The following is a 144,179-nucleotide window of genomic DNA, read 5'->3' on the forward strand; positions in this document are numbered from 1 at the left end:
GAGCAGCACTCAACACGTAGAAAGGGGCGTCCAGAAAGTCTGGGAACCGGTAGCACTTACTACTTCCATGTTACCCTTGCGCCGACACAAGAACATTAATATCAGCGAAATAAGACTGCCTGAAGAAAAATAACTGCAAAGTCTGATCGGGCCTGAAATTACTGCGAAAAGAAATTTTAATGTTCACTTATCTAAAGAGCATTCAGAAGTATACACACTATTAAGAAACCCTGAAAATTCAGCCAACGCAAAAAACACCTTATCCTCCGTACTTGTACAACTTTCAGAAAGAAAATATCTAAATCAGTATTCATCTCAGACTGCTTCTAGACCGCGAATTCTGGGTGCAATCACTAAAAAATAATTAACCATTGTTAAGCACACCAGGACATTAGGTCTCCGACGTTTCTATATCTCTTACAGGACCCAATACTATGGCCCGTTAGATTACTTGAGGGGAAAACAAAAACCGAGGCTGCTAGAGATTTTGCTCTCTAGTTGTATTTGTCCTTCATGGGGTAATTCCTGAGCACACCGGCATGACTACATAGATGTTTGTGTAATTAGGAAAAATGACAATTCCCCATTCTTATCTAACCAAAAATTCCGAAAAAAAGGGTGCACTTTGAGGCAAACCTGAATAACCATCTTATCGTATCTGCGGAATCTTCTTTGCGCTTTGTTCCTCACGCAAGTCACGGAAAAAGTAGACTGAAATTCTTGGCCACCAGTGATCAGTGAAATTCGGGTTGAGCGAAAATTAGAGACATTATTTTTGCGCAGTATTCATCAAATATCATGGTAGACGCAGTCCTTCCTAGTGCTGTATATCAAAGGGGGAAAAAGTATCCGATTTTCAAAAGTTAAAAGAGTTCTTGGAGTTCAGTGCTTGGTTCCTCACTCCGAGTCTAATACAACGCAAAGAGACCAAGATAAAAGAAAAACACTAGTAAAGGACACGACGCTAACAATTTTAGCCTATTTTATTGAACAAAAATGACTCATATAAGAAATGAGTGTGCACGCGCCGTGAAACTAGCAGGCGAAATGCAGGTATTTTCTAATTCATTTCTTACGGAAGCCCCCATCCAGGAAGATTGTTTCCCGTTGCTGAGCACGCACAGGCGTCTTTGCGACGCACGTGTCACGTGTCTTTGCTATAAAACGTTTTCAGAATCATTATAAGATTTAGTTGCTGCTTCTAAACCCGGCAGAACTCCTATTTAAATCAGGGTCACAGCCATAAAGTGTATGAAGGGGACATAAATTTGATGAATTTCAAAAAAGTCAACCACTCAGGGCGAAACCTACAGCCAACAGCACTCATCACTTGCACTCCACTGCTACAATGTGTGAGGCGAAGTGTGAAAATTTCAGCTTTCTCTCAGCACGCCCTTACGCACGGATGGATTACTATCTCTTTGGTCAATTTATTGTGTTGAAATTGAAAGCTCCAAAACACTTATGCTCTGTGCTTTACAAATGCACCTCGTGCTTCCGCAGGACCAAACTCATAATCTTTGGCGCTGAAAAGTTAGTCATTATTAAAAAGAACCTTTGAAACACTCTCGTCAGTACCAGTATCGCTGCGTATAATGCTTATGTTACTTTTAGGTTATAATGGCATGGCATTGATTGGATCATCGTATCAGGAGACGTGGCTAAAAATGGCATACACAGAAAAATACTGATTCACCGAATGCGCTCATGTTATAAAAAAGAACATATAAGCTTCAGGTATCCGAAGGCAAGTAATACGTAAAATGTTGCTCTGTGCTTACTTTCCTGGAGATATTCGAGATCTTACTGAAATGCATAAACTGATACGAGAACTCGAGATGAGCTTCAGGATTCATTAACCCCAATAATCTAGAGTGCAGTTTTTCATCGTGCACTACCGTGGGGTTGAACTCTCCCCAAATGTACTTCAACGAAGAGATTTTCTGTAGGATCTGAAATATGCGTTTCTTGCTTCCTACAATTTCTCAATTATTTTTCAAATCCTCCGCCGTACAAAAACCTGTGACTTATTGCAACTGGAGAAATTTGAAATAGATATTGCTTTTCAACTCAGGAAGTCAAAAGAGCCACGACATTCCACTCGCCATGTTTCCCTAGTAAAGAGTTCAAGGTATATGGAGAAAAATATAATCCTACCCTGTCTAACTTTAAAAATTTCAATAGAACAAAAAAAATGTTTCCATTTGTGCATAGTGGAGCCTGAGGCACATAGCGTACTAAGACGTGCTTATGTACCATTGTTCCCGCCATTCTCCAAAGTTCCTGCTGCTTCATCTCTGTAGCTAATAGCCCGAAAGGTCCACATGTTTCATTCCGAGCAAAATTTGATGACTTCGGGATCCGCATAAAACGCAATACATTTTTTTGCCCCAAACACTGCAAACAAAAAGATTGTGCCCTCTACGTGCGCGCGTATGAGAGTTATGCTGATGTCTTCTTAACTACTCTCCTATAGAACATTCCCAAAAGAAAAAAGACGCTGGCTGCGTGCTGCTTTGTTCGTATATGACTTTTTCGCAATTGTTACAATAAAACGTGCATCGACTGGTGTCATCACCTCACCCTCCCTTGATATATGGCATTTTATTGCGAAAGCAATACTTCTCGAGGTTTCCGCTCTTGGCCATCGTCCCGGAGAATCCACCATTGACCTTTACCGTGACCTGTGTGTGACGTCATACTAGCTGTTGAAAAGCGGCCCCCCAACTCGGCGCGTCGCAGTCGTCCCAGCGAATCCTCCACGATATGTCGGATTATGTGTATAAGGTGAAGCTGCAACGATGTGCTGCAGCTGCTTTCGCAATCCACTAGGCTTAACGAAGCTAAGCCTGCGCCAATTTTTTTTTATTTTTTCACGCATTCTTCTGATAAAATTAGAATCTTCTTTAGATGCCAAAAAAACGTGTCGCCATAGGTGCCAAAATGACCGCGCAAACGTGGTTCATACTTGAGTCCTGAAAGAGAAACCTAGTATATAAATAGAAAGATTGATGCTGCCAAGCCGCTGAATGTCGGCTGAAAACAAAAAAAAAAAAAACATTTATTACTCTAGCTCTCTTCGGAAAATCTTAGTCTTTACATACGTCTAAAAACGGAAACTTCCAGCACACTGAGGATGCCAGTGCTCGCGTTACGTCGGAAAGAAAGCGTGAGACTTAACATCGACTGCCTCGAATCCTGTTAAGATATGCAAACGGCTTACAGGAAGCGCTCAATACGGGAATAGTTCTTATGAAACAGAAAAAAAACATTGAGTCCGAAGCTCAAGAAACATGAAGACCAGCTCTAGTGAGCACCTCTACTTCCATTCCTGGAACTGAAAAAAAAAACAAATTTTATGAACAGCCACTTATATAAAGAGAGCTCCGAGACCTTTCGCGCACATCATGTGCGGCTCAAATTAATTATTTCAATAAGGGGACTCTACTTAAGTTTCGCTCATGCTTGCACTTTTTCTTCCATCTTTTTCCAGTGTTCAAGAAAAAGTTGTCTTCACAAAAAAGGTGTTGCAGAATTGCTGTCAGCTTGTTGACTAGCTGAAGCCTTTGCTTGCATTTCATCACACTGTTGGCGCGTCAATAACGTGAAACGAATAAACGTAATTCGCCTAAAATTTCTAACCGTGATTCTTATATTAGTTTTGTTCTTACTGCCGGAAAATAAATCCATGGAAGTGCACATATTCTACAAATTAAACTCTAAATTAAACTGCTGAGTACTGCCTTACGTTAGAATTTTCACATTAGTGTTTCTAAACCACTTAAACTCCGCTATCAATCTTCATGCTCTCAATCTGTTTCTTTTCCTTACTGTTCGGTGTGCGCTGTAATTGTTATTGAAACAATTCATTAATGTCTATGTGGCATGATTTTTAATGGAAGCTTTGAGCATTGAACTAGTGAATGTTAAGTAAAGGTTGTCGTACACAAGCTTAGATTCTGTGACAGAAAAAAACCAACGTTGTTACATCATTGGCGGCGATCGGTTGTTTGATATCGTGAACCTTAAGGTGCTTTGTTCCCAAATGCGTAGAAAGCACACTTACTTTTTCTGAGCGGTTCATGCACCTAGCAGTGTTTTTTTTTTGCTTCACGTGACTTTAACACCCTTCATGTCGCATATCGAATTTTTTTTACCATGTAATGAAAGAAAAAAAAATATGTCGAGACAGCGACTTCACAGGAGCTTACTTTTAAACTTGACGTACCTTAGTCAGTAACCCCATAAAGTGCTGACTCGGTTCGAGGGCGAATTTGGGACCATGGTGGGACGAGCACTTGATTTCTTTGGGACAGTTTATGACACCTCCTACTGCAAGGACATGACTGCTTGCTTTTTCAACCTCCGTATGCACCGGTGCACCTGCTGCCAAAGGAACCTCGTGGTAATGTCAAGTACGCGCGATAATGTACATTTATTCCACGAGGTCGTCGTGTACGTGGGTTAAGCGAACAGAAGTTTTCAGAGAATTTTGTCCATGCAGACCAGCCTGGTGCTATCATTTCGACCTCATTACCTTGTACATTCGCTTCCCATTACTCGCTGAGGGTTGGAAACACCAAGGAAGCCCAGAACATTAGAAGGCAAGAACCTCTAAGGAGTCCAGAACCAAAAAATCCGGGCCTTGGATGTTGCTCTTCAAATCAGGGCATAAGACATCGCGAATCGAGAATGAATAAAAGGGCCCCCTGCACAGGAAAATAACTTTACAAGAATTTGTCGCTTGGCTGTCTGCTTGATCACAAAGAAATTTGCAGCGCTGGAAGGCGACAAAAATGAATGAGAAGAGCACGCAACTGCGCTGAACTATTAGGTTTATTTTGGAAGGCAACAGATGAGCGTATTTTATACTTCGAGCCAAAAATTGGCGAGTTATGTGCAGGCGCATGTTGGTATGGAAAGAATTAGGGAGAAAAAATTGATGTGCAGAGGGACAGCTTTATTTTTTCAGCGCGTAAAATAACCTTTCGCCGACTTGAATGGTCCGTGCGTCCTTGTTTCGTCGTGTCCTATATAGAGAGCATTTCATCTGACTTTGCGAATTTTTTAAAAAACAGGCTGTTTGAGTTAGAAGAGTGCTTTTTTCGGCGCATTGTCAGCGGTGTAGTACGTCGGAATACCGCAAAGATGTGCTAACTAGCGTGCTGGATAAATAATTAGGTATAGTTATAATTTTGACTATCACTGTTAGGCTCTTTAATTATTGATATGTGTGAAACACCATCGTAAGTAATATCCACTTCAGTTTTGGGAATTTAGCACGTCTTAGCTGCATTCAGATATACTACATTGATGATAAAGCTGGGGCGAGAAACGCTTTGGTCGACGTCAAAAAGCCTATTTTGAAAAATTTTATAAGTATTAGGTGAAACATCCCGTATATTATCTAGCATGTGGAAAAAATATCCTCAGGTGCTACGCTCGGATTTTCTTCTTAATTCGTTTAATAGAAACTTCCGCTGAGTATCATGGCGAATCATCTGGTCCCAGTACTAAAGGTGAAGACGGCTAATCTTCAAAAGCCTTTGCCATTTAAACAAAGCTGTGTATCCTTCACGTCATGTCCGTCCTGCGCGAGCGCTGCACATTCTACGTTGAAAAATCAGCTAGCCCGGCTATACACCCAGCTCAAGGTAACTTGGTCAACTTCTTGATTATGCACTACAGTTTAAACTTATTTATTAGATCCACTGAAGTATAAAGCTGGTGTTTTTTTTTAAAAAAAAGAAGCGAGGACTGACATCCAGCCTGAGTGCTTGTTTTATTGAGCTTACGGTTTATATTTTACTGCAACTTCCCGTCAAACAAACAGAAAACGCGGGCTGAACTTTCCATTCTGATAAAACGGTTGTTTTCCCAACATAAAGCACAAGGGAACCAGATGAAATGAGTTCTGTGCAAAGAATGACAGTCGTGAAGCTTTTTGACTACCGTGCTCACTTTTGGAACAGCTGCAAAGGCGATGAAATCAAATCTTTCTGATAAGACGTGGCATTTCTTTCTGGCAAGTGTTATAATATTTTGACGTAATCATGAAACGCTCAGTTATGACCTTGGGTTTCGAGAAGGTCTGACCAAAAAAGTTATTCCAATAACCCCTGCAAACATGACGGCGAAAAGAATGTTCTTCCAATCACGCATCCATTGCAAACAATTCAGTCTGTCCTGACAGCCTCGGGCCGATCTAGGAATGTTTTCGTAAGCATTTTATTTGCTGTTTTATCAGGTTTAGAAACCTGTTTAGAACGCCTTCTTTGCGAACTCGACGTTGGGAAAAGCTATTCGGAGCTTGTAAAGTGCTCCCCCAACAATTTCAAGCCACTTTAGTTTTTCTACAATTCACCTTTTCAGCTGCAAAAGGGGACCAAACCATAAGGGTTCCAACATGTGGAATGTAGATGCATACAAGGCGAGGTATGCATACAATGGCAACCAAGCAGCGCTGCTGAAAACTAGACTAGAAAAAAAATCGTCCTGCCCATTCCAATGGCAAATCGCCCGGATTTTTGTACAGCTATATTTGAGGCAGGAATAAGGAATGCCTCAGTGCGATCGCATGCCGCTAAGCGATTCGAACTATTTCTATTTCAAGGATACTTATCAAACAGTTTCTGCTGCTTCTAGAAAAATATAGAGAAGTTACCTGTGGCACGTGATGTAAAAGCTGGCTCAGTTTGGAAACGAGCCAGCGGCGGACGACCTTCGGCGAAAAACAGTTTCAAAAATCGATTGTGCGCTTCCAAACATTGTTCAGCCAGCTTCAGTTTAAAAATGATCGCTTTCGTTTCAGACGAATCAAGCTAGGAAGCTTCTCACATGACGACCTTTCAATGTTAAAAAAAAGCGGCTTTGAAGGATAAAGAGAAAAAAAGGAGGAAAATTTTCTTATTTGCCTTCTTCCGCGTTCTTCCAAAAAGGAATCTGGATAGAGCACTTCCTCCGAGAAGGTAGGCCTAAAGTGAGCGCCTTCATATTGATTTCGGCATAAAATATTCATTTTGTGCAAAGAGCCGCGACGAAATACGAGCTTGCATTTTCGGTGGAATCGAAGTGGTTTATTTTTTGTCTCGATTCAACTCCGTGCAAAGCATGGGAAGCAAATACGCTTTTCTACTAAGAGAACAGAAATGTTAGATAGCGTCTGAATTTTATTATCTAGTACTTTCAAGGAAGCGTCGACCCACTCTGATACTCCCCCATCAGCACAGCTCATCGGCCCAGTATTGGGAATGAACTGGCAAAGGCCGGTATTACAAAAGACCAGAGTGGAGCCAACCATATCCAATGCCGGGTCAATTATTTGTGCTGCCTGGGGATCATGGTCCTCGGTGGTGCAAGGGCAGACTTATCAACGTAAAATTTGCACCACATTCAGGGAACACGCCTGCCTTTCCTGTATTATTATGTGTTGCCAAATAGGATGTACAGACTTAAATGTTAGGTTGCGTCCGTGGACTGCTTTATATTACATTTCGCGCTGGAATACCCATTATGAAGGAAATACATTTCAACTTGAAAAATTTAGACGCTAATTTTATTACAGTGTTTTTCCTGGAGTATTTTAGTTGATTACGATAATCTCCTTTGAGGCATCCGCGTTACAGATAATGCATTTTTGTTCCCCTTTTGAGAGAACTGCAATTTAGAACTGCAATGATGAGGCCGGCGCCCGGCTACTGACCTGGCAATGGTAACACAAACACTAATATCCTGCTGTCGTGAATAAGTTATGGTCTAAGATGTCAATGCTAACCCTGGTAGTTTTTACTTCCTAGTGGCATCATTGCTCCACCTAACGCATAAAAAGCTTTTCTATTGGGATTATAAATGAGTGCGCAATATGTTTTTTCTAACGTGGTCATTTTGTTCCCTGATATTATATAGCACGAAAGGTTAAAGGATCCCATGGTTGTCAATGCAATAAATATCCTATTTTTAGTACTGGACTGTGCGTAATATGAGTTTAAGGGGCCACGCAGTGAGAAGAAAAAAACCTACAGAAAAACAAAAACATAGAGAGTGCGACTCACGTATCCGCCGTTGGCTGCACGTCATGAAATCTTACCATTTCCAGTGACGCACAACTGAACATGCATCACAAGGACGAAAACGCTGCGAACGAATTAATTTTGCGCGGTACACAGCTGTTCCTGACGGCTTGACGCTAACCCCAAAGCATTTCACTCTAAAATCTAAGAAACTAACGTATCAAAATCGGAACTCCCTTGTCTATGTTCTCCCGCAGCATAGTATTGCGGTTTGCAAGCGTAACAAGCTGATGGGTAAGCAATACTTCAGAGCGCCCGGCGCCCACGCAGATTAAAACACATAACCAGCGCTCTTCCGTGCTTCTCATGCAAGCTATGCAATGCATTCGCTTTAGGGTTCAGCATCACACACGAAATAGGGACGGCTGGACGAGCGGGAAAGAAAACGATCTCAGGGAGCAGTTTCGCCGGCCTGCCTCAGTACACGCTATACCAAACCTAATGGAGGTTTAGTTTCGGAATACAAACTGGCGCTGTTTGGGTAATGGCATGCCGTCTGTTTTCCGGTGGCTGCATAAGCGTCGACTACAATACTGCTCATAAAGTGCAGTGTGCAGGCGGGCTTTCCTTCACTGTGAAACTAACACCAGAAAGAAAGAAAAGAATTCCTTGTAGAATGTAGAATCCAAATTACCGAAGCTAAGGACTCCATCAAGCTGCATGCAGTTAGCTTGCGTTGTCTGATTCCATCGCAATATTCTAAAGCAGTCAGTAAGGAATTCGTTGAGTTCTCGATGAGGGAGTCAGGCGACATTTTCTGAGATTCTTTTCTGCACGCACTCTGTCAGTCTCTGTCAATGAACACCGGCATGTATTAATGCATCCTTGACGCTTTTTCTGCATTGCGTGCTAAGCATTCCGGACTACATCATTCCACTTTTCTGAAACAGTAGGCAATCAACTTTCCCATGTTCATGGACCGACGGCACTGCCATTTGGAAATAGGTAAAACCACGCTCGCGAATCTCTGCAATGATAAGGCCATTTCGAGAGAGAGCCTGCTGTTTAAATTGAAAGTTTCAGTGCCTGTTAACCAGGCTCATTCTGGCAGCAGGCACTCTTGGCTTAATGACTGCGCGTTATTATCGCGGCCACCATCGATATCCATTCACAAATTCGCTCTCTGAACACTACGCTCATAATCTCTCGATATCACTGACGCCAGCATGTGACATCACATACCACATTTTGCGCGATGAAGGAAAGTCTGCACGCTGCAAACTCATAGTTGCGGGCGACCAAGCACTTACGGCATCTGAGAGAGCGAAAGTAAAGTCAAAGAAAGAAGGTGCCTGATAGCTTTCAACTGGAGCGAAGGTGTACTGCGGTCTCTAACTAGCCACATCATTTTTTAAAATAATTTCGTTCCTACACTGCTAACACTTGCCAGGTCACCACTCCAAATATTCGCAATGGCATGCCAGAATTAGACAGCTTTTATGATAAGTGCAATCCAAAGTATTTTCCATGGCCACTCTACGCAGGACGAACTGGCGGGCTAGTTGATTACACATCTCAAAATTTCCGAGCGCACGAGAACGAAACGAGGACTGACAGAAAGGACACACATCACAAAACGGCGCTTTGTGATGTGTGTCCTTTCGGTCAGTCCTCGGTTCATTCTCGTGCGCTCGGAAATTTCGACACTGTACGCATTCACTGAAGTGACAGTGTTACAGTTGATGGGCATGATGTTTAGGTTTTTATGGATTTTTAACGTCCCCAATCAATTTAGACTATGAAGGACGCCGTAGTGAAGGGTATCGGAAATTTCTACCATTTCTTGATTCATATTGCAGCGAAGAAGCACAAACACAAGTAGAAGGAACACACAAAAAACACGGACGAACGCTGCACTCACAACTGGTTTACTGCGAAAAGATTTCAAGCTTAAAATGGCTCACGCATCTGCGCACTACAGAAAGAAAACCATAACAAACACGTGCCAAGAAATAACATCTTATCATAATGCCGCAAAAAGGTTGAATTCCGAAGCGTACAAAAAAACGGATGCATCACTAAGGCAGCAATCTGCTTTTTCCTTTATGTGAAAGGCCTCCAGGAGTTCACGTGCCGTTTTATACTTGCTTCTGCCTAGCATTCGAACACTATCGAAACGTGGCGAACATGTCACGCATGACTGGCAGTGCCTAACCAAGTGCACATTCTCTTTGTTTTTTAAATTCCTTTGGTGCTCCCCTAGCCGGTCGTTAATACATAGCCCCGTTTGACCGATGTACACTTTTCCACATGAAAGTGGCAGCTCGTATACCACCTCAGAAGCGCATTGTACATAGGGCGTAGTGTGCTTTTTACCGCACCCGCTTCTCCTTGTTTCGCTTCCGGAAATACGAGGGCACAACTTTGACAGCTTCACCGGAGCCGAAAAAACGAGCGGCACCCCATACCTGTTCGCAACCTTCTTCATGTTATGCGACACCTTGTGTAGGTAGGGGGCAACTTCCGGTCGCAGGTTCATGTTCCTCTCTTTCTTCTTGGAGTTCGCTGTGCGTGCCTTCAATTTTTCAGGCAAGCTTCTGCAACAGAAGTCACGACCGACAAGGGGTAGCCCGCTGACAAAATTCTAGCCAATTGGTTCTCAAAGCTAGACGGCATCTCATGGCCGCACGATTTCTCAAGCGCCGAATCCAGACACAAACTAACTATGCCTCTTTTTATCACCTTCGAATTAGTAGAGTCGAAAGGCAAGAGTTGCTTCTGAACACGAGGGGCGTACATCCAACAAGTATGATCTCTGCCCGACTTCACTCGAATATCTAGAAACTGAAGTTCGTCGTTATCCGGTGTCTCAAAAGTAAATGTTAGTCCCTTTCCATGCTTCCTAAAAGCATCTAAAATCTTGGTAACACTACTGCGCTATTGTTAACAAGATTTTAGATGCTTTTTTTGTACATGTTACTGTTTTTTGTACATGTTACATTTGTACATGTTACTTGCTTGTGACTAATAAAAGGAAAAGAATGAATACATCCCGTGGAAAAGACCACTTACATATTTTCTTTTCAAAGTTCGCACCAAGATAAAAAAAATTCACGTTTGGTTGCCATACAACCCTTCTGCATCAAATAAAATAAGCTTGAAATGAGTGAAGGAAAGTAACTTAAACAGAACATGAATTATGCTGGGCGTGTTCAGATAAGAACGGTAATCGAGGTCCCATGACCATTTTTTGTTTTCAATGAAATTTTTATATATGATGGGCAAATGTGTCCACACAAAGGAATGTACCTTAGTTTTGCAAGAAGCTTCGTAGTTTTCTCGGAAAAAAATCGCATGTCACAAGAGGTGGAGAATGTCGTTTTTGGCACTTCGCAAAGTGGCAAGTTTGTAGCCTCATTCCATGCACAAAAAAATTTTTCCGCGCATCAGCATTTTTTTAGAACTTATTTTTAACATGTACAATCCGAGAAAATAAAAAATGTTTTCTTGCTATTTCAACCTTCTGAGTAAAAAAATGACAAACTTCGCTTCTGGACCTATGCGGTGCAAAAAAGGCACTTATCAGGCCAGCCTTAGGGCAAGATGCCTAAAGATCTTCCCACTGAATATTTTTCTCAGTATTTTTCAGCTGTTTTTACTCACTTCAGGCAAGTTCTGTTGCTCTAGACTTGACAGATAGTTTCCAGTATGGTCTCAAAATTGGCCGAGGTTCAAAAACGCCAAAAAAGTGACAACTTTGACTTGGGTTCAAAAAAAAAACATCGTCGAATTTTGTTAAAATTTGCCTGAATAATCCTCAATACATGATAACTTTAAGGCACTAGAAAAGTGTTGCATTATATTGTTTTAAAATACAAAAATAAACACAAAACTGAGTTCAAGTTTTTGTTAACTAGAATTGCTTATTACTGCCTCTTATAAATAGTAGCTGTCAGAAATTTGATTTAGCACTCATTGAACGTGGTTACATTTTATTTACCCCAATATCCGAACCATTCTCAATGCTTATAGAGCTTCTATTCGCTTGTTAGCGGCGCTCTTATTGCGTGAATATGGGAATAAGTTAGCTATTTTGCCTGATGTCATAAGAATTGGCTGGTGGCGGTCAAACGTTGTTTGTATTCTCTAATTTATTCGTCGTACGGTCTATTGGTATATATAATCGATTCTTTAAAGATATTAGATCATTTCTCGGTTCTTAGAAAAATTTATATATATAAAAGTTAATATTAATGCGTTTCTCAAGTCGGCGTTTTCGAACCTGCGTCTATTTACCTCTGTGTTCAATGGTTCTACAAGGCACTGTCAGGAGACAAAACGTCGTCTCCTGAGGGGAACGATTTTCCTGCAAGGTTTTTAATCATGGGGAGTTTTAATCGGGAGGCAATTTAAAAATGGGATGCCGCTTCATGTGCACATTGCAATTCAGAAAATCGTAACAAGAAATGAACGGCGGCAGTTCATTTCGGTTTTGCGCACAGTATATGGCCCAGCACGAAGCACTAGCCAGATCACAGTCTCTTCCATTCAGAAGCAGCTGTGGAGGCCACGTAGGATGCACTGCCTTAAGTTGACTGAGCGTACTTCCACATGTGGAGCATCTGAACTCCAGGCACTTTCTTTGGCAGTTTCCATTGTTCCTTCTTCACTTCGCGAAAGTCTGCAAGCTCCCTCTGTGGCAGCTCCAGAATGGTGATGTTCTTTAGTGTTTCTTGAATTGCGTCTACGAAGCCTCCGGCTCTGTGTATGGCCTCACTTACAGGCTTCTGCAAGTTGTGGTTTGATGCTCAATGTTTCACTAGCCCACCAACGCCGTCGCAAGCATTTTTGCAGTGTCCAGAGGCCGAAAACATCAATATTATCCGTTGACATTCACTGCACTGCAGCTCATGAAACGTATTTATTCCTGAAGTGAGCGGGAGCCCCGTCGCTCAAATATATTATCTTGTTTAGATTGGCGTAGATTGGCGCGTTTTCTTCGAGATGTGCTTTGATTTTCGACAGAGCCAAGCATGCATGAGCGGAATCATGAGACATATCGTCGAAATTAACGGCGTAGTTACCAGTCGATTTTCTTGACATGACAACGCAGGTAAACACGTTTACCTGCTTTTTCTGCCAATGGTACGCTTGTACTCAGTCTGGAAGCACAACTGTTCATTTTTTGGCGAAATCAAAATGTAAAACAATTGCACCTCTCTTCCAGCTGTGTGTTTTTTCGTTATTGCTCTTGCTTGCACAGATATAATTTAGTTGTAGGGAATGCATTTCATGGCCACTCTTAGAAATTCTCTAATAAACGATGAAGCGGTCAGAGTTTTTTTTAACTAGCTCACCGTATTCCCATGTAGCAATCAACACCTCATCCTCGCTGCTCTTTTCAAAATTTTCGAAAGTGAAAATGCCGTCATGAGGATAGTGGCACAATTCCTGAGGAAACATGACGCAGCATCACACCATCGAGCATCACAACCCAACTTGCGGAAGCCTGTAAGTGAGGCCATACACACAGCCAGAGGCTTCGTAGACGCAATTCAAGAAACACTAAACAACATCACCATTCTGGAGCTGCCACAGAGGCAGCATGCAGACTTTTGCGAAGTGAAGAAGGAACAATGGAAACTGGCAAAGAAAGTGCCTGGAGTTCAGACGCTCCACCTGTGGAAGTACGCTCAGTCAACTTAAGGCAGTGCATCTTACGTGGCCTCCACCGTTGCTTCTGAATGGAAGGGACTGTGATCTGGCTAGTGCTTCGTGCTGGACAATATACTGTGCGCAAAACCGAAATCAACTGCCGCCGTTCATTTCTTGTTACGATTTTGAATTGCAATGTGCACATGAAGCGGCATCCCATTTTTAAATTGCCTCCCGATTAAAACTCCCCATGATTAAAAACCTTGCAGATAAATCGTTCCCCTCAGGAGGCGACGTTTTGTCTCCTGACAGTGTCTTGTAGAACCATTGAACACAGAGGTAAATAGACGCAGGTTCGAAAACGCCGACTTGAGAAACGCAATAATATTATATTATATATTTAAAAATTTTTCTAAGAACCGAGAAATGATCTAATATCTCTAAAGAATCGATTATATATACCAATAGACCGTACGACGAATAAATTAGAGAATACAAACAACGTTTGATCGCCACCAGCCAATTCTTATGACATCAGGCAAAATAGCTTATTCCCATTTTCACGCATTAAGAGCGCCGCTAACAAGCGAATAGAAGCTCTAAAAGCATTGAGAATGGTTCGGATATTGGGATAAATAAAATGTAACCTCGTTCAATGAGTTCTAAATCAAATTTCTGACAGCTACTATTTATAAGAGGCAGTAATAAGCAATTCTATATAGCAAAAGCATGAACTCAGTTTTGTGTTTATTTTTGTATTTTAAAACAATATAATGCAACACTTTTCTAGTGCCTTAAAGTTGTCATGTATTGAGAATTATTCAGGCAAATTTTAACAAAATTCGATGATGATGTTTTTTTTTAAACCCAAGTCAAAGTTGTCACTTTTTTGGCGCTTTTGAACTTCGGCCAATTTTGAGACCGTACTGGAAACTATCTGTCAAGTCTAGAGCAACAGAACTTGCCTGAGGTGAGTAAAAACAGCTGAAAAATACTGAGAAAAATATTCAGTGGGGATATCTTTAGGAATCTTGCCCTAAGGCTGCCCTGAAAAGTGCCTTTTTTGCACCGCATAGCTCCAGAAGCGAAGTTTGCAATTTTTTTACTCAGAAGGTTGAAATAGCAAGAAAACATTTTTTATTTTCTCGGATTGTACATGTTAAAAATAAGTTCTGAAAAAATGCTGATGAGCGGAAAAAATTTTTTGTGCGTGGAATGAGGCTTCAAACTTGCAACATTGCGAAGTGCCAAAAACGACATTCTCCACCTCTTGTGACGTGCGATTTTTTTCCGAGAAAACTACGAAGCTTCTTGCAAAACTAAGGTTCATTACTTTGTGTGGACCAGGGTGTCGAACCGGAACTGAACCCGAACCCGAAACCGGAACCGAACCCGAATTTTCGCCCGGAACCGGAACCGAACCGAACCGATATTTTTTTCGCCATCTTGGAACTGAACCCGAACCGGAACGATTCAAAGGAACCGTTCCGAACCGGTTCGGGACCCGACTCAGCCCCACTTTTTTTGCATCCCGGCATACGTATTGTTTTCCGACAAAATGAGATGATCTATCGCATAGATTTACCCACTCGTAGCTGTCTGCGCTGGGAAGTGCGAAAATGGTACCCAGTATATGCGACAGCAAACTTACTGGAGGTCTGGTGCCTGGGAAGAAGCCTAATTGACGCTTCTGTAATGTACTGCCCCAATTCTAAACACTTGTACGTCAGGTTTATGTGAAGTCTTGAGTTATAACTCCTCCCTTTAACATATTTGCGCAAATCTTTCATCAAAATGTTAGGACTGTTCTAACTTAGTAAAGTACTTAGACACCAAACTTTTGCTTGCGTGGTTTCTTCTTTCAAACAATGCGTTTGACGTAGGTGTACATGGACCACCACGTGGTATTCACCAACGCATAATAAATAATTTATGTTTGAATTTCTTCTTGACCCCGTTTCGGTTTCACAAACATAACGATGGCTGTGACGTGTAGTGGAAATTAGGTCGCGTGAGGTGCTATAAAACGGCAATTTAACTGCTGATACCTCGTTCGTAGTAGTTATAGGTCTTGAAGTTGGCTGATATAAGTGCTACAGTGAGTCGAAACAACGTATCAGCGTTTGTATTAGTTTTCCCGTGCCTCACGTGACCTAATGTTGAGCTCGCGTCAAAGCCATCATTCGGCTGATGAAGCCGAAACAGCATGGGAGAAAAAATTATTTTCTAAATTATTTAGTGGCAGTAGGCGAATACCACATGGTGATCCATGTATTCTAATATCTATGGCGTCATTTGAAAGGAGAAAACACCCAAAAAAAATTGGGTGTCTATAGTCATTTTAGTACCGATTGAGAATGCCTTCCTTTTCTTTGCGTCATTTCCCAAAAAATAGACGAAATATTAGCGCGAGGACCCAACAATGTTGTGATGGTGGTTTTTGACGAGAGGAAATGGCGCAGCCTGTCTCACTTCTTGATGGACACCTGAACCGCGCCGTAAGAGAGGGAGGAAGGTGGGAGGGAAAGAAAAAAGAGAAACAGGCGCAGTAGGCATGGGCTCCGGAATAATTTCTACCAGCTGGGGATCCTTAAAGGGCAACTGCATAGGTTTTAGAAAACGACGAGCTTAAAAGGGTCGAATGTGTGAAACTTCCAGGTAAAGTATGCGAAGTCCTGTTGGCCTAGCATTTGAAACGGTGACGTAACCACCAATTAAAATTGCGACGGCCTTCAGTTTCTCCGCAGCGCATAACGCTAAGTAGGGGACGCATGATGACGTCAAAGGAAGTATCCGTACATTTCCAACCCATAAACGCGTGATTTGAAGGAAAAAAACCAACGGAACCGAAGTCAAAGCCCGCCGAACGTTTTTTGGAACCGTCCAACGAGGCACGGCAGGGCGTGGCTGACGGCAGCAGTAATTTGAAATCATACCTTCCGGGACATCACACCGAACTTCCCCGCACTCCTTGTTTCTTTGAGGAGAAGTGTAAAATATAATCGTAGATTACGCCACTATTTTAAATGGTAGTGCAAAAAACTTAGCATGCTTTACGTACAGCCTATATAGATTTGAATCCTCGACTATCGCGAAATTCTCAAAAAGTGGCGCAGCTGCCCTTTAACGTGCACTGACATCGCGCAGCACACGGCGTCTTTTGCGTTTCGCCTCCATCGAAACGGGCCCTCCGGGGCCGAGTTAGAACCCGGGTACACCGAATAAGTAACCGAGCGCCCTAACCACTGAGCAACCGCAGTGGGCAGTCCAATATTTACTTTTATGGCGCTCTTTGTCTTAGACAGCAAGTTGTAAATAAAACCCCTCACGATGGGCCTGTCGGGCAATAAAAAAAATGGCTCAATGGCTGTGGAGCTCGGCTGCTGATTCCAAAAATACAGAAACCAGCGTGCTCTGTCGCACGTCGAAAATCCCCAGCTGGTCTCCGTTAATCTGGAGCCCTCCACTACACCGTCTGTCATATAGCCCCATGTCTACTCGACATTTAATCCTGAGATATTGCTACTAGTATTACCAAAAGAAGGATGTATAAATTGGTGCGGGTTCTTGTTTTTTTTTTTAGAATCCGCATATTCTTGTTAGCGCGCGACGGAAATAAGCAACGAAAGGCGGGTTCTCAACGGTGGAGATGTACTAATAAGGAAAAAATTAAATACCGATTACACAAAAGGGCAATGTGGAAATACATGTGCTCGCTGGCATGCGATAGTCATTACGCCCAAAAAGATGCTACTGCGATGCAATGTAACTACGATGAAGTGATTTCGTTATGCCGATTCGCTGAAATCGTTCTCCTCCTACCCCGCCGCGGTGGCTCAGCGGTTACGGCGCTCGGCTGCTGACCCGAAAGACGCGGGTTCGATCCCGGCCGTGGCGGCCGAATTTCGATGGAGGCGAAATTCTAGAGGCCCGTGTGCTGTGCGATGTCAGTGCACGTTAAAGAACCCCAGGTGGTCAAAATTTCCGGAGCCCTTCACTACGGCGTCTCTCATAGCCTCAGTTGCTTTGGGACGTTAAACCCCAATAAACCAAACCAAACCGTTCTGCTCCTAAGAATTACTGCCAGTCGCCAGCGCGCGGCTCCATCCGCTGTCCTCGCACTGCTCGATCTTGTATTCTCTGTCTGGCGACTTATATCTACTTTTCGCAGTCATATTTTCCGTTCTTAGTGTCTGACGCGACAGGCTAATGATTGTTAGTGTTTTTTTTTTCTTAGAACGCTTGGGCGATTGAATACGTTGAGCATTCACAACAATCTGCCTCGGCTATATCGGGTACAGGTGGGTGATTGGGGGGGGGGGGGGGGGGGGGGTGAAAGTTTTTGAAGGTGCATTTTTACCAGTGAATGCCCTGATGTGCGCCCACCGGAGTGTGCATCAAGGACGGAGGCTGCACGCACGCAGCGCGGTTATTTTTGGGAAAGCATACTCTTTTACCTCTGACTCCGAGCGAGATTCGTACTAATGGCGGCGCAACAAAAAACTCTGTTTACAGATGCTTTAGGCTATTCGGCTATCTTGTAGGCTTCTTTTTATAGTTGTTGCATGGAATATTTGGAACCTCTTTGACCCTCCTCATGCCTTACTTGACCGCTTCGAATTCAGCGATCTCGGCATAAGACCTCATGCCACCATAACTCCCTGCCTCCGCCAGCACGTGAAAATTCCAGACGGTGCACACGCCATGAAAGGGGAACCAGTCAGGAGGTTGAACTTACGCAGCATATTCCTCCTGCGTTAATGTGCACTGTTGTCTGAACAGTGACCTCGTGGAACGCGGCGGTTCTGCGTCCTATGAACACGAAGAGTTCGCACGGAATTGCAGAGTTTTTCATCGCAGACATAAGTGTTATAATGAAATGTATGATGCCAATGGGTTTTTTAACAGACTGCTTAAGTATGTCCCAAAAGAATACAGCATCATGACAAAAATATCATTTTATTGCTGAAATTGTTTCTCGTTGCTCGCACAGGTAGAAATGAACTGACCACGGCACAAACGCCCCTTTGGCGCGAAGGTACGTCCTAACATGTAAGGTCCATGTCTGAAGGGTGAAAAAGGTTTTTGTGGCCGATTAAAACTAAGTCAAGCCCACTTATAGCGAACCTGACGGTCCCGCAGGTTCTATTCATTATATCTGGTGTTCGTTGCAAGTTAATTCTTCTTACAACAGCCAAAAATACTAAGGCCGCTAAAAGGTCCAGGAGATAGGGGAGTGCCGTGTACTATGGAATATAGTCTTCGAATTTCATTGAAAAAGATGTCATGACTGGACTGCGATGTGCATGCGTAGTATGTTTTTTTTTAGTTTTAATCTTTGTTCTTCTGTTTTCTGGATTGTTCACTGTGTCCTGCGCCTTCATATACTTTTCCGAGAATGTAATATAACCAGTTGTTAGTCAGCGTCTGTGTCGTCTCGAGACTTCCGTATGTCCTGTTTACAGCGCTGCCTAAGCAAGCGTTACCAACTAGCCCAGTTTTGTGTTCTCGTAAACAAATCTTTGCATTTTTTATTTTGTATAGCGATGTGCAAGAAAAGAGAAAACGCATATCACTGAAACCCATCTGCTTTCTATTTTTTTTGTCCTGAACCCATTTGAACCCGTTTGAACCGGTTCGAGACTGTCCGAACCGGTTCGAACCGGAACGGAATGGCCCTCTGGAGCCGAACCCGGAACTGAACCCGAAAGGCGTGAACCCGAACCCGAACCGAACCCGAAAAAATACCGGTTCGACACCCTGGTGTGGACACATTTGCCCATCATATATAAAAATTTAATTGAAAACAAAAAATGGTCATGGGACCTCGATTACCGTTCTTATCTGAACACGCCCTGCTGCAAAACAATAAAAATTTATAGCGAATGTATTAAGCTCGAAGTATCAACATCACCACCAGTCTTATGACAAATGTAGAACATGTGGAGGAGCGCGTTATGCATAAGTCAGCGTTTTTTTCCCAGTAGATTGGAAAGTAATCTGAAGACAGTTTTTGCTTACCTTTCGCCACGGTTTAGTGGCAACGACATACGGATTCTGAGCACCTATACGTAGGATCAAATAATGGCTGCATCAGCCACATTTTCCTAAAGGTGACATGCACAAGTGACCTTGTCGTGTGCATTGTCAGTGCATGTTAAATAACCCCGAGGCAGCCATTTTAACCCGGAGCACTCTTCTGCGGCTTCTATCAAAACCTGTGTGTCGGTTTTGGAAGATATATTCGATATCCCACTTAACGCGAAATATTTTACCTTGAACTGTGCAGCTCAACGCAAATGCTGTGATGCAAATGTTGAAGGAAAAACGCTTCACGAAGTAAAAATTAGCGTTTTAAGAGAACCCCAGCTCACTTCTCGGCAATTAACTCTTCTCACTGCCCACAAACGATTCCCCCTTTCTACACACCTGCGCGCGAAACCACTTCACTCCGCGCTTTCGTGAGGGCCTCATTAGGCGAGAGGAGAATGGCGTGCACGGGGCACTGAGAGGCGAGCGCGCGAAGTGGATTAAAGTAATGAGCGCCGGCATTCGTTAATTAGGAATTTGTGCTGCAGACCGCCCGTGCCCGTTTGCTCCAGTCGCCTGCGGGAGGAAGTTAGCTCTCAAGTACACCACAAGTATGCCCTACAGTTCTGAGCATCCGCATACTGTTCCCGCCTATAGTGGCCGTTTTATTATCACTCTGCGGAAATTCGTTTTATGTGAATAATTTTTTTCGTGGATTTAGAACGGCATGTTACAGGAAAACGTAAGGCTCGAACTCTGGGTACTCATCCCTGCTGGCATCTAGCAGCTTGTGTTTTGGTGATGATGATGATGATGATGCCCTCAGGCTTAATGGCACATACCCACGGCCAGGGATTGGCCAGGGTGCATAGCGGATACAAACGCACTCATGTACAGGGAATGGAGTATTTTTAAAACTGGAACGCAGAGCTAGAATTTGTACAAAACAAAACATACGGGGAAGGAAAAGTTGTGAATTCACATTCTAGCAGAGGAATCTACCAGATGAAATTATATAATCGTGAATATAATCGCACACTGGTTTCAGGGCATACCCCTTGGCGCTTGACCCGAAGGATAGGAGGATCGGGATAGATAGAGGAAGCCCGAGCCGAGCGAGAGGAATCTCCAAGTAAATTCTACGGAGAGCAGCGAGCCGCCGGAAGGAGAGGAAAAAATGTTCTATAGACTCAATTTCGCCACAAGACTCACAAAAGTTGGATATCGAAAACCCCGATCGGCATAAATAAAGATTCAGCCGCGGTATCCTATGGGGGCGTGGGGTTCAGTTTCATTTTCTTTTCTTGCCGTGATCTGACCGCACGCTCAACAACTAGGTTCCTGGAAGAGATAATAGCTCCGACACCGCAATCGGAATTTCACCTATCGTCCGATTGTTGAGCCAGGAGAATGCGAAGCACGCAGCAATGGAAGTGAATGCGAGTGGGCCATTACGCTCCGCACTGCACTTTCATTCATTAATTAGGGTGAGCATTGAAGCGAGTACGTATGCCATCTTATCTATATTTTTTATCATTTATCCCTCTCCCGATATTCAGTCCTAGACCACGGCTGTACTTGCTGAGGCTCGGGATCTTTCTTAACCTTTCAGTGCACTGTATGTACTGGATAAAAATGGCGAAGGGCCATGAACAAGAGGCCGGTGTTTAAAGATTTCATTTTCGCGTTTCATACTTTTTTGCAATATTGTTTACTTGTATTCTCTTAACATCGGAATCTTGTGTAATGATGCTGCTAAATACGCGCGTTAGCTATTGTTTTAAATAACCCGTTGTGTATATATTCTGTACGTATTTGTAAACTGCTCACTGCCTTCTCTAATGCCCTCCAAGGGCCATGAAGGAACCTGAAATAAAGGTTCACTTCTCATGCTTCTGCGAACTTAAGCCCCCCCTTTTTTTTAATGTGGGGATATCAGTCCTCTCATTGTGTACATATAGTTTTCTCAAAGTTACACAAGCATGAACAACACTATATTTTGCTGCAGAGCTTACCCTTAATTTAAAAAGTTTTAATAGCAAAGGTTTTCATTGCGTCATAATTCAAGAAATAATTCTCGTAATTAGTAACTTAAGCCTCTATTACATTCTATAGGCCAACAGTGTTCCCTCTGCGCGAATAACAAGAGGCGCGGATTTTGTAGCGCCTGGTTTCAACGTCCCTTACTTTCGCGGTGTTTAAAAACAGTGTATGACGCAAAGAGAAAATTCAGGGGGAGCACTTTGTTCATCTGAAGTGCTCCCCCTGAATTTTCTATTTGCGTCATACACTGTTTTTAAATTGTTCATCTAAAGTGCGCTGAGGTGAAAGCTTTTAGCGCGGTGTTCCTGCTTGTGTAACTGGTTTGGTTTGGTTTATGTGGTTTAACGTCCCAAAGCGACTAAGGCTATGAGAGACGCAGTAGTGGAGGGCCCCGGAAATTTCGACCACCTGGGGTTCTTTAACGTGCACTGACATCGCACAGTACACGGATCTCTAGAATTTCTCCTCCAAAGAAATTCAACCGCCGCGGCCGGGATCGAACCCGCGTCTTTCGGGTCAGCAGCCGAGTGCCTTAACCACTGAGCCACCACGGCGGCTCTTGTGTAACTGATGTGCGGTTAAGATGTTAATTAAGCACACAATTGTTTGTGAATCTTAAATGCTGGAGACACTGGAGAGTGTTTGGGAGGCATCCGCCTAATCCGACGCCTTTCTACAAACACTCTCCAGCGTCCTAGACAAGGAGAACTACATATGCGTTGGCAGGAAGTAGCGTAGCCAGAAAGGATATATATACATACGTGTGCCTGTATGTGCGCTAAAAAAACACTATTTACAGAGCGCTTAGGTAGCTGCTACGTGGCACAAACATGATAGTAACTGTACAAAACCATGTAAATAAATACCACGAAAGGAAGAAAAAGAAGGAAGTAGGATAGCCATTAGCACGCTCGGCTGCGGAACGGAAGGATGGTGGTTCGAATCCCATCGTGCACAAAGATTTTTTTTCTTGTCTGACTAGAAAAGCGTGACACCTTTGCTGACAACCTTCTGTCGACAACGATGAGGCATTAAAGGCTTTGGCCTTAAAACCGACTGCTTTGTTTTTCACACCTCACGGTTTCGCGCAGATGGGAAAAAAACAGCCGTCCACAAGTTTCCGAAGCAACACTATAATGGCCTCCCTCGGAAAGGTTATAAAGGTTAGAAGAATACCCTACTCAGAGAGAAGGTATAGAGTACAATTATATGTCTCGCGGATATGTATTAGGAAGGCGCAATGTAGACAACGGGTTTTGTGATTTGCAGCATTCAAGAAGCCCGGAGATTATAAGGATTCTTCGCGAAAAAAAAGTGGATCATTTTCTAAGCATAGGCCAAGAAATTTGTGTGAAGGCGCAGCGATGGAGCAAGCCGACAAAGAACGAAGTGGAACATTTCAGATTGAAAGCCCAACATTATAGAATGACAAATTCTGTAACGAGTTTGGAGCACATTAGTGACCATTTTCTGTAAACCTTTAAACATAATGTAATTTAAAGAATGGCTGTATTTTTTTTCTCTTGGCTGTTATGACAGCTTTGGATATACCACTTTTCCAGCCTCAGTTTTGTTCTCTTGGATCGGAGGAAGTCCATTTTAATGTGTGTGAAACCAACAGCTGTGAATCATGTGTTAGGATTTTGCTTTTCTGATTGGCATGACACACATGAAACCAACAGTGATATTGATCAAGTACTTCAAAAATAAACACTCATTACTTGGGCCCTCCTTTTCCGACACTGCTGATGCCTTAAACATTTCAGCATGTTAGCGAAGGTTCAGGTTTGTACAGCGCAGGCTGACTTTGAAGTGCGCGCCATTATGGGATGGTGGTTACGATGTTGATTTCCTTCACAGTACTCGCTGAAGAAAAGGAAAGAATGTAGGCTGCAAGCACGTCGAACGGGACAAAAAAAAACTACTCATTTACACTTCATAAAACAGAGCCGAGTTATCTAGCATTGAGGAATGATTTTACTGTACTGCTTTGAACTGTCGGAAATTCCTCTGCCCGAGCGCCCACACAAGCACGGCTATTGTTGAAAAAAAAAGGTTATTAGACTAACATTATGTCAGCAGGTATTCCGCTCCTACAGCTAGCAGTGTCGACAGGTACGGCCGTGTCAAAGATCAAGCTAAGACAGAGCGAAGCAATTTATCGCTTCGCTTATAAAACTCCCCCCAACCCCCACCTGCCCCCCTCGCCGCTATTCCCAGCAACGAACTCTGGAAGGGAGGGCCCGCGGCGCACAGTTTGAATAGTCGGTGGGACGTGGGCCCCACAGCGCCAAAAAAGCTTCCGATTAGACCGCATAGATAACACGCAGCCTGCTCCATCGCGTGAGTTGCAATAAGCATAGGCAAAAATAACTACACCAATTTTGGAAGCAGTCTCCTCGCTGGGAAATCATATTTAAAAATTACCTGACATTTAGGCCCCAGGATAGCGAATATGCCTTGCTGTGAAGCGACATATATTAGAAACGGCGAGAGAAAAAAGTGAAAAGTGCCCTGCCCGCTTCGCCGTTAAGCACAAAGGGAGTCGTAAGTGGCAAATACCCGTGCGTTTTAACGCCATAGCGTCGAAGGCACCGTTCACCAGAATATCGGATGTCGACGTTGTCGGCGGTGTCGGCGTTGTTAGCGAAAAGTAACGGGAGTGACTCTGGCAGCTGGTTCCAAGAGAGCAACCTAGGAGGGAGATAGGCCAGTCTGGGTCACGTCATCTTGCGGCGTCATCACAACCTGCCCACGGGATAGCGAGCGAACTGCCCTCCATGAGAAATGTGTGTTGGTGGGCGTGTTGGCTGAGGTACATCTTGAGAAAAACAGCGCTTACAGACAAAGGACCAGAACGAGAAGGACACGCAACTGCGCTGACTACCAACTTTAGTTCGGAAGGGAGCCGATCCGCACCTTTTATACAGAGCCGGAGGGAAGGATGCGCTCTCGCAAATATCAGTAAAGTGGAAGCACGGAAAGAGCCAACAGATAGGCCAACTATTCTTATCGTCATTGATAACTAAAGCGCAGCCCAAAGAAGTGAGCAAAAAAGAAAGGGGGGGGGGCGATAGGGTGAAATGAAAAAGGGGGAGAAACAAAGGCAGAGAGCGTAAACAAGCAATTCTAACAAGCTCCCAAAGAAGCCAACAACCAACACGGCTAAACGAATGACAATGAAAGGCGACAAAGATAAAGGCGCTAGAAGCTGAACAGATTCCATAAAAGGTGCAGGAAAAGCCTGCAGAATATGTAACAAATCGGCACGGCTAAAAGATGACGGAATTAACAGCCTTAAAACTGATAAAGGCAAAAATCTGAGAAGCCGGTGAGAATGGACACAAGAACCGTATGAGTTAGCGTTTTAGAAACTGGTAAAACGAAACATAGTACAGGCCACCTTCAGTAATGCATAACTCAAGCCTTGTGGGCACAGTATCGAGAGTAGTTTCTTTAACGAAGCGCAGAGACTTCTCAGTTCTGGGTACACGGCCTTGCTCCTGCCCTCAGTACCTCATAAAATGCTGAAAAGTAGGCAAGGAAAGAACCAAACCTCAAGGGAAGGGCAGGTTCGCAATAAAAAGATAGCTGTAATACTCTACACCCACCAAGCGTTACACAATCTTGAAAGAATTGGAAAAAGGGCAGGGGTAGACGTTATTTTCTCTGATCCTCACCGTCTTTCTAGACTCAGCAGGAGGGTCAATGGATCTGGTGAAAACATTACAGAATGCACAATTAAGCATCGGGATCCGTTCGTAGCGGGCTTGTTGGGCGTTGTCCATTCCATCCCCTTACCCTGCGGCAGGAAGTACATCGGCCAAACAGGCGGATATATAAACAAGCGATTACTAAAGCATAAAGCTAATGCTGAGGATAAAAGGTCCGGCAATTTGGCTATCCATTCCTGTGATTGCAGTCTTTGCCGACGCGTCTCCCCCACTTTCAAGGAAAAAGAAATTCTGGCGAAAAACATAAATGAACTGACCCGAGACCAACGTTACTAGATTACTGGGTCAGTTTGCAAACTCCGCTGCAGTTCGGCGGCCAGACGTGGCCCCAATCGGTTCCCTCTCGTGAGGTGGCGCTTTCGACGCTGTTCGCCCGTTCCGGCCGGTCTCTCGTCACACGAACTATCGCTATGAGACGAGCGCGCCGTGTTTAACGCCCGTTTACGCCTGCAATTCCTGTTTAACGAAGATATTTCCAAGATAGTGCACAAATATTATTCTGAATGTGCAACTGCAGTGGCTGCGCGAACGGTTCTGGCCGGCAGAGGTACGATCGGGATGCCTGAATCATTAGCTATTTCGATGAGACATCTGGTTCTTGGTCGGGTATAGCTTTTTTGTTTCATTTACTTCCCTACAAACTAAATGACTCTGCTTACGGCGAGCCACGACACGGTAAATGAGTCGCATGTTGCCGAAAATATCGAAACCTAAGGCAAAGTACCATCGGTTTTAAGCAAGACAGTCAATGATGCATACGGGCTTTTTAAAAGGGACATGCAGGACGACCACTATGAAACTTCGACGTTATTAAGGTCATAAAGCACGAAAAATGACGGTAATAGCACAGGTCAGATTGAAAGCAGGTTATTCAATTAATATAGGAAAAAATTCTATACATCTTAATGGGAGCCACTTTTAATGGGCGAAAAGGTTACAAGAGACGTGCTTTTACAAGAGACGTGCTAGAAAAAAGTGCATTTTTGTAGCAATAACAAAGTTCAGTATCTGACAAGTGAATGCCGACACGTTCTCATCAGAACCCAAGCGAGCAAGGCTGCCCTTCTCTAGCTCTTCCAGCACTTTCCAGAAAATGTTTGCAGCCTTGGCGATGGTCATTGTGAATTGCGGTCGCACATTACGTAGAATGCTTATCTTGCCTTGGTTTCGGAGCAGACAGGGGCGCTATGCCGGAAGGCCCGAGTTTGGCGCTCGCCCGAGTTTCATCCGAGTTTGCGATGACGGCAGTCAGTGAACGAAGATAGCGCGGAACGTGCGCAGGCAGCGGATAATAAAATTTAGAGATAAAGCCTCGTAAAGACAATACAAGCGCACCCTGCGCGCCTGTTACACACTTCAAGCACCATACACTGCGCAATACCAGGCCGCAGCGCTACCTGAAGTTATCAGCGCCATGTCAGCAATCGCGAAATCGTGACTTCTCTGCTATCTATCTGCACACTCGCCGCTAGCTTTTTGACACGCCTTTTCGGGCGTGTCAAAGGCGTGTCTTCTCTTTCAGGCTCTATCTGTCTCTCCATTTACGAAGACGAACAGTGCGCACTAGGGGCACTCTTGTATCAACCCTTTCTCTTCTCTCGAATACGTTAAAAAGCAACAGATATCATTATGAACATTTTGTACATTTCCAAATTTATTTTAAAATCTGAATCCAATGAAGCGTTGTTGAAAAGCATAGCTTTTAGAAATTAACAAAGATTTGACACTTTCTGCCGCTAGTGGAGATAGTGAGGCTATTGCTTGCAGCGTGGCTTGCATACGAATTAGAGCGGCAGCCCACCGTGCCGAAAACGAGAGCTCCTGCGCTGACACGCCGCCGATAGCGCTGCCTTCGGCTGGAAAGACTGAGCAACTACTACACGCTAAATCTGTCCTATTTTTCGGCCATTGCGATAATATATTTTATTGTGTCGTATATCAAAATATAACAGTCATGCATCTTCTGGCTTGCATAATACACAACAGCAAAAAACTGAACTGCACTGCACCCCCCCGTCACTGCTGCTCTCTGCAGTGACCTCAGGTGGAGTTCTCCGCTGCTACGGCCGCTGCCGCACCCCGCTTTGGCCAACCATTGCGTTTAGTACGCTCTTGGCGAATCTCAGCGGTAGAAATTGGCCGTGCGAGCGGCTGTGATGCGGTGTGGGAAAAAAATTGCTGTTTGGCTGTATTCAGTGATTCATTACGTATGCCTGTTGTGTGTGACGCCTCTTTAGTGCACTGCGGATGCGAAGAGCGTGCTACCCAGCGACACAACTCTTCCTATGTCATCAGACGCTGACTAAAAGCTGTGAAGGTGGTGGCGCGCGTATCTGCATAGTATTTGTTTAAGGAGCGCACTTCAAGGTTTTGCGGACCGGTTTTGTCACTAACGTCGATCGCCGTTGTATACCGCAGTGACATCGCAATAATATCGTTCGGGCAGATGAGGGATCCTGTTTGCAATAATGGAATCGGACTTATAACAGAGAAAGGTGTTACGGTTGTGAAGTACGCAGTCCTTGCGTGCTGTAAATTACAAACTCTTTATTGCACTTGGTGTAGAGCAGCGACCGTTTGTCGATCCCGGATGTGGTTGACACATTGATGCTGAGCTTTATCACCGATGAAAGCACGGCCAAGCCACCTGTGATGCCATGTTGTTAGAGTAGGACGGGCTCCAAGCACCATTTCGTCGTTCGTGGTCCGTGTTTGACGCCTTGCAAGCAGGTGTGACGCGCCGTCAGCGTTGTGCTGTGTCTTACGTGGTTGCAACAGGCTATAGTGTTGTGCAATCTTGGTATGCGAGCGAAGAAATCGGCGGCTGTCGCCACGTTGCGTGTCCTTCGTAGATTAATCAGCCATGACGTCTGTTTTGCCTGTTATATTTCGATAGTCAAAATCGTCGATGTCTGTCAGCAATCAGCACAGCCGCGCAGCATACCTGTAGCCGGCAGGGATGTTGGGAGTGGCCCACCCATAGCGCGTACGCCTATAATTTATGTACGGCATGCCGGGGGCGCGTACAATGGTTTTGATTGACAGGTGAACTCGGAGCTAAACTAGTGAACGGTGAAGTGCCCCGAATTCATCTCGGGACTGTCATGGCGGCAGCAGCAGCAGCCTGGCTCATCGCTTCCTCTGACGGCAAATGTCAGTACCGCCGGCTGGACCCGTGTACTCCCATGGCCGAGGACGAATTTCAGCGACATTTTCGCCTCTCCAAAACATCGGTACGATGGTTGTGTAAAGAGTTAGGCGACGACCCACGCCTGCGGAGAGTGCGTACCGGGCCTCATTCGCTCTCGGTCGAAGAGCAAGTCCTCTGCGCCCTCCGGTTGTTCGCGATCGGGAGCTTCCAGGGGAGCGTCGGCGCAGACCGCTTTATTGGACGCCACCAAAGTACTGTGAGCCGCTGCGTGAGGGACGTCTACGACGCGCTTATCGACGCGGCTGTGCAGAAGCGGTGGCTCGCTTTCCCCACGACTGCGGCCGAGCGTGCGTATGTTAAGGAGCGTTTCCTTCTGCGCGGCGGCATCACAGACGTCGTGGGATGCGCCGACGGGACCTACATTGGCGTAAAGGCTCCTTAGAAGTCCAGCCCTGACGTGGCGAATGCCAACTATTTCACGAGGAAGGCACAGGTGTGAATGATTTCAAGCTGGCTCTTGCTCAGTTGAGGGTGAATTTGTTTCGAGTCACGTCTATGTTAGTACATTGGTCAGGTTTTCGTTTTGTCAAATAGTGTTGTTTGATGGCTCCACATTTTTTTTTCAGTTTTGGAGCACTTGACTGATTGTGTGTTGGTGTACATCCACTGCACGTGTACTTTAAATTGTTTGCACTGTGATCCATGCCACTGACTGTTTCCAGAATAAACCATTTCTCGCAAACACTGGGGGTGAGCATTTTTTATTATCGTGTCTCATTTATTGTTTGCTCTTTCGAAATATTTTTTCCTAGAGTTGTAGAACTTTTTCTGCATTCTTACTTGACGCTCCCACAGCTTGGAACTATTTTTACCTGGCTGCATGAAAATCCTGCCTGAGCAGCTTCTGCTCTTTTAATAGGAGAGCAGGGAAATCGAGCCAAGCTGACTCTTGAGGCAGTACTATTTTCTGTCAGGGTGGGAATCAACACTATGTTCAAAATTTAACACTTAACACGGGAAAACAGGCCATATCGAGGTGGTGTATGCATGGTGTATGGTGTATGCGGTATGCATTAAATGAACAGATGCATGCTGTTCATTTCAGAACACGGCATAATATTCAAGCGATTCTGGACAAAACGAGTTTTCTAATTCAAGTCACGCGAAATTGAACTTGCGATGAAAAAAAAAATGTGCGAAAAAAAATCTAACCGTGCGGGATTTGAACCCACGCACTCCCATTGCCTGCCGACTTTCCGGAGCGACGCGTTAGACCACACGGCCACAAAACAGCGCGGAGTGATCCACCTTTTATTTTTTTGCGGACTACTTCCGTAGCCTTCACAGTTGCACATGATGTAGCGTTGGTAGCGTTCCCTCGCGGTACAAAGCAAAATTTAATAATGCATGAATCACTCTAAAGCGCTTTAAATCCAAATCTTGCACACTATAAAATGCTTATAAAGGTGTACTAAGTGCATTGTAAAATTCAACAAACCTCGTTTGTCTAAATGCACACGCAATGCACTTGGTGGAGCGACACACAAATGAAAAGTGCACCGGCGGTTGGCTCACGTGACCCGTTCTTTGTAGACCGCCCAAGAAGCCCATGAGGTGGCGCCGATGTGATGATAATATATCCAGATAACCCAATGAGGCTGGAGGCGTGACGAGGGTGGGATTTTGTCTTGCTACCATTAGTTCACTCATCTGAGAGCGTCGCCAGAACTCGGGAAGATTCCGAGTTTCAGCAAACTCGGGCCTAACAGCATAGCGCCCCAGGTCGACAGCTCGGCCGCACCAACTCACGGACGCATAGCTCGGGTGCACCGACGCTGTTGCGCTTCTCTGTTGCGTTGCAGCCGGAGCCAACGCCGCAGAGCTGCGCCGCTCGAAACGCACTTATATAAATCTGGCGAGGACACAGAGGAGCAGCGATCAACTTGCAGCGCAGTTTAACCCAAAAAAGGAACGCCTGGCACAAAAACGCTTCGCTGTAGTCTTCGCTGACGTGGTCAGCGCGGTACTCTGCCGAGAAAGCCGGTCAAACAGCGATGAGCACGCCCCCGCTCGGCGGTACAGGCAAGGGTGACATCCGCGGCGTCGGAGTTTGCAAACTGAAGAAGTAATCTAGTACGTTGCCCGAGACATCATTGAAGCAGCCACTATTAACAAGCTAGAAGATGAGTGCGTTAACATACCGTCAGTTGCCCGTCAGTTGAACACTCATTGTCAGATGACAATGAGTGTTCATTCCTCTCTGCCTCGATTTGATTATGTGCATTCTTTCGGTTTCATCCCGTGATGTTTTGTTGGCGCCCACTTTTTACGATGTTCCCCAGCTTAAATTTTTCTGTAAAAACATCTCTATTATCTCAACTTAGGTTTTATCGCCCTCACGTTTTTATGATCAATTGCTTCTTTTTAGGGGTCTGGTGTCTTTTCAATTTCATTTTCGTGACCACCTTCTCTTCTTATTTTCATTCTCACTGGTTTCTCAAGTTCTTGTCTTTATCAATTTTAACGCTTATAATTCCGTCATCTTTTAGCAGTCCTGATTTTTTACGTCTTCTGCAGGCTTTTCCTGCCCCTTTATGCTTCAGTCTGTTCAGCTTCTAGCGCCTTTATCTTTGTCACCTTTCATCGTCATTCGTTCAGCCGTGTTGGTTGTTGCCTTCTTCTGGATGTTTATAGAATTTCTTGTTTACGCTCAATGCCTTTGTTTCCCTCCTTTTTCATTCCATCCTCCCCTCCCCCTTTATTTTTTTTCTCGGTTCTTTGAGCTGCGTTTTGGTTATCAGTGACGATAAGAATAGTTGGCCTATCTGTTGGCTCTTTACGTGCTTCCACTTTGCTGATATTTGCGCATCCCTCCCTCCGGTTCTGTATAAAAGGTGCGGATCGGCTTCCTTTTGAAATAAAGTTGTTTGTCAGCGAAGTTGTGTGCCCTTCTCGTTCTGGTCCTTTGTCTGCAAGCGCTGATTTTCTCAAGATGCCCTCCGTGGCAGGTTGCAGTTGAATTAATGACTGGTCAATTGGGAAGAGCGACCTGTGCCGCACCATGCCAACCGGTGGGAACACCTGCCATAAAAGGGCAGGAGCGCATCGCTGAACCGTTGCACCACTGCGCCAGGAGGAATGCGAGGACTCCCAGAGTTCTATAAATGTAATTGTAAGGAGCCAGCGCCACACTGCGGCTACAGAAGACGCACGGGAGGCGGACGAAGAAGAAACGGAAAGGAATACGTGGCAGAGAGAACGTGCGGGAGAGAAGAGGAAGACGGCGGTCGGCGACGGAGGTGGGCCTGTTCTGCTGGCGCCCCGAGTTACCAGGCTTGGGCCTCAGCTGCAGACGTCCGGGTGACCAGACCCGGACAGCCGTCGTCGGGAACCTCGGCCGTCGCATCCAGGCGCCTCTCTTCCCGCCCAGCCGACAGCTTCTCGACACGGGCCGCCTCTAACATCTCCGTGGCGCACCCGGGCTACCTGACCTGGGGGCCGTGCCCGGAGCACACAGACGCTATCGTCTTCGGCAGCGTTGAGGCCGCCGTGGAGAACGCCGCCAACCGGGTGTCAACGAAGGGAACCCGACACACGTGCCTAAAGTCTGCCCCGACGCCCAGCCACGCCTCCTCGATCGACGCACCAGGCTCATGACTGGGACACAAAGAAATTTAAGTGTGACTTTCCTTTTTTGACTGTCTTCTCGCGAGTGTTTGTTTTCCTTTCCTTTTTCCTCTTTGTTCTCTCTCTTGTCTGTTTTTTCCTATTTCATTTCAATACTTCAATTAGATTTTCCTTTCCTGCAAACGCCGCCTCGTTTATTTCTTTCCTTTAACTCATGAATGTTAATGCGTAAATTTTACCTGCAGTCTTCACTTCCTCACAAATTTGGCGTCCGCTACGACAGGACGAGGTAGGTTGTTATCGCTTTGGTACTGGTTTTTCTTTAAACACAATGAGCGCGTCCGAGCTTGTGGCGGCAGGAGAGCGCATGGGGCTCCAAGGTGCAGAGTTGCGCGCGTGGGTAGAAGAGGAGCTTAAGAGATCGCGGGATGAGAGAGCCGCTGAGCGTGAAGCTTCCAAAGAACGTTTGGAGAAAGAGGCACAAAACTTACAGTTGCGAGTGAAGCTTATGGAGGGTGGGGAGCGACGTGCTGATGTTGAACCAGCTGTTCCTAGGGCCGAATCGTCTATTCCCATCAACCCTCATGGGCTCATTCCCGTTTTCAACGAAGGTCGGGATGATCTTGACGCATACCTCAAGCGATTTGAGCACGTGGCTACTGGTCAGGGTTGGCCGAAAGACAAGTGGGCCATGGCGTTGAGCCTATGCTTGGGAGGAGAAGCTCTTCGTGTTTTCGGAAGGTTATCGCCGGAAGACTCTCTAGATTACACCAAAGCTAAACTAGCGCTTTTGCAGCGATTCCGCTTCACGGAGGAGGGATACCGCGAAAAGTTTCGCCATAGTAAGCCCCACGACGGCGAGACTGGGAAGCAGTACGCCACGAGGCTGTTTAGTTTTTTTGATCGTTGGGTCGAAATGAGAGGACGAGGCAAAACGTTCGAAGAGGTTCGCGACATGATTGTCGCCGAAGAATTTTTGAACAACTGCCATGCGAGGCTTGCAATATTCATTCGTGAGCGGCACTGCAAGACAGTCGACGAGATCGCGGTTGCCGCAGATCATTTTTTGGAGGCCCAGCAGCAATCTAACTTGTCAACTTTCAAGGATAAGTTGGAACCAAATATCCCTAAGGCGAAGGACAGTACTGTGGGATCCAAATTTCAAGTGCGGTGCTTCCTGTGCGATAAGGCGGGACACAAAGCGTCCGACTGCCGTATGCAGCCGAAACAACCGTACTGCACGTTCTGTCGCAAGGAAGGCCATGAGGTACAGTCCTGCAGGCGGAAGAACCCAGGAGACCGCGAGGCGTCAGCCTGTTGTATGCATCCTGCCAGTCCTCCGGTTGAAGTGCGGCCTGATCTTACCAGTGTGGATGCAGGTTACCGGCCAACGGTTTTCACTGCCAGCATGCCTGTGCAGCAAGGTGAGCTGTTCGGGCAGCCAGTTTCTGTTTTGCGGGATACTGGTACCAACAGTATCGTGGTGCGTAGGAACCTAGTTCCCGACGCGGCTCTTACTGGTAACAGAACTACTTTGCTAATGGTGGATAGCAGCAGTTTGGAGGTCCCAGAGGCGGAGGTGCTGATTTCGTCGCCGTATTTTTTGGGCAAGTCCATCGCTCGGTGCTTGGAATCTCCGCTGTACGACGTCATCATTGGGAATGTACCAGGCGCTCAGGGCCCCTTTTCCATCAACCGAACGGTAACACCAAGAGTTCTGACTGTCCAGAAAGGGATAGAAGAGACTGAAGGCTCTGCCGTGCTGGGGACGGCGAAGGTTCCTATGTCGTGCAGGAACGTGTCCATGAAAGCATTGGAGGTGTCGAAACCCACGTTCCGAAGGAAGCAAGAGGAGGATACAACATTGGATGTGTGCCGGAACAAAGTCGGCGAGACTTATCCTGGCAAGAACAACACCGCCTATTCATTTCACTTCGAAGACGGAGTTCTGTTCCGTGCGTTCAAGAGCAGTCCAGGGCAAACGATACAGCAGGCCGTGGTACCGAAAAGCCAGCGCCATCAAGTCCTTATACGTGCGCATGGAAGTGCTTTCTCCGGCCATCAGGGCATCCGCAAGACCACTGAGAGGGTGCGCAGAGAGTTTTATTGGCCAGGAATTCAGGCGGATATCAAAAGATTCGTAAAGTCTTGCGTTGTATGCCAGCATACTCTACCCAAAGGGAAGGTAGCGAGAGCCCCGCTGGGCCGTCTACCGCTCATTGATGCACCGGGCTGAATGTCTTGAATTACTGAAGTATACTCATGCTGTAAATATTGTATATAGCGGTCAATGTATATATGCTCCTTTAGTGTGCTCCTTTGTTTGCCCTGTTGTTTTCCATTGTGTTCCCGGCTGTATGGTTGACTGTCGTGTGTTCAGTGTTTTCTGGTGCGAACTGGGCTAGTGCGAACCAGTCGTTCGGTTCAGAGTGCGTGTGTGTGGTGATGTGGTGCGTGTAAAACAGTGTCCAGCACCTCCTCGTCGCGTCTTCGGCTTCAGTCTTGTGTGCCGCTGCCCAAGGTAATTTTTTCTGATGGAAAAAACTCTGAAAGGGGGGCTTTTGTGAGGAAGTGAAGACTGCAGGTAAAATTTACGCATTAACATTCATGAGTTAAAGGAAAGAAATAAACGAGGAGGCGTTTGCAGGAAAGGAAAATCTAATTGAAGTATTGAAATGAAACGGGAAAAAACAGACAAGAGAGAGAACAAAGAGGAAAAAGGAAAGGAAAACAAACACTCGCGAGAAGACAGTCAAAAAAGGAAAGTCACACTTAAATTTCTTTGTGTCCCAGTCATGAGCCTGGTGCGTCGATCGAGGAGGCGTGGCTGGGCGTCGGGGCAGACTTTAGGCACGTGTGTCGGGTTCCCTTCGTTGACACCCGGTTGGCGGCGTTCTCCACGGCGGCCTCAACGCTGCCGAAGAAAATAGCGTCTGTGTGCTCCGGTCACGGCCCCCCAGGTCAGGTAGCCCGGGTGCGCCACGGAGATGTTAGAGGCGGCCCGTGTCGAGAAGCTGTCGGCTGGGCGGGAAGAGAGGCGCCTGGATGCGACGGCCGAGGTTCCCGACGACGGCTGTCCGGGTCTGGTCACCCGGACGTCTGCAGCTGAGGCCCAAGCCTGGTAACTCGGGGCGCCAGCAGAACAGGTCCACCTCCGTCGCCGACCGCCGTCTTCCTCTTCTCTCCCGCACGTTCTCTCTGCCACGTATTCCTTTCCGTTTCTTCGTCCGCCTCCCGTGCGTCTTCTGTAGCCGCAGTGTGGCGCTGGCTCCTTACAGTAATGTAGAAAAGGGCTTTCTGCATATGTGGGAATTAACCCATCATGCCGCCGCGTCATATCCTTAAGGCGTAGCTTAAGCGTTTGCTCCAGTTTGGTTTCTGTGATACATATATATTCTGTCACAACACTCAACTGCTACGCTGCAATGAATATTGACAAGCTTTCCCTCCGTTACCTATGATAAAAGCAATGCTAATATTGCGGGGATCTGGTGACTCAATGGACATAAGTATATTACGTAATTTCGCACAACTGGAAGCTTTGCATCACGACAATGATAGACAGAAGCAACTGCTCGGAACCAAAACTTGAACTTTCGCGTCCCCTGAGTCTTTGCAAGCGGGGTAATGCGAAAGTTTGTTGAGCTCTGATCATGCAGCTTCGGCTTTGATATTTTGCTTCCTTTATGGCAACAATGGAAAGGAGATCACAGGATCCCCCCAAAATGTTTCGCATATAAGACGGGTGGAGATAAAGTTTCACTCCTGGTAGTTGAGCGGATCACATGGGTATTGAGAATATTCGCCGTCATTCGCTCCGATTACTATTTAAAAAAATGTTTGAGTATAGATTTCCACGCATTAATTCCCTTTCAAAATCATTTTATAGCCACAATAATACGTGCAATAAGATCGTGCTAAAGTTGTAGCTTGTTGCCTCGTGTCCCCTCTTTCCTCTATATTCATCCATTCTCACAGGCCTGGTTCAGCTGTCCATCGGGAGAGAGGCAATTTCCGCACCTTACCGGCATCCAAAACTAGACCTAAACTTCTCCTCTGCACCCTGCACCCCACATCGCAACGTCTCCCATGTATCTTTCTAGCTGACGTCTCCTCTCTTTGCGAAACTGAAGCTATCTCCTGTCCCTTTCAGAAAGCTTATGCATCAGCAGTGAATAAATATTATTTGTTCGTTCAAAGCCCTGTTTCATAATGACGCCAATTTTTTCGAAATACACAAAGGACGAAAGGAAACGTTATTTGACGCCCTTGGACCGCACTGCATTAATGCAACATTGCGCACTTGTATCCATCGTCACGCTCGCCTCGCCTGTGCGCAAGTCTCTGCGCCAGAACGGAAGAATAATTTTACATTCTTTTCTTTTTTTAAAAACGTTCAGCGCTGGTGAAAATTATTGCACCCTACTGGAAGTAATATTCTTGACGCAGTGTGGGCGCGGAAACTCAAGCATGGGGCAAGCATCAAGCTACGACACTACTACGATTCAACGAACACCCCACCTCCTGCCCTCACTCTTCCCATGGCTAACTCTCTCCTTTTATGTGCCTAAAATGGGCCGCATAAAAATAACCACTGCGTTCGCTCCATGCAATCTTCCTTGCTGTTTCAGTCTGTGACAGCGTTATTTATTACACGGTCGCGGTCAGCAGGCGAAAATACGCGAGATTAATGCGAGCGGGTTTCATCTTCGGGAGTGGATTGGTGTTGCAAAATGATTACAGTGGCCCTCGCCTAGCTGAGAAAAAAGAGCCGCGTATGTTGTATGTTTTCTTGTTTAGCTTGTCTTGCCTCAGAAGGAGATCCACGAAGTTCCGCACTGAAATTTTTATCAAGATAAATAATGACACTCCTAGCAACGCGCTTTATAATTGACGTCTTCGATGGTCTTCGCGAATTACGCTTGTGATACGCAGCGTGTGGCAATTAAGAATGTCTGCATACATTCCGCGCTAGCGCACAGTAATCATATCCTTTGACGGTCTGGTTTCAGCTATAAAAAAAGCAGGAACTTAAACTTTATAAAAACGCGACATTTGCGTTAGTTTTCCATCGAGATCTTTCGGGCACTAGGTAAAGCAACACTTTAAAAGGAGCAGCAAATCACTGAAATTCAAGAGGCTTAATAACAGCTTGCTCCTTAGTAGTATTATAAGGCTTCGGCGCGCGAAAAAAACACTTATTTGGACATGTTTTATTTCGGTGGCTTCCTGGGTTTGTTTTATACATATTTTAATCATTCCTGCTTGGTTTCTTTAGCAGCACGAATAGTGAGTCAGTGGGACGTAGAGTAACTATCGGGCTGATTTTAACGCTTCTTTGACTTGCGCTACGTTGATGTCTGAAATACAGAATATTTTAAGTTTTACATTTTTTTATCATAAGGCAAAATTACGCTGACGTGCACTTCATTAGCTTTATGAAATAACCAGTAGGTATTACTCTTCCGCACTTATCCATTCCGCTGTTTTCCAAGTAAGGGCTTGAAAGCAGTTCCCCCCGCTGCGTCTGATGCTTCAAAGCTGCGCCATGCCGTGCTGCTATGTCAGCGCTTTTCGAGGCACCAACTGTAACGTGCAGTTATTTTCTCTAGGAAACTCCGTACGCTGCGCCCTAAGTCCGGTTTGGTGTCAAAACTTCGCGATCGCACGCCACAGATCTCAGGGGCACAACTGCTTTTCGTTGTGAGGAAAGGGGCAATTCATCCCAGGAATTCCCAGACACAGGCTGCTTCTCGCAAAAGGAAGGCTCATGATATAATAATGTAACCGTGCGCCAATAGCTTCCGCTACTCACATGATGGCTCCATCGGCACGTCAAAAAAGCACCGTAGCTATCGTTGTGACGTTCTTTCGTGGTACTTGATGCAGAGGAAGGCGCCTCCTCGACACACTGTTGAAGCTGTGTCGTATGTGTCGTGTGTCGTGTGTGTCGTGTGTCATGTGGGCTCTTGTAAGTGTCACATACATGTCCAGAAATTCTTGACAAGCGCATTTTTGGAAAAGTAAGTTGTTTATAACGCAAGTTTTTTGCATATCGGGAGATTGCCTCACAACAGCGATTATAACCGCCGAATCTTTCTCGGGACGCTTCTAGTTTTCATATATCATTAAAAATCGCGCCTGATTGGTCTTTTACGCAACTATTAATTACATGGTGTGAGCGCCGAACATACTTTATAGGCAATTTTTTTTTACACCACTCAAGATTAGACAACTTCCATGAGTAAGTTTGTAAGAGTTTCTTTCAATGTTCCAGCTGCCATAGAAATAAAAGAAATATCCTGGAAAACTGGATTTCTATTTTATTTATTTATTTATTTCGCATACCCTCAATCGCCGAAGCATTGCAGAGGGGAGTGGGTTACAAAAAGCAATCAGAACATTAATAGTACAAAATACAAAATAAATCATACAGCGTGAAAGGCTAAAAAAGCGAGAAAAAAAGCTATCACTGTCCCAATGATAGCTCTGCCTGTGAAGTTATCGTTCGCAAACAAAATGTGCGTTGGCGAGTGCACTGACCTCGTAAGAGGCTTACGAAGGTGTCATCATATTGGCTAAAGAAGATGCTACTACGGCGATAGAGCGCTGCCACGAATTTGAATATTTTTATATATACTCATCCTCGCCTATATACAGCATGCTGAAAAGGTTGACATCTAACTGCGTCTGGCTGATTACCACTCCTCTGAGGAGTAGAGTGGTAGCTCTAAAAGCCCACATGACACAAGCCGGAACTCGTAGCTTTGCTTCCTTTTCTACCGAAATCCTTCATTTTCTCTTCTTCGATCAGCGGGTGGTAATAAAGCCTGCGGTTTGAAAACATTTTGCCTCTTGCCCTGAAATTAACACAGCTCTCTCTGACACCTCATAGCATCTCAAACATGCGAAGGTTAATTCAACAGTGAATTGCGTAAAATAGTGAGGTAAGCCGGAAAATTATTTACCTTCCGCGTGAGAAGAAACCTCAGCTATATACCATTGGGAGGTAACACGCGAGGCGAGCTGCTGTTGAGAGCCAGTGAAAATCCTGCGCTAATAATTCGACTGCGACACATTACTTTACACGGGACTTTATGTACTGCCTATGCGCCTCACGCTACAATGTCTGCCAACTTGCACAGTAAAACTGCTTTAACTATTGAACCGAAAATTTATTTCGCAGATTAAAGAGTATAAATAATCACCAACTATCTTTCGGAAAGCATTTGTCTAATTATTAACTCTGTCTTCACACAAAATGGTTAATGGGTGCTGCAGTTTCATCTGTACATCGTTTGTACCACGCCTTCGTGCCATTTGTACCACGCCTTCGTGCCATGAGCTCCTGAAACACGCGTGAGCAGAAGTGTCCTTTAGAGAGTAAAAAGTGGGGGGGAGGGGAGTTGCGAATGCTTGGAATTTACTCAGGAAAATGTCACACGTTACAGCCCTAAACAAGGGGTGATGCATATAAGGCTTTAATTAGAAAAGAGAAAACAGAGCTCAGTTCAGAATCAACTACGGGATGGAATTTAGGACATTGCGAGTGACAAATTCGTAGCCTTTCTCACCAGTGCGACGCCATCATGAAAGGAAAGAGTGCTCTGTAGGCCTTCATAATCGACCATCGCTGCTGCCACCTTCCGATAATCATCGTATAAGTCAGCGGGCTAGAGTGATGAGGCAGGCGCAGAAAATGCGTTCAATCGTTTCCTCACTCCTATTTCTAAATCAGGCAGGCCTATCGAAAGTGTTGATAAGTGTGCTGGATCGCAACACCACGCCGCAGGTGACAGAGCAAAGCTGTCTCGCATCGTAGTAGGCAGGGCGTAAGTGGGAGCTATAAATCAGCCTCAATTTATGCTAAGTGGCAAGTCCTTGATATCAAAAAAAAAATGTTACGGTCCAGGGAACTGGCCCGAATTTCATGAAGCAAGCGTCATCCTGGGCGAAAGCGTTCAAACGCACCCTACCTCGTCTGTGCTGCATAAATGTTACGACATATAAACTCTATCCTTAGGATAAATCGGGTGTCATCGTCCACGCGGTGGTTTCCTGCGATGTTGCAGTGTCCACGCAACCATTGGTAGGATATCATCAAAGTGATCATCATCATCATCAGGCTCAGTAAGCCCATTCCAGCGAAAATTCCTTTCTCATATCTTTCCATGTAAGCCGGTCCTGTGCCATTTAAGGCCACCTGATCCCTAAGAACTTCCTAATCTCATGTGCGTATCTCGCTTTCTACCGCCCTCTGCTGCGCTTTCCTTCAATTGGAATCTAGTTCGTTATCGTTAACGATCATAGTTTATCTTGTCTTCTCATTACATGCCCTACCTATTCCCATTTTTTCTTCTCTATTTCGTGCAGGATGTCGTTAACTCTCGTTCGATACCTGTGCTGATTCAGCTCAGATTTCAGAGACTGGCTGCTTATGGAATACGCCGTTAATATACTGCAGGTATTGCAGGACTGCGTTTGATTAATGGAAAACTGAACGTTGCTGAGTGCCGCAGCCTGAAGAGGCGGGGTTCCTGGTGTCATGGTCTGAGGATTGAGGACGTAGCTTTGTGAAAGTATGGGACCTCAATCTGATAACTGTAATCAAGTTCTTTGCTCATTGTTATACCTTTAATCCGCAGTAGTAGTACTGCCGCCGTCGCTCAACTTACACTAACCGAGTGGCGATTCCCTAGAGGAGACTGACATAGACAGCAACTGCCAGTCTGTGCGATTGAGAGATAGAGATAAACTTTTTTTTTGTTCTAAGAACACCAGAAATAAGATGCGGTAGCCGAAGAAGCTAGATTTTACGCGAAAGAGGCTGCCACCATCAACGGAAGTCTTCAGAACAGCCTCGGTATCAAGCTGGAATCCATGTGTACGCAAAGGCTTCAGTGTATCTAATTTTTCCTCGTTGTCATCCGCGAATCAGCATAAGGCATCAGCGCTGGACTGCAGCTTGAAAGGGCTTACGGCGAATTTGTTTCAACTTGTGAACTGAGGTAGCAGAGCGAGATAGCCTCAGAGGGTATCCGCCTTTGGCAACAACAAAAGAATAAAAGTACGCTATGGTGATTCGCAAGAACGAAAGTCTTATTCACGAAAAGAACTTCTCTTGAATTTCGGAAAGAAAGGGCTTGCTTCTGCTTGAGTTGCACAGAATTTGAAGATTAACTCCTGAAAAGAGTGTGTCTATGATGGGAACTCTTTTCATTTATTGCTTATTGGGAAATGATTAAATTCGGTTTGAAGGTGAACAACGAAACCTGTTTTCTTTCTGCTACGAGCACCTCGTTTGAAAATGACGAAATACAACTGCACGAACTAAACATGTCGCAATAAAAAAAAAACTTACAGTGCCTGCAATGCCAGTTCTTACTGTATTTATTATGTGCCATCGAAAGCGCACGCATGAAGATCATTGAGCCTAGATGTAATGTTCAGAAAAGTCAGGATCTGAATTTCTTCATTTGTCTAAAAGATATGACCAACGAACCATGTCTGTGCAGTGTGTTATGCAACTACCAATAATTCCTAGCGAGTTGTTATTCTATACCTTAAATGATTGGGTCGCCAAAGTAAATATTCGTGCCGGAGGCGCATGCAAGCAGCTCGGTAACCACAAAAATTATTATAATGTAATTGTGACGCTGGGGCGATTATGCGCACTTTACTCCCGCAGATGACGGGCGTCTCTGCCGTGCCGATAACAAGAGGAATTGATTCTAACTTAATCATTCGATGCAGAAATCACTTTCTTTTCATTTGGCCTCCAAGAGACATTGGCAGATAGAAAAAGCGAGCAGCTCAGGTGCCGCGTTTCCCGACTGACCTGTGGTTGGTGGGCTGCACGTCTAAGGCAACCTTTCATCAGTGTTGCGCGCAGCCTTTGGTCCCTGACACGTACTGATTTTGTCGTGGCCACTGGACCGGAAAGATCATGAGATTGCCGTGCATTGACCGGAAACTAGAACTTCCGTTCGCTTTGTACGAAAGGTGGTCTTTAAAGGCTACCTGCTGAGCTAGTGCAGTATAAGTGATGATTACACACGAAGCTCAACTCGTCAGAGAGGCCGCTTTGAGTCGCAATGTTCTTTAGGAGACGCTCGTCCCTAATGACCAAAAAGGATTGGTCGGGACTTACTTTTCAGTACCAAGAAAATAACGTGTTCTTTGGCATGACTGCGAAAAAAACTAGCGGTGATTGCTGACCATTTTTTTAAGTCAGATTGTAGAACATTCGGATAAAAGGAGTGATCTTTTCAAACTGCCGTGATTTCCGACGAACATACCCTCCAGACGGCGCGCTTGTATGAGCATTAGATATTTTATGGTTGTGCCTAAAACTCCAATTCAATCTTTTTAACGGGTGCGACTGCTCGCAGTCATTGTTTGAATAGCGCTTTTTAGGAAGAATAGAATGAAAAAACTAATAAAGCTATTTTTTGTTTTATAAACTAGCTATAAAAGATTGGAAAAAAGATTTCTACTTTTATACATTATAATGAGCGCAATCAAGGCATTTGTGGGCATCCGGCTACCATGAGTTGTCTTCCTTGCCGCCCAAGCAATTTTTTGAGTTTACGTAAAATTAAAGGTGACTTGTGTTTCAGAAAGCATTGCAAAGAAAAAGATGCCTCACGCACGCTTTGAGTAAACCGGTATGCCACACAGAAGTACTGCGTGATGTGGTGATGAACATTTACAAAATCTTTGCGAGAAGAACAAGTAGATAAAGATATTTTCGAGGAACGGCTTCCTAGCGATGTGCAGTGAAACAACACTGAAATCTATGCAGAGGTTTAACTTCTGAAACGTGAAGACTAGGCCCAATTTTGATGATAATGATGATGTGATGAGGAGTTCTCCTGCACAAGGGCATATTTCGGCAAAAGGCGCGAATACACAAGGTTTATTCGTCCTCACAAGGTGGGCTAAGAGGAACATATCTGAAGTCTTTCACCACAGGTAAGCCAATCAACTGGCCAGGGAAAGATTGTACCCATTGTATCACCGGCGGGCAACAGGAAGTGGAGGGGATCGAACCCCGCACCTTCAGCATGTGAGGTTGCTGCTGAAGCTGCTAGCGCACTGCTAAGTTCGGTGCAAAATTTTAAAGTCCAATTTCTGAGAAAGCTTTTCTTGTGTAGTTACAGAACGTTCTCTCGGAAGTTAATGAGCCATTTATCACAGTTTATTTTTTTGCTAAATTTTGCTACATCCCTAGTACGTCCACTGGATTAAGAAAATTTTGTTTCTTGAAACTTCTGCTTTTGAACAGATTTGTCCTTGGCCGAGTACAAATATTGAAATATAAGTAGTTAAATAATATTTTTATTAATGATAAAGGCTATAATCTTAGCTGTACAAAAGTCCACATTTCTGGGGAAGAAATGGCGCATATTTCATTAATGCTACTTAAGTAGCCGTTTTGCAAAGTGTCTTTGAATTACTGTGAAAAAGCGTAAAAGCCTACACTTGTGTAGGCTTTTTTGTTTGTTGTTTTTTGTTCCAGATCTCTAGGAACGATGCCGAAACATACTGCGAGCCCCGCGGAAAAACTCATTCATTTCCTAAGACGCAAACAACAAGTTCCCAGAAAATACCCTATTAATGCAGTAGGTTGTCTTAAAAATGCTATGTCTTAGTTGACAGAAGCAGCAAGACGGCATAAGAATAATGGGGCGGTAAAGTTTTTTGTTGTTCGATACTCTGCCAACAGGAAAACGAACAAAGCAAGTTGGCGCCTTCAGTACCGCTAATGCATCGAACGGTCGTCAGTGTTTGAGCAGCCATCTCTCTCAGACAAGCACCATTGACACATCATTGGAAAGGTAGTAGAAAGTGGTCCAAAGCACCGTAAAGAATGGCAATCGTAAAAGAAGCTGCCAGGAGGAAATGCTTGTTCCAAAGCTGTCTGGGTGCAGTGAAGAAAGTGCAAAGATAAAATGATAAATCTTGATTTCTTTGCCTTACTGTCAAGAAAGCATCTCTAGATCAGCAGAGAAAGAAAGCAAAAATAGGAATTCCAGTGTCTGGTAGCGTCCGAATAGAAGTATGCTGCTCTTTGGTCAAAAGCTCACGAGAATTGTGGAATGCGTACAGATGCAGAGCATGTGAGTCTCAAACCTCAGTCCCCTTCCTTGAATGAGAAGTGAGCTGAACATTATTCCATACGTAAACAATCGCAAAGTACAAAGGAAAATACCATAGTAAAATCTTTCAATCGCTAAATAGTATCCGATAATGATTCTACTAAAATGTATTCAAGTAATACACAGAAATCACAGTCCAATAGAGAGAGCTCGTAGCCACTGGGCCCGCTATTGATACCAGTGAACGTGAAACCTAATTCCCCTGATACGTTTATGCGTTTCGTTTGATTAACTTTGGTGTCTCTTCCCAATTTTTTTCTTTCTGCACATGCGGACCCAATAAATTTCTCTCCCGACAGTACACAACTCTGTTCATAACAAAGTTAAACAATTTGCAGCTAGTGTTTTACACTTCACTGTGATAAAATGGTATCGCTGGAAATTGGTGTCGTTAATAACGAAAAGGCAATGTTTTCAGTATTGCTGAAAATTCTCTTTGTTAGCACGTATTCCATCACTTTCACGTAGGCAGATCTTTCGATAGGTTATAGTAACGAATTTTTTCCTAAATTCCTAGAGCAATTTGCATCTTCTCGACAACCACCGAGTTTTTGATCGTTGGAATGTTCATTGATGAAACCAGCCACTTTCACGTTAATATTTCAAACCATTGTGACACTTCGTATGTAATTCTGTGCTGGCCTGAAAAAACAGTTTATGGGCGCTATGCTGGAAGGCCCGAGTTTGCTGAAACTCGGAATCTTCCCGAGCTCTGGCGACGCCCTCAGATGAGTGAACTAATGGTAGCAAGACAAAATCCCACCCTCGTCACGCCTCCAACTTCATTGGGTTATCTGGATATATTCCGTGCTTTATCATCACATCGGCGCCACCTCATCGGCTTCCTGGGCTGTCTACAAAGAACGGGGCACGTGAGCCAACCGCCGGTGCACTTTTCATTTGTGTGTCGCTCCACCAAGTGCACTGCGTGTGCAATTAGACAAACGAGGTTTGTTGAATTTTATAATGCACTTAATACACCTTTATAAGCATTTTATAGTGTGCAAGATTTGGATTTAAAGCGCTTTGGAGTGATTTATGCATTATTAAATTTTGCTTCGTACCGCGAGGGAACGCTACCAACGCCCGTCATCAGCTGACCGCCAATGGCGACGAGGTACACGTGCAACGCTACGGAAGTAGTCCGCAAAAAAAAAATAAAGAGAGGTGTATCACTCCGCGCTGTTCTGTGGCCGTGTGGTCTAACGCTTCGCTCCGGAGAGTCGACAGGCAATGGGAGCGCGTGGGTTCAAATCCCGCATGGTGAAACTTTTTTATCACACATTTTTTTTCATCGCAAGTTGAATTTCGCGTGACTTGAATGAGAAAACTCGGTTTGTTCAGAATCGCTTGAATATTATGCCGTGTTCTGAAATGAACTGCATGCATCTGTTCATTTCATGCATAGCGCGTTAATGTGAACTGTCCGAAATTCGTTGTCAGTGAGCTCGCACCGGCTTTTGGTCAGCAGTGGCGGTTATCTTCCCGATTCTGCAGCATTGTGACTACACTTTTTAGATGCAAGTGAGAGGTGTGTGCGAAAGATGACATTCATTCGTCGGATTTAATTAATTAGCACAGTGGTGAGTGCTCTGCAGTGGCCCGATTAACAAGTGGCCATCTGCAACTTTCGATTTCGCCGTTGCCGAGGAGACCACTTTTTTTTGTGGGCCTCTCTTAAGGTACCTGGCATGTTATGAATTGTTCTGTGGAACCGGTTAGCGGCTGATCCAGTCTTCGCCAAAAGAGTCTGGGACCGACTTTGGCACTGTGCTGTAGAGTAGCCCAAAGGACTTGGCGAGAACAATTATTTTTTTTACTGATTGCAATGTTCAATGCATAATGTGCCTTCGTCGTGAAATAGTTGGCCTTCACCATGTCAGGGCTGGACTTCGAAGGGGCCTTTAAGCCAATGTAGGTCCCGTGGACGCATCGCACGACGTCTGTGATGCCGCCGCGCAGAAGGAAACGCTCCTCAACATACGCACGCTCGGCCGCAGTCGTGGGCAATGCGAGCCACCGCTTCTGCACAGCCGCGTCGATAAGCGCGTTGGAGATGTCCCTCACACAGCGGCTCACAGTGCTTTATTGGCGTCCAATAAAGCGGTCTGCGCCGACGCTCCCCTGCAAGCTCCCGGTCGCGAAGAACCGGAGGGCGCAGAGGACTTGCTCTTCGACCGAAAGCGAATGAAGCCCGGTACGCACTCTCCGCAGGCGTGGGTCGACGCCTAACTATTTACACAACCATCGTACCGGTTTTTTGGAGAGGCGAAAATGTCGCTAGTATTCGTCGTCGGCCAAGGCAGTAAACGGGTTCAGCCGGCCGTACTGACATTTGCCGTCAGAGGAAGCGATTACCCAGGCTGCTGCTGCTGCCGCCACGACAGTCCCGAGAGGAATTCGGGGCACTTCACCGTTCACGAGTTTAGCTCCGAGTTCACCTGTCAATCAAAACCATTGGTCACGCCCCCGGCGTGCCGTATACATAAATTATAGGCGTACGCGCTATGGGTGGGCCACTCCCAACATCCCTGCCGGCTACAGGTATACTGCGCGGATGTGCTGGTTGCTGACAGACATCGACGATGTTGACCATCGAAATATGACAGGCAAAACGGACGTCATCGCTGATAAATCTAAGCACCTCTGCGAAGGACACGCAACGTGGCGAAAGCCGCCGATTTCTTCGCTCGCATACCAAGATTGCACAACACTATAGCCTGTTGAAACCACGTAAGACACAGCACAACGCTGAAGGCGCGTCACACCTGCTTGCAAGGCGTCAAACACGGAGCACGACGACGAACCGGTGCTTGGAGCGCGTCCTACTCCAATAACATCGCATCACAGGTGTTTGGCTTGGCCGTCCTTTCATCGGTGATAAAGCTCAGCATCAATGTGTCAAACACATCTGGGATCGACAAACGATCGCTGCTCCAGACCCAGTGCAATAAAGTGTTTGTAATTTCTAGCACGCAAGCACTGCGTACTTCACAACCGTAACACCTTTCTCTGTTATAAGTCCGATTCCATTATTACAAACAGGATCCCTCACCTGCGCGAATGATATTAATGCGATGTCCCTGCGGTGTACAACGGCGATCGACGTTAGTGACCAAACCAGTCCGCAAAACCTTGAAGTGCGCGACGTTAACAAATACTACGCAGATACGCGCGCCACCCCCTTCACAGCTTTTAGTCAGCGTCCGATGACATAGGATGAGTTGTGTCGCTGGGTAGCACGCTCTTCGCATCCGCAGTGCACTAAAGAGGCGTCACACACAACAGGCATACGTAATGAATCATTGAATACAGCCAAACAGCAATTTTTTTTCTCACACCGCATCACAGCCGCTCGCACGGCCAATTTCTACCGCTGAGATTCGCCAAGAGCGTACTAAAAGCAATGGTTGGCCATCGCAACTCGGATGAAACTCGGGAGAGCGCCAAACTCGGGCCTTCCGGCATAGCGCCCTATATTTTCTGTTTAGCATTAGAAAAGTGACGAAGTTGCTTTAGTGAGGCCTTGATATATTATTAGCCCAAAATATTTCCAGGAAATAAACGAGGAGTGGTGCATGAAACTGACAATACTGGGTTTCTTTAAAACCATGAGGAGCATTCAGCATTTTACGTCACATGATGCTTCACGTACAATAGGCATTCATCTCCGTTATCAGCAGCCTGACTACACCCACTGCAGGGCAAATGCCTCTCCCATTTCCCTCCAATTAACCCTGTCCTTTGCTAGCTGCGGCCACCATATCCCCGCAAACTTCTTAATCTGATCCGCCCATCTAACTTTCTGCCGGCCCCTGCTACGCTTGCATTCTCTTAGAATCGACTCTATTGCACTTAAGGACGAGCGGTTATCATGCCTTCGTATTAAATGCTCTGCGAAGGCTCATTTCCTTTCTTGATTTCGACTAGGATGTCATTAACCCGAGTTTGTTCCCTCACCCACTCTGACCGCTTCCGATCTCTTAAAGGGCAGCTGCGGCGCTTTTTTGAGAATTTCGCGATATTCAAGGATTAAAATCTATGTAGGCTGTAGGCAAAGCATGCCAAGTGTTTTTGCACTAGCATTTAAAATAGTGACGTAATCAACGATTTAATATTGGGCTTCTCCTCAGTGCACAGGAGGAGTGCAAGGAATTTCAGCGTGACGTCACGGAAGGTATGATTTCAAATTACCGCTGTCGTCAGCTATACCCTGCCTTGACGCGTTAGACGCTGCCAAACAACTCTCGGCAGGGTTCGCCCTCGGTGGTGTTGGTTTTTTTGCTTCAAAGCAGGCATTTGTGCGTTGAAAATGTACCGATACCTTCGATGACGTCATCATGCGCCCCGCCACATGGCGTTGTGCGCTGCGGAGAAGCTTGTAGGCGTCCGGATTTTAATCTGCGATTACTTCACTATTTCAAGTGCTAGCCCAAAAAGTCTTCGCATGCTTTACCTTCAAGTTTCACACATTCGACCCTCTTAAGCTCGTTGATTCCTAAAACCTAAACAGTTTCCCTTTAACGTTACACCTATCATTTTTCTTTCCATCATTTCCGGGCATTGGCAGTTTACTCGTAATGAAACTCTGGTGCAGTACTCGACAGCACTTCTCTGAAAGAGACAACGACGCTCTCTTCCTTGCTCCCTCTTCACAGTGAACTGTGCGCCCGTTTTCCCATTCACGGTCCGTTAGCCCATTGAGTGGTGTACACATCTTCTGCGCGCATTATTCGACAACTCAATTATTCGTGAAGATTTAGGCACATTTGAGGTTCATGGCACATGATGCTGCTTTGTGCATTTTTCTTTCCCGCTTTACAGCTCACATTCAGAATAGTCTCACCTGTCGACCGCTTGAAGCAGGCGGAGAAATCGATACAGGGAATTAAAAGGCACGCAACTGTGCCCACGAAGCCGCATTTTCTACGTTCCATTGAAGGAACGCATACTTCCAGCTATCCGGGTCGTTTTCTCTTTCATTTTGTAGAAAAAGGACGAAGCAGGTGCAAAGGGCGTGGCGAATATTGTGTGCACTTGAAGTTGCCGTAGTTATTCCCCCGGACACTTAGCACGCATTCGCGAGCGATCATTGAGTGGGCAAAGCCAAAAAGTTGAAATTCGAGTCTTAATGAGAGGGCTTGGATGGAAAGCGCAAAAAGACATTTTCTGTGGCCGCGTAGTAGCGTGACACTCTGTTTATTTTGAATTTGGTTGAAGGGCTTGCACTTAAAAGGAAGCTAAAATTTTTGTCATAATTCGCAGTTATTCAAACATTTGAATGCATGAAGCTCATAGATAGAGCATGACAAATATGTTTGCGATAGCATTGAAAATGTTGGCGTAATTGCGAGTAAAACCCGCCGCAACGTTCAGGCTTCTCCTCACTGCGTTCGAGAGGCACGGCGAAACTCGCAATGACGTCATTGTTGCCAAAATTTGTGATGTCCGCTGCTTTCCCCCACGGGCTGCCATCCGTTGTTCATTGCAGCCAAACAATGCTTCCCCCGATGTTCTTCATTAAAACTACCGTTTCTTTGGTGGAAACGTAGCGCCGTCGTTCGCAACGTAATCATTCCGCGCTGCAGAGAAGCCAGAACTCGGTCGCGGCTTTATTTGGCTGTTATGACAGCATTTAAAATTCTAGAGCAAATATACTTCGCAGTCTTTCCGTGAATGTTTGACACATTCGGCCCCTTCAAACTCCTCGAATTCAATAAGCTCCTCGTAGATTACAAATCTACTCCACCTTAGGGGATTCCCCTAAACATTTGTCCAATAAGCTCCTCAGTTGCCCTTTAAGGGACTATAGAAACCTAATTTCATTGCGTGTTTTTTTTTTCTTCAAATGATGCGCTAGACATTAGAATACATGGATCACCGCGTGCCATTCACATACAAGTATGCTAAATAATATAAAACTGAATTTCTTGTCCTATGATATTTCGGCTTCGGCTTCATCAACCGAACGGTGACTGTGACGTGTAGTTGCTGTTTAAGTTAAGTGATCCACTAGAAAAACAGCAATATAATCGTAGATATGTATCTTTAATTCACTGCAGCACTTAAGCCAGCCGCTATCAAGCACTCGAATGTCAAAAAATGACCCGTCAGCAATTATATAGCCTACTGTGTGTCCCTTATGTGACTTAAACGACAACTACAAGTCACAGTCATCATTCGGATGCTGAAACCGAAACCGAAACAGCGTTAAGAAGAGCTTTGATTATAAATTATTCAGAGGTAGTTCACGAATACAACGTGGTGTTCCATGCACACCAATGTCTAACACATTGTTTGAAATTAGAAAACACGCGTGCAAAACTATGGTGTTTTTGATCCTTTAAGAAAACTTTTCCTAAACGAATTTGTTTCCGGCCCTTGTTCGCAGCTTCATACCTAGACTTCTCCAATTTCACTAGTGTTATATAAAAAGCTGTGGAAACAACTGCAGGTAACTGCCCTGTGTGAGGCGGAGAGATGATAGGGGATGCATGCTAGGAATTTGGAGAAAATATGTAGATAATTAGTTCCCTGGGGTATTCCCACAGCGGTGTCAAAATTGATGAGGGACATTAGAATTTTTGTGCTAAAAAGCCATTTTGAGTCATCAGGAATGCCGTCTTGAATAACTCCGGAGTAATTTTGGCTGGCCAAGATACGTTGCGCGCATCCAAGTCTGTGTGCAGCGTTTGAAACCAATATATTTACCCAACATCGAATAAAAACTAAACAGCAAATTTTCAATATCAATAGTCAAAGTTCAGAGATTTGCTAAAAGCCAGCGCTACTTCGTGACTTATAAATAAATGAAAAACAATAAAATGGCACTTTTTTTTATTTCCAAATCTGGATAAAAACAATGACGGCTGACAGCTCATTTGCAACAAAAGTGCATTTTTCCTGGTCCAATATTTCGGGGCAAACAGAAATGGTTGTGTAGAAGCGGTGAAATTTCAGGCGCGGTTTCCACGCTGGTGTCGTTCACTGGCTGTTTTTTGTAATTCTTGCGTGGATGCTACGAACCTCCCGTCGCGCTAGTATGTTCTAGCACCAAAAAGGCAAACAAGGTCACGTTTCACCGGTGTGCGTTGTTGCTGCCAATTAATGATGCTGGGACGTCTGGAGGCGCAAAATACGAAGTGCATAGAGTTTATTTTTGTTTGTCTTGCCCGCCTTTGCGCTTTTTTTGGCGAGACAGTCTGCCCAAAAAAGAGCTCCTTGGACGTCTTTCGGAAGAACTGCTCGTTTTGTCGATTGGCGAGCTGTTTTTGGTTCCATTTCCTAGTTATACAGGGCCAGGGCTCTGAGAAGTACACGAACTGACGCAAACACCGCATATTAGCGCTCCTAGAGATTCTGATATACTGAAAAAACGCGAGCAAATGCAGCGAGCTCTTGGCAATTCCACAGCCCGTATTTGAGAAAACAGTTTATTTCGGGCACCCAACTATTTGCCTTGAGCTTTTATTAGTTCGGAGGAATCAGCGCTTCGGCAAATTTGGACACCCACGAGACTGCACGTGCACAACTACGGTACACTGCAGTAGAGCCTGCAGGCGATGGGACAGGACAAGTGCCGCTGGTGTTCTGAGGAAACAAAGACATTGTAAGCAGAGTTATGCGCATCAGTTGAGAACATACGAGGCTACGCGTTTTAGTGGGAAAGCACTGCTTCAACAGACAAACCGGCTGATTTGTGTGAAACTTGACCTTGAGGTCAAGCTTCACACAAATCAGTAAAATCAGATACTGCAGTGACTGAGATTCGAACCCGAGGCACCGCGAACAGACCAGCTGCGCTGATCACTGCTAGGAAGCACCAGGAAATCGTCGCAGCCAATAACGCCTCGTGTTAATATACACCACACACTTGCACTGTGCATTTTATTCCGTATTCCTCTTCAACAAATGCTGCTATCAAACTAACATTCGCGCTTTGAGTTATGTGGCGGAAGCGACAGAGAGAAGTCCGCTGCATGCGTTATGTGGACAGCATTGTGGCAAAAACACGGCGCTAGAGCAATAGGCGTTGACGTTGACAAATTGATTCACAGACGCCGCACTGGAGCATACGCCGCCGGTGTGCATTGACATTAACGGTGAGAAAGTGTCAGTGGTCACCTGAATGGTGCTCTCCGGTAAGTAGCAGTTGTTTGCACGAGCAAAAAACTGTACTTTCGCAAAATATTTCGTGCATCGCAACGTTAACCGCCAGCCATTTTTTTCCTTCACCTCCAACTCTTTTCCAACCTCCCCTAACGAACGTTCACTATTTTCTTTCAGTTTCTTGTGAATCAAATTTCAACCATAATGGACTACAGCAAAATGTCCTATTATAACACAAGCAACTAAACAAAAATTCATCTTCTAATAAAACGTCCTATAAAACACGTCTTATAAAGCAACGTTCTGCAACGAACGGAGCATTATGAACCTTCTTGCTAATCTTGCCCAGCTTGTCAGGGGCTGAAAAGAGAACTTTGTCGTTAACTCGATTCCCCTTTTTTTTTTCTGTTTGTGTGAGAGGGCATGAATGTATGGAACCACTGTTAATTTTTTCTGGATAGTTGCAGATGTTGCCTCATTTTTGTTCACGCTGTGATACTTCAATCCTGGAAGAACAGATTCCGCTATTGTGACAAGCAGCTGCTTAGGATTACCAGCCCTCACAAAGCGATGGGTCGGATAACTAAAGCTATTTTTCGTGGAATGGAAGCATGATTTTTAAAGTCCTTTAATATAACAGGACTTGGCTATGGCTCGTTTTACTAGTTCAGAATGTGATGATAAAGGGAAGCAGTGACTTACTCTTACATGTTTCATACGTCCAACATGTATGACTAAGCGTAAGAGAGAGCCTAAGGCCCGGAAAACTGATGGCTTTATATACAGGAAATTCACAGGTTAATTTGAGCGGATGAAGGCACCATTCAAAAATCTTTTTTACCTGGGGCACAATTTCTTCAATGTCATTAACGTTGGAGTGAATCAAGGAAAGAATATTGCCAACAAAACGAAAAAATTGTACAACCTTTCATCCGTCTGATTGACTTCCACCCTTCCTGCCTTCTTTCTTTGCTGACGCGTTCTCTGCAGGGATTGTAAAGATTGCATGCCGCACTTCTCCTAAATCAGAGTATTAAGTAAACATCGAACTCAGCTTACTGGTGAAAGTTTATAAGCCGTAGAAATCGCGAAGATTGAAGAGGCATGTGTAAGTAATGTTTCGTTGGCATTAACAGGAAAGGAAATAAGGTTTATGGCTCAAAATAATAACGGCGCTGTTGTAACCTCCAACAGTTGTTAGCTTATATCTGTTCATGTGATTGTCATAATGTGTTATTTTGTCGGTTGTGCCTGATGTGTATATTTTCGCGGGCCAAGTAATGAAGCTTGAGTTGAAAGTCAGCGCCGCTATTTGTGGTCTTCCCACATCCTCGTCTTTTTTCGTGCTGTCTACAATCATGGATTACCAACTCGCCTAAACTTCTGTTTTAACATTCTGCTGCTCATAAAAAAAAAGGTTTTGGGTAATGCAATTAGCGGGAGTCCGAATTTTGTGCCCTTAGTATGTTGTCTAAGCAGCTGAAAATCGCAAATCTTTCACTGGCCTAAACTTTTCGCAGCCCCATCTTCACCTAGTTTAGAAGCAGGCAAGCGATGACAAACAAAAACGTTTCCCGCCATTAGGCATTCTCGTGTGGCTGCATGGGATAGCGAAATTTCTTGTTCCACCTCTGCACTCGTTTAATGTTCTACTGGGAGCTAAATGGGCGTATCCTAATCAAGGAAACTACGGTCGTTTGGCGAGTCAAGCTGTAATGCACGGCCACTACATTCTTCCTCCCCTCGTCGTTTGTCACAAGTCGGCGTGAAAACCCTTCGGGAGCTTTTCCGGAAGCTGTCCTGATGGAATTCGTTACCAGACTTGCAGAGAAGTTCTCAAAGTTTTGTTTATCTAGTTTCGACTTCTGACGAGAACTTTGCCAGTTGCCTTCGTTTTTGGTGCTTTAGGTTGAGACAAGAAATAAAAGGCGTAAGAAAATTGCACGCTTTCTAACCGAGAGCAATCACTGCACACATGCAGATTTCGCAAGTTCGGAAAATGTAGTGAAGTTTCATTAATTATTGGTTTGGAGAAATCTTTGTTTTACACTTATGCTGATTCGTCCGGTCAGGAAAGAAGGCGGCAAGTTATGCGTAAAGACCGTGTGATTTCATCCCTATTAATTATTTCATGAGATCGTTTTTGAACTTAGCCTTAGGGCTTGGTATTAAGTGATTTGTACAGAAGTACTAGACGCAGCCTTTTTTATGTATTGCTCGCCACGGAAAGAACGAATTGTCGGCGATACTTTTAACAAAGCACCGGACGAAAAAGTAATCAGAAGTAATATTACTTCCACTGATAATATACAACTACTTTAGAATTCAGTATCATGATTAAACAATTCTCAGCCCACATGTCCGAACATTTCTAGATCGAGTCGCTTCTATCGTCCTTTATACAGAAGGATCAGCCAAGGAAATTTGCGAATAGAATAGCTATAGATAAGATAATCATCAGAAATTTTCAGTCCCGCAAAAACACTAAGGCTGTAATGATGAATACGATATTTAACAGTACCAACACTAGTGGCGGTATTAATGCAGTATTCTAACCAGCGCTAAATTATTGCAAACAGAAAATACTCCTGTCATATATACACAAATTTGCTATTAGCTTCCCGCTTTTTGCATATTTTCCTCTCTCTTGGGTCATGTTTTTCATTTTTTATTTATTTAAAACCAGTTGCGGCTCTGAACACAGAGGAGGAGGATTCAACACAATAAAGTGCACAAATGTAATGTAAAGCTACTGTGAGCATGCAGCAATACAATAAGTAAAGAAACACGAGAGCATTCGAAGAACAACATAGCAAAAAAAGGAAGAAATAATCAAAGGGGATATTCCAACAATGCTTACCGTGCATGTTCTTCAAATGTATTTACATAAACAGCAGCAAAAACTACTATCGCGAGCTCATTCCGCACGCTCTATCACTCTTACTAACGCACTTAGACAAGAGACCAGTGACGTTGAGTGCGCGAGCATATTTAACTCTGCATTCTCCTCTGTTTTCAGTGAAGAAACTGACATGCCACTATCTGATACAACGGCATATCCAATATCTCCAATGCCTTTACCCACTTGTTCTGCAGATGGAATCGCCTGTATCATCGCAAATATTAAGATATCATCCTCAGCAGGTATTGATCAAATAACGTCGAACCTTTTGAAGAATACTTGGCACACCTCTGCAGCATACCTATCTTTACTGTTCACGCAATTACTTCCCACAGGTGACATACCTAGCGACTGTAAAGTGGAATGCCAGTGGGCTGTGCGATGTCATTGAACGTTAAATATAGCAAGATGGTCGAAATTGCTCCTGAAAGCTCCACTTCGGCACTTTTTAGTTCGCTACCTGTAGGGCTCACACTTCGCTGAAAAGCCTTATCGCTTTGTCTGTCTAAAGCCCGCTTCTGGAAGATGCACGGCAACCTTCCCACCGTTGTCTGTGTGGTTGCTCCGCTACCCGGAAGAGCTGGGTGGCAATCGCCTGGATGGCAGGTGGGCAGTTGACAAAAATTTAAGGCCCCATCGCAACCTGCACACCGCATTGTAAGCAAACTGACCACTGTGGCATACGGTAGTTGAATTAATTAGTGCCGAGATGTTCCTTGGCAAGAGTAACCTAGGTATTGCAAGCCCCAGCGATGGCGGCACATTCCATTGCAGGGCACCACCTCGTCGTTTACCCGCTGCATCACTGCGCCAAATGTGATAGTATGAGGGCTCAAAGGTACTTCTCAATGTATCAAATGACCAAGTCTACTGCAGTAGCAGTCTAAAATGATGGATTATCACGCAGACTTTCGTCATATGTTATATCAACGAAGATGAGGAAGTTCAATTAAAGCAATACCATCTAAATTCCCGATAAACCATGAAAAATGGATGCTAACAATGGTAGCGCACGATAATGCTAGCGCCAGCAATGAGTAGAGGCCCGGGAAGGAAACTGCGCGAGGCGGTTTTCATGGCCGCCGCGGGAGTTCGGTAGCAGCGCAGTAGCAGGCAGATGGGCAGCTGAAGGAGGCGCTGCGAGCAGCGCTGCGGTGAAGGTCGGTCACCCGCGAGAAGAGCTGTGTGTAACTAAAGCGGAGCGGGGGAAGATGGGTACTACAAGAGCGGACGGCATGGTCATGACTGGCGCGAGCAGGGAAAGAGGCCAGGAGCTCATGGTGGCAAATGCCGCCGTCCGCCTGCCTGCAGAAATGCCGGATGCCGTGGGGATGCCTATGACGGTGGGAACCAGGCTCCACGTTGCTGGAACACGTTTGAGAAAATACTTGCAAGCGAAGCGAAACTCCTATCGAATCCACACAGGCTTTCTTACATATTAGGAAAACCGCGCTCTTAATGAACTATCAGCGAACTTACCTCCAGCTTCGTATGCCTTATGCGTAAAGTGGTGCCTATGGAACCTAACACAAATGTTGCCTCACGTAGCATACTGCCCTTCACACAAGTACCCTAATCCACTGATTTCATTGTATTACCTACACAAGAAACAAAGACCATTGTATATCGCCACAAAACAAACAGCGTCGTAAACTGTCAAACAAACGGCTTCACCCGCCGGCGTCAGAGGCCGCCCCTGACCGCCCCCGGGGTCAGAGGCGATGCATTGACCTTGAAAGATATAAAGTTTCGGCGGCCTGCCTAACTGTGTGTGGCTTTTGCAAACGATTTGCTGAGTTGTGACCGCAGTTCCCACACTTGGCTGGTTCTCGAGAACTTGAAGCGATTCTTGTGGAGATACCCATGAGATTGAGGTCATTTCTCATTTTTTCCTGCGTTTATCAGGTTAATAATATACCGCACAAATAATATTTCTTTCTCCGGACCGTTTGCATATTTCTCTGATAAAGGTGACGCGTTTCTTCTATAGGGTGAATATAATCTTGCTGCGTCACTATCCAGACACCCAGTCTCGCAACCAAAAGTAATGAAATTTTGTCCCTCAGTGGGAGGAGTGTTAACTTCCGTTTTACTTGCACCGCAGAGATATGGGTATGTCAAGGCATGTCTAATGCAAAACTAGACGAATAAGCCATTCATAATTCGCACTGCGTCATAAAATGAATTACATTCTAACGCAAACCGCCTTCTCTATTATTTATTCGCCGCCTCTTATATCCCTTTATCTCAAGAAACAACACATCTGCAATAAAAATTGCTGAAGAGCAGATGACTTGAAAGGCCACTTCCAAACATTTTTAATCATGACAAAATCACGCGATTCAAATACCGAGATTGACGCTCGATGACACGTTCTTGGAGGTCATGCGGTTGATCTGCCACCTGCGGAAGCATGGAGGAAGCAATGTCACAGACACACAACTCACCGCGCAAAAGAGGGCTCTACATTTTGGTAGGCCTACCAACCACATTTATCTGTTTGTATCTCCTGCATCCCTTACTGTGCAGAAAATGACACAAATCTACTTGGAAACTTGGAACTCAATAAGATGTAGCACCAATTATTACCGGCTGCCGTGAGGAGCACAATCATTACTACAAATTGCAGGCATTGTCCAAGGACCGCTCGACTTGTCATTAGATCTAAACGGCTGATTGAACCAATTGTCTGGCTCGAAGTTATTATCTGCGACATCTTGGTTACAAGGACATATAAACAGCGCTGAACAACAGGACGAGATAGAGGATAGACAAACACGGCGCTGAACTTACAACTGAGTTTGTTGGGAGGAAAAAATTTCAATATATACATACAAAAATGGGCACACGCGTGCAGAGTCATACATCAAAGTGGAGATAAAATCAACAAGCCACGATGATCGCACGTGTTGTACCTGCCTTCAAGCTACTATTTGTGCAGTTTGAAGGCAGGTACAACACGTGCGATCATCGTGGCTTGTTGATTTTATCTCCACTTTGATGTATGACTGCGCACGTGTGCCCATTTTTGTATGTATATATTGAAATTTTTTCCTTCCAATAAACTCAGTTGTAAGTTCAGCGCCGTGTTTGTCTACTCCTCTATCTCGTCCTGTTGTTTAGCACTGTTTATATGTACTTGTCACCATGGAACACTAACTCGCCCAATCTGCCGTTCTTCTACATCTTGGTTGGCAGCTATCAAGGTGCTGATTAAGGATAGAAGGCTGTTCTGGGCAAAGGTAAGATGGAAGAAAATGCTAGATGATCAGACATCTTATGCAACAATTATGCCATAGCAGTTCGATCTACGCTCATTTATTAATTTATTGTTTTTACTCTAACGAACGCTTCTACTCTACGCCCAACCTTCACACACGTGACAGAATTTTGGAGGGTGTTGGTGGGCACTGAGGGTGGGGTAAGGAGGTGTATGGTGGATGGCGCTTGTGGAGGGCAGCTGGCTTCACTGTTAGTAAAATCGATTTCGGCGTCGCTTCTTCGTTGCACTGCTGGGGGCGCATCTAGAGGGTGCGGGACGTGTGGTGGGTAGAGGAAGGCGGGACGAAGGTTGGTGCAGCGTCTGGAGTGTAGATTTGGTGGCTAGATGAAAAAAAGTGCTTCCAGGGACAAAGGTTGGCGGTTAAAGCATGGTGGTGAGGTGGATCGAGGGCGACGGTTGGTGGATGAGCATCGATTCAGCTACGTTTGTACGGTGAGGACGTGGCTGTTGGGATGTGTTGAAAGGCGGGCACTGGCAATGACTTGGCTCGTAGCTTACTAACATTATTGGTGAAGCTGACGAAACAGGAGCTCTAGCACAAAAAGAGACGATGTAAAATAATCCATCAAATCAAAGCTACGATATGGAGTCAAATATGCGAGAGCACAAACTTAAGTCTGCCATGGTGTTCTGAAATGTCGTATTGTGTTTAATCTTCTCCCGTCAATCTGTTTTCGCTATTCACCATCCAAAAAACCATCATAAATAAGAAGGTGCCTTATGATCCCAATTGTTACTAAATCGCTACCAGCAGTATCCACAAAAGAACGTTCGCTCTTTATTTTTCCTCTTTTACCTGCGTCGCGAATTGTCCTTACCATGCCACAAAGCGCCTTCCAAGTGAAGACTCTCGCTCATTATTTTGATGCATTTTGAACACAATTCATTCAGATTCACAACACAAAATTATCACTGTTACTCTGGTCCGAGAACGTGACTTGCCTATTTTCTTCCGGCAGTTTGCTTATGTCCAGGCGGCAATCATCACCAGCAGACATAGTGTTTTCAGGGATGGCGCTGAAATAAAAAAGCCGAAGATGAGACATTAAAGCATGGACTGGTAGTCTGAGCAGTGTTGGAACACCTTAATAAGAATTGACAGACAGTACAGTGCGAGGAAATATGTGGTGTGATGGCCAAGATATCTGAGGAGATCAGGGGGAAGACTCCACATCCCGACCAGAAGTCATTAACGCCATCATTTGCAGCATCAACATGAAATGGGACGCTAAGTTCAAGGTTAAGGAGGAGGTCTTTTTTTACAGAACTGTGGCACCAGAAAAAAAAGCACTAATTGCGTCAGAGAAAATGTACGTCATGTAAAGCAACAAAAGCTGCTTACTTATATTTAGGAAGCAATTGTTTTGTAATGCAAAAATTGAGTTATTTCCATATTTCTTCGATCTGGAGCCCAGGGAAGTGCATAGACTCTAAGTCATATAATTGATTGCAATTAGTACTACAGAATAAATTATCAATATTTCAGTAAATTGGCGGTTGGGTCAGCCAAATGTTTGGCTCTTTTTCAGTGCTAATGCAATGTTATGTCCGAGGACACATCGAAGAAGTCAGACGCACGCTCTAATAATGTTGCATTCCGTATGGCCATCTTGAGGTCAGATATATATCTCATGCTCGTTGATTTATTGATTGCTTCATTTTATGATTGATAGATTTCTTGATTAATACGCTCACCAATTAAACCAACTAAATGTTTTGTGACCGGATGGTAATCATGCGTTCAATCTAGCGATTTCCGCGCTCTTATTTCTAACGCGTGAGAAATGTACAATATATGCAAAATAGTCTGTGCCAAAGCGTAGTGAGTTCCCCGCACGTGACCCTGGTGGCGTCCTGCGAACACCCAAGCTCACCTAGTGCTCTAAACAATGGGAAGCGAATTTATGACTTATTTTCTATTGCAAAGTATCTGCGAGTTACATGTCCTGTGGGAGCCTCGCATCAAAACCAGATGTTGGCTCGTCTACTCAGGCGTAATTGCCTTCCGTGCTTCCCGATGCATTTGTGAAACCACCTCCGCTGGCAGCACGTAAACCTTCGTTCCATCTCTTTATTGGGCAATTTGTATGCAGCGATGCTTACCAAAGTCAAGGATGTGCAGATCCGCATGATCCTCGAGTGAGCCGCTGTCGCTGGCCTCTCGACCTGTATCAAGGGCGTTTTGCTGGCTGCACCGGCAGGAGACGGCAGCGATTACAGAAAAAAAAATCAGGAATAATAATCGGCTGGCAGGAAAATAACAGCTGCTTTCCGATGCATTAGGCTTCCCGCATATTTTCAAACCTAGCTTAAGATGAGGCCCGAAATTATTCAATCGTAACTTTTTATAAAACTAAAAAAAAAACATCCTCTAAGCATGTTTCCAACTGCCAATCTTATTGGTATGTTTTTAGGGGGTTTAACATCCGAAAGCGACTCAAGCTTTAACGGACGCCGCAGAGAAAGGCTCCGGAAATTTCGACTACTTGAGGTTCTTCAACATGCACTGACATAGCACAGTACACGGGGCCTCTAGGGTATAGGTTGGTATGTAGGAGGGGTTAGACGTCCTGAAGCTACACACCAGAATTGAGGGTCACCGTAATGAAGCCCTTCCTGCTTATTTGAACCACCTGAAGGTGGCAGCGGGCACTGTCATTGTTTAAAGCGATGTTATTAAATGCCAGCGCACGCGTGTACTTTAAGTCATGATGTTGACAGACATACGTATGCATACAAAGAGCTAGAGAACCTACCTGGTGCCACCGAAGAGGAACATTTTGTCGCCGACCATGCAACAGCAGTGGCCGCGGCGGGGACACGGTCCCTTGCGGAGCGGCTTCACTTGGCTCCATTGGGAGCGCTCTGAACAAATGTAAGCATGAGCACGTTATGTGTCTTCTAGTATGCGTTACTAGGAAACTAAATCAACCTTTATTTGCACTACACATGGCAAACGACATAAGCCTGGCCACACGGCTGCATTAAATGAAATTATTGAGATGTAAAACGAATTCAGGATATTATATACCATTATAAAATAAGCTATAGAAAGTCTATAGACTTCTTATAGAGTGTTGTGCCTTCTTATAGATTTTTCTTTTTGTCTATTCATAGTCTATATACAGTCTATAGACAAAAGTCTAGTAAAAGTGTATGGCCATACATCTATAGATTGCCAAGGACTGTCTACAGCATTTGCATTCTCTATGGACTGCTCCCTAGGATTTCTGTATGAACAGTGTATAGACTTTATAGAGAGAAGTATATGGACAGTCTATAGACTGTATAAATTTTTGTAAAAAATGATTTGGTTTTTATATACCGGATTGTCAAATAAAATATGAACCTAAGTGACCTGGCCTAACCATTCTACTCAGAAACAGCAGGTTAAGGGCTAACTTTGCAGTAACTGAATGAGAATGGTGTTCTTGTGCTATAGTGCGAATAAATATGATCGAAGACGGAGAGCAAAGAGAGAAAGAGCAGATAATTTAAAAAAATTAGAATTTACAGATTAAGAAATACTGCAGCGAATTACCACACATGCGCCCTACGGTGCAAACAGTTCCGTAAAAGCGTATGGCCATGAACAGTGTTAAATTGTTAGTGTCGCTCCCATTATTCAAATATTGGCCGAAAAACGGCAGTTACGTGAGCCTCTCTTGATGACGAAATGAAGTCACTTAAGAGAGAACTCATCCGCTATATATCGGAGAGAACACTGTGTATTACTCGACATAGCTGTCCACATTATTCACTCAAGAGGTTAATGTTACACTACGACGTGACGAGTGTTATGCTTACGGACTCATTTCCCAAATGTTAATTCGGTGTAACATTGTACTGAATGGTTACTACTACTAAGAAGGAAATTTCGGGTATTTCTTAGGCGTAGGTGAAAGTAGTGTAGGATGGGGGTTTGTTAAAGGCACTGGGACCTCAGGAGCAGGGCGGCAACAGTCCGTGGTCGGCGAAGGCGAGAGCACAGCACGCGCAGCGATGGCAGCGCCGCCGCTAAGCAGAACGGTCGTCTTCGTCTTCACAATTGCCCCCGGGGAAAAGAGGAGCCAACCTGGCGACTTAGGGCGCGGGCAGGATGGCTGGGTCGTAGAATGGCTTGAGGCGCTGGACATGAACAGTCTCGCGTCCACGGCAGCGGCGATCAGAAGACGGCACGAGAGGTTCGACCGTGTAATTAACTGGAGATGTACGCGCCAGGACACGGTATGGGCCATGGTATTTGGCGAGAAATTTTGACGACAGGCCCGGAGTATTTGTCGGAATCCAGAGCCACACAAGGGAGCCATTGGGGAAGTGTGGCGTTGTTTGATTGAGGTCGTGGCGGATTTCTCTCTGCACTGGTTGTCAGTTGTGAGAGCACGGGCGATGCGGCGACAGTCTTCGGCGTGCTGGGCGGCTTCAGATAGAGGCGTATACTCGGAAGCGTCGGGTTGGTACGGCAGAATGGTGTCGATGGTAGCAGAAGGATGACGGCCGTAAAGGAGAAAGAAAGGAGAGAAGCCAGTAGTGTACTGCGTTGCGGTATTGTACGCATAGGTTACATACGGAAGAACAAGATCCCAGTTAGACTGGTTTGAAGAGACGTACATAGATAACATGTCACCGAGGGTACGGTTAAAGCGCTCGGTGAAACCGTTGGTTTGCGGATGATATGCCGAGGTGGTGCGATGAAATACATTGCACTTGGGGAGCAGTGCCTTCACAACATCGGATAAGAAGGCGCGGCCTCTGTCGCTCAGCAATTCGCGAGGGGCGCCATGACGAAGGATGAATCGGTTTAAAATAAACGAGGCAACTTTGGAGGCTGTGGCAGCTGGAAGGGCGGCGGTTTCGGCATACTTTGTCAAATGCTCAACCGCGACGATAGCCCAACGGTTGCCGGCCGAAGTGTACGGAAGGGGGCCGTATAAATCAATGCCGACGCGGTCAAATGGGCGTGGCGGGCAGGGTAGCGGCTGCAATTCTCCAGCAGAACGTTGAGGTGGCGGCTTGCGACGTTGACAGGTAAGGCACGAGCGCACGTATTTGAGGATGAAGGTGTACATGCCACGCCAATAATATCGTAGCCGGATGCGAGCGTAGGTCTTGAACACTCCGACATGACCACACTCCGGGTCAGCGTGAAAATGGGCGCAAACTTCCGAGCGAAGGTGACGAGGAATAACTAGCAAACACTTGCGGCCATCTTAGCTGTAGTTGCGGCGATAACGGAGGTTATCACGAATTGAGAAATGGGAAGCATGGCGGCGAAGAGCACGCGACGGAGAAGCAGCCGTAGGGTTTGTGAGGAAGTCAAGAAGAGAAAAGATCCATGGGTCGGCACGCTGCGCCGAAGGCATGGCGCTGATGTGAAGCATCGGTGAGGAGGCGTCTAAGGTTGAAAGGCTCGAAGTATTGGCTGGGAGTGGGCAGCGCGATAGAGCATCGGCGTCTTGATGTTTGCGGCCAGTACGATACACGACGCGGATGTCGTATTCCTGGAGGCGAAGGGTCCACATCGCGAGGCGACCGGATGGGTCTTTCAGAGAGGACAGCCAGCACAGCGCGTGGTGGTTGGTCACGACTTCAAACGGGTGGCCGTAGAGGTAAGGGCGGAACTTGGTAAGGGCCCAAACTATCGCCAGACACTCTTTTTTAGTGACCGAGTAATTAGATTCAGCCTTTGTGATCGTGCGGCTGGCATAGGCAACGACGTATTCGGTGAAGCCAGGTTTACGTTGCGCGAGTACGGCGCCGAGGCCTACCCCGCTGGCGTCAGTATGGACCTCGGTGGGTGCGGTCGGGTCGAAATGGCGAAGTATCGGTGGGGCAGTGAGCATACGGCGCAAGGAATCGAAGGCGTCGTCACACACTTGGGACCATTGCGAAAGATCGGAACTGCCGGACAGAAGTTGTGTCAAAGGTGCAGCGATTGAGGCAAAGTTGCGTATAAACCTACGGAAGTAGGAGCACAACCCTAGGAAGCTGCGCAGTTCTTTGATAGAAGTAGGTCGAGGGAACGCAGCCACAGCACGAAGTTTAGCCGGGTCCGGACGGACACCCTCCTTGGAAACAACGTGGCCTAAAATGGTGAGTTGGCGAGCGGCAAAATGGCACTTCTTTAAGTTGAGCTGGAGGCCGGCGTCAGAGAGGCAGGTCAAAACGTGCTTCAGGCGGTAAAGGTGAGTGTCAAAGTCAGGCGAAAATACGACGATGTCCAGGTAACAGAGGCAGGTTTTCCACTTGAGACCACGCAGAATGGTATCCATCATCCGCTCAAACGTGGCAGGAGCATTACAAAGACCGAAAGGCATCACAGTAAATTCATATAGGCCGTCAGGTGTTACAAAAGCTGTCTTGGGGCGATCGGCCTCTTCTATGGGTACCTGCCAGTACCCGGAACGTAAATCTAAAGAGGAAAATATCTCGGCACCTTGCAAGCAGTCTAGCGCGTCATCGATGCATGGCAGGGGATATACGTCCTTGCGCGTAATCTTGTTAAGTCAGCGGTAGTCTACACAGAAACGGATGGAGCCGTCTTTCTTTTTGACAAGCACAACTGGCGAAGCCCATGGACTGCTTGAGGGTTTAATCACGCCGCTCTTGAGCATTTGGTCGACTTGATCTTCAATAACTTGACGCTCGGGTGCCGACACACGATAGGGGCGCTGCCGTAGAGGAGCGTGGGCACCTGTGTCTATGGGATGTGTGACAGTCGACGTTTGGCCCAGTGAGCTGTGATGACAGTCGAAGGAGGCGCGGAACTGGTTGAGCAAGTCGAGAAGCTGCGTGCGCTGCTGCGGTGGAAGATCTGCGTCGATCGAGCGGAGAAATAGTTCGGTAGATGAAGGAGTGGGTGTAGAAGATGGTGGGCTGAGCGCAGCGAGACTGATGTGCGATGAACCGCCAGTCTCCTCATGGGTTAAAATAGCCGCGACAGGTTGGACACTGCCGACACATTCGCCACGGCGCAGAGCACTAGGGTAGGTAAACGGGTTACAGACCCACAGTACGGAAAGGCCAGCAGAAATAGTCAATACGGCGTAAGGCAGAGGAAGGCACCTGCGCCGGAGGAAAGTAAGGGCTGGCGTGAAAAGAACAGTGTCATCACGAGAAGGGGCACAAGAGAGGCGCACAAGGACGGAAGAGCATGGAGGCAGGTCGATGTCTTCGGTGACGAGGGCTTTAATACATGGCGGTGAAGGAGCAGCGTCCGGCAGGGATTGGGGCAGAGCACAGAACCCGACTTCAGCGCGAGCGCAATCGATGACAGCGGCATGACGAGAAAGGAAATCCCAGCCCAAAATAACAGAGTGAGAACAACACGGCAGTACGACGAACTCGATCGTGTAGAGGACATCCTGAATTAAAACTCGAGCGGTGCAAGCTGCCGACGGCTTGATGTGCTGAGCGCTGGCCGTGCGCAGCGAGAGACCGGCAATTGGCGTCTTAACTTTCTTCAAGCGGCGAAAGAGGTTTGCGTCTATTACTGAAATTGCGGCGCCAGTGTCTACAAGGGCCATGACAGAAATTCCCTCGACCGAAACGTCAATAAGGTTCGCTGGGGCCAGCTGAGGTCTTTGGTAGTTCGACGAGGACGCAGTTCTTGCCTCAGGAACTGCGACATCTAGTTTTCCTCCTGAGAATTACTTGGGCGGCGACGCATCGGAGAAATGGAGCGTCGTCGCGGCGAAGGGGTACGGCGGTCGGTAATCGCTGAACGGTCGGGGGAGAAAGGACGAGGGGACGCACGGGGCTCAGCAGACGCGGAGTACTGACGCGCTGGAGGCCAGTACCCGACCGGCGGTGCCGAAACTGAGAGACGGCGACGGCAATGGCGGGCTACGTGGCCAGGCAATCCGCAAGTGTAGCAAATAGGCCGGTTATCCGTCGTGCGCCAAGGATCTCGGTCTCGTGGAGATGGTCGCAGATAAGGGGCCGGCGCTTGTACGGGCACTGACATTATAGGGTACGTAGGCGGCCGAGGTTGTGCGACGACTTCAGCGTAAGTGAATGGACGGGCGACAGGTTTTGGGGCGACGTTGCCATAATTGAGAGGGTGGCGACTGGTCTTGGGGCGGCGTCAGCGTACGCCAGTGGAGCTGCGACAGGTGGTGATGAATGCGCTGACGGAAGCACCTCAGCAACCTGCTCTCGAATTGCATGTTGGAGAGCCGGGGCCAAATATGGTGGCGACCCTTGAGGGCTAGGCAAAAGCGAAAACTGACGGGCCACCTCCTCACGTACAAAGTCCTTCATTTGCTGCAGCAGATAGGAGCTGTCAGCTGCGGGTGTCAGTCCAGAAAGTGACTCTGGCTGAGCTGAGTGCTGACGAGTCAGGACCCTCTGCTTACGCAGCTCCTCGAAGCTCTGGCACAGCGTGATGCGTAACCTGATCCTAAACGGTGCGCAAGTCCCGAGCGAGCAGCATTTGAAAGGCGTCATCATCAATACCTTTCAAGATCTGCTTGATCTTGTCAGCTTCCGGCATGCTGACGTTCACTCGGTTGCAGAGGGCGATTACCTCTTCTATGTAGCTAGTGAAGCTTTCGCCGACCTTCTGCGACCGTTCACGCAAGCGTTGTTCGGCGCGAAGTTGTCTGACAGCTGGGCGACCAAACACTTCTGAGAACTTCGTCTTGAAGGCAGACCAAGTCGCAACGTCCCCTTCATGGTTGCGGTACCATAAGTTTGCGACGCCGGTAAGATAAAAAATTACATTGTTTTGCTTGGTCTCGTCATCCCACTTGTTATACAGGCTCACCCGCTCGTAGGATGCGAGCCAGTCTTCCACGTCATGGTCATCTGTGCCGCTGAAGATAGCCGGGTCCCTTTGGCGAAGGGAGCCGGCACAGATGACAGTCGGTGGGCCTGCTTGCACGGCTTGGTGTTGGATGTCTACAGGCATCGCAGGTGTCGGAAGAGTGCGGCTACGGAGCTCCAGAGCCGATATCGTTACCCGGCGACTCCACCAAATGTAGGATGGGGGTTTGTTAAAGGCACTGGGACCTCAGGAGCAGGGCGGCAACAGTCCGTGGTCGGCGAAGGCGAGAGCACAGCACGCGCAGCGATGGCAGCGCCGCCGCTAAGCAGAACGGTCGTCTTCGTCTTCACAGTAGTAGCTTTATATATCACGTATTTCAGGCAAGACCGCCATCAATTTTTAAAAATAGGCGTTTGGACGCAGAAAGATGGCATTAATACCAGTGTTGATTTATGTGAGAAACCGAAAACATCATTTTAGCTACTGAGCCGATAAATAAAATTCGAAGAGTTAACGTTTATGAACTACTCATAGGCCTTTTCTTAAAAGAAATGACAAAATTATTGCCTAAATTAGACAAACGTGTGAAAGCAGGATTGCATGAACAATAAAAACGACGTTCAAGACAGAATGCCCTGTCTCCTCTCTTCGACCAATACCCCGCGGTAGGTATGTGCCATTAAGCCTGAGGACATCGTCATCATCATCATCATCTTCTCTCTTCGCGACGTGGGTGGAAGGTGGTGAAGACGACGATGTGCAATGCAGAGCGTGATCTAATTTCCCAGTTTCAAATACTCACGGTGCGAACTTCCCTCAGGTCGATTGTACCGATGACTGATGTCAGTACTCCTACTTTTGTGTCTCAGCCTGCTTATTCTTTTCTCTTCGTTAGCCATGGTGTCAAGTGACGCAAATTGTGTTAACGCGGGACCTTTTAGCACCGATTGGTGTTGTTCTGAGTTCTTTGCAATGCATTGCTGACACGCCGGGAGCAGTGGAATCCCATTTTTACCACACTTTATATACGGTATTCTTTCTGACCACCTAGCGGAATACCGCATCATACGGTGCTTTCTACCGATGCCTCCGTCAGCTGATAAAAAGCTGCAGTTGGCATGGAACTTTTCTGTCCGCACCCCAGATTATATTCCTATATTCTTTGCAAAATTTTTGGCTCATGGAATGGCCCTGCTAAAAATTACATGTCAAGTGTCACACGTTATTGTCTTTGCTGACTGTTTGTCAGTTTCAGCCTCCCTTGAAACTTCACAAAAAGATTTTTTAGCCGTTTCCTGCGATTTCTTGTCCCATTCAATTTAAAAGAGGGTTGTTTTGTCTTGGTTCCTGGCCATGCAGGTACAAACGAGGTGGCAGATTACTTAGCAAGGTCGGCTCTTGACGGGTCAGTGACACACCCGCCCCGAATTTCATACTACTGGTGATTTCCAGGTTTCAGCAGTTCCAAAACATATTAGCCAGGTTACGGTATCTCTTACAAAATACCACTGGTTATCAGCATTAGCATATAATTGGAACATCCGTTCGTATGAAACCAGGCTGTGTGAGGTAAATTTATATATACACAGATGTGGGTGCTCACCGACAAACCTATGTGACTCACGCGGGGATATTGAATCTGTAGATCATTTTCTCCTCTACTGTCCAAAGTTCGCACTTCAGACAAAGATTTACCTGGAGGTCCCTCTCTCCAGGTTAGGGCTCCCGTTATCTCTGCCAGTGTTGTTATCGTTCAGAGCGAGCGCCAAAAGATTTGCTTTGGGTTCGATTTGTGGGATTCTCTATGATTACATAACTGCAAATGGTAGGTTGATTTGCTAACTTTTTCAAAATTCGGGAATCTCTTTTTCCACCAAAATTTTTGCTGCTATTTAACTTTAAATATTCTTCTGTCACTTTTGATCGATACATTGTTCAAAATTTCACGCATGGATCCTATATTTTACCGGAATCGCCCATCGAAATTTCCTTGTTTATGCCACTACACCTTGGCCAATCCCCTATGTGGGTATGAGCCACTTCTTAAGAGGAATAAGAAGAAGCACGAATGTGTGTCATAGTTTAACACGAGCCATGTTCCGCTCGGCAATAGCCTTGTGCTCTCACGAAGTGGCCAGCAAAGCTAATCTGTTCGCGCTCCCGCGGGTTCCAATTCTAGCCGCAGATATTTTATGTATTTTGTTTATTTTGTTTGTTATTTTGTTTGTGTATTTTGTTTTTTGTTTGCTTCTTCCATGTGGCACAAACCGGCAAACATTGCAAACCCCCCCCCAAAATTGGAATATCTTCGCAAACCCACTAATATCGCAAGATCTTGCTGGGGGTTTACCAATCAGAATAGTGCTCTCGCACTAGTAGATATTTGTTGCTACAGTTAGGAAAAGCTGCATTTCTTTTCAGCATTTAGAAAATGCTAATTCATTCGACGATCTGGCGCAATGCCACCAAGCAACGCACCTCAATGAAATGTATACACGGCGCACGAGCAACGTTTCCTTCTCGTCCTCGCTTAGCAGCGGCGAGCAGCTCAACGTTGTTAGCGCGATCTGGGCAGAGAAGGTCGCGTCTCAGGTGCGCCGTAGTGTGACGCAGTCTGAACGGCACAGCTATGAGGACCCGGCCGGCACGCGATTTACTAATTGGGCGAGAAATTGTAGAATTGGTTGGACTATAGAGACCATACAAACCAAGTTACTGAAATTTAATTAAAATACTTCTTAATAACGATCAGCTACAAATCGTTGATTTCTACTAAGCATCTATCTGCACTAGTTGTAAATTTAACTTTTAGAATTTAATTTCTGAACTTAACAGTTCACCGAATTCACCTGCTTTTTGCCGTTCGCCATGATTAGTATTAGCTGCCGAAAAGTGTCTTTTTAAAATACCCATTTTTAAAAATTAGCGACGAGATTTCCTAAAAGACAACGGTGGACAGCAAACACAAATAGCTAACTGCAAAGCAATACTCGTGTTCAAACTCGTTTCCGACCATATCAGGAAGCTTACTAGTAACAAAAGCCTTGCGGCGAGAACGCTTCCGGTATCAGCTAGGTAAACAGGTTCCACGTCTTGGGAAAGCGGTCGTACATTTTCTTATTTCATAGGTGACTAATTTGCGCGCAAAGTACCTGGGTCATATTTGTGCATGTCTCCGAAGAAGGTCGCCAGGAGACCATTGTAGCCTCCGAACACGTGCATCTCCCCATTGTGAACAACTGCAGGCAAAAAGTTCGGGAAAAATTTAAGGTGACAGTGTCAACTTGAATATTTTATGTGTGGCACAAAATGTGCATCCCGTAGATGCTGTAAACCCAAGTAAGCCGATGCTACCAGAGTTACCAGTACTATTAAGACGGGCGCGAAAACACTGCGAAGTGACAGCTGATCATTGTCAATACGTAGTGGACAAGAAAGAGAAATGAAGCTTTTATATTATACAGCATTCTTTTATATTATACAGCATATAGCATTGTGAAAGAACAAGTTCAAAATGAGCTCAGGCGGCATCTATGACCAAAATAGAGGTTTAGCGACTGATCGTTACATCTCTCAATTAGCTCACGGCGCTTCAGAAGTTTTTTAACTACTCTTCAATAACATTGCTGGTGTCACTTCATAGCAACCTGCCAGGAACGAGTGAGTCTGGCCTTTAGGTTATGACAGCCTTTCACATATCAAAGCTGTTCATCTAGAAAACCAACAAGGCCAGCGTCTGAAGCCTTAGATTACATACTTTCTTGTGGGTTTTATTGCACTCGACTTATTTTTGTGCTGCCAAATAAAATAGCTCCAATTCAGAGCGCGCCACATGACCTTCTGTGACGTAAGTATGCCCATAGTTGGCAACATCTAATTAGAATGTTGTCCGAGTTCCTTCATCACTAATTGTCCTCTATCGTTAACTGTTGCCTCCCCGTTCACCTAGCTCCGCGTTCTCAAGAAACTCGAGAGCTTTTGCTACCGCACTAGCCGAGGATACAAGCTCACCTGTCCTGGCAAGAGCTACTAGCGCGAACTGTTACCCTCCAGCAGCGAGCATCACGTAACTCGGCGCGGATATAATATATCTGTAATCGTGAAAAAAGCTAACACCCTGAAAGGTACTGCACGAACCCACAGATTATAGTTTCCGTCTCTTCCTCCTCGTTATGAAATTACATCTTATAATTTGCTTTCTTCGGTCACATGAACTCTTCACGACGGGCGTAAAAGATCAATGGGATGTACAGAAGATCCACAATACCCCCGGTGATCTGAGTGCCCGGCCTTACACAGCACTTGACGAGAGCTGCGTAAACTAGAAGCTTTTATCGTAATTTCCTGGCCTTGTTGCAGAGATGCTACGCTAACCTCCGCTCAGTTTGTTGAACAGATCTAATGAAAAGGTTACCTAAAGTTTCATCGAAACATTACTAATGTTGAATGCGAAATGGTGTGCCATTATTATCTGCACTGAATAGTGCAGCTCTATCTTCTTCGAAATAGAACGTGAGACAGCCTTACTCGGCGGAATGTCGAAGCAACTCAACCCGAACTGCCCAACCAGAAGCATCTTGGCTGAGGTGCACAAGTGTGCCTCATAGGCAAAAAAACTTTGTAGCTTCTGAATCTAATTCTAAATGTAGAAAATGCAGCACGATTTAGAAATTAACCCACCCTAAATATTCCAAAGAACCCTCCCCGCCCAATATTGAAAGGAATCCCACTACTGAAAACAGATTATGGCGGATTACTGTGGATTGGCGGATAGAATACTGCGGATTCATGGGTAAATTTAGTGATTAGTGCGGCATTAGGATGGACTAAATTGGATTGTTGGGGGATTAATATGGATAAGTGCGAATGGTTCGTACAACTCAATGTGATAATCAGATGGAAGGTAGCGGAGGATAACGGTCCTCAAATTTTCGAATTGGTGGGCTGATATCGTAACAACACTTTCGGCCAGTCACAGAATTTCTTTACAGAGGAACCCGATGGTTTTTTCGAGACGACAGTTTAAATTCTATCGCATTTATAGCGCAACTCCAGCTGCCTCTCGGCATATCAACAGGCCGCAGTAAAGAAGTCAAGAACTTTCGGAAGCATCTTGTTTCTCCTGTGAAGGATATTGTCACGTTGTAGTGACGGCAGTCCAGCGGTAACGAAGACACCAACAAGACTTGGAAACGAAGCTCTTTATTTGGGTTGACTTGAGCCCGCAAAAGAACTGAATTACTCGGCGGCGGCGTAAGCAACAAACGTGCTCGTCAGTCGTCGAACTACGAATGCCCGCCGCTCGTGGCATCGCTCAATTTAAAGCCGGCGAGGAAACTTCGAGATAACAGGTCAAGATCATCTACAGTAACCTGGAAAAACGTAGATGCAGCTCTTCTTGCCTGTGATGAATCGAGATTAGTCCAGTCGCTTCTCGCGTCACAAACAAAAATGATAACACCCCTTTCCTCCGGCCTTGAGCGCGAACGAACGGGCACTGTAGTGATACGTGGCAATATAAATCATAGTGACGTTGCGTAGTGTGCACAGAAAAATAGGAGATTGTTTTAACGGTTGTCATAAATCCGAGTGCGCGAAGCGCAAATTATTCTTGTGCTTTTTTGTTGCTTAAATGCAATATTTTCATACCGAGTAATTTTGTACAAAAGCATTTTGGAGCGGGAAACCATTCATAAAGAGAATTGTTTTATATAATTTAAGATTTCTCTATAAAAATATATATATCTGCAGATCGCCAGACAGCATGCCTTGAATTTTCTTCTATTACCGTTTTTGCAATCATCAAAAGATTGGTTTGGTTTATCGGGGTTTAACGTCCCAAAGCAACTCACGCTATGAAGGACGCCGTAGTGAAGGCCTCCGGAAATTTCGACCACCTGGGGTTCTTTAACGAGTTACCAATTGGTTTTCAATGGGAGTCAACTGTTCGATGCGATCGATGGAAACAATTGAAAAGAGCAATCTTGCTACATGTCACAAGAATGAAGCATTACCTTCAAATTACCGTAGTAGTAGTAGTAGTACAAGACCTTTATTCGGCCATAATTTACACGCTGAGCATGTCGACCGCCCGGGTGACGAGGAGTCGTAAGAGTATGTTACTATTTTCCAGTTTACAAAATTTTCGTACGAAATTGCTGGACATAATTCTTTTCTGGCTTGTACGTTTCCTTTCTCTCTTTTTCGCGCATACTGGGTCAGCAACGCAATTTCAATCCGTTTTGCTCCATTTTTCAACGTAAAACTATATTTGTCATCTTAGATTGCGTAAAAATCTGATATTTATTTTGTTTGGTTCATCCCTTCCTCAGTTTTAGTGGAAGCGATGCTTAGGATGTAAAATGGTTTGAGAAAGGCGAACGAATTTCCCACGATAGGGGCGCTTGCACAGTCTATAATTCGAAAAGTATTACTCTATAGCTGAGATCCTCAGGAGAATTCTATTATCGGTACATTCAGTGTGCTTCTCAAACTGCAAAGGGCTGCCACTTTACGCAAGGGTGAATCTGCTGCTTACACGAGGAGTGGCTGCACCTGGCGAGAGGTGTGGAGCCCCGTGTGACGGGGTGCACCCAGACGCCATTCGCTGTGTCCAGGTAGGCGAGGCGGTCGCTGTATGCCACATCCTCGGGGAGCTGCGCGGGCGCCGCGTCAGAGCCGCGACGGCCACCCCAGACGTAGATGCGGTGGCCGATGGCCACAGCAGAGTGAAAGCCTCGCCACTCTGGAGAGGTACCCTGTCCGGAGGGAAGGTATGTACAAACAGGGCGTCATTGTCATCATCAAACTTCGGCTATTTGCACTTGAAGGGGCAGCGACAGAAGATTTCGAAGGCAAAAAATGACTACCCGCCACGGTGCCTCAGTTGTTAGGACGCTCGGCTACTGAGCCGTAGTACCCGGGTTCAAACCCAGCCGCGGCGGCCGCGTTTCGATGGAGGCGAAACGCAAAATGCGCCCGTGTGCTGTGGGGTGTGCAAGGTAAAGGCCCAGGTGGCCGAAATTATTCCGGAGCCCATCTTTCTTCCTTTCTTCTTTACCTCCCTCCTTTATACCGTCCTTTTGGCGCGGTTTGGATGTCCACCGACATATGCGAGACACTTACTGGACGATTGTTTTCTCCCAAAAACCAAGTTTCATTTTCATTTCAAAAAACGATTTTTCCATGGCGAGATGTCTTGTAGCAAGATTTAATCGCAGGAATTGAGCTGAACATAATTTAACGCTATTTTGAAGCCGCTCCGAATTTGCACACCAATTATGTGACGTCAAAATGCGCATGCAATATTGGTGTAGTGTCACCGAACGCAGATGATGTTAACAGAAACAACCAGTGTTTCTCGACGATGCCGGCTTCGCCAGAATGTGGTTAGCCCAGGTTGGCAGGTCGACCATGATGTCAAAGTGCATTATATAGCTGGCCCCGACCGAGTAGTAAAGTGCCGGTGCAAAATAATTTGACATAATTGTTCACGCTGTACACGGGTGTTTGGAGGTCATTTTCATGATTAATAGGCACGCACGCTTTTTTTAAGTAAAAAAATGCCCATATAACTTGTGTCTCTACACCATCGAGGTGTAATGAGATCTCTCGTAGATTTCCGGCTAGCCCTCAGCAGCGCTTGTCGAAGCCATGTCTTCCCAGAAAGTTTCCATATCTACTGAGCGAAGCGCCCTGCAGTGGCAGGCTATTTTTCTGGCTACTTGGAATACACTTGTTACAGCAATAGTGTATTCCAATCGGCTATCCAGAGCAAGCTCTCTGTCTCCGTGAAACCCAAGCGCGTGTTTCAAAGACCGATTTGGATTCAGATGCTGAGTTCAGATACTGCGCTAAGAAGTCTTGCGCTCATTCCAAAATTCAAGGTGGATCTCTGACTCGTTTATGGTAATATGACCTAAGAAAGCACACATCATAAACTCTTCGTAATATGTGTTCCGACCAAACCCGTTTTGTTGTGTTCATTTCCGCTATAATATATTTTAACGTGAGTTCCTTCCTTAATTCCCAGTGCTAGGTCATAGAACAGTGCTAGAAGCAAAGGCCCCTATTATTCACCCTAGTGACCAGGAGGTGCCACTTCATGGTGTCCAGGTCGAGTACGTGCACATCCTGGGGGAGCCGCACGTCGTCTTCCTCGACACCGCCAAACACGTACATGCGGTTGCCCACCACGCACGCCGAGTGGCCCTCGCGCGCCGCCGGAGTCTCGCCCGAGGTACGGGGACGGAGCCACGTCATCGAGGCTGCGCAAGTGGAAGGTCATGAAACCGGTACCACCAAGAGGGTGAAGAACTTGAGAGCAGAAATTGATGGAATGTATTCGGAACTCAGACAACACATTGCTACATTAACAGCGCCACTATTCCTCTAATATTGGTGAATATCTTTAGTCTCTTACAAAGCTGCAGATAGGGAAATTGTCGTCTCCACATTTAGGAGGCAGGAGGGAGACAAAGTGTGCGTGAGCCGAGAATCGAGAAAGAGAGATTGAAGATGACGGGTGGCCAAATTGCTAAGCCTTCACCTTCGGTGTGAGAGGTGGCTGGATCGAAATCTACCGGGCACAAGTATGGGTGCAAGCAAACCCACGGCCCACCGTCAGGCGTATTTCTTTGATCACACATCACAGCTAACGCACAAACATTCGCGTTACGCACTCGTAAGCGTGCAGTGATTGTTCTTAACACATGGTCCGAAAAAATGTATCTTTTCTCACACGTACCAAACTGCGCCCTTTTTGATGCTCCTGTCGGAGACGGCATTCTTTTTGTGCCCTTATTGCAGCTAGATCGCATACACGTGAGGCCGTTGGCCCTGAGGCTAACCATTAAGGGCTTTCTTAGTTACTGCGGACGTCGGCTCTAGAACGTCACTTCATATCAGCATAATGATTATTACTGAATACGCCAAATTCAAAGCAATGGCATCCCCTATTTTCTGCAACTGACTGTGTCTTGTACCAGCAGCAGAAACCATATTTTCAAAAACCTGATCTCATCCGCTCACCTAATCTTCTGGCGCCCCTGCTTCGCTGCCTTCTTTTGGAATCACTTTATTGACGTCAACGACTATCGCTACTCTTGCCTTCGCATTGCACGCATTCTACAAGCCGAATTCTTCTTCGTGATTTCCAGTCGCATGTCAATAATCCTCGTTTCTTCCCTAAATTGCAAAAAAAAACTGCCTTGTGCAAAGTACATTTTTGTATAAAATAGTAAGGACTCATAGCTGGCAAACGGTCGCAGTGATGAAGGTCAAACTTCATTATCGTGTCAGAACCGGGCATGGCGCTCAGGGATGGCATGCAGTTTGAGCGTATCTTTCTCTTCGTTACAAAAACAAAACTTTCAGGAATCCAGAACAACTGCGTTCAAGGCAATATCTACCGGTACACTCTTAGAAAAAAGGGGCGAATAGGGGGCGAGAGGTTAGTCTTTTTGGGGACTAACTGACCTGCCACTGGCAATCGTCCTTTTCGGGACTAACTGCAAAGGGTGTAACTGTTGGTCCCCTTCCAAAGGGTGCAACTGTTAGTCCCCGGGAGCAGACATTTAATGAAAAAATGCAAACGACGCGTGATTTCCAGCGTAATTTATAGAGGGATAGTTTCCGACAGAACTTCACACATATAACAACGATAATTAAAGGAAACAGAAATAAACATACATGAAAACACCAGGATTCGAACCGACAACCTTTGGATTATAAGCCGAGCGCGGATATGACTACGCCACCACCGAGGACAGTCCACGGTAGAAAATAAAAGCCTTGTATGCGAAACGCACACACGGTCTGTCTGTACCGCTCAAATTGTTATCACAGTGTGGTGGTTTTGGTGTCATATGCTTTTGAAAAAACCTGCGGTAAGCTTTAATGCGCACGCACAACGGTCTAAATCACGTTTTGGCCAAAAAAGAAGTGCTGAACTGTGTATACATTACGGCCGGTACTTCACAACCACAACAGTGGTTTTCTTTTTGTTTCTTTTTTTGCGTATAAGGTGGTCTTCTTCCTTGCAATTGGCAGCTGCACATTACAGCCTGTTGAAAACAAAGGTAGAAGGCGATGGTTCACTTCGTTTTTTGTTACCGGCGGAGAGCGGTGACAGGGAATTGACTGCTAAGTGTCGCCGATACTTACACAGCATCACATAAGCTCGTAAACAACGGCAACGGTATGAAACTACGTGTACTTGCTCAACCCTAACTTTTACAACTCACATTTGACACGTATTGAAGTTCGTAGTAATTGTTTATGCACTTGCACAACTGCCAGCCGTTTCGGTGGCACGAAGCCTATTTCTCACGGAAAAGGGTATCCGCCTCGTCACAGGCAGTGCCCTCACTGGCCTTAGACGACATCCATGCGCTTCAAAAATCGAGTACTATTGCAGTCAGGGTCTTCTCGCGCAATTTTCGCGTGCTGCTGTGCTGCGATTCGCCTCCCGTTAGTCTCTTTCTCGGCAGTTAGTCCGTTGAGTTTGCGCACGGCGCGCATTTTTGGCAAGGAGGGTGTCGTGTGCGAATTTAGGGACTAAAGAGCCCTTTTTAGGACTAAAGTTGTCTTTACTCCCCGCTGAGCCGGTTTTTTTCTGAGAGTGTATGCTTCGCAAAATACAATGGCAAACTAACGCCTATCCGGGATTTTATGCAACGATATGGCACGTCTTGAATACAACGCAAAGCCAAGCTCCGGCTGCGCACCTCCCGTTGATTTTGCACTGCTCTAAGCTTAGTCTCTTCTTGAACTGGCGATAGTGAAGGTGTTCCCACTAATGGTGGATTGTTCCTACTGTAACTTCGAAATCGTTCCTGTATCCCGGCCGCTACTCCAATGTGTGTAAGTTTTGCTAAGATCCTTCAAACCTAACTGTTGGGCTCGACGCGCCGTCTGCAGCGACGACAGTGGCGCCAGCGGGACTGGGCTACGTGAATAACGGCCGGTTTCAGCACGCTGAGTGTGTGTGTGTATTTGTGTACGCGTTTGCTTGCGGCGTCCCGTTCTGGGAAGTGTGTTGGTCGCGCACACGTGCGCCCGCCGGTGGCTCCTTACCCTCTCCTTCGAGGTCGAGAAACGGCCGTCGCCCCCTCCTTCACGGCCGAGAGACACTGCTGGCTAACCTTTGCGGCAGCCTTTGTCGGCGGCTGCTGCGGGGGGGAAGCGTGGCGGCGCAACCAGGGGACGGAGGCCCCTAAATCGGTTGTCGGCGGAAACGCGTCTGTTTGGATTCTCAAGTTCGCTCAAAACCGACAGCGGACCGACAACGAAAGGGAGTCCATCATGGTGCGAAACGGCTCCGACTTGACAGCGAGAATGTGTATATCACCTTAGTTGCCGCCAAAGGACTCCTAATTCCACGGAACGATGGGTGAACAAAATACTCAAATCGACCATCTGTGCGTGGGAGGACCGGCGAGAGTGTGAATGTCCCGCCTTTTTGTCACGGTGGGAGGGTCGGCGAGAGGGTGATGTTCCGCCCTTTTGTGGGCGGGTTTCGTCAAGAAATGTGATTGGCGATGTTCGAACAACCAAGTTTCCCCAGATGGGTACCTGGGGAAATGAAAATGTATAAAACGTGGCTTCAGTGTGCTTCTAGGGGAGATACTCCTGATAACCTGCTTTGTAAATAAAATCGTCTATCTTGTCTGGCAGTAACCGGCTGCATCTTATTCCGCACGTTGCTGGAGAGAAGAACTTGGGAGACCATCCCGAGGTACGAACCACAGTGCACTAACACATATCTGGCGCAGTCGGCAGGATCTCCAGCGATGGGCGAATGAGAGCAGCAGCGGTGGACGGCGGACGAGACCGGTGGCGTGGACGGCGGACCCGAGAACGTCACTGAGGAGCCAGCGGCCTGCCAAAGCGAGTCCCTCCTGACCTGTGGAAGAAGAGAGCACCGCGGAGCGACTCTTCAGAAGTCAGGCGAGTGCCTCTTGGTTTTCTGTCGGGCGCAGTTGATGACAATGCCATATAACTTGCGAGACAGGGAGGTTAACACCACAGATGCGGAGTCGGACGGGGTTGAAAGCTTGCAGGAGTTGGCGGTGACCAGTGACGCGGTGGGGGATCTGAGTAGCGCCATGGCGGAAACAGCGTCGGAGCAGCAGATGAAAATGCTGGAGCTTCGATTTAAAATTGCTGAAGCAGAAAAAGAAAAGCAACGATTAATTCTGGAGAGCCAGAAGTTGCGAGCCCAAGAGCGGGCTGAGTCCCACGAAGAAGGTAACAGCGGAGCGCTAGCTGTGGATAGGTCAGAGGAGGATAGGCGCCTAAAATATGCATCCTTATTGAAAGGAGTACTAGCACCGATGCCGAGTCGGGAATTCCTAGTGCCCGGGTGGTTTGAGGATGTGGAGGCGACTCTTGATTCATATGACGTCCCGTCTGAGTGGCGGGCCGGGCTTGTCTTGCCACAGTTGAGTGAAAGAGCACGCGGATTGCTTTCTACGTTGACAGCCGAAGAAAGAAAGGACTATAGAAAAATGAAGCAAAGTATTCTAGATGGATTGAGGTTGTCAGCAGCAGAATATAGAAGGATGTTTGAGGGATCGGCAAAAGCAGCAGATGAGACATGGGGCCAATTCGCAATCCGGCTGGGAAACTATTTTGAATACTATACAAAAACCTCGAAGGCTACCACTTTTGCAGAATTAAAGCAGTTAATGGTCACAGATAGGTTGAAGGACTGCTTAGCAGCTGAGGCACGGGCTCATATTGTTGTCAATGAGAATCAGAGGTTCCTTTCTCCAGGCGAAGTGGCCAAGCTGGCAGAGAGTTTCGATGAAAGCGTGAGATGCAAACCAGGGTCAGCAGCTCATTTGGGAGGCTATCGAAAGAGGCCGAGTGGGGACCAGAAGGAGCGGGCAGGTGCAACACCTCATCAATGGGAGAATTCTTCTTTAAGAGGAATGAAAGGACGGTGCTTTGAATGCAAGTCACCAAATCACTTCGCTAGAGATTGCCCTCTCAAAAGGACAGGGGATAAGGCAGGCAGACGAGGCCAAGAAAAACCAGGAGACCGCGCCGTGGTGGCTAAAGTGAATGCTCATTTGAAAGAAATAGCTCCCGCGAATGAGGTTGGCATGCAGGAAACAGAGAGGGTAGGTAGGAATTGCCTCGAAACTGTAACATTGAAAAGTTCGGAACAAAGCATTAATGCGGTGATTGATTCCGGGACTGAAATGACTGTTATCAGGCGAGCTCTAGTGCCGAAGTATGAGGCAGCTGGTTCCACAATAAAACTGAGGGGAGCTTTCGGCGACGAAGTAAGAGCTGAGCTTGCATATGTGCCTCTCAGAGCAACAGAAGGTGCACCGTTTGTCTCGTTCGACAAGGCACAACCAGCTTTGCTATGTGCGCTGACAGACAAACTGTTGGCCGGAATAGACGCGCTCATAACTCCCGCAGACTACAGACAACTCCTTGAAGAAAGGGCAGTTGTAAACAAAGTTGTTTCAGAGGCAGAGACCGAAGGCGGTGAAAAGGAGACGACAGAGCATAAAAATCAGCAGACGGGTGCGTCCTTGGCGGTTACGGGAACAGACGAAGAAGCCGAGAAAAGGCAGAGCGCTCGGCAAGTTTTCCGTGAGGCTCAGGAAAATGACTCGTCGCTGCAGGAGGCTTGGAAGCAGGCTAGAGCTGGCACACATGGAATGATAATCCAGGATGAGTTACTCTATCACCAGGAGCACGTAGTGGGACGGATGTGCACACAGTTGGTGCTGCCATCGCATAAACGACAGGAAGCACTAGTGAGGGCACACGATTCGCCTTGGGCAGGACATTTGGGAGAGCGAAAGACTTTGCAGCGCATAAAAATGTCATTTTATTGGCCGACCATGGGCCGGGAGGTCAAGGAGCATTGTCAGTCCTGCCACCAGTGCCAAATCAGGGCCCCTATGAAAACACAGGACCGCGTACCCATAACGGCATTGGCCAGGCCTAGTGCACCATTCCAGGTGGTATACATGGATTGTATCGGTCCACTGGATCCACCATCAGCAAGGGGACATCGCTACGCACTGTGTGTAGTTGATTTGCATACTAGATGGCCTGAGGTTGTTTGTTTGAGGTCCTTAACAGCTAAGGCTACCTGTGACGCGCTCACACAGATATTTTCCAGAATGGGAGTGCCAGAGACCATATGCTCAGATCAGGGCACAAATTTTACATCAAATTTAACGCAAATTATGCTGCAGAAAATGGGAGCGACTCCCAGATTTTCCACTCCCGATCATCCACAAAGTAATGGACTGGTAGAGCGGTGGAACGGCACTTTTAAAAGGATGCTGTTTCACATTGTAAGCGAGCATGGACGTGAGTGGGATCGAATGGTGCCATTCCTGCTTTGGGCTTATAGAGAGGTGCCACATGCCATCACGGGTAAATCACCGTTCGAGCTTATGTATGGTAGGATGCCTGTCGGACCTCTGGCTATACTGCAAAAGACGTGGTCAGGAGACTGGGTGGTTCCCGACTCATTGGCAGTGCCAGCAGCAGACTATCTCGAGAAATTGAGAAATGATCTCGAGGAAGCCAGTAGGGAAGCGGCAAAAAGTAGCGAGCTCACGCAGCAAGCTTATGTGGGGAGGTACAACTTGAGGACCACCAGCAAACAATTTTCTCCAGGTGACCAGGTTCTTTGGCTGGAGAAAGAAGGCGATGGGAAGTTAATGGCACACTGGAAAGGTCCAGTAACAGTTGTGGAAAAGGTGCGGCCATATAGCTATACGATTGAGCTAAGTGATGGCACGCGCCGATCAGTGCATGCAAATAAGCTTAGGCCATACAACGCGAGGGTCAACACTGTAGGCATAGTATTTGAAGGCGACACGGAGTTTGGAGAACTTCCCGCGTGGTCAGATACAACGACAGCACTTGAGCAGCTGGAACGGGTAACTCTCAGCCATTTAGATCTGCTGCAGCAAAGGCAGGTAAAGGAACTAATCGGGAAGCACTGTGAGGTGTTCAGTGATAAACCTGGCCGCTGCAACTGGGGAGTGCACAAAATCAAGCTAAAAGATGGGGCGCAGCTGAAGCCTGCGTACCCTTACAAGGTGCCCATGGCACTAAGAAAGGAAGTTGACCGACAGGTGGCAGAGCTAAGGTCGTGGGGTTTGATATATCCGATAGAAAGCGCCCATGCACATCCCGTGGTGTGCGTTGCTAAGAAAGATGGCAGTGTCAGGTTATGCTGTGACTATCGCAAGCTGAATGAAGCAACGGAGCCTGATGCGTTTCCTATGAACCTGCCAGGTGACCTAATTTACGAGGTAGCGCAGGCAAAGTACATAACCCTGCTCGATATGCTAAGAGGATATTGGCAGATTCCGTTGGACGAAAAAGCCCAGGAGTACACAGCATTTGTCACCTCGTCTGGACAGTACGCTTGGAAGGTTATGCCGTTTGGACTGAGAAATTCGGCAAGCACCTACCAAAGAATAATCAATCAGATCCTTGTACCACACCGTGAATATGCGTGCGCATATATAGATGACATGTGCGTCTTCTCGCAGACATGGGAAGAGCACCTCGAACACCTCGGAAGGGTACTGGCTTCGCTAGCGGCCGCAGGGCTCACAGTTAGTGTCACTAAGTGCCATTTCGCGCAAAAGGAAGTGCGGTTTCTGGGTCATATCGTGGGGTCAGGAAAACACGGCGCAGATCCAGAAAAGCTTAGAGCCATTCAAGAAATTCCTGTACCACAAACAAAAAGACAGCTGCGTAGCTTTTTGGGGCTAGCAAATTATTACCGGGATTACGTTCCGGAGTATTCAAAGGTGGTGCTACCACTGACGAACCTGACCGGAAAGCGCGTGCCTCAGAAGATACCGTGGAAGGAGGATGCCGAGGGTGCTTTTATAAAAGTAAAGGAGTGTTTGACAAAGGCCGCAGCGTTGAGCGCACCCGATCTGAACAAAGAGTTCATTCTGGCCACTGATGCTTCAGATTATGCCGTCGGAGCATGTCTAGCACAGTTGGATGACGAAGGAAAAGAGCAACCCATTTCATTCCTGAGCAAGAAATTAAGCCCGGCCCAGTCACGATGGGCTACAATCGAGAAAGAAGCCTACGCCATCATTTGGGCGCTGGGAAAGCTTGACACGTGGCTGTTCGGTGCACGAATCAGGGTAATTACCGACCACAATCCCTTGAAATTTCTTACTCTGACCACGCCACTAAGCGCGAAGCTGACAAGGTGGGCGCTGGCTCTCCAGAAGTATAACATTGTAGTGGAGTACAAAAAGGGGTCTCTAAACGCAAATGCCGACGCTATGTCGCGTATGGTCGCCAATGACGAAAGCGAGTAAGATACCGTCGTCCGTTTTCGCGGCCTCGGTTTGCGAGAGGTATGGCATTGTTGGGCGCTGCGTTGGCGGGGGACCGAGGGGTACTTGTTGACAGATGAAGTGGGAGCAATGCGTCGAGCTCCTGTGATTGTTGTGTGCAGCAAGTTCGAAGACTGTGCCGCACAGTTTTGTGGGGAGGTGTTGGGCTCGACGCGCCGTCTGCAGCGACGACAGTGGCGCCAGCGGGACTGGGCTACGTGAATAACGGCCGGTTTCAGCACGCTGAGTGTGTGTGTGTATTTGTGTACGCGTTTGCTTGCGGCGTCCCGTTCTGGGAAGTGTGTTGGTCGCGCACACGTGCGCCCGCCGGTGGCTCCTTACCCTCTCCTTCGAGGTCGAGAAACGGCCGTCGCCCCCTCCTTCACGGCCGAGAGACACTGCTGGCTAACCTTTGCGGCAGCCTTTGTCGGCGGCTGCGGCGGTGGGAAAGCGTGGCGGCGCAACCAGGGGACGGAGGCCCCTAAATCGGTTGTCGGCGGAAACGCGTCTGTTTGGATTCTCAAGTTCGCTCAAAACCGACAGCGGACCGACAACGAAAGGGAGTCCATCATGGTGCGAAACGGCTCCGACTTGACAGCGAGAATGTGTATATCACCTTAGTTGCCGCCAAAGGACTCCTAATTCCACGGAACGATGGGTGAACAAAATACACAAATCGACCATCTGTGCGTGGGAGGACCGGCGAGAGTGTGAATGTCCCGCCTTTTTGTCACGGTGGGAGGGTCGGCGAGAGGGTGATGTTCCGCCCTTTTGTGGGCGGGTTTCGTCAAGAAATGTGATTGGCGATGTTCGAACAACTAAGTTTCCCCAGATGGGTACCTGGGGAAATGAAAATGTATAAAACGTGGCTTCAGTGTGCTTCTAGGGGAGATACTCCTGATAACCTGCTTTGTAAATAAAATCGTCTATCTTGTCTGGCAGTAACCGGCTGCATCTTATTCCGCACGTTGCTGGAGAGAAGAACTTCGGAGACCATCCCGAGGTACGAACCACATTGTACAAAACATATCTCTAACCCACATTCTTGTGTATATCCGCAAATATCAGCCCCACGCAGTAACATTCACAGATGGAGCTCCCGGCTCCCTGGTGCACCATCCTCCCTACCTTCGTCGCTTGTAATAGTCTTCATCAATCAATCAAACCCTCCACCCTCTAATTTTGTAAGAGTAGTAGGGTTATTCGTTCGTTTTTTATGTTTGTGTGTTTTCGCCTCAGACAACATATCCTTACATAAGGCGCACTTAAGTTAGGCTGCCGACAATAGTGGCCTCAAGATTCTCGCCCATAGCTTCTTGTCGACATCTAACTACTAACATTCACCTCTGTCTTTCACCCTTTTCATAGCACAATCACAGAAGCCAGCACTGGCACACGTAGGTGGCTATTAAAATCAGTGGGCCTCATTGCGTCAGTCAGAAAACGAAAGAACCAATCAACAGTGGAACTGTTCAGGACCCCTTACCAAAGAAAACCACTCATACATAGGGAACAAAATCTATGCATAGATGACCCCTTAAGTCGTCTGAAGTGCCCTGGTTCTCAAGGCGAATAGTCATCAGCCCGAATGTCGACCTGCCACGCAGTCCTGATTATGGTCCGGCTACCTGTAGCACGTACAATACCGAGTCGAAAGCATAGGCTTCGACTAAACCCACCGGTGTCGAAGCGATAGAGGATGTTGCAGGCTCCGTCCTCGTTGCGTCCTCCCCACAGGTATGCGTACTCGCCGTACGCCACTACGGTGTGGCCTGACCGCTGGAAGGGAACGCTCTCCAGGTTTCTCTGCACCGGGATCAGCGTCCACCGAAGGGAGGCTGCGGCGCAACATCAAAATGAGTTGCTTCATTAAGTGATTCGCACTGCTTCCCTTTTACCAGGGGGTGATAGGGAATTGACATTAGCAATAGCGGAGTAAAGTGAGCATCTGAAGTTCTGACATGAGAATGGGTCTTTATAAAGCCGCTATGAGGTTATTCAGAATGAGAAAAGTATATCGCCTAACTTTCTCATTTTTCGTCTCAAATTGCGACTGGCGTGAACCGCCACGACGTGAAACGAAAGGTCACGACTTTTGATCTCACTGTTAGGCCTAGTTTTCCTAGCGTGGCCGCTCATTTACAACGTCATATCAGCTGAGGAGATTGGCCTTTTTCTATCAGGTAAAGGAGTAATTACTCATTGACGTCCACCCGAGCGCAGCCATACGGCCACAAAGGTGCCAGGTATCAGGTGCCAGCGGAGACTCGCTGGATAAACTAAAAGCACCAAACAACGCTGATCTGGAACTAAACTTAGCGGAAAAGCATGCAAAAATAATTGTAACGTGACACGCGCGCTATCCTTCATGTAGAAGTTGGAATCTCAAGGGCTCTCTCAGTAGATTAAAAAGAAAAAAGTACTCTTCTCGCTGAATGGTTTCTTAAAGGCCGCCTGCCACACCTTCTTGACTTTTGTGCGTCTTAATGATGCTCAGCTTTATTTTTCACGCTTTTATCCTCATCACCAGCCACACCTAAAACACCACATAAAATTGCAAGCAAGGCAGCAAACCCAAAATAACGCATAAAAATCCCACATGAAAATATAATACTGCTTCTTAAGAAAGAAAAGGCAATGTCAGTGTATTTTTGGTGGACATATTGCGCCAGCAGAGATTAAGGCTCCCTAATGTACAGTAGCTATGCAGCGGCCTTGCCTTAAAGGCTAGTACAGTTAGTTAACAAGCGTATCGTAAGCGCCTGAACAAGTTGCGAATATGCAGTCATGTAGAACTGCGTGATCTCTTTGGCGCAGCTTGGAAGGCAAAGATTATGTGCTGCTCGGGCGGTGAAACGAAAGCTTGAAATTCATGCTCCGTCAACGTTCAGATATTAAGGCGAAAGCCTTTAATGCCTCATACTGTCGTGCCAAGGAATATTATCAAGGGTGCCTGCGTTTCGGCGTCACTACTTACAAAAAAAAAAACGTGTCGAGGCTGGGAATCAAACCAGGGCCTTTGGCATTCGAGGTGGAGACGCCACCATTCTGTCACGAAGGGTCAGGTTTTCAGCATGAATGAAGGCGCATCTAGTGAATGCATGGGTTTCATAAATAAAATAATAAAAAATAAAAATAGGAAAAGTAACAGAAATAAAACAGAAATAAAAAGAGAAACATTAAAATATATATAAAAAACAGTGCGCCAGGAGGAGGGGAGGTGCAGCCTTCGGGCTGCGGCCGTGTATCTGTCTTTTCAGCCAGCGTCCGTTCCGGCGGACGCGGTTGTTGCGACGCGCGTCTTTACACTCTCTTTTACTCTCTCCTCTTATCTTTCAACTCTCTTTATCTGCACGTGGCAGCGGTGGTGGCTCGGCTTGAGCCAGTTGGCAGGCCCATGCACTTTTCCTTTTCATCCTTCTCTCAGTCGCAACTCGGAAATTTCGCCTTGCAGCACTTCAGAGAGCCAAAGTGCCCCCTGAATTTTGTTTTATCTGCGGCCTCGCAGTAGAACCTATAGGCATAGGGGGGTTTAGTGCCCCAAAGCGACTCAGGCTTTTAGGGACGCCGTAGTGAAGGGCCCCGGTTATTCGACCCCCTGAGGTTCTTTAACGTGCACCTACATCGAGCAGTACACAGGCCTCTAGCATTTCGCCTCTGTAGAAATTCGCCCGCCACGGGCCGGTATCCATCCCGCGTCTTTCCAGACAGCAGCGAGCGCCATAGCCACTGAGCCACCGCGGCGGTATCAAGAGTTCTCAGCTCCTGTTGCTGCATGCATGGCTCTTGAACGCGTGGAAAGAGTGCTCTTCTAAACGCTGGACGCTTTATTTTAGCTTGGGGCATGGTAGCCATAGGTGTTTATGCGTCATTAAACACTACGCAGCGACGCAGGTTTGATCCTGGCCGCGGTGGTCGAAAATCGGTGGAGGCGAAATTCTCGAGGACCGTGTCCTATGCGATTTGAGTGCACGTTAAAGATCCCCAGGTGTTCGGAATTTCCGGAGCCCATCACAACGGCGTCCCTCTTAGCCTGAGTTGTTTTGGGACTTTAAACCCCCTTAAACCTAAACCTAAAACGCAACACAGCAACGCTAGATGCCTCAGTGCGAAAACTCTGCATCGTTGCATCCAAGTGGACACTTCCACCTTCATCACCTGCCACGGTGGCTCAGAAGTTAGGGGCCTCGGCTAACAAGCCTGAGTTGTCGGGTTTGAACCTGTCCGCGGCAGACGCTTTTCAAAGGAGGCAACAGTAAAAAGACGCCTGTGGGTGTTCCGATTTTATTGCACAAAGCACTATGGTGCAGTTTAATGGACTGCGGAGACCTCCGCTACAATACTCTCACCTTCCTCACTTCTGTTAAGGCAAGGTTCAGGCTTCCATCAATGAGTGTTACTGAGCATTTCCTGCCCTATGGAAACAGCAAAAGATACCCAGTTGGTCTTAATTATTTCGAAGCCCTCCACTATTACACCTCTTTCGTTCTTTCACTGCTTCCTTTATCCCTTCCTTACGGTGCGGCTCGGGTGTCCATCCGAAATACGCGACACAGTTATTGCGCCATTTCCTGTCCTAAAAAAAAAACAATTTTAATTTCAAGGTTTTTCATTTTGACCTTAAACTGCATAACCAAACCAAGTACGTTTACACTGCACTGCATGGAGTAACTGCTGTCCCCCGGTATAGCTATGCTTAGATGTGAGGAGGCTCAATGAAAAAAATTTGCCGACGATTCCGTTACGTCACAGACCCGTTCTTGCGCACCGTGTGCCAAGTGAGGCTGCGGCGATTGCTGCCGGAGGAGGAGGAGGAGGAGGAAAACTTTTATTTCTATTTACAGTGAGAGGTCGATGGGGCGAGCCGGAAGGGCCCGCCCCTTACAATCACTAGGAGGGATCCCTAGTCCGGGATCCCTGCAGCTTCCGCAGCGGCCCGGGCTCTAGCTACCAATGCCTGTTGGGCATGGAGTTCGGAGCAGCCGCGCAGGGAGGCTTCCCAGTCCTCTCGAGTGGGGTGGAGGTGGGGTGGGTAGGCAGGATTGGAAGGGCATGCCCACATCATGTGGTAGGTGTCCGAAAACTCCTCCTCACAGTGTGGGCACGCGCCCGAGAAGGAAGAATTGAAGTGCTTAAGTACTGCCGGGCACAGTACAATATTGGTATAGAGGCGGAGAAGCCAGCGCTCCTCCACCCTGGTGAGGCCTTTACAGGGAGGGGGATAGAGACCATGAAAATTTTGATAAAGAGAGGTGATCTCTTTAAAGGTGATGGCCGGATTGAAATTGAATTCCGGATCAGGCTGCGGGTGAGGCGACGCCCGGTGAGTAAGCGCGCGGGCGGCAGCGTCGGCTGCCTCGTTCCCCTCAAGACCCGCATGAGCCGGAGCCCACACGATGGTACGATGGGTCGGAAACCCTGTGTATTCGCATGCGTGGAGAATTTTGAAAGCACGGTCTGGAATATACCCTTGCTCAATATTGCGGCAGGCGCCCCTGGAGTCCGTAATAATGACTCGGGACTCTGGATCTGCGGCGGCCAGTGCAATGGCGATCTCTTCCGCAAATGTAATGTTTGGGGCACGGAAAGTAAGGCCCTGAACTGTAGTGTTTTGGTAGATGACGGCCGCCGTGTACCAACCCCCATGGTGTGGGCCGGCCGCATCCACATAGAAGACACCTGGCTTATGGCCATACTGTTGAGAAATAGCCTCCGCCCGCGCGAGACGGCGACCATCATGGGTGTCTGCAGTCATGTTCTTCGGAAGGGGTCGCACCTGGAGTGCAAAGCGCCAGGCTTCAGGGATGCGGACCCGTTCTTCTGTATGTGTTGCGTAGGATATGTGTAAGCGGGTCAGAAGGCGGCTCCCCGCAGGTGTTTTGCTTAGGCGCAAGTATTGATTGTTAAGATGAGCTTCTCGTAACTCCCCAAAGGTATTGGTCATCCCCAGACCGAGGAGACGCTTGTTGGACGTCGTTATGGGGAGGTCGAGCGCTCTCTTATAAATCTTGCGGAGAACTACTTCTAAGGCATTCTCATCGCATTTGCGTAGGTGGAGGTAGGGAGCCGAATATAAAATCCGGCTGGTCACGAATGCATTGGCCGGCCGCAGGGCATCTTTGCATCGTAGTCCCCCCCTTTTATTGGACACCCGGCGGAGCATTCGACCCACCTGGTCCCCCACCTTACGTAGCTTGTTTAGGGTAGTGTCTATCTTGCGCCTATGATGAATGAAAAGCCCCAGTACCCGGATCTCCTCGTGTTCAGGTATCGGTCCGCTAAGTAGGGAAAGGGCAATTTTGGTTATGCACTTTGAGTTGGGGCGTATGTGCACAAATTCAGATTTGCTCGGGGAGCATTCAAGACCACAGCGACGAGCGTATTCGTCCACAATAGCTGCCGCTTGTTGCAGGTTGGTCTCGATGTCTCCAACCGATTGTTGTGTTGCCCAGAGGGTGATGTCGTCCGCATACAGAGCGTGCTGCACACCGGCGACCTCTGCCAGCTGGGTAGGGAGCTTCATCATGGCCAGATTAAATAGTAATGGCGAGAGGACAGCTCCCTGTGGGGTCCCTCGTGTGCCAAGTTGATATGGGCCATATTCTGTGTCTTGCAGCCGGATATAGGATTGGCGATCTTTAAGGAATTCTTTGATATAATTGAAAGTATTGCGCCCACAGTCTGTTTGCGACAAGTGGGATAGGATGATCTCGTGGGTCACATTGTCGAAAGCCCCCCGCAGGTCAAGTGCGACGACTACTTTATCATTGCTGGGGTGCTCGACGGGGTCGAGAATCTCCTTGTGAAGTTGCAACAGGACATCTTGTGCGGATCGGTGTGGGCGGAAACCGTACATGGTGTCTGCGAAAATGTTTTGCTGTTCCAGGAAAGCCGACAATCTGTCGCGGACCATAGTCTCCATCAGATTCCCCACACACGAAGTGAGGGAGATGGGCCGGAGGTTGTCGGTGTTAATGGATTTACCTGGCTTGGGAATGAAAGTTACTAGTGCCGTCTTCCAATCTATGGGGAGTACTGTGCCTCCAATCCAGATAGTGTTGAAGTAATCGAGGAGAGTTTCGTAGGCGGGATCTGGGAGGTTGGCAATAAGCTTTACCGTCACCTTGTCCCGGCCTGGTGCTGTACCTCGCTTCATTTTAGCCAGGGCCGCTTTTAGGTCATGGAGCTGGAACGGTTGATCCAAATCCGCGTTCTCGGAACCTGCATACGAGTACGCCTGACCACGGGGATCCTGGTGTATACTCAGATATTTGTCGCGGAGAGCATCGGCCAGTTTGGCCGTGTCTCCAGTGAAGTTATGTATAGCCCTTTGAAGCTGTTTTTGTGTCTCAGTACGGGTTTGTGCCGGATCAATAAGGGCGCGGAAGAGGCGCCACGTACTCCGACTCGACATTTGCCGAGCTGCAGTGTTGCATCGGTGCACCCAATTGGAGTCGGCGAGTTGGGCCGCGTATTGTGCCGCCTGTTGGGTGATATCCGCGATGCGAATTTTGAGTTTCCGATTGTGTTTTTGACGACGCCAGCGGCGGACTAGGCTGTGTCGTGCCTCCCAGAGGTGGAGGAGGTGGTTATTCACCGCCGGGCTCGCCTCTGAGAGTTGAACATTTTGCTCGACTGATTTCAAGTGGGATACTAGGTGTTGGGACCACGTTGAGTATCCTTGGTCCATTATTGATTGAGGATTGGTGTAGGTGCTCCTAAATTTGGTCCAGTCGGGTAGTTTTGCATTGGCCTGTGGTCTTGTGAGTGGTTTGGTATGGATTGTAGTGGTAATTATGCAGTGGTCGCTACCGAGGGATTCCTCGGTGTTCCTCCAATCTGCATAGCGAATATTTTTCGTAAAGGTGAGGTCCGGACACGTATCGCGTGTAACGGAGTTACCTATACGAGTGGGTTGCGCGGGATCCGTGTGAAGAGTAAGGCCCAGTGTGGAAACAAGCTCCGCCAACTTGCGTCCGCGTTTCTCTTCACGTGTGTACCCCCATAAGGTGCTGGGAGCATTAAAGTCCCCAACGATTATGAGGGGATCCCGATTCGCGACCTTCAAAGCCCGGCTGAAGATGTCTGCGAATGTAACATTTGGTAGCTTTGGGGGACAGTAAATGTTGAGTATGTGCAATGGGGGGTCCTGTTTGCGTAGCGGAAGGATCGTCACCATTACATAGGAGAAATTAGCGCTAAGATCCAGGTCAACCTGGGAGGCCGTGTAATTTTTATGTACGCAGAGGCAGCTCTGCGCATCCTGCTGGTACACCGTGTAACTGGCAAGGGTGGCGCCATTTCCTGGCTCCTGAAGGGCCACCACAGCAGGTAATTCTGGGAAAGTTGTAAGGAAAAGGCGTAGATCGGCTCGCTTTGTGCGTGCCTTGAATCCGCGACAGTTCCACTGTACAATTTGAATAGGGATCGAATTGCTTCGCGGATGCTTCCTATTTCTAGGGGCGCCCGCCATGATCAAGGGTAGAGTTGTGAGTTTGGAGAGAGGAGGCTTGAGAGCCAGTGGCTCCAAAGAGAGGAGCGTTCTCTATACTGGGGATGGCACAGGGGACCTCTTCTTCTTCTCCGGCGATTCGACGCCTAGACGCTTTGAGCTGCCGGCCTGCGAAGGTTTTGAGCGGGCCAGCGCGCTTGGGAGCGCGGGTGAGTTGAGCGAACTGAGCGGTTATGAGGTTTGGGATAGATGCCGCAAGGTGGCTAATTTTGTTGAGTGCCGCCGTAAGTGTGGCATTGATTTGCGTTTCCAATGCGGATATTCTGTTGTTAACTTGAGTTTCGAGCGCGCTCACTCTCGCCTCGAGTGCCGTGAGGGCATGCGCAGCCTGTCCTGAAGGGGTTGCGTCGCTTTCCATTGCCTATGCTGCGGGTGAGGCAGAGGTGTGGTTGGGGGAATTTTGGCGGGCCTCCGCTATTGCGAGGCGCTTTTGAAAATTTGCAACCTGCTCGCGGAGAGCAGATATTTCTTTTTGTTCGGCAGAGATTGGCCGTGGTTGGGATTGGGAAGGGGGACGGAAGGGAGAAGCTGCCCTGCCCGCGCCGCTCACCTGGGAGTGTTGCTTGACAACGTTTGCCCACGTCTTGGAGCCGCCGTTCTGGGGAGGTCCGAGGGGCTTCGCTGCACCGGCTTGAGGCGGCGGTGGCGCAGCTGGAGGTTTCCCCTGGCTCCCGGTAGAGGAATTCACAGGCTGGTCCATGGCTCGGTCGGCAGCCTTGGCCTTCAGCTTGTCCGGGCGACGCTTGCCACGCTTGCGTCGATTCCGCTTCGATTTACGCCCGCGCTCGGCATGCGGGGGCTGGATAGCGCGATATTTAGCCGTACACGCAGGGCCCCCCGTGGCATGGGCCCCGCCGCACACTGAACACTTTGGGTTGCACTGGTGAGGGGCCCGCACCCCCTCAACGAGTAGAGCCTGCTGTCCGCACAGGCCACACCGGTCCAGCCTCTGGCCGGGGCAGGCGTCCACGCGGTGGCCGACCACACCGCAATGTCGGCAGGCTGGAATGGTTCGCTGGTAAGGCCTAACTTGTACAAGCTCTGAATCGTAGTGCACGAAACGTGGCTTCTCTGTTCCGGCAAAAGTCAGTCTCGCTTTGTTGGATGTCCCAAATTTTCGCACTTCCACGATGGTGCCGTAGCGCCATTGGAGCCTAGTACGGAGCGAGTCCGTAGTTTCAGAGTTACGGACGGTAATGACGCCGTAGCAGACGTCCTTGCCGTCTTGGCGCAGGTGCCCCACAAGGGGGACCCTCCCGTCGGGTCCATTAAGTTCAAATTCGCCGATGATCCGGTCGGCTAGCTCAGGTTTCGCAGTCTGAACAATAATGAGGTTTTGTTCTCTTACCGGTATTATGGTAAGGTCAGTTGCCGGTTGCGTGCCCAGGAGAGCCGTGAACGCCCGGCCGTAGCCGGTCTCCTGGAAAGTCTCGTACAACGAGACGCGGGTCCGGGGCTTGATGACGACGACGTAGTCGTCTGGAGCAGGCTTGGGTATAACAGGCGGTTTCCACTTCGTGAGCAGTCGCCGACTGCGGCCCGACGCGTGCGGGGCGGGTGACTGCTGGTTTCACGCGTCTACGCACGCCGGCTTTAAGGCTTGGTCTTGCGCTCGGCGCAGCACTGCGGCGTTCAACGCGGCGCTGCGAAATCTTGCCGAATCTGGGCCTCCGGTTGCCGCTGGGGTAACCGTTGCCGAAACTGGGCCTTCGGTTGCCGCTGGGTTAACCGTTGTCCAGTGCATGTTTTCGGGGTCGTAGCCTCAGCAGGAGATTTGCGGAGCAGCCATACTGGCGTCAGTGGCCAGAGGCCCCGATGTGCCGGGTACCGGTTCGGCCGTTAGGCCTAGCCGCGCCACCGGCCCGATCGGGCCATGTGTTGCTCGAAAAAGGGGTTTAACCGGGCCCACCTTGGAAAAAACTGGTGTCCAGATGTTCCCGACAGCTTTCGGTGCACGTTGGGGATGAACTTGCTAGGGTCAGGCGGAAACTTCCGCTGCTCCGGCTGAAAATCAGCGGAGCCGACGAACAGCACGTCTGACTTCCAGTGCGAACGCGCGCGTCTCCTCATTGCTGCCGGAGTTTGTGGTATCCACAGAAGAGCTCTCTGGTGGAACTCATGCAAGTTAGCATGCTCGTCTGGTGGAGACGAGCATGCTAACCACTCCGCCATGCCAGCTCGATGGTTTGGAATGATCAAAAGCACGTCTAGTCAATGCGGTGTCCGTTCACTCACATCTTCCTCCCTTTCTGTTACGGCGAGGTTCAGGTGTCCACCCAGATATGCGAGACATATACATTTCCTTTCCTCAAAAACCAATTTACCGACGAGCAAGGGTTAGAACCGAACGGGCGGTGGCGTTCTATGGGGACTCCCTGGCAGCGTTGCAAGATGCTGTCGCGTTCCGCTCTTAGAGGCGAAGCATAACATCTTAACAACGCATCAGTGACACAAGCAGCAACACCGCGCTTAAGGCTTTCGCCTCACCGCACTTTAGGTCAACAAAGTGCCCCCTGAATTTTCCTCCTTCAAGAAAGACTGTACTAAAAGTTCTTGACTGTCATGAAGGAAGTACTGTGGTCGGAGAAATAGATAAATATATGATCGACTTGCTGCAACAATGTCTGGTCCTCAAAGAGGTCTAGGCAAGTATTTCGCTAGGTTTTCTCAGCCGCGGGATGTGTCACGAGCGAGAGGAACGGGATGTCCTCCCACATGAGTGGTAATGAATTTCTGTTTGTCTTTACAGCTACACTAAAGTCCCCACCCACCCTACCACCCTGGTAGGTGGCAGTTAACAGCTGCTGACCGCAAGATTTCGCTCAGCGTTGTAAGCGCTAACGCATACCACCCACATCTCTCTCTCATCACACCACGTACCTATAAGCGCGATTCAGGAGTCCATTGACCCAGGGAGCCAGTTATGTGCACTTCCTTTCCTTACAATGATCGGAATTTGAAACGCTGTCAACGCCAACGCCAATGAATAGAACAAACGATGACGGCCTATGGCTTCATCGCCGCATTTCTGGGGAAACGTTGCAATGCCAACGCATGCAGCGCCCATGTATCAAACGCCCCCCCAACGTAGCTTAAAGCACGAGTGATGTGTCCACCTTTCCAAGAAGGCAGTTGTGCGCCTTCCCTCTGGTTCAGGTGTCCACCGAGATTTGTGAGACAGATACTGCGCATTTCCTTTGCTCAAAAAACAATTTACCAATTTTACCCTCTGCTTTCCCAACTCCTGCTCCATTGGTTTCGCTGCTTAAAGCGGGGCTAACGTTGCTGCTGATTACAACGGACAACGGCGACGGCAACGGCGACGCCCCGAAACCGAAACGGGCGCCAAAGAGCTGGGGTCTAAACGTGCAGAGTTTGTTGGAGGTTGTTGCCTGCAACATTCTTTGTTCGCTGGTAAAGGACCTTCGAAATTTGTCATTGCGCACACCGCGTGGTATCTTTCGTTTAGAGGGATCAGACAGGCTCTAGAATTCAGTATCAGATAGGCAGCAGCTAACAAGAACGTTGGAGCCGCATTAGTGCGCGAATCTGGAGTGTACCTGGCGTTAGCTGCATTTGCGAGCAAACTTCACTCTGAAGACAACTACCTGCAAGAAAATCAACAGTGCATCTTGTGTTTGTATGGTCCCTAAAGAATATGTTTATCAACGGGACGTGCAGAGACAGAACGCTGTTAAAAACAGAAAAATATACAGCCTACGCGAAAATATTGGCTGCAGCGACAGATGATCCTGTATTGGTCAAGTTTTGTTGCAGAGCTCCGCCCAATGTGTAAATATCTAATGTCACCGAATCGAGACACGTAGCACGCCAAGGCTGCAGCACTTCTTGGACGAGACGTACCCGTGTTGAGAACGTGCACGTCCATGGGCCGGCGCATCGTGTTGACTTCGTCGACGCAGTAGCCGCCAAACGAGTAGATCTCGTCGTTGATTGTGACCGCTGCGTGGTTGGTACAGCAGGGTCCACCCTCGACGCGTGCCGTCCACATCCTTCGTTCACTCCGACTTGTATATCCTGCTTCGGAAGGGATGAGGACAAACAACGCCAGTGTTAGTGGGGGTTAAAAATAAAAGAACTCAGTAGTACGATGGGGCTCTAATATACGCCGCATTTCAAGTCATTCTGTGGAGATATGTCTAAGAGCTTATACCATAGTATAAGCGGTCATAACGAATGTCCGCGGTTGTAGGTGGAAATAAAACCTTCAGCTTCGTTATGCGGTTCTTGGTGAATGTTGGACTAGTTCTTCCCAGCAAAAGAGGCTGACATTTAAAGTTGGTCCTGTCGTGACCGGGTCAACACAAAGCACGAAAGTGCACTGGCTGGCCGCGGCTAGAAATGGGCTGCTATCACGCTTGCCTATCGAGGGAACAGTAGTTTATGGAAGAGAATCGGAAAGACAAGACTCTAGCCCCAACGACCGCATCCGCCGAAGCCTTGTATGTTCAGTATTCCACAAGTTGGTCTTAAATGAACACTGAAGGCAGCAAAGACCATCGGCAACTGTTAGGGCAAAGGCGCCAACTTTTCCAAGCTCTGCACCACAGTAACTATGCTTAACGGGGCTCGTCAACAGAGTCAAATCCAGAGAGCATGTCGAACATTCTCCTGCAAAAATTATGAGAATCAAAAAATTCTAAGATACCTATATTGAAATATTGAAGGTAAGGGCCTATCTTCCTTATATGTAGGAAAAACTTTCTTTTAAAATGTTTGTGTCGATTGTATTGAGCAGTTAAGACTGCTACAGAAAACCAATGGCGAACTCCTTTGATGATAGCAAAAACGGTAAAAAAAAAGTTCTAGACTGCCATCGGGTGATCTGCGGATATGTTAGTTGTTATAGTAAAATCATACATGATAGGAAAAAACTGCTTCCATCAATGTTTTCCCGTTTAAAAATGCGCTTTACCGGACTTCTTCAGAATGGCTGCTCTAAATGATGCAAAAAGCCAGGTACCTATACAGATATTTTACCACTATCACTTCCACGCTTGTTTGCCGTCCCAAATTCGTGTCTGCTGCCCCAACAGAAACCATTTATCTCCTGCTGCTTTGCACGCCATACTCCAAAACATTTTCTTCCCTATCGACATTCGCCCGATCATGAAAGGTAGAATGTACAGTCTTTGCCAAAATTAACCGAGCAACAGGTTTTTTCGCTTCTCAAACGTATAACGGGGCATTTACAGCAGCCCTAAAGACCGAACGGTGCCATAATGTAAGGACAAGGTCTCCCCCTTTTTTTACACAGAATCAGAGCTTGAGGACTGCCATGAGTGCTTCGCTACGCGGCTAAGAAACAAACCACCTGTGCCGGGTTACTTATGGCAAATACTGTACATATGCGAATACGCAGCGCCTGTGGAGCGTCAGCAGTGCGAGGATTCTGTCAGGCAGCGTCTGGGATATTGTCGCTGGGCAAGGGGCTTTTAGTCTAGGCGAAAGGTCACACTTGAATCTGGACTCGTCAACTACTCACGTGATGGTTCGACGCTTTCCAGTCCTACCTTGCTCGGCCTGAGTCGTCGTGGATTAGGCTGACCGCCCTGAGCAGCTCGGGTTGCGTCTTGATTCTTCTCACGGCGTTCCGAAACGTGCTCTGGCCGTCTTCTTCTTCTTCTTACTCTTAAGACATGGCACATACCCACATGGGGGATTGGCCAAGACATTGTGGCATAAACAAGGAAATTTCGATAGCGGATTACGACAAAGCATGAATTTTGAAAATTGAATTAATGATAAACGAAAGAATAATATTTAAAGTTAAATTACAAAGAAAATTTTGGTGAAAACAAAAGCTGTGCTGGCCGTGGAACCGATTCCTCTTCTTCTTTGACGTCGGCATTTTATCTACTGGGTTTTCTTCTTTACTGGCGGAGGACAGCAGACAATGGAAAATACAGGGCTCTGGGTGCGCACTGAGTGATCACTTAGTGCATCATCATTTCTTGATGAAAAAGGGCAAAGAAAAGTGGAGGACCTAAAAGAAACAAAAATCTTGTCTTCATAGAGGTGGCCAATTTAGTTAGAGATTTGGGCATCCACGAGTAAAGAAAAAAGAAAAACTAAATGGTATGATCTGTAGTGCGCCAAGATTACTCGCTTGCACGAAAGCATGCTTGCAGTTGAATGTATTGATCTCATTCACACTGCAGGCAACACGCAAGAAATGTTTTCACTGAAGAAACATTCATGTACTTGTTTTCTTGGTCAATTGTTTTGCCGAATCACCCAAGGTGGAGTAGATTTGCAATAAGAGAGCAAATAATCATTGGTATCCACCTTAGCGCATTCATACAGGTACAAATAAATGCTATGCAGCTTCTACAGAAGATTAGTTAACAGAAAAATTCTTCCTGGTCCGGGGTTTGAACCCGGGACGACCGCTTCTCCGGAGCAATCACTTTGCCACTCAGCTAACCAGGACGGTTAGCATATCTTTGGCCGAGAAGGAATTGATCATTAACTTGATGCGGGTAAGGAAAATCCTTTTTGTTCAAAAAAAGGCACACACAATCTACCGCACAAGAAAAAATTGATTGAGGGAAAACATCTTAATTTGACAGAATCTTTTTAGAGCAAGTGAGTGGGCCATCTAGTCCGGCAATACTCTGACTGTCGCTGCTTCGTTGCCCCCCTCCCCGGCCATCAATGTGTGCTGGCGATCAGGGTCATCGTTGAGCAGTATTTCCCGCCGCTGCTCTTTCGAGCTCTTGGAATGGAAAAGCAGAAAGCAGAGAAGAATACCCTGAGCCACTTCTTAAAGATGAACTAAAGAGGATTTAGTTTCGTCTTCTTATGGCAGGATCTTTGTCTATAATCTCCGGTCATTATTAAAAACTTCGAATTATTGTCCTGTACGGCCGATGTTCAAATTAAATCGGGTTATGTGGTCGGGCTTCCGCCTTAATTTTTTTTTTCATTTCACTGCAGCTAGAGGGTGGAACTAACCAACATGGTTGCCAAGGCGGAAAGCTCGCGTGGGTATCTTCTAGCCAGTCGCCTGGTAGATTGCTCCTCTGCCATTGGCGGAGTAGTACGTGAAGTGTTCTTCGAAAATGTGCAGTTTGCAGATCGACGTTGTCCAACCGGATCTGACAATCTTGCGCAACATCCCTTTGGGAGCACACCATGAAAAAACATAGCCCGCTTGCTTCTGGCTTCTTATGTCGGGGATTTGTTCGCTGAACCAAATATACGTAGCTTCTTTATGCAGCTATTAATTGCGTTATGTTCAAAAAAGCAATGAAAGCTGCTTTAGGTGACTTCAAGAGCTACAATATTTTCACAGGCCATTGCAGAGAGTTCAGGCTGAGTCTTGCTGAAGTGAATAAGCAAGTTTTTTTAATAAGTGCTGAAGTGAATAAGCAAGTTTTTGCTGAAGTTTTTTTTTTCTGTGGGCTTAATTTTCGCCTTTTGACTGTTCACTCAGGGGAACACAAAACAAAACAAAAGCGAAAACATTTTTTTCCAAAACGCTCTTAGCCACCTTTAGAGTACGGGTGACCTTGTAAAAGTGCAAACAAATATATATATGGCAGAAATTCTGCGCTGATTCCCATCAAATCAGTTATGGGGGATGCTTTAAAATGCACAACGCCCTCGTTTTTCCTAAAAAGTTGCTTTCAAGGAAACAACAAAAAAATGACTGTGGTTTAGCTCTGGGTAATGATGGAGTGACACGATAGCTACAGCTGGGCGAGAGGAACTCATTCAGTCGAATTGCGAAGTCAGTCCTTCGCCACTGCGTTTCGCTGGGCGTTCCTCCTTTATCTTCTCCCTGGATGTGGTTCACTCTCTCCCTCTCTCCACTCCTTCACCACACGGTTTCGCCGGCGCGCCGCGCCACCACCAGCTGCTCCGCACCACGTGACCAGCCACAGCGCCGCCACGCGGCGTATCGCAGGCGCGCGGCGCGCACACCAGATGCGTGCTCACTCTGACGTCACTCCGCCCATACGCACAACTGACAAGGCGGGCGGCGTCCGCTCCGCCGTCGGCGCACGGCAGGGCGCGCGGGGCGCACACCAGCTGCGGGCTATGACGTCATTCGGCGCATGCACACAGCTGGGGGAGCGCTGGTGCCATAGCTCTGCGCGCAGCCAAGCTGACCTCGCGAAGGGGCTGGCGTAGTGTAGCTATCGCTACAAAAAAAAAAGTTTTCTTCCAGCATAGAGATTTATCCTGCGTAAATATAATTGCTAAAAGAGTTGCGATTTCTTAATCTGCACCACTCAGCGGAAGGTTTCAAGAAACTCATTGAAGCGAGGGCGTCAGCGAACGACGCACATAAAACATGTCCATAGTATTGCTATTCTTTCACGTTCAGAAGGAAACATACTGTAAAGGCTATGTGACTATGAAACCTATGTGACTCACGCGGGTACATTGAATCTTTAGTCCGTTTCCTCCTCTATTGACTAAAGTTCGCACTTCAGAGAAAGATTTGCCTGGAGGTACCTCTCTCCACGTTAGGGCTTCTGTTATCTCTGCCAGTGTTATTACTATTCGGTGCGAGCGCCAAGAGATTTTCATTGGGTTCAATTTGTGGAATTCTCCATGATTACATAATTGGAACTGGTAGGTTGGTTTGCAAAACCTGAAAATTCATGGAGTTTTTCTTTCTCTTTTTTTACCAAAATGTTCTTTGTTATTTAACTTTAAATATTCTTCTGTCGTTTTTCATCAATAGATTTTTCAAAATTCACCCTTGGCTCCGATATTTTGTCATAATACTATGGAAATTTCCTTTTTTATGCCACTAGACCTTGGCCAATGCCCTCATTTGGGTACGCGCCATCCTTAAGAGGATGAAGAAGAAGAAGAAAAAGCACCGCGTAGCGCGAGGCTCGCGCCACGTCTACGCAGTCGGAAGGGCCAGCGGTTCTTCGCTCCTCTGAGCAGCCATGATGTTTTGGCACTGTGGGCTGCTTCCTGGCGGCGCCTTGTCCGCGGACTGCCGCCTGCGCACGATGGACGGCGGCGAATTCCTAGCACAGCGGGGCTTCCTTCGCGTGTCGAGCCCCTACTTCCGGGCCCTCTTGGGCGAGGACTACGGCTCGCCCAGAGAAGTATTCGTCTCCGGGGTCACGGGCTCCGCGCTCGACGTGCTGCTTACGTTTATGTACACGGACCAGGTAAGTGCCGGCAGGCTGCCACCTGCTTTTCTAGACATGAAGGCTGTCAGTACATTAGTTACGCCAATCCGCGCATCTCCATGAAGTACATCCTGAACCGTATCTTCATGCGTGAATGGGAGCCCAAGCCTGTTTTGAAGGTTATCTACCTACGCTATTTGGCGAAACTGAAATAAGTAGTGACGTCCGTTCTGTCCCCACTCTCAAAACACATGGGCGCATAATTCCAGCAAGAACTCAGCACAGACGCTTGGACGCTCGTAATACAGCCATCACTGGAGCCCACGGCATTATGCTGCTGAGTAAATCATCATCATCATCATCAGCCTGACTACACCACATTCCGCTTAAAAGCATGACCCGAAAAGTACATCGCAATTCAAACTGTAGTAGACAAGTGGGAAGGCTTCAGTGACGATAAGAACTTTAACCCCATCTGTTTAGATCGTTTGCAGTCCTGCTGATGACAAAGTGCTTCAAAAGCATGCATGTGTGGGCGCACATATCTAGACAGCGCGGGAAGCCAGGCGGAGGAAAAAAACAACGACCAAAAATGAAACCGCTCTACTAAAACGGCACCAAATTCGTGCTTGGAAAACATCAGTGCCTTGATTTGTCGCGCTGGGTACCTAATACCTGCAGATTAGAATGCGCAACTTGCCATATCAGAACACACAATCTGATAGTCTTTCCGGAGGTGGCGCCACAGTACCCTGCAATCGTTCGCTGCAGCTGTTTGTGAGCGGTAAAAATGTCTTGGATGTCCTCGAAGCCGCGGACATGTTACTTCTGGACGTGCCCCGGAAGAAGTGCCTGCAAGTGCTGCTGCGGTTCATGGCCCCCGAAAACTGCCTGAGCATCGCCCAGCTCTTGCGTCGCTACAAAGACCCAAAATTAGCCGAGACCGTCATGGCCTACGCATGCGAACACTTCGACGAGGTGAGGAGGGGATCACGTTCTACAGCCGGCCTGGTTTTCTTTATTTTCACGTTTGGAACCTTACGGCAAGTTCAGTAGAGCTTCACAAAATAGGGCGGAATTTTCGGGGGGCCATTAGCTTTCACGCGGAAATAAAAGCCAGCATCCGCAATTTGCTTCCTCTGTCAAGGAATTTTGTGCTATCTACAGGGAGGGAGCATAAAAAAACACTTCAAGGCGTCCCAATGGCGTAGGCTTTTCGTGTCACGGTTTGTCGCGCAAATAGAGCTTGGGTCTCACATTCAAACTAACAGTTTTCTCTTTTGATCCCATTCGGCAATCTTGAGAAATTGCTAGCGGATGCGATGGTGGATACCCACGCTTATTTAAATACCAGCGGCGATTTAGGAAAATAACCGTAGGGAAGTGTAGCGTGTCTTCGACATTGAAGTATTATCGCGACGGTCTTCAGCTATTTGCTAAGTATAGAGACGCCATCTGTGATCAGTTGACATCCTTAAACGATGCCTAGCGCTGCACAGGGAAAATGGCAGAGTGCGTTTTCCTGAACCAGCTTTTTTTTTGGAAGTGCGATCCCTTCGAGATAGGGGACAGAGCTGCACGTGTAGCTGACGACCTTACGTGAGACTGCAGTACTAAATATCATAAGCAATTTGCTGAAAAAAGAGCCATACTGTATTCAGTAGAGACAAGAGCTTTTACCCGAGTATGAAATCCACACTTTAAGTGCAACTCCGAAGGAGGTCTGAGTTTCGGTTCACGGCAAATAAACAGAGGAACTTAAATAACGTCTCGGCCCCCTTTTTTGAATACCTTGTGCCTTTCTTGAAAGATAGTTCCCCCTACGCAGGTGTGGCGCCGCAGCGAGGACTTCGGAGAGACACCGTATTGGCTGCTGTATGACCTGGTGGCTTCGCCGGAGCTAAATGTCTTGCGTGAGGAGGACGTGTTAGAGGCGATCGCACGCTGGCACTTCGCCGCCGGAGCAAAAGACACCTGCATGCTGCCCGGGCTTCTGCGGTGTGTCCGGATAGGATGCTGTCAGCCACAGTGAGTTTCGGTTAACTGAAAATTGGTTGAACGACGTTCCGACCGGCGATAGGGTCTATATTCGTACAGTATCGACGTTCTTTTTAGTTCGCATCTGAGGAAATACAGCTGCTGTGACCTGGACTGACAGTTCTTTGAATACTTAAGCCAAATGCCCTATTCACTGATCTAATTAATGTGGCCGACGCGCACCAAATAACGGCGTTGCGCTTTTTGTCGATAAACCCATTTCGCCATACAAAAAACATTCAGTCGATTTGTGCAAGTGATGTGCAATTTATCTTTCTCCAGTTTTCGGCTATTATCTTTGGGGTTGGCTAACTCAGCTTCTGTCCCGATACGTGAGGTAGCATCATGGCGGCAGTAATGGAATAATGAACGTCTTCCTCTGCGCCATTGTCTTTGGGTATTAACATTTAGATGCCGGTGCAAAATTATCTGTCTCCTCTACAGCCTGTCTACTGCTTGTCGTGCAAAACCACAAAATATGCATGAACTTTTCGCAGCCTGTTAAAAGTCGGTACTCCATGAATGCGGACACTTCAAAAGCATTCCTTTTTAACCCCAGATATCGCAGTTACCAGAAGCCTGTGAACAGGAACGTTCGGCCGAAAATAACAGCCAACGCTTTTGTTTCTGAGCGCTCTAGCTGATTTTACGGCACGTGAGAAGGATGGTGCGCCAGCTGCGAGTCCAATATGTAAAGTCCAAAACCCTAGTCCGCACTGTTGCCAGGAGCACGAAAATATGCAGCGCTATGTTAGTGCAAAATCTAGAAAAGCAGAGAGACGCTTCTTATTCGCTCGACTGCCCCTTCATGCTAGGTGACGCTGAATACGCAAAGCCAGCATGCGAATTTAGAATGATTGGTACACGACATTGATTTTCATTCCAGTTGAAAAATACTTTGTGAGCGTAGGAAGTGCTTTATTGTTCATATTTTGCAGCCAGTAGAAATTTCGACCATTGTAATCCCCACGTACGCGCAGAGTCTCTAGATAATCTAAGCCTCCCCGAATTATTAGATTGAAATATATCCGTTTAGTTATGTGGTGTTCGTTACTAGCAGCCAACAGAGGGCGGTAGTTGCTGTGCGCAGGAAATCAGGATATGGAATTCCAGCACGGTAGCCTGCAATGCATTTTTTCGATGGTAAGTTCTTCAGACAAGAGCGTGCTTATGTTTCCATATCGTTACGATGTTCAAGTCACTCTTGTGGTTATCCAAGCATGACTGATATAACTATTACAGAGTGAAAGTATTCCCCGAAATTAGGCAATATACTCTTTCGCGTCTCCTAGTATTGTTTGTACTTTAAGCAATTCCATCTTGGGCCCGCTCGCAGTTCCCTCGACATGTTCCGGCAGCGCTGGCCGGCGGTGGCTGAGGGGGCCGATTTCCAGGAGGAAATTACCGAGGCACTGAAACTTGGCCCTTGCAAGTGCTCGGAGAACCCGGTCTTGCTCATACTGCGCGAGCCAAAGAATGAGCCGCCGCGAACAGCTGATTCCAAACCGGGTATAAGCCCGGGCGCTGCTGTCGCGAAAAATCTAGGCGCGACCGAAGAGGCCTTTGTCGCTCTCAACGCCGTCGCGGCTGCTGCCACAGCCGTACTCGAAGCCGCCGTCGTAGCCGCGAATGCAGTGGCACCTAGAGCTGCTGCCAAAGTAGAAGGTGGTGATCTGCCCGGTGAAAACAATGTGGAAGAGCCTGCACACAACGATAGTAAGTACATCGTTCGAAACGTACAGACATGATTGCTTGAGTTTGTGAATGAAACGTCGCCAAATTAACTGAAACAACTATAGGCACAACAGGAGCGGCATCGAACGCTATTGCGTTTTCTTATTGGTCTATAACGCATTTCTCAGCCGACCACACATTCGAGCCTAATGAAAGGTACTAACTGGTCTTCACAAGTAATTACTTCACTGCAGTATTTCAGTGGTTTCTTGGGGAATTTTTCTCTTTTATCACTTTTTCGCGTTTTTTATAATACAGCTCTGTAGCTAGATATATATTTTTTGGCAGACGGATATCCTCTTTATTGCGAAGTCGGTCTCCCTCTCTCAACCACAACGCGTCCTTTCTGAATACGGACCGGTGCCAGCGTGCCCAACGCAACATTTTTTTTCCTGCAGTTTGACTTAACAGCGGTACTAAACCAACTCACGTACAGGCCAAATTATTGAAAGCTCCCGTGGTCTGGTGCAACATCGACTGCAGGCGCGTGGTAGTTTACCGGATTCCAAGGTCACTCACTGTTGCAGGGCAGTTCGCGTCTTGTGATTGAGCACCCTGCGTTTTCTTCTGCAGTTCCCTGTCGTTCTCAGATATTCGGACTTATGTATAACCTCCTACATCAAAACATTGAACATTATTTTTTTGATGCAAGGCCATCATGACCGCCTCGGTTCATTCAAAACCGTCACTTTGTGAGGCTGTGTAACTTCTTAGCGCTCATCACGAAATATTAGTCACCACGCTAAGCCCAGCTCTGACGCCGACATTTTACTCACAATTGTTGCTGCATTCTATAACCAATAGACAAATACAGAGCCTCAGCTTCACCGGACCGCAAAGCTACGCTCCAGTGGTCGATGCTAGCACATTCTCCGTTCCTTACTCTATTTCGGTGCATTTCCACACAGCTTTAGTGGCTGAACCTGCCTGTGTAAGGATCCATCTCCGAGCTACGTAAGCGGAGGGTAGCTGTAGTATTTGATCATTAGGCGAGCTTGATGCTTCCACTCAACCTGGCGCCTACGCCATTGATTTACCGAAGAAGTGTGCGGGCGCCGGTAATCTCAACTTTTGAACACACAGGGACACTGTGACCACAAGGATCGTTTATTTTAGAACGTACGTTTTCCGCCACCTGCGTGTACGCGTTCGAGCGGTGCATTTTCCTGCGAACAAATGGCACCTCACCACACTGATACCTCACTCCTTGGTAATAGACACCACTAGGTGGGAATTATATCCATATAGACCTGCAAGCAGTGTGGGTTTGTGAATTTTACCCGAGATGCGTGGACGCCTGTATAAATCCAGTTTTTAATGTGATAAGCGTGTACGTTTGTCATCTTCATCAGCCTGACTACGTTCAGTGCAGGGCAAAGGCCTTTCCATACCTCTTCAATTAACCCTGTCCTTAGCCAGCGGCGGGGACCGTATCCCCGCTCGCTTCTAAATCTCATCTTCCCACATAACGTTCTGCTATGGCCTGCTACGCTTGCCTCCCCTTGTATGACAGGCGTCATGCCTCTGAAGAAAGCCCACTGCGACACCTGTGGGTTAGCTAATCCGGAGCGGTGGCTACCGAGATTGCCGTCTGAGCTGATCTTTGTGGTCGGCGGCTGGAGCAAAGGACGCGCGCAGTCAACCATCGAGACCTTCGACCACCGCGTGAACCGCTGGTTCCAGTTCCAGAGCGAAGAGGTTGAGCCCAGGCAAGTCGCAAGTTTTTATTATATAATTACTCTTTGACCAAATGTTTAGGGGAATCCCCCAAGGTGGTGGAGACTTGTAATCAGGGAGTAATTACTTACTGACGCCCACCCAAGCGCAGCCACACTTTCTTGCTTATGACGGTAGTGTGTCAGAAGGGTCTTTGCTACCATAGTTGCTATGATTGTGCTCGAATGTTGGAATGGTTCATAAACTCTTGTATATATACTGCGTTTGCTCCGCGAGGCTGCAATTCACACACTTCGTTCGCATTTGCTTGCAGATAATCTATCATAAACTCGGCCTTACAAGACTGGTCACCGATAGATTTCTCGATTTTGATGGAACTGCCCGGTATTGAGATGGGCTGGGAGGCGAGGCAGAGAGGTCGCGTAATTTGTATTATGCGAAAGCACTATTCCAGTTGTATCATCCTCGAGCATAATTATCTCGTCTGGTGCTCCAAACTAACCCGAGCTTACCCTAGTTACTCGGGTAAGCTCGGGTCAGTTCGAAAAAGCATCGCGCGAGCTGTACCCAATGTGAAGAAGCTCGAGTAAATTGGGAGGAGCGTCGCGCCAGCTGTAGCCGATAGGAGGCAGGTGTCACGCCACCAAGATCCATTAATCTTGTGGCGTGATTACAACCTGGCCACGTGATAAGTGGCATTTAAATTAAACATTTTTCGTAAGAGGTTGCTCCGGAAGAAAACATGGGTCGCCCAATCCCAAAAGGAGGCCGTGATATAAACAACCACCTGCCAGTGCAGTGGTGCACTGTTTAACCACTACGCCACTGCGCTGGTAGTGGTACGGCTGCGATGTAAGAGGGTTATGTAAATAATGATCAATTCTGGATATATGAATGTTAATCTAATAAAGCCCTTAATGCGGAACCTAAGTGTCCCTTGCTTTCGCACGTGTACTCGAGCTACCTGCGTTAAATCCTTTCATTTTTCAGCCCACCTAACGAAGTGTCCATGTGGCTCACCTAACGGAGAATGTCAGCTCATGTTAATAGAGCCGTAGGTTTTGTGCTATAGGCTTTAACGTTCCAAAACGACTCAGACTATGGGAGACACCGTAGTAGAAAGCTGTGAATAATTTCGACCTCTTGGGGTCTTCGAAGTGCACTCACATCTCTCAGTACTCGGACCTCTAGCATTTCGCCCCTATCGAAATATGGCAGCGGCGGCCGGGATCGAACGCGTGTCATTTGGGTCAGCAGACTAGGAGCATAACCACTAAGCCACCACGGCGGCTCTGGAGCGGTTGTGCTTCAGACATGAACCAGACATGAGCTGGTTCAAGGATTCGGTATGATACTCGTACATATCATCCTGCCTGTAAGAATCGAAGTGCCTGGCGACCAGTTGTAGGTCTCGCTTGCCCCTCTCCACGAAGTGCCTTCCTGGCTTTGTTCTTCGTGGTTTGAACGGCAATGCACAAGCAATTCGTTTTGAAATGTTCTGTGTGTGGGTTGAATACACTGTCCTTCCTTCCTCTGGCCTATATTTCACATGGGGTATGATCGGCGTTTTCAAGGGGGCATGCACATTTCGAGGAGAAACTTGTTGGGATGCATACACAAGGCATATATTGCAGCGCAACGTGTCCTACAGTACGTGGAGTGTTCGTAACTTACATGAAGATCCTGAAGATTAGGCCCTTGTCATAAAAGAACATAGTCTAAATAAGCAGCTTTACTTGGCTAACCACCTTTGCTAAAGGGTTCATATATCCGGTGCCGTCAGAGTAAATGCAACTCCGAATACAGTTTCAGCGCTGACTCTCCATTTCACAGTTAACATTTAAAAAAAAATGAACCGATCCTATATTGCCAACCTCCCACATTTGGCAGGTTTCAAGCGCTCGAGCATGTGCGTGATGAAGCAAAGTTTGCTTTCAGAGCGAATGTGGCACTCTCCAAGAGGAGTGCGACGCAGCCTGCTTTCATCTCAAGCAAGTGTACCGCACTTGTGCAGGGCCTACCACGGAGTTGTGCAATGGAAGCGGCAGCTGTTCGTGATCGGGGGCTTGAAGCTGAGCTCCTATCTTCGCTCGGTGGACAGCTTCGATCTGGACAGCTGCACGTGGCGCCACCACTCGCCCATGCTCTTCACGCGTGCCTACGTGGCTACAGCAGTTCTGGGCGACCACATCTATGCCATCGGAGGGCACACTGGTAAGAATCGTTTTTTACTTTTTTACGGTATAGGATTGCTCTAGCGTCCATCAGGAGGTTCAAGAAAGGACTGCTGCTGTACCGCGAAAGAATTTGTATTTTGTAACACATATTGCCGTTCTTTTACCTTCATAACGAGTACAGTTTATAAGAATCTGCCTTTTAAGCACCGTTGACGAGAGTTACCACTGACAAAATGATTTCAGTAGCGGCGTACACGAAAAAAAAATGCTAGAAAAAAGTTAGGGGTGCTTAATATCCATTCCTCCTTCTCTTATAACCCTCTCGCATACCGCGTTCTTCAGCCTGCTTAGGCAATCATTACTTGACTTCGAATATTTTTCCAACTGATCTACTGCAACATCTTGCAACATCTAGTGTATTGCCAGCGTTAATATCTTTTATGCATTCGTTTTCGCTTCGTTTTCGCCGCCTACCAGCGACAAACCACTCCTCTGCAAAAGCGTTTTAAACGGAGGCCAACCTTATTGGAATGAAAAGGTGTGCGAAAAGCTTGAAATGCGTTCAGGATTTTATTGAAAAATCATTTATTAACTTCGTTATTTGCTCTGCCAGCATAGCGAAGTTAGGGGGTCACATCTTGGCGTGTTGCGATCTTCTGGTCTGCTAGGTTTATTGTACAAAACAAGTTAGTTGGAAGAATGGCGTGTATGAAGAAAACGTGGTGTTTGGGTATAGTTTGAGGCGACAGTGCTCTTATTAGGTAGAACTCTTTCCGACATATACTTCTTTTAGTGACTGCAGAGTATCATGATGCGAAGTGTAGCTAAGAGGCAGCCTTACTACAGGCTTGCCGCTTCCAGCCCTATATTATTTCCCTTGTTATGACGGCTGCTTCTAGGATATGTATGTACTTGTTCCAAGTTCCTGCTAAAGTTTGTGTTTCTTAGAGGGCGCCTTGTATATATTCATTAGCAGCGCTTTTGGATATGGTTCCTTGGTTTCTGAGAAAGCATAGTGCAAATGTGTTGGTTTGTGTGTTTGACTACAAAGTGCAACTACAGAAATAAATAAAAGCCACATACAGAGGACAATCCATCAACAACCTCGCCGGCATCGATTATAAGAGTGGCGAAGCATGAAAGTTGCCACCCTATTAACATTATTTCTTCTGGTGTTCTTTTTGATGACTTAGAAAAGAATAATTTCTTTAAAACTTCCCACTGTCCTGTCAACTTTCACTACGTGTGGTCTCCAAAATAAAAGTGATGTCCAAGAATAGCGGTCTCACTAGAAAAGGGATCCGAAGATCCTCTAAAGTTATGGATTCTGGGAGGGGCCAATAGAATTTTGGTTTTCCTCTAAAGCAGGTTATGAACCAGAGCATTAGTGAGATTAAGCCGAGTTAAGGGAAGTGTACAATGGCCATGTCTGAAATGATAGTGCAGTAGGCATTTGCGCCTCGTGTAAACAGTACGGCCTTCTCCCAGGAGGGCAGGTATAGACACATCAGTTTCTGACCATATTAAGGCGGAAGCCTTTAATGTCTCATCGTTGTAAGCAGCAGTTGTCGACAGAAAATGTCACGCTTTTCAATTGGTGGAAACGGTCGTGACGTCACAGTGCGCGAATTTCAAACGGGGCCAATTGTACTTTGGCTAGTAACCATGCAACCAATTGAAGGGATCGTATAGTGATTCTCCAAGTGAGTGGGACTGAGCTTAGTTAATTGCGTAATTACCCAATTAGCCTAATTAGCTTTACTAGTCAGGCCATATAAATTAATAAAACCGATTAAGAAATTGGTCGAGCTCAGGGATCGAACCCCGGTCTTCGGCGCGAGAGACGAGCATGCTATCCACTCCGCCATGCCAGCTCGATGGTTTGGAATGAACAAAGGCGCGTCTAGTGAATACGGTGTCTTCACTCACTCTCATCCTCCTCCATTCCCTTCCGGCGAGGTTTAGGTGTCCACCGACAAATGAGAGACAGATACATTTCCTTTCCTCAAAAACCAATTTACCGACGAGCGAGGCGTAGAACCGAATGGGCGATGGCGTTCTATGGACTCCTTGGCAGCGTTGCAAGTCGCTGTCGCGTTCCACTCTTAGGGCCGAAGCTTAACATCTTAACCACACATCAGTGACCACACTTTAGGTCAAAAAAGTGCCCCCCTGAATTTTGTGAGACAGTTACTGCGTAATTTTCTTTCCTCAAATACAATTTTCATTTTCTTCATTACGGCTCCTCTTTATCTATCTTCTTTCACTCCCACTTCCTCCCTTCCTCTACGGTGCGGTTCAGGTGTCCACCGAGATGACAGAGAATTACTGCGCCATTTCCTTTCCTCAAAAAGCGTTGCGTTCAAAGGGCAAGGCATCGCGCCGAACGGGTGGTGGCGTTCCGTGGACTCCCTGGCAGCGCTACAACGCGCTGTCGCGTTCCACTCCTAAAGGCGAAGCTTAAGCGTCATTAATTAGCAGTTAAGTAGTGTTCAGGAATTAATCAGTAATTAATCATTGATTACTGATTTGTCATCACTTAGTAATTAGTACTCAATTATATGTGACGCCACCAGTGCCACAGAAACAGCGAAAGTAGTGCGGAAAACGCTTCCGCCTCTACCCACTTTAGACAGTCAAAGTGCCCCCTGAATTTTGGGTCTGTGAGTGATTTTGGATAAGAAACAATAATTTTTCTCAAGCGTCACTTTCGTCGACAGATGACTGTAGACTGACGGGGTGCTTGACTTCCATCCCCCGCCGCAGGCGTCGAGAGAACGAGAAGTGTGGAGCGGTATCAGCCTCTCAAGAACCAATGGACAATGGTCTCTCCCATGAGTACACGGCGCAGCGACGGCTCTGCCTGTGCCTTTAATGGTGAGTTGCTACAAAGTGAGAAACCTGAGCCAATTAGGAACAATTCTTAGTTTTTTTGAAACTATACACAGACCACACAGATGAAAAAAGGGCCGGGCCAAAAACCACTCCCAACTGAACACATATACCAAAATCTATACGCGTATATATTAAAGGCAGGACATGATCAGACCTATTAAGGATGCAAGAACACGTAGCGGAAACCAGACACAAACGACGCGAGTTCCTACACATATAAACAGCCAAGGAAAATATTCGTCAAGAAACATTGCTATTCAAATAAATTGAGTGCCAAGCTCTGGTAGCACTGGCCATCAAGCGTCTTCTTTTCGTTTTTTTTTTGTGTGCACGCTAGTATATGACGCCAGCCGCCGTAGACATGTCTTGCAGCTGCTTACGCTTGAAGCGAGGCACAAATCATGAATTCAAGAGCCTTCTTTGCGGGCACGCGACGGCAGTGCCAGTTACCATCGAACTCTGTGGTTATGAACACGGTGAATTGGTCTTTCGTTAAATCAATGTGATGCCGCGTGTATGTAAAGACGCGGTACTAATTTTCTGTTTTGTCCAATGTTTGTAGCTCAGTATAGGACAGGCAGCAGCGGTACCTTGAGCGCATCGCGTTGCATTCGACAGACGCCGAGAAAGCGACGCGGTCGTCAGTCGCTCAGTTATTTTAGCCCTCCATCTGTGTTCTCGTATTTTTCCTATATTTCTCCTCGTTCTCTGCGTCTAACCTCTCTTCCCACAGCCAGTGGGTCGACTCAGGTTGCCAACACCAAATGACCCAATACACCAACTGACAACGTGTATAGACGTGTGGCATGTTTCTAGGTGGCACCGGAGCGAAGCACCACCTGCCACGGCGAGAGCGGATGAATGGACAGCTGGAAGGTGGCTGCCACGGGGAGATCCCGGAGGGTAGCTAGCAGCGTAGCACCCCACCAGCCAGCTGTGGCAGGCAGTAGCTGCCACGGCTACGATGGTTGACGAGCTGCGCTCAATTTTCGCATTACCCGGTAGACTATCGTAATTGTCCGTTCATCTCTTGCTCCATGGTTGTTTTCTATTTGCTGGAAACGGATGGGGTGTACGGTCATCCGAACAGTCGTCCTTCGTGCAGGTCGCCTATTCATCAGCGGCGGTTTTAACGGTGGCCACGTCCTCCAAAGCGTCGAGGTTTACACGCCCTCCCTGAACTCGTGGAGCCTAGTCCAACCGCTGCCGGGCCCACGCTGCAGCCACCGCATGCTGGTGCACTGCGGAGTGCTCTACGTCATTGGAGGCTTCGACGGACGATGCCGGCTGGACAAGGGTGAGCGCAGGCGAGCTCCCGCTGAACGTACATTCGAAGGGATCGGGTGAATTTGTTTTAAATGGCCTGTGGTTAGGTTTCTTAGTGCATACCTGGAAATGATGGGTGAAACGTTAAGAGACCGGAAGCGGGCAGAGTGAGTGGGGGGAACAAACGCGGGTCAATGACATCCTAGTAGAAATCAAGAGGAATAAATGGGCTTGGGCAGGACATGTCAGGCGAAGGCAACCAATGGTCCTTAACGGCAACGGAGTGGATTCCAATAGAAGGCAAGCGTAGCAGGGGGAGGAAGAAAGTTCGGAGGGCGATGAGATTACGAACCAGGAGTGGAATTATCCAGGCCCGTTGGTTCAGGAGATATAACAGCTCGACAGACACTACAATAAGAAAGAGACGCTCCCACTCCGGCCACTCGCTACCGCCAGCATATGTGTGCTGCCTGTTTGTTCAGCAGCGTCATCATTTCTTACTTTATCGATCAGCCCAGCACAGAAAAACCGAAGTCTTCTGTTCTGAAAACAGCGCCACTGCGTGAGTGTTGTACTCATCACTTATCGAGACAGAGAAATTGATTATCTCTCCCATATAAGATGCCCATATACGAAACCAGCTATTCAGATTTTAGTTTTTATCTTTTTTTATGTTTCTACCCGTGCATGACGAAGATGTATTTCATTCACGAGCTCACAATGATAGTTCGCCAGCTCTACTTGGTGCTCCTTCCGTTCAGCCCGAGTTCACTTGAAACGACAAGCAATACTGGTCACCTTTTTACATCTGAGAAAACAATTTTGAGAAATGAAACATGCTTCCCGTAAACTCCTGACGGCGAGCATGAAATGCAACTCTGAGAAAGCTGCTTGGAAGTAAATGGCGGAGCATGCTATTTCTCAAGGATTTTGCTTGCTCAAAGCTGTCTGGACATACCGCCATTACTTTGCAAAAGCGGCTCGTGCTCGCTTCCTTTTAGTCGTTTTCGTTTTGCAAGTTGCACAGTGTGTTCTCAATGAAAACAGCATTTTTCTCGTTAGAACGGGATAATCATTCAATAATGTCCAGCATAAATTGGTCCGCCCTTCAAAAAAAACACAGGCGGTAGCAATTCAGTGCCAGCCTTCCTCTACGTCTTTCTATTTTCATATTCTCAGTTTTTAAACTGTCTTTTCACAGCGCGGTTCAGGTACCTACCGATATTGCACCAATTAAAGTGCTTTTCTTCATTACAGCATTGTCATGTGGAACTGCAGGAAGATGACATCGAGGCCTCCTAAGGCCTACCCTTGTGCAAATTAGAGCGCTTTTTCTTTCTCAGAAAACACTAGCATCTGCATTTACAGGGTGCAGGGTTTCCAGGAACTAGACAAATTAGTACGCTCATGTTTCATGTATGCTTAGGGTGAACTCACGCACCCTTTTCCTCCGTATTATGTACACAACAATGTCTTAGCGCTGTTTCTCTGCGGCCTTTTCGCAGTAATATGCAGCGAGGCCAGCCTGCCGATCAGCTGGCGCGAGATGCCCAGTCTCAGCACTCCCCGCAGCTCCTTTGCGGTGGCACAGCTTGGCGATGACCTCTACGTCATCGGCGGCTACAACGGTAAGTGCCCGGCCCAGCCAATCATTGTGCTTGTCGATTCTCGCACACTTCTCTACTGCACTATGCAGGTCGACGTCAAGAGCAGGGAGGTCTAAATGAACGCAGCCGCTTGTAGCACTCACTGTTGACCTGAACACTATGGATATTCTTCGCTGTGGAGCGCTTGCCATAACTGGGAGAAAAGGTTGGATTAGGAAAGCTCCGTGAGGGCATGCGTACAAGAAGCGTGATCGCGAACGCACGCGCGAAGTTCACCTAGCATCTGATGATAACCTTAATACTCGCGGCTACCACTGCAGACGTTTTATGTGTTAATGTACGAGGAGCTTCTTAGGGAGAGATCGCGCAGTTCGCACAATATACCTTCCCGTGATCAATGATGGCGCTTCGGTCATATGATTTAGACCTTCTGCATGCGACCTCGACTCGTTTAAGTTACTTCACGCCTTTCCAATTTTTCACTGGAGCCGAGGTTGTGTTACGATGCCATGGCTTTCTTAATCTTCTTACTGGAACGCAGGGACTTCCGTGGTTGCCGATGTTGAGAAGTACACGCCGGGGGACGACAGGTGGCGTGAGGCTGAGCCGCTCAATGGTCCCGTCGGCGCCCTTTGTGGGTGCACCGTCCGCGGCGTTGAAGTGTGCAGGAACTACTCGGCCCGTGGCGCTGCCTTTCCTCTGAATGCCGAACAGTAGATGGGGCTGCGTTTACATCCCAGGTTTTCGTAGGCATTGGATCCTGGCACTCTCGCGCCCTAGCTTGCCTCCCAGGATTGCAGCTCTCATCAGTGAAGGACTGCTGCGACGTGCCTCGGCGGATGTGTATGGATGGTACTCAAGCGCTAATGTTTTCGCATGGCTTTCTTTCAGAGGGGCAACGGCAGCAAAGTTGATGTTAAGTTGCAGGAGCTGGCCCCCAAGATTCGGTCTACGCCGACGGTCTGCATATCTAAATCCATGGAATTAAAAAAATTAAATTAACATTCTGATCGATTTTGTTGTACCTTAGATATTATTTATTTTGACGGTAGTGCATTACAGCGATTGAAAATAACTCCTGACAAGCCCAAGTATAGAGCAGTTGATGGAATAGATAGAGATGAAAAGAGATATTGTAGAGAACCCTGTTCAAATGACCATGCTTGTGCAGAAGCCCCTCCCCATAGACGAAGATAATTTAAACATGAGTTCCGTTCCAAAAGAGAGACGGGGGGGGGGGGGGGCTTCATTTTAACGAAACAAAAGCGGCAGCTGTACGAGTACGTTTTTTCGCTGCTCAAGACGCTGCTCAAGAGAGTGTTATTGAATATGTTTCCCTGCAATGTTGCTATATGGCAAACCGTAAAAATGCCGCCTTGGGCCTGCTTTCGCGATATCCCACGCTTATATCTAGAAAAAATAGACCATACGATTGAACAACATGAAAGTTTTCGCTACTTTAAATAGGCACCTATATTTACGGACCCACCTGGACGACTTTTTGCTATTCACTTGCGTCACCCGTTGGGCTGTCAGCGGCACCACAGACAGCCCATTGCTATCTGCCCCGTACAGCGTTAAAGAGCTGGTGTCGCATGGGCGCCGTCATGGGCATTTGCCTTGTTGATCGTGAGTGAAAAATACATGAAAAATCTCAGGAGAAACCGCCTAGGCGGCAGGTGGGCAACGTATGTTACAGGCAACTGGGCGTCATCACAACCTGCTCACTGGATTGTCAGTAAACTGCCCACCGTGTTAGATGGCAGTTAACTATGGCTCGGGAGAGGTTTCTCGCGAAGAACAACCTGGGTCACATATGCGCCCCTTGTGGCAACTGCTCGCATTCGAATGGTAGTGGCGCAGGGGTGGGATTTATGAATGTTGAGCAGAAAAGGACCAATCCCGCATATAACGGCAACCGGGCAAGCGGCTCCAATGAGGCGTTTCTCAATTCTTCTGTTAGTGGATCTGATTCTCTTGAAAAAGCAAATGATGCGCTAAACATTGCCATATCGACAAGATATATACAAGAAATGCAGCATGCGCGACTGGTGACTATAGAAGGATGGCTCATTTTATCAGCTTTGTGACAAACAAGGAGGCCCGCGGAATGGTAAGCGTGACTGGATTGTGAACCAGAGAGCCTTTGGAAACTTGGTCAACAATATCCTTCCGCTTACTTTTTACTGTGTTCATTCGCCGCAAAAAACTTTTCGGAAAAAAAATCCTTACGGCGCACTGGTAGTTTCTCTTAACTATTGGAAAGCGTCTATACGCTCAGCTAGCATATGCAAGTTGGGACTTTCTAGTGCAGAAGTAACCTGCTATAAATAACGGCCATCACCTGCCAGTGAAAGGAAAGTGAACTACGAGAGAAAGTGAGGTCGGGTGTCGTAGGGCGTTGTGAGGCAGTGCCCGCTCGAGTAGGAGAGCCAGGAGTATTAAGAAGGGTGAGGTGGCGTTCCTGGGCCAGACAATGGAGGAGGCGGCCGGGTTTGAGGGTTTGTGGGTAGCCCCATAGTGTGTGAGGGGCAGGGTTTGAGGGTTTGTGGGTAGCCCCAGAGTGTGTGAGGGGCATTAAAGTCACCACCAAAGAGGAGATGGGAGGTAGAAGAAAGAGAGTGAAGGAATTTGCCCAGAGCAAAGAATAAAGAGGAAGTGACAGGGGGGTTGTAAAAAGACAAAAGGACGAGTGAGATGCGGGAAGAAGGGTGGCAATAAACCACATCAACTAAATATTTAAGGAGGGTTGAGGGGATGTCAATTTACTCTACGAGCACGTCATTGCGTACATAAATAGACGCAAGTGGTGTGGCCGTAGTGGCATGGTAGGCGCGGTAGCCTGGGACATTGCGGGCCGTCCGGGTCTCCTGGAGAAGGAGAAAATGAGGTAGGGAGGGGCGGGTGAGTAGATACTGGTGGAGGGGGGTCTTACTGTGGCAAAGATTTCGGCAGCTCCACTGCACAATCTCGAGGTCCTCGCCAAACGCCATTATGATAGTGGAGAGGAACGCGATGGTACGCGTTCCTTCTTTTTTTCCGGGGGCAGTGACATGGACAGATTGGAGCATAGATGCGAAGGATTCCAATTGCTTTGATTGTGCTTGGCGGGTGGTAAGGATCTGGAGAACCGAAGTTTCCAGCTGAACCAAACGAGTGTGATGTGCCTGCGTGGTGGTTTCTACAAGGTCAGCCAAACGGGCGACCTGGGCCCTGGAGGAAGGAGTGGTGAACGTGGCAAGGTGCTCATTTAGCTTGCTAAGCTGGGAGGTAAGAGAGGAGGTGGTTGTCTGGAGGGTTTGAGTCAAGGCATGTATCTGCTGTTGTATATCGTGGGAAGTGCGCTGCTGCTCTCGCTGCTGGCGTTCCAGCATTGCGAGCCGGAGGTCGAAGGAGCGGCTCTCGTCAGTCAAGGATAGAGAGGGTGGTGTAGTGGAAGAGAGGGACGCTGGCACCGAGGATCCTTTAACTATGGCGGCGTAGGAGCCTGGTGGTGACGTGATCGGAGATGATGGAGATTCATGATTAGAGGAGGAGGAGGCGGGGGATGAGGAAGGGGTGGTGGGTTGAGTGGCCCGGCGCCTTTGTAGCCACAAGGAGCCTTTATATTACATTTATTGAGCCTGCCCTTGAATATGGGACTATGATGACATGCGCGTATGTCCTTAAAATGCGACAACTTCCATAGCACTTCGAGATATAAGGTCGCAGTTTTCATATATGGTGTAATGGCATCCAACCAAATTCGTACCCTCCATTCGAGACGCAAGTTCTTGCGGCTAAAATTTTTGTACGAGTTATTGAGCTGTAAATTAGCAGTGGATCCAAACCTATTTTTAAAGCCCCTTACTACAAGGCAGACAATACATACTCACTCTCTTCCTTTAACACTATATTTCGCAAGATGAAACGCATTCCAATATTCCCTTCTTTCCTCGATCTGTAACCGATTTTAACAACTTACCCGATAATTGTCTTCTGTCTGTCAATATGACTGAGGCACATATTCTAAACTCCAGGCACTAACGGCCAAATCATATTTGCCTTCATTAATAATAACTACCCCGATTTTATTTCACGGCTGTGCGTTATTGCCTGTGATTAATGACAGATTTTTTTTCTTATATTTGATACTTGATATTCCGAACTTCGACCTTTCCCTTCAACGTTGCATAGTACTTCGGTATCTTTTGTGCTGTATAAATGTCTATGCTTTTCAACATCCTACAATACGGTTTTTCTGTTTTTTGTTTTCTTTACTGTCAAACTTTTTATAATTCATTTTTCAAGTGTGTCACTCCTGCTTGGGCTTATGCCTGTAGTATTCCGTAAAAACCGCGCTTTTTCCTAGCATAGTTTGCCGGTAATCTTGTTTTTTTTCCCTTCTTTCATATATGGGGAAGCTGCTGTTCAAGGGGTGTTTTGTACCTAGTTTGAATGCAATGCTTAGGTTGAGGGCGAAAGATATAGTGGTGGAAAACTTGCACTTGTTAAATATGACTGTGTCTAATATACCACAAATGTGTCAAAGAATCAAGCAAACCGATTGTGACATAATTACTGCACTTTACAGCAGAGCAAACCGGAGCGCAAGGCATCGAGCATATATAATTCCCAGCAGGAACGAACTCCATCAGCATGCTTCAGTTCTGCAGCATATTTCGGGTGTTATTATATAGCGGGGCATTAACTCCTGTAAAAATTGAATTAGAAATATTATAGCGCAAACAAAGACACGGACCAAACTGGACGTTGTGTCAACGACCGTCTAGGGGAGCACGCCCTAAATTTAGAAAATAAAAGCGATAAATACAAGCATCTTGTTGCACATGTAAGTAAGTGTGGAGCGTGCGTGGCCCGGTTTGAGGAGACAAAAGTTCTTGGCAAAAGTAAAGACAGGACAGCACGGATAAACCTAGAAGCCTACCACATACAGAAACTTGGCAGCGAGTGCATCAGCGAACCTTCTTTATCTCTGTTCCAGGCTGAGATTGACTATTTTAATGCAGCTACTTAGATGGAAGATAAACCGAAGTGTGATGCCCTTGTCTACCCGCGCATGCGCTCGCGATTTGATGGCTCTGACTCAACCCTTGTTTTGTTTTTTGTCATTTTTTTTTCTCTCACAATCCTTCGGCCTATAAAAGGTGTGGCGTTCACCGAATAAAGTCAGTTCACAGTTAGCGCTTGTGTGTGTGTTTCCTCTCTTTTTTGTCCGTGTCTTTGTTTGCGCTATAATATTTCTAATTCAATATGAACTACCAACTCGCCCAACAGGAAGTTTTAATGAAGTTTATTCCTGTACAAAGTTTCCTCAGTTTCATTGTAGGGAAAAGATGTCATGCAGGAAAAGCTCACACGGGCCTTTTGTATCCCGCTGTCATTAGAAAGCTGAAATAATTTCGCAAAGGCAACCAACCCCCTCCCGACGATGAAGCTTCCCCGCATTTATCTCCCTTATTCACGCTGGCCAGCAGAGGGCGTGTAACAAATAACGCTGTCACGCAGGATGACAGCCAAGATGAAAAGCCTGCATGCAGCGAACTCGATGCCTGCTTTTCGTGCCGGCTATGGGAGGCACATAAAATGGAAGATGGTCGCTGACGCTTAAGCCTTATCGATTCGGCTGCCTCACACTTGGACATGCTAGCTCAGCCGGGTATCGAGTCGTTTGCGGTTTCAGAGTGCCTGACGCACGTGGCTGGGCATCAGCATCGCATTGAGAATATTAATCATAGTGAGCTGCTGTACTTTTTGCAAGAGTGGAGCTTTAAATAAAACGATAGCAAAAAAGCCAGCGGACTTATCTCGTCGAGAACTGACGCGCGTGAACTATGTTTTACTGCAGAAAAGCGCATATTGCAGCGTTCTGTTGTATACATGCCTAGGCAGTCAAGAATTTTTTGACTCAACGCTGTACTTCACGACCAAAGCTGCAAAAGCCGGAAAATCGCTGAAGCGGTGACCTTGACTTTGAATAAATAGATTAATAAAATAAATTTTGCCGTAGCCGGGATTAGGACCCGCGGCAGCGCCAGCTGTGAGCTTCGCTGGCCGCTGGACGAGTGCTGCCGATTGGGCTGCGTGTAAATCTGCAGAACACTGATGCGCAAAGAGATAGATCACCTTGAAGTCGACCAGAGACTAACCTCATTCTAGGGCCGTCTCCAGACGTGCCGACGACCAAGGAAAGCAAACATACTTTCGCACGTCTACTCGGTTTAACTACGTTAAAACCTTATACTTTTTCTTTGCTATGCGCCTGCCCCACTCCGTTAATTTCTGAACCGTTATTAAGCAGATTCCCATGTACAGATAGGCATCATTCCTTAACTGCGGTTTAATTAGTTTCCTGAAAGAGGGATAAATGAGATCTCTGTGAGAAAGAGCGGGGAGATCGGCTGTAAGAATATATCTCTGACAATGTGCTTTGGAAGTGGAGGGAGGACGATAGGTAAAGTTATGGTGTCAAGAAAGGCGCCGAGTATGACTCCTCCTTGGTAGGCGCCTGAGCCACGCGTGTGAAAAGGAATAAACGGAGGGAGCGGAGGAGGGAAATGAAGTAAAGACGCATGCCAGCACATACTCTGCGATGTTCGAAGGCAGACAACAGAAGTGACAGGGAAAGGGACAGAATGATAACGAAGGATGCTTTTATGTTAGTTCCGTTAGCTCTCATAATGGGTTCCAAAGTGCGACAAGACGGAGACGAAAGGGTAAGAACACACACGACAAGCGCTTATTAGCAACAAAAAACGTTTATTGCAACGCTCGGAATAAATAGGGGTCACAGAAAACACAACGAACAGTAAAATAACAAGACAGAAAAAGAGATTAACCGTTACCATCTAATAACGCACGTTCCTTCTCCGACAGCAAAACTGAAGGCTCACTGACACATCCCTTTGTCCTAGCAATATGATAGGCTTCGATGATCTCCCTAGTGTTCTGGTCGTGATGCGAAACGATTACTGTCATTAGATCCAATTGGGCTTGGCAGGACGCACATGACTTGCCAAGTGCTTACCTGTGCCACTTCCTAAAGCCCGGCGATGTTCTGCGAGGCGCGTGTTAATGCATCGAACAGTTTGGCCGATATACACGGCCCCACATGACACGCGAATCATGTACACTACGTTCCTTTTGCATGTGATAGGGGGGTTTTCATTCCTGATTGCACATTTTTTACGCGCACAAGTGTTTTGCTTTGAGGTCTTCTCTTCTACCGCACGACAAATCTTGCTCAGCTTATTTGATGCTGAAAATAAAACATCGACACCGTAACGAGCAGCAACCTTTTTTAGTCCATGAGCAGTGCGATGAATATACGGTAGAACGGCCAACTTCTTTCGCTGTCTGCCCTTAGCTTGGCCGGTGGGGCTTTTTTGTGAATGGCCATCTTTTCGCACGACCGGGAGATCACATTTTGAGGGTAGCCAGCGGACATGAACGTGAAATCTGCTTATGATGGCAGGTCTTGAACAGAGCCGCTCTAATGGTGGACTGAGCAACCCCATTCTTTACCAGTTTTTAGTGGCCCGAGCTAAAGTGCAGCAGCGGTTCAGCGGATCTTGGGTTGTATTTAAGCCACACATGATTTTGAATTTCCTTCGGTGGATAAGAGCGTGGCCCAGATTCCGATGGATTTTTTTAGGGCTAAAATTTCGTCAGCTCGTTCACGATCGGCCAATAGCTCATATCGTGAATGCTCGAATTGAGCCGTAAACGGTTGAAAATGCTCTGTGGTGCTTATCGAGATGGATGTTAGTCCCTTTTAAATCGAGGGTGGCCGACAGACTGGCCATTCTGATTACGATGGTCGCTACCGGGTTCGCTGAGCTTGTTCGAATTCAGGATGTAATTTTCGTCCGGTGATCTGTCAGGTACTGCCAAACGTTCTTGACTGCCTGCAGTCGTGAACACGCGAGAATCATTTCTTTTGTCAACTTTTTCTTGTCCTTGGCCATAGGCTTCAAAGCATGAGGCGCTGAATTGGAGTTTATTTCAGGGCACGACTGCTCTTTAGCATAATGCAGTGCTGCTCAACACGAATGTGTGACGAACGGATACCGGAACCAAATGCAGGAAATTGTGCGGTGCAACAGGTGACGCCAGGCTCCCTCCGTTGAAGTGTTTTTTTTTCTTCCTGATCGATAGAGGCTGTGCCCATCTGAGACGAATTTCGTTGATGTGGCGTGAACTCCAAGTGGCAGTAAAAATCAACGCATGGATTTCGTGACGAGCTAGGGAGCTCGCGCTTACCTAATGAGGGCATCGAGTCTCGGTAACTGAAGCACCTCGTTACTCCCCGCACGTAGTCACACCAAGGCGCGCACAGATTCGCAGTGATGTTCTTCGAGCTTGAAGTGAAATATGGAGTTAAAAATTGCTTGCTTAAGGCATTCGTAAATGTATATTTGCAAAACACAAAAAGGCTGAGCTTTTTTAGGTAGAACTTACAAATAATTTTACTTCCTTTCGAATATCCTCCAAAGCTTTATTTCTTTATTGTATTAGGAGGCGAGTGCAAATATATGTCGCACCCAACTTCGCAAATGTCCCGACTTCTAAACGAGATGCGAGAGGAATTAGGGGCTGTCAAGAAATGCCCCGGGGGGGGGGGGGGGGGGGGCAGAAAGTACCAGTCGGCAGAATAATAACTAATTGCTGTTTCAGAAACAAAGGTGCTCTGCGTGGTAAGTTAATTAATTCCTAGGTAAAAGAGAAAAAAAAAACTATCCACATCCCTCATAGCAAGCATGCACAGTTGCTCCCGTCTGCAGCTAGATGCCGCCGGTGACAACTATTACAAAATACAGCGTTAGGGTTCCCTACAATGTACATTTCTAAAGGGGCACAAAAAATTCTTCACAAAGAACGGGCTTCCCAGGAATCATGCAGTTGTGATGGCAGGTGGGAACTAGACGATGGTAGGTGGCGGATGTAATGAAATCTTGGCAATGATTCTGAAAGTCGCGCACATTAAGTTTTGTCCTGGAAGCGCAGCTGCGGAAGAAGACATGAATGCACTGAAGCACGGCCTCCTAATAACGAATGCACGCATTCATTACCATAACTCCGCCAGCGTGCACTTCTGTCGGTGTGCCGTGCACACAAGATTCTTCTCTCGTCCCTCCCAAAGTCCTCGTCGCATCGCTTGGATTCATTGAGGGAGTTCCCGCGCAGGCACGTTGGAAGGAATAAGCATTTGTAGGCAGTGACGAGTGGTAATTGCCGAGAAGCACGGTGGGACGACCCTCCATAACTCCTTTCACTCCCGGGAGCTGGCATGCAAAACGCCGTGGAACGCATTTTTTCGCCTGTATTTGCGCCGCAGGACTTGCGGCAAACTGTCAGGCTTAGTAGGAAAATATGCCTCCGAGTTATGTTTAGTATTTGAGCGCAAAAGAATGAGTGTGGTATAATGACCTGCTGAAAATGTTCGAATATTGTAATATACTTGGTCTAGATATGGGTACTTGAGCCAACCGGCCAATACTGTAATTTTTTATCACCATAACAATGAAATAAGGCTGTACTAGTCAAAAAATCTGCACACGCAGATATTAGTTCTGTTTCCTGGCACGCAAGATCCTCAAAAAAATATTCAAGCATAAAAAATTGCTAAACTTATGACGTAAAATCGAGTTATGAGCGCAAAAGAATGACTGTAGTATAATGACCTGCTGAAAATGTTCTAATATTGTAATATACTTGGTCTAGATATGGGTACTTGAGCCAACCGGCCAATACTGTAATTTTTTATCACCATAACAAACAAATAATGCTGTACTAAGGATTTCACGTCTTAAGTTTAGCAATTTTTTATCCTTGAATATTTTTTTGAGGATCTTGCGTGCCAGGAAACAGAACTAATATCTGCGTGTGCAGATTTTTTGACTGCTGAGGCTATGTTTTTACGGCAAACGAAAGATTTCAGCCTTTTCGCAGTGACTATATGTCAGCCCTCTTTTTGTTCAGGTTCTGAAAAGCAACAGCTACAAAAAGCTTCAGTTGGCAACACGGTAATCAAGAACACAGCTTCATATAATAACTAATCTCGCAAGTTCGACCTATAATAAAGTAAACATGGAGATCCGCGACGCGAAGACTTAAGCGCAATGCAAAAGCCAGAAATTATTTTTTCCTTCTTTCCACGTTATCAGTCGTGCAACAAGGCCACTTGTACAAATTGCTGTATAAAAAATAAGCCTTACGGAAGTAGCTGAACAATAAGTTCAGCCACTCTCTTAGGAATTATCGTCTTAGCTGAATGGTGATCACTGCAATCAATGCGTCGAACGAGCAAGCAAGAGAAACTGCATTTTTTACAAAAAAAAAGAACAACTGGGATTCTCAACTTCCAAGCAAGGGCTTCTGGTGGAGGACTGATAAGCGTTGGCAGTATAATTAAGAAATAGCTTTTAAATATGATGTGCTTAATGGTTTGGTTTGGTTTATGGAGTTTAACGTCCCAAAGCGACTAAGGCTATGAGAGACGCCGTAGTGGAGGGCTCCGGAAATTTCGACTACCTGGGGTTCTTTAACGTGCACTGACATCGCACAGCACACGGGCCTCTAGAATTTCTCCTCCAAAGAAATTCAACCGCCGCGGCCGGGTTCGAACCCGCGTCTTTCGGGTCAGCAGCCGAGCACCATAACCACTGAGCCACCACGGCGGCCATGATGTGCTTAATGAGATACCATGGTATACCTTCCTTGCAATCCTCCGTCTTAACCGCTTGCCCCCTCAGATGCCGGCAGCGACTTGGAGTGTACAGTTGTGACTTTGGTGCCCGCGTGCCCTTCTGCTTCACCGAGGATGCAATATCGTACATCACATGGTGACATCAACAAGACATAAGGAAAAATTATAAAGAAGGGAATCACGCACCTTCGACCACACGCAACCAAGCGGTGAAAACAAGTAGTCATCAAGAACGCATTGTCTGCGCCTGTTAGCCGTACCCGTACAAAGAGCCGTACTAAGAGCATTCAATAGAAATAGCATACGTTGCCGTGAACTGTCCTTATCCCTGTACACTTTCGATTACCTGGTCATGATTCATTCTGGATTGCTCTGAGATCATAATCAAAATGATTCGCTAGTGTTTCGAAAAGCTAAAAATATAAGTATATTGTGTGGCTGTAATATGAAAGTCAGATAAAGAAAACAGAACCTCATGTCAGAATTTCGAGGAGGAGGATCACCGTCAAAACAGGTCAGAGAGGAAACTCGAGAATTGGTGAAACCGGCCCTTAAAGGGTCCCGTAAAAGGTGTTGGAGGTTTCCTATAATAATACGCTCGCACATTGTAGAGTATAGGCCACCGGGTGTTCATGCCGCGTACTGGACCTCAAAAGCGAACCGATCATTTAAATTATAATTTTATCCTGCATCCTGCAGTGCCGAGCTTTCGCCCAAATCCGCGCTCAACGCGTCATGCCGCGCTCTTTAGGTGACCAGCGAAAGTCTGCCATTGGTTCGCCGTGACGTCATTTTGACATCACGCAGCTCCCATGGACACGGACGCAAGCTTTGCCCCTTTCCCCCTCCTCCTGCACTCATCGGCAGCTGGCGAAAGGACCGAGCCGGAGGGGCCGGCAGAGACGCCGATATCTCAGCGTGCAAAAAGTGACGAGAGGAGAGAAAAAGGCGCGAAGACGAGTGAATTTTAAATTTGACTAACAATAACTCAGCTTCCACAAACGCATTAAGAAAATTCTTGCTGCAGAATGTTTGTGAAGTGGCCTTCTTCAACATCCTAGGCATATCGCAACTTTATTGGAAGCCACTTCAGAGCCCCTTTAACTCAAGAATAGCAGTTTCTACGGCGAAGAGAAACAAAATCGGAGAGAGCCGGAGAGGAGGAGTCTGAAGCATCGCTTCTGCTTCGCGGTAAATTGCACTTTTCTCTACATTGGGAGCCTGTTTAAACATTTATTGTGTTCTCTCTAAGAATGGCACATACTATGCATGCGGAAGAATGCAAACATTTTGTTCGTGACTAAGCTTAATCATTCACTTTTTATGGTTGCCGACCGCCAAGACGGCAACCACTTTGCCGATAGTCACCTTTCACACTGGCTTGAAATCCGGTCCTTTAGCTGTTAACAGGCTTTATTTTTTCTCAATTATGCTCACTGTGTTTCCATGCAACAATAATTCTCTTTTCCTGGGAACTGATTTCGTCATTCTAAGTGTCAGCCCTTTTGCCAGTGCCTAACATTTGACTTCAAATTCTTCTTTCATAGCCAATGCCTCTAGTAAACTATACTCCGTTTCATACATCATGTGCAACGCTGTGAAGGCTACTGAAATAGTCCGCAGGAAAAAATAAAGAGAAATGTATCACTCCGTGCTGTTTTGTGGCCGTGTGGTCTAACGCGTCGCTCCGGGGAGTCGACAGGCAGTGGGGGTGCGTGGGTTCAAATCCCGGGTGGTGAATCTTTTTTTTTTCGCACATTTTTTTTTTTCATCGCAAGTTGAATTTCGCGTAACTTGAATGAGAAAACTCGTTTTGTTCAGAATCGCTTGAATATTATGGCGTGTTCTGATATGAACTGCATGCATTTGTTCATTTTATGCATACCGCGTTAATGTGAGCTGTCCGAAATTTGTTGTCAATGAGCTCGCACCGGCTTTTGGTCAGCAGTAGCGGTTTTCTTCCCGATTCTGGAGCATTGTGACTATACTTTTTAGATGCAAGCGAGAGGTTTGTGCGAAAGATGACGTTCATTCGTCGGGTTTAATTAGCACAGTGCTGAGTGCTCCGCCGTGTCCCGATTAACAAGTGGCCGTCTGTAACTTTCTGGTCAAAGTATTTTTCACACACCACCTCGATATGGCCTGTTTTCCCGTGTTAAGTGTTAAATTTAGAACATAGTGCTGATTCACACAGTGAGAGAAAATAGTACTGCCTCAAGAGTTAGATTCGTTGTCGTGCACAAATGTATATGAAGGCAATACAGAGGCAAGCAGCTTATCTCGATTTCCCTGCTCTCCTAGAAGAGCAGAAGCTGTTCAGGCAGGATTTTCATGCAGTCAAGTAAAAAGAGTTCCAAGCTATGGGAGAGCGTCAAGTAAAAATGCAGAAAAAGTTGTACAACGTTATGTAAAAATATTTCGAAAGAGCAAACAATAAATGAGACAGGACAATAAAAAATGCTAACCCCGCAGTGTTTGCGAGAAATGGTTTATTCTGGAAACAACCAATGGTGCTTTTTCAAGAGCCACGCTATGATATGGAGCATTGCCCATGACGACAATGCTATTGGCCGGAATGTTTGGCAAAAATTTGTCGGTGAACCACTTCTCAAAGTAGTTGCCATCCATCTCAGAGTGGTAGTCAGCGTCGTTTCCCTTTTTTGCTCTGAAGTCAGCAGTGTCTTCCACGAATCCTGTTGCACTGCTCCCACCATGTACAAGAATCAAACGGGCCCATTTGCCCGAAGGCGCAGCCGATCCCGTTGTTAAACCTTTCAGGAAGGCATCCTGAGATGACTTTACAGTCTTGCCCTGCCAGACGTATTCTTTTGTGTGCCCTGCGTTGACCCAGGTTTCATCTAGGTAGACGATGCACCTGTAAATGTGAAACAACCGAGTACACGAGTCAATGCTTGTAAGTAAACAAACACGCTGCAGCATGTAAGTAGGCAATGCACTGCAACAAACGCACTTCTGATCTCAGAAACAGCCGCTCAAAGACACCCGAGAAAAAGAATTATCTCAGCTTAATTGCTCCCTTGTTCGGGATTATATTTCACGCCCAGGCGGCATTTGGTAGCCAGTTTATATTCACTGTATGTTTGCATGGGGTACATCACTAATTCGGCAACATTTGAAATCTCTTCACTCGCGGCGGCTGCGAACAAAAATTGCCAACGTTCGCAGCAGTAGCGCCAGTAACTCGCACCACCGGAGCAACTGGCAGTGTACAGTGGGTGTCCATTCGTTCCTGCGGCGACGAGATGGCACTACCCATTGCAGTGCTAAATTTTTGGCAGTTTTGCTGTTTTTGCTTGCCGCACCAATTGGGATTTAGCGATTTAATCTGGCCCATGCAGACACGTGCCCCACCGAAACGTAGCGCAAAACTGGCCGTGAAACGTCACCTCTGCGCAAAAGGTCCTCAACAGCGACATGATTAAGACGATTTCCTTTAAATGTCTCATTCTCAAGCAGCACTCACTCTTGCGACTACGAGGTTGCAACGCTAACATCAAGCTCTATGTGAAGCCAGTCTAAACGTGCTGCGTAAGAAAATAAGCAAGGAATGACCCGTACCTGCCCTGTCCTCGGAATTCCTTGATCGCCCGTAGGTATCTGCGACGCCAGGCAATGATGTCACTTCGCTCGATCAGTGCAAGATTCCGTTGTCTTTTATGAAATGTGAATCCGATGTCCTTCATCAACCTCCACAATGTGGTTTTCTTGAAGTTCGGCAGGTCGTCGTCCTCATTGCCAGCTTTTAGCACACTGCCCAGTGTTGGGAATTCCCTCTTCGCGTACATACTGTGCACTTTCAGACGGATGGCATGGACTGCGAAGCTGTCATTCTTGACTATTCGCGAGATTTAAATCTTTACTGCGCGAGGTCTTCTCTTCGGAGACGCCACCGGCCCGCACAGACGCTCCGCCTTTATTTTGGCAACGCTACTCCAGTGTCCTCGCTCACAGCACTCAGTACTTCCCGAACAGACTTCTCCGGAAAACGGATCCTGGTGCGGCCGAACACATTCGCAATTACTTGCTTGGCGTGCACGAATCTTCGGGAAAATGCGTACAGGAGAGCTGGCCGCGGCCGCTCAGCTGGACGCCATTTTCTCAAAAGTAAAAGGGAGGCGGACGGAAAGAGTAAACACGGCGGCCAGCGGGGACAGCGAAAACGTAAAATGGAAAAAGACGACAAACGCAAAATAAAAAATCACAGATCTCGACCGATTCGCTCGCAATCACATAGTTTTTTGTCACATTGATGACAAATGTATTATCCACGAAGCCTGTTGGCAATGCAGTTGTTATTTTTTGCTCACCACAAGGAACGCACTATTTTCTGTCACGGATGCAGGCTGCGCAAAAAAGGGCGCTAGCTTTGACAGTGATGCACCTGATGTATGAAACGGACTATAGTTGTCGCTTATGATGATGACTTCCATGTTTGGTTTTGTACGACGATGCAGCAGCACATTCCTAATTGAAAGGTTCCTTAATATTTATATCGCTTCCTGGAGAGTTCTGCTGCTCTTGACTCACTTCTGGAGTTTCATATAGTCTCGAACGTCCTCATTTTGAGTAATAGGCTGATATTTCTGGGTTACTCAAAACAAAAACTTCAGCCTGTTTTCAGATGTCTTTTTGGAATGTAATTTGAAATAACGGATAATATAATCAAATCTTGTTCACCAGTCACAAAGGCAAGGGTCGCTCGATGAAAAAGAACTCGGAAGAGTCTATTGGGCCCGGATTTCAATTTCAAAAACGCAGAAACTTCTGTTAATGTTTAGAGACCCTGAAAAAACTGTCAAAAAGTTTTCATCTACCTTCAGCCGACGTTAATGATGAGAGGTTTACTTTTATGACATTAACAACTCTGCCAAGTATTTATGGTAAAAAGTTTGTTCTGAATAACGCTTACGGAGACTATACAGAAACGCGACCAATTTTGTTTTTAAACCTTCTGTGACATGTGCTCAAATTTTTCAAATATGCCGGCGGTATATCATGACTTGAAGCGATGAGAAACTGCGAAATATATTGTTTTTTTTACCTAACATTAGATAAAAAGCATTTGGTTGGCACAATTTCTGTGCATTCATGTGTATGACGCAGTAAACACCTAGGTGCCTCCAATATAATGCAGACGTAGGTTGGCTGCTAATTTATAACACTAATTTCCAGTGCGTATGTAGTCACCGCCTATATTTTTCCACTGCAAATACTGATGAAGAATAGAGTGCAATCCGTTCCTCACCTGTAGTTTGTTAGCACCGTAGAAGACAAAATTCTCGCTTTTCGATCAGAGAACCACTTGTCTTCGCACGCTTATCATGAAAATATTTCATGTTGGCAAAGCAACGAAATAAAATTTCAATGCTTTGCGAAGGTCCTTACCTGAGGCGGAAGTCGCTACGCCGTATAAATATTTAAAAAACATAACTGTTATCATAAACGCATCGAAAGAAGACTTACGTTCCACGAACACTTACTCATTTCAGTTGGCACGATATCAACGAAAGTATTTTATAGTATCATGCAGTTTTTCTACGCATAATATAATTTAATTCGCATCAGTTTTCATGAATACCACAGATTATTCTCTCCTCTTCGTTGTCTCCGCTCTTGGCATAAAAAACAAAAACAAATTCATGGGGCCCAAGCGAAAGCAGGTGCGTAATATCGCGGTCGGTAGTTTGCTGAACAAGTGTTTAAAAAAAAATCTTTATTGTAAGCTGGTGTCGCCGCCCAGTTGCGTTGTATTGTTATAGGTGGATAGAGAATGTGCGTCCTCTAATACCCTAGCGCATTTCATGTAACTAGATTACGTGCCTGCGCCGAAATAGTTTTTTTCCGCACAAATGCGTCCTCCAAACTTTGGTCATGGTAGTACATGAGATAGCTTGTTAGCACATGCATTTCACGGCGTGACACGTTCAGGCTCTTGACTGACAGGCTATACGGCTGGCTCTGTAGCCACCCTCCCTCATGTTAAATGAAAAAGGGAGAGATAACTTGCCGGTTCGCGCACAAGAGTCACGACATCCACGGGGACTGGGAAAAAAAGAGGGGGGTCCGTGAAAGCTTTGTACTTCGTGTAGAATACCTCGTTCTGAATAGCTAGGCTTCGGTGTCGACATGTGGCAGTGTGTACCGACAAAGCCACAAAAAAGAAGATACGGCCTGAAGCCCTTGTGCTTTGCGCCACCGGTGGTGACGCGACGCCCCATTAGGACTAAGGCCTCACACTAGGAGCCGCACCACCTGATATACAGGGTGTTTCACCTAAGACTTTCTGCAATTTTTAAAAATAAGCTATTTGAATTAGATGCGCGCTTTTTATGGCATAGCATTGTCAGTGGTGTAGTACATCATAATGCAGCTAAGACGTGCTAACTAGCAGGCTTGTTAACCAATATTTAATAGTTAACTTTTAAACTATTACCGTCGGGCTCCTTAATTATTGAGAGGCATGTAGCCCACCGTAACTAATGTCCATACTCGTTTTTAGAATTTCGAGAACGCGATTATCCTCGGCGCTGTGGCCCAACAAATTTTGGCTATTTCGACGAGTTACGCTCACTGGAGAGGTTGCTTTGCCTGCAAGCTTCTCAAACCACATGTATTTTGGCGCGATGTAGGCGAAATTTGTTGGGCCACAGCGCCGAGGATATCGCGTTCTCGAAATTCTAAAAAGGGATATGGACATTACTTTCGGTGGACTGCATGCCTCTCAATAATTAAGGAGCCCAACGGTAATAGTTTAAAAGTTAACTATTAAATATTGGTTAACAAGCCTGCTAGTTAGCACGTCTTAGCTGCATTATGATGTACTACACCACTGACAATGCTATGCCAGAAAAAGCGCGCATCTAATTCAAATAGCTTATTTTTAAAAAATTGCAGAAAGTCTTAGGTGAAACACCCTGTATAGACACACAGCAGGGAAACGAAAGCTGATGGACGTAGGAAGTCGTTTCAGAAACACTTCCCGAACTGCCCATTCTGGGACTACCCATTCCACCCGGTCGGTTAGACTACGTGTGACCCAGCGGTGATGGTTTCAACATTAGGGAAGGGGTCGTGTCCACTGCGGAACATCTTCGTCAGCGTTGCGATACAAATACTGAGGTAACTAAAATAAATGATTAGATAAAAATGGCTGGCGGGTTAACATTGGTAATCTAGGAATATTGTGCGAAAGCTCTATCCTTTGCAGGTGGACAACACCCCCACGCACCTGAAAGCGGGAGTGAGCTGTCTACTAACTCAGGGAGCCATTTATGCGCGTCTTTTTTACCAATGCCAATTGACCCAATGTTCGCCGGAGGCCTGTGCTCTAGTCCTGTGTTTCTGCAGTAAAGTTTTGAAAGGCAGCGTGCATTGCTCCGGTGCCGTGTTTCTGGCACAACGTCGTCCACACCAACGCATGCAGCGCACATCTATCTGTCACTGCGGCAACATAGCTCAAAGGGCGAATAATAGTTTGAAGTAGTACTAGCTCATGAAGAAAATGATGTGCAATGCACAGCGCGAGAGTCTGAGGCAGTGCAACACGAGGCGTGTTCGACGGCGTCGACCGCCTAGCCCTCTCCCGCTGGCCAGCGAAGCTGAACAGTTCGCGCCGCCGCGAGTTCGAATTCCGGTCGGGAATATTTGTTTCACTCGTTTTTTTTTTTCAGTTGGCACAAACACACGAGCATCCCAAGCATACAAACATCACGAGATATTGCTCGGAGTTTACCCATCGGAATAGTGCTTTCGCATTCATATGCAGATTCTCCCTGCAAGAAGATAAAAAGATCTCGGACAGATGTGACAAAAACGTTTTGACGTGCTCCACAAACCTGGCGCAGAAATACCTTCAGAACGTTGCAAATGTTACACCGACCTGGCGGGGAAGTGTGTGATTCAATGAATGCTTAAACGTCGAGGCTTTCCGTTGGTGAAAACGGCCACCTGAGACCTCTGTGCAGCGGATGCGGTTGTATAATGCAGGCCCTTTCGCAAGTTTGAATTCTTGTTCCTAAATATCCTGAAAAATGGGGATTCACAAATCACCACATCAGTGCGTTCAAACAAAAAAGAAATACGACAATTTTCACTTAAGTGCACAGAGCTCGTCGTTGTTTCTGTCCTTTTCCTCCTTGATAAAAAGGCATTGCCGCGCTGCGTACATAGTTCCGCCAATTTTGTTTTGTTAAAGGTACTGCAACTTTTCTTGCAGCTTGTAGCCTGATTTAAGATAAGTTGCTCTTCTAGCTGCTGACTTGCGCCTTTTTTCATCTCGGGTTTTACTTTTCAAGATGGCTTTTATATCCGAAACGGACCGCTGTTAAACCATAATCATAAAGCGACTAAGGCTATGAGAGACGCCGTAGTGGAGGGCTCCGGAAATTTCGACCACCTTGGGTTTTTTAACGTGCACGGACATCGCATAGTACACGGGCCTCTAGAATTTCTCCTCAAAAGAAATTCAACCGCCGCGGCAGGGATCGAACCCACGTCTTTTGGGTCATGTTAAATCATAAATAATGCTCACTGCAATGCAGGGCGCTAAACAAATACTCTCACATTTGGCGCCTTACACCGTGCAAAAAAATTGATGACGATTTCATTGCCATTCCGCAATCCTTTCGCCTTACGACAGGCAGAAAAGAAACCACGCAACGGCATTCATTGATATCCTCGAGGGAGGCTTTTGCTCCAAGAGCTAAAAGGAGTTCCTTCATCTGCAGTGTGCAAGAGAACACATTTTTAGTGCGAAATATAAATCTGCAAGTATGGCTGGCAATTTATATTTTCTTCGTCTAAAATTTTCTTACGGTGGAAAAGAAGGGCGCATATGACGTTTTATAACCGGTGAAATAAAAACAGAGATAGCTCAAGTTTGCAAGCTTCCTGTCCCTTTCACTTGCAGGCACCTTTACGAGCGTCAAAGACGCAGCTGCAACGCCAGAGCGACGCTGTTTACGCCTTAGACCATGCCCGCCATGAAGACCGAGAGAGATGTTACAAAGCTGCCCGAATGTCGCAACGTGCAACAAAACAAGCCGCCGAGAGACGTCAGCCCAATCGTTGCACTTTCGCCCACGTTCGGAATTGATGAGGACACAGCACGCAGCCTGGCGAACGCAGGGAAGAGGAAGGCGGTCAAGAACAGACAAAAGCGAAGCACCTATATTGAGATGCTTCGCTGCGTGACTTCTTGTAGGGAAAGGGTCACCGCAGGCCGGTACGTCGATGTCGCTGTATCGATGACTCCAACAATTCATGCTGTGTAGGAAGGGGGTGGGGGATGGAGGGGGAGGGGTGGGTGCTGGTAAAGCTTTTATTTCTACTCCCATGGAGCCACTTGAGAGAAAAGCGCGTGGTTTTCAGGGTGTCGCGAAAATGGTCATGATCACAGCGACGAGACGATAAGCGTGTCAAACAAGAGTACCTGAGTGTGATTAAGCCTGGAGACGGAAACACGAGTTTTATTGAGACGTAGGCAAACCACCAGTGAAAGCCTTGTTATCGGGTTCCAGGCCAGGCGACAAGACTTTCTCAGACTATGCCTACGAAAGAAGAGCCGTCATGTCCTCACCCGCATTATTAGTCCGTCGGCGGCAAGACTCAAGAGGAGAACTGCAGCGGTGTGCAGCGTGACTGGCCGCATCGCCCGCAGACCGGTTATTATACTACGCTGCGTGCAGCCTGGTTATCCCTGCGTTTTTAGAATACAACCTGGGCGCTTCACTTGCAAAATACATAATGCCACGCTGCCCTTGGAGGCTCTTCGTCCTGGCACTCTGACATGGGTCCCACTCGGCAGTGTCGAACTCGGCACCGCACCGACAGCACCGCGAGGTTTGGTCGTACTCGTCACTAAGCCTAAGGCTTAGCCGGTGCATGTGTTGCATGGAGAATATTTTTAGGATAAAATTAGGAAGAGCGAAACTCGCTGCCACATATTGGGTAACTTGAGGGCCCTCGTTACTGTACTGGTGCATCAATGTCCGCACACGGTTACATAATCGATTTCAGGCTTAGAACGTGAAACTTCACGGAGTGCCGGTTTTTGGACCTACCTCTTTCGGCCCAGTCGCCTAGTACGATAGCCTCTGAGCGACGCAGTTACAGTGGTGTTTACGTTCCTCAATACCAATTTTCGGTCTCCACCGCAGCGGTGGGAAAGTGGTTGGGCATCCGTCTCGCGTGCGGGAGGTGCGGGGTTCGATTCCCAGTGCCGCCGGGTACTCACCGATGACACAATGGCTACAAGCTTCATTTGGCCTGGTGCTCGGCTTTTATCAAGGTGAAATGCTTGGGAAATGGGTCTTTGACCACGCCTTGGGCAAACGAAAACACTTTGTGCCATGGCGCTCTTTGGCCGCAGATGCCCTTGCACCATAACAATTCACTATCATCACCAATTTTCGGTACCAATTTCTTTTCACGTGCTTTGGCATCACGAAGCTGTCAGGTGTCTTTTGTATTTCAGTTTAAGAGAAACAGGGGCTTCGCCGACGTGAATTCATAGGGTGTCGTCATCGTGAACACTCGAACACTGCCGAAGCCAAGAGGTCAAATTTATTTCGCCGTTCATTGCTACACCAGCTCATTGCCGTGGAAGGCGCGCATCCATTGCGTTAGCTAGATTTGAGAAGTCACGCAAAACACTCACACAAACCAAACCTCAGTCTATCGCACAGTATTAGATTAGAGATTTGGGAGCGGCCTACGGACCGTTGAGTGTCTAAACTAAGGAGCGGGGTTCATTTAACATGTGCCTAATTGAAGTAGTGACAACTTCTGCATATTTTTCGAGTATTTGCTCTCGAAGCGTGACTGTATATTACGTGTAGATCCGAGGTGGGCACTCTTTCAGGTTTCACCGCGGTTTTTTTTTTGCAGAATATAACAATAAACCAGGTATTTTAATGCGGAGATGCATTTAAAAGCGACATTTTGAGCTCTGTTCCGGAAAAGGAAGTAGTCAGCTCCCCATAGTAAAGCGAACCCTTCTCCTCCAGCCATGCCTTTAAACGTACCCGTGTGAATTTGAACAAGAACAGTCTTCCCACACACTTTTACTATCATTTTTCTCACTTGCTTCAAAACATTACCGTCTATTCCTCAACCATAAACAAATCGGCAGAGAAATCGGGGAAGACCAAGTCAAAACTTTCAGCAATATATTTCGCATGAAGTTTGAGGTTTGGGGGGTTTAATGTTCCGAAGCGACTCCGGCTATGAAGGACGCATTATTGAAGGAGTCCAGAAATTACAACCACCTGGGATTCTTTAACGTGCACTGACATCCCACAGCACACGGACCCCTAGAATTTCGCGTCTACCGAAATTCAACCGCCGCTGGGCTACCGCGGCGGCTACACGACCATTTAAGGGCACTCCAGGCTGAAGCGAGCATTTAGAAACAGAAAAAAAAAGACCACTTTCTTAAAAAATCGACTTGTTTTGTATTGCAACTCAACTACCATGTAAAAATATTATTTGTAAAAGCGGCAGAAAGCCTCACTTCAGAAAATTTCTCAGGAAAGGGTCTCGCTAATGCCGAATGAAAATAAATATTGACACCTCTTCCCACAGGTGTAAAGGTATAAGTACGGCAAGGCATGACCAAACGAACAAAAGAATTATCACGCTTTGTCTTTGCCCTTGAAGGTGACCAAACAAAACATGCGAAAAGACGATGGAACTTCTGAATGTTCAATCGTTCGCAGAAAAAGTGCTACAACAAATGCAGTGAAAAACCTCCATACGAACGCATCTAAAACCAAACGATTTGTAGAGCGATGGATTTCGCACGTCTCGGCCGAATTCCTATGCTCCAATTTATTGCGAACTCCTCTACAGAAAACACCTTTCAACAAATTGGCCTGTAAAGCGAGGGAATTTTGTCTTTCCGGATGGCTGATTCGTTGCTTTAGAATGAACGCACGTAGCTTCGCCACCACTGCTCTCCACAGCCGGCGCGCATAAGAAGCTTCGGTCGACGCCACAGCACAGACCGCGCTGGCGGGTCCAAGTTCCGCGGTAACCATAGTAACCGCCACACCAAAGCAAAGGAACAAATGCACAGCGGGTCAGATGGTATAATATTTTTACAACCGGTGGTAGCTTTGCCTGATGGCAAAAAAAAAAGCCACAGTATTCTCCGCAGTCTGGAAGCCAACGCTGTTGACACTGTGAAAAAGCGCTAACACGCGGAAGAAGCCGGCGGTTGCTGTGGGCCGTTTTGCCCCGATCCATTTGAAAGCTGACGAAACGATGTAAACTTCAGCGAGCCCTTGCCGGCATTTATGTTCTCTCTGCATTGTGCGGGGCTATGCGTTGTGTGGTGTACATGCGTTTTTGTGCCTGATAACCAAAATGAGAACAGGTCGTTTTAACAATTCCGTCTTCGTTCCTCGGCGACTTTGGAGCAGGGCTAGCCTGTTGCAGCGTCTCAGGATCGTGGCAGTGCGTATAAGCCGTGTAAGAACATGGAAGCGTCGACAGTTTTAGCTTCATTAAATGTAGTAAATTGTCTTTGCTGGTGCGAGTGGCCGTAAAAAGAAAGAAGTTGCAAGCGGGTATGGCACTAGTGCATCGACGCTGCTAAAATTCTCAAAACATCAGGACAAGATACTACCTACGGGGCAGAAACGTGGAGGCTAACAAAGAGGGTTCAGCTTAAGTTAAGGACAACGCAGCGAGCTATGGAAAGAAAAATGATGGGTGTAACGTTAAGAGATCGGAAGCGGGCGGAGTGGCTGAGAGAACAAACGCGCGTTAATGATATTCTAGTTTAAATCAAGAGGAAGAAGTGGGCTTGGGCAGGGCATGTAATGCGAAGGCAAGATAACCGCTGGTCTTTAAGGGTAACAGAGTGGATTCCAAGAGAAGGCAAGCGTAGTAGGGGGCGGCAGAAAGTTAGGTGGGCGGATGATTGCCCTGCAGTGGGCGTAGTCAGGCTGATGATGATGATGACGCAACGTGGGATGAACCCGTCATGGTAGCACATTCGAGCAGTGACTGTCCTTTGTGTTGACGGGGCCGTCCACATGGGGTTCGTAGACATGTGCGGGAAAAATAGTTCCTCTCTGCGGTCCAAGCCAAGGAATTTCCTTGCGCGTTAAGTGTTGAAGAGGAGTTCTACGCAACCGGCGGATGGCGAAGGAGCTTCAGTCAGCTTCATGGTATGGTTTTTGAAAATGATAGCTGGTGAAGAAGGCTACGCGCCACTCGATTCTCCGAAGAATTCGAGCAATGAAGACAAGTTCAAGAAACTGCAGGAACACAGCACAGAATATACGGGGAATTTCAACTAAGGCTTTACAGAAATTTTTAAAAACAGGCTTTCTGAGTCTGAAGAGCGCTTTTTCGGCAGAACACTATCAGGAGTATAGTACATCACACAACCGCTAAAACCTGCTAACTAGCATGCTGGTTAACATATTGTTACTTAGGCGGTGCGTGCATAAGGAAGGAAGAAGAAGAAGCTCTTGAGTTTTGTGAAGAAGACGACGGTCGAGCAGTGTCGGCTGGTGCCTGCAGTAAACGCCTGTGGTTTTAAAGCCCTGTTTTCCGTGTCCGCTCTCTGCAATCCCAAGCAGAACTACCCCGTAACACCTTGGTGGAGGTGTAACAATATATACAAAAGTTAACATCTTAACTATTACCGCTAGGCTCCTTAATTTTTGAAAGTCGTGTAGCCCACCAGAAACAATATCCAACTCAGTTTTCAAAATTTAGAAAACACAGATGCCCTCGGCGCTACGGCGCAACAAATGTTCGCTATTTCGCCTAGTCACGTGAACTGGAGAGGTTGCTTTGCCTGCAAGCTTGTCGAAAGCGCATTTGTTTTGGTACTATGCAGCCAAAATTAGTTGAGCTGCAGCGCCGAGAGCAACTGGGTTTTAGAAATTCTAAAACTGATGTAGACATTATTTACGGTGGGCTACATGGCTCTCAATATTTAAGGAGCGTAGCACTAGTAGTTAAAAATGCTAACCATTCAATATTAGTTATCCAACCTGCTACTTAGCTCATCGGCCGTATTCCGGTGTACTACAACACTCACAATGCTGTACCGAGAAAAAGCGCTTTTCTAAGTTAAAAAAACCTATTTTTAAAATTTTGTAAAGTCAGGTGGAACACCCTGTGTATTTAACGCTGACGAAACGGTCATTCACTCTTGAACTGCTTCCTGAGAAAACATTCTGCGAGAAGATATATTGTTTCAAAGGCGACAAGGAGACGAAGCAACGCTCTACCGTGCAGTTTTATGACGCATTCGGGCGCGGAGAAGGTAAAACCCCTAGGGCTCGAACGGTGTGCAAAACAACGCACTGCGAAAGTGTACGCAGCCTTCCGGCTGACTTTGTGGGCAACAAAAAAGGTTCGATGACGACATAGTTGTTTCGAGCGTGCAGTCTGCAGGTGGAAAAAAAGATGCGCCTGCAGACCTGAAATAAGTTCTGTGTTGTTGACACCCGTGCCGCACATAACAAGTGCAAAATTACGCCAGTGTAATTTTCTTGCTACCGAACTGCCGCTCAGTGTTCTAGTCGTTGCGTAAAGGCATAATATGGTCTGCGAAGGCACACTACCGAATAAGAATGCTGCAGCGAAATCTGCTCAAGCCCGAGTACAAGGTTCAATTGAAAACTAAGGTAAACGCTCGCGAAGCCATTCAAAAGAACATGCCTGCATGGTTGGAGCCGCTCTACGTCGTGCGTGATTGCTGGCGGAAGGCTGGATGTGTTACAGTGCAGGACAGCGCTACCTAAGTCGCTGACAAGCGTGGTGACGACAGTGACTGCTGCAGTCCTGGTGCAGAGCTCCAGGAACTGCTCAACTCGAACTCCGCTTCTTGCAACACCGCAGCGCTTGCGACAGGAGAAGAATACGCCGCGCTGAGGACGACGCGGTGATCTACTCGCAAAAGACGACTGACGACATTCTCGAAACCATCAAGGACGGGGAGGAGGTGAAGGCTGACGAAGATAGCAGTGATGAAGAGGCTGCAGGCGAATCAGGAATTTTGGTGACAGAGGGTCAGTAGACGAATTCCGAGCTGTGCAACTGTGCATAGCATCGCTACCGGGTTTCACCGCGGAGCACGCCGTGAACCTTGTTGTTATGATGTCGGCTGCAGTTACACATTCTCTCCGACGAAGAGTTCGGAAAGAAACTTGCTACTTCATCCATTAAGTAGCTCTTCACGTTAAAAAAAGGTTTTCTTTTGCTGAGCGAACTTACCTTGCCAGAAAGCAGGTCAGTCTACAGCGAAGTTACCTGAGTACCAGAGTATTGTGGATGTCCCGAGAGCTTCGTTATAAAGGCTTTTGACTGTAGCAAAAGTTTTATGGCGTTGTTCTTTGTTTTCTTTAAGCGAAAATTTTAAATGAAATATTTTCAGCACAAAAAATAGCAACGCAAATAAATACACGCATAAAGCATGCGTAAAGTATGCGTAATGCTGTAAATAAATTACTTAGGTGTCATGTGACAAAGTATTATTAGTATTGCATACCGAACGCTAGAGAAGCCGCTGGACCATTCCAACACTCTCAGATTATGCAGGTTTGGCGCCATCTTATTGGTGGGAAAAAGTTTGCAAGAAACCTCTGTGTACCGGTAGTTTGAAGTTCAATTTCTACGATGTTGTGCAAAACCTCTTGTCCGGCCTTCTTTTGGGAATTACACACTACTGAATCGGTACACTGGTTAGACACAGCGTCTCACTTTGAAATTCAGCCCCGCAAAAGAAAGCCAAATATGGCAGTTTTGTAAAATTCATGCTACATTTGCTTGACAAAGATGGACAAATCTGTGCTGTACACGGAATTTTAGAAAATATGCATTAATCTGTATACTTAAGTCACAGTAATTAAAAAATATGGCGCCACGTGTATTAACTGTTTTGTAGTACGCTATCTTCAGATGCTCCCCGATCTGGTATGTTTAATGTTCTAACTACGCGAATGTACTTAAATTGGCCGAGAAGAATCATGTGTACAATAAAACGAAACAAATGAAAAACTCTTGATTCAAAGCAGAGTAATAAATCATATACTTAATTAGTTTTCCTACAAGATATGGCCTCTCGTGTCACGAATAGCACCACGCGCAAAAAAAGAGCAGCATAGCTCTACAAATATCAAAGCAGGCTGCTGCGAAGCTACGCTCTGAAAATACAGAGATGCTGCAATCAATCTCGGGTTCGCTGTTCGGTAGTCCGCTGAGTGAGGTTTGCATTATTTAGAAGCTTGCTTCTGTCTTCTATGCTTCGTAAAGCAATGCCGCGTTTGCGAAGCTGTGTCCAGGCACTCGCATTTCCTTCTTTCATTCCCCTTGTCTCAGTCTGTGTACCCCTTCTCGGTGACCATGCGATCTATGTGGGTACGGACCAAGACGAAGCAGTCCAGGGTTGCTCTTTTCAGGACAAGCGAAATCGGTTTTCAGATAGTGTTCTACAATATTCTGTGACGAGTTTTCCTGACCGAAGTGGAGTGGCGATGCTTTTTCCTCCTGTAAACAAAAGACTTCTTGACCATCGAAATTTTCTCTGTGAAACCTTAAGAACGTGTTCCGCATTTCCTTCCTTTTCAAAAAACAAAAAAAAACCGACAAGCACCCCCTAGAAACTGACGCAAAGATGAAATACCTGTCAACAGTTTTACTATCAAATAGTATTTCTTTTCTTTGCCTCGTTCCTTTGGGCCAGAATGTTGGTAGGCGGAGCTGGAGAGCTGCGACGTCCCGTGGGCGCAAGGTAGCGTCAGGAGGAAGGTCGCCTGAGGGCGGTAGGTTGCTGGGGTCGGTCATGTCTTAGGCCGGAGTCACCACTGTTGAAGATTTGCGGGGTCGCAGCGGAGCACCAGAGCAAGATGACCAGCGTGGCAGGCTTCTAGTTCCGAACAGCCCGTGCCGGGCGTGCGCTCCGAGCACGCGCTGTCCATCTTTATTTTCCTCTATCGCGGGCTGGTAACGCCGATCTCAGCGCCTGCCCTTTATAGCGTCGCCGGTCGCTACATGATAATGGATAAAATCTTATTTTTTTCTGGATCGTGTTTACTCAAGTCAAAGAATCCAACATACTACAACATAGCACGAAGCACCTCCACGCCTATAAGTTTAGGTGTCGGCTCCCCAATGCTCTGGGCAGCTAACTAATGGGTTGTTATCAATAACATATATTAGTGAACATTTCCTCACATCTATAAAGTATGCAGGGAATTTAAATCAAAGCCTGACCAATCCTAGAAACTTTAAAAACACGCAGCTCATTGAAAGCTATTTATGGAGCTGTCAGCATTGCCCTGTTCATCGGTCACTGATTTAAGTGTTGATGAAACAGCTTTTTATCACGCTACACATTATTTAGGACGTAGAAAAATGCATTCCACAAACATCAGCTATACCACGAAGCAAACGAAGGCTGTGGTGGAATACACAATGCAAGACTGCTAGTGGGAGCCAAAATAGGGCATGATCGAAATTACGCCGGTACCCTACAGCTGAGAGCCTATTGGCCTTTAAGCAAGCAAAGGCGAATGGCAGACGTGTTCGACGCATTTACAAACGAACAAGCTGGCCATCATTCCTTGCGTCTGTGAACTTCTATTCCGACTCACACAAGGTTTACAGCAGGCTAACAGCCCTTAAAGGGTATAGCGCCCAACAAATCCTCTTATCAGTACCACTGTGGACTCACTCGGACATCAATGAGACGCCCAAGAGCAGCACTTTGAATATATATTTGCCTCTGCACACTACACAGATTTCTTTTTGCGGCATAAATCAGCCGAGCAGATACAGCCCATACACGATAACAGAACGTGCACAGGAGGCCCGTTTAACTTGCAGGAGCTGAAGATTGCACTGCGCACATTTGGGAACTCAGCAGTAGGTTCCGACCGGATCAAATACGGAATGCTCAGTCACCTGCATGTGAACACCCTTTATTCTGTCTGTTTAATAAGATATGGGCCACAAGACAGATTGCTAAGGCTTGGAAGGAAGCAATCAGTGTCACAATAATAAAATCAAAGAAAGAAGCAACATTTGCAGCGATTTATCGGCCTATTGCTCTAACCAACTGCCTAAGTAAGCTGTCCGGAAAAATGATAAATCGTCGCTTCTTCATTTCCTTCAATCGAATGGCCTTCTTGATGAACACCAAGCAAGTCTTAGGGCCGGTCAGTCAACAATTGATCAACTCGATGTATGTGAGTCTTACAGAAGGGATGCATTCCTGCACGTGCAACACTGTCTATCTTTATTTTTAGACCTTGAAAAGGCATGTGGCACCACTTGGAACTACGGTATGATATGCGACCTCTCCTCCATTAGCATCACAGGGAACGTGCTAAAAGCGATACGAAGTTACTTGTCAGAACGGGCTTTCAATGTTCTTGCTGGTAATGCATATTCAAAGCACTACATGTAAGAGAAAGGTGCCCCTCAAGGAGGTGTTCTCAGTTAGAAATTTTTCGTAGTCATAACTTATTCCGTATACGTGGGTGATGTCCAGATAAGCTTTAAATATGGTCAATTAGCCATATGTGAATGGCAAACCCAGACAGGGATTAACAAACTCTGTAGCTGGGA

At 46.7% G+C, this 144,179-nt stretch overlaps 3 protein-coding genes and 1 pseudogene across 3 annotated transcripts; 3 read left to right on the top strand and 1 right to left on the bottom strand.

The window, feature by feature from the left end:
• Positions 1-32,580: 32,580 nt before the first annotated feature.
• LOC149333055 (uncharacterized) lies at positions 32,581-34,485 on the top strand. Its single transcript, XM_089557625.1, has one exon. The coding sequence runs from the start codon at positions 32,581-32,583 to the stop codon at positions 34,483-34,485; it is 1,905 nt and encodes a 634-aa protein (XP_089413751.1).
• A 23,278-nt stretch (positions 34,486-57,763) lies between these two features.
• Positions 57,764-96,350, bottom strand: LOC149333056 (kelch domain-containing protein 3-like; annotated as a pseudogene).
• On the top strand, positions 79,246-85,227 carry LOC149333057 (uncharacterized). Its single transcript, XM_089555789.1, has 3 exons — positions 79,246-81,361; positions 82,076-82,431; positions 85,195-85,227. The coding sequence occupies exons 1-3, from the start codon at positions 79,456-79,458 to the stop codon at positions 85,225-85,227; spliced, it is 2,295 nt and encodes a 764-aa protein (XP_089411915.1). The 5' UTR covers positions 79,246-79,455.
• Positions 96,351-101,274: 4,924 nt separating the features above from the next.
• Positions 101,275-115,809, top strand: LOC149333058 (uncharacterized). The gene is made up of 10 exons (XM_089555970.1): positions 101,275-101,502; positions 102,235-102,441; positions 103,292-103,491; positions 104,837-105,180; positions 106,748-106,943; positions 108,926-109,125; positions 111,855-111,965; positions 113,089-113,280; positions 114,755-114,877; positions 115,398-115,809. The coding sequence occupies exons 1-10, from the start codon at positions 101,275-101,277 to the stop codon at positions 115,571-115,573; spliced, it is 1,977 nt and encodes a 658-aa protein (XP_089412096.1). The 3' UTR covers positions 115,574-115,809.
• The last annotated feature ends 28,370 nt before the right edge of the window (positions 115,810-144,179 follow it).

This window comes from Amblyomma mixtum, chromosome 8, assembly GCF_055824585.1.
Source record: "Amblyomma mixtum isolate Tamu chromosome 8, ASM5582458v1, whole genome shotgun sequence".
Classification (NCBI taxonomy): domain Eukaryota; kingdom Metazoa; phylum Arthropoda; class Arachnida; order Ixodida; family Ixodidae; genus Amblyomma; species Amblyomma mixtum.

Bases quoted from the DNA above. Each gene is read 5' to 3' on its own strand.
- LOC149333055 (XM_089557625.1), top strand. From the start codon at position 32,581: ATGAGCGCGTCCGAGCTTGTGGCGGCAGGAGAGCGCATGGGGCTCCAA.
- LOC149333057 (XM_089555789.1), top strand. From the start codon at position 79,456: ATGACAATGCCATATAACTTGCGAGACAGGGAGGTTAACACCACAGAT. The intron at 81,362-82,075 runs GTCAGTCCTGCC...TCACGCAGCAAG, and splicing joins CCGGGAGGTCAAGGAGCATT to CTTATGTGGGGAGGTACAAC. The intron at 82,432-85,194 runs GTAAAGGAACTA...CCCTTTTCATAG, and splicing joins ATCTGCTGCAGCAAAGGCAG to CACAATCACAGAAGCCAGCA.
- LOC149333058 (XM_089555970.1), top strand. From the start codon at position 101,275: ATGTTTTGGCACTGTGGGCTGCTTCCTGGCGGCGCCTTGTCCGCGGAC. The intron at 105,181-106,747 runs GTGAAAACAATG...CTTGTATGACAG, and splicing joins AGAAGGTGGTGATCTGCCCG to GCGTCATGCCTCTGAAGAAA. The intron at 114,878-115,397 runs GTAAGTGCCCGG...ACTGGAACGCAG, and splicing joins CGTCATCGGCGGCTACAACG to GGACTTCCGTGGTTGCCGAT.